The sequence below is a fragment of the Asterias rubens genome, chromosome 19 (genome assembly GCF_902459465.1).
Source record: "Asterias rubens chromosome 19, eAstRub1.3, whole genome shotgun sequence".
Classification (NCBI taxonomy): Eukaryota; Metazoa; Echinodermata; class Asteroidea; order Forcipulatida; family Asteriidae; genus Asterias; species Asterias rubens.
The window spans coordinates 6,144,456-6,288,634 of NC_047080.1; the positions used below are offsets into that span (position 1 = coordinate 6,144,456).

Here is a 144,179-nt window from a genome sequence, read left to right on the forward strand (position 1 = left end):
AATGTTATTTTCTATATATTTGAGTGAACTAAGGGATGTTTTTGATCGCCATCACATTAGATACCATTGCTATGCTGATGATGTTCAAATCTATGTTTCTTTTGTTCCTAATCAACAGAATGCTTCTAGTGCCATCCACAAACTAGAATCATGCTTAGTTGATGTCATACAATGGATGGGATCCCATTCACTCAAGTTAAACAATGAAAAATCTGAAATGATTTTACTTGGTTCTGTAGCTCATCTGGCTAAGGTCAAAGTCTCTCATATCAACATTGGTAATTGTAAAATTAAGCCTTCTGTAGTCTGTAAAAATCTAGGTGTTACATTTGACTCTGCTATGTCTATGTCTAACCAGGTTTCTAACATATGTAAATCAGTTTGGTGTCAATTATGAAATCTGGGGTTTATCCGTAAATACTTAACTTGTTCTACCGCAGAAAAGATTGTTCATGGTCTGATTTCTTCCCGATTTGATTATTGTAATTCTCTCTTCTGTCTTCTACAACAGAATCAAATCTCTCATTTGCAACGACTGCAAAACACTGCAGCTCGGCTGGTCACTTTGTCCTCCAGGAGAACCCATATCACTCCGGTTTTAAATGCTCTTCACTGGCTCCCTGTTCAATATCACATTCAATACAAATTACTTCTGCTTGTTTTTCATTCTTTACATGGTTCTGCTCCTCAGTATAATTGTCAATTAATTACCCGTTACAATCCTTCCAGATGTCTTAGATCATCCACTTCGTCACTACTGGTTGTTCCTCACACCCACAACAATTGGGGTGACAGGGCTTTTTCTCATGCTGGTCCTTTACTTTGGAATAATCTGCCTCTTAATATCCGTAACATGTCCTCTATTCATAAGTTCAAAGAGGCCCTCAAAACCCACTTTTTCACAGCTGCTTTTCATTAATTTTGTGTTTCTTCCTTGTGCCATGAGCATCACTTGTGGTGGATACCGGCGCACTATAAGTGTTCATATTATTATTATTATTATAGTCAGATGTTAGTTTTATTGTCACATCTAAACTTACATACATGTTTATGTATATGGGATTAAAACAATCAAAAGGTTCCAGAAACCAAAGGTATACTTGACCTTTTAAAGGCAGTCGACACTATTGGTAATTACTAAAAATAATTTTTACCATAAACCTTTCTTGATTACGAGTAATGGGGAGAGGTTGATAGTATAAAACATTGTGAGAAACAGCTCCCTCTGAAGTGACCTAGTCTTCGAGAAAGAAGTAATTTTCCACGAATTCGATTTTGAGTAAATGATTTGTATAAATACATGATTCAATTATGCCAATGAATACCATAGACAGAATCAAGTTCAGTTTGTTTCAGTGTTATGTTCTTAACTGTATGATGGCAGCACAAAGAACTATGAAGATGCATTGAAAGCTGTGTTAAGAAATCCTCCAATAGGCTCCAAGAATCAAGCTGTTAAGGTAGGTAATCATATGTGCACTTTAGTATCAGGGCCCAATTCATAGCGCTGCTTAACGGTAAGTGAATTTTTGTGCTTACTGTAGCAGAAAAAAATAAGTGCTAGCTTATTTCACAGGTTAGCAGGAAAATTAGGTGACCATAATTGCACATTCAACGTAGATTTGCATTGTGATGTCATTTGTTTTTGTGCAGTAAGCACCAGAAGGTTAGCACGCCTTTTCATGTGCTTACGGTTAGCAGCGCTATGAATTGGGACTCCTACAGTAAGCACAAAATTCTGATTTTGCCGAGAAGCACTGGCACACCTACATGTATGCTCTGATTAAAAAGAAGCCATGGAATGTCCATGAACCATTTGAAACTTTAACTTACGACTGTGGAGTGTTTGATCTGGGATGCAGTTTGCATCTTGGGGTTTGATTTGAGGATCTGTTCAGCAGTAGTCCCCATCTCAAGGTTTGAACATTCACCTTTTTATGTCTCAACCTCATCATCATCATGCTGGTTCACTTTGTCTTTGGGCATCATACCTATCCTGTTGCTGATAGGTCACAGGTCACAGCCACTCAAACAAAATTTTAATATCCATTTCATGCTTTGTTGTTTTTCATGTGTCGGCTTGAATTTCTCGAAAAACAAAGACTTTTTTGTTAGACAAGTCAAACCGTAGGTGCAAACTCCTCATATTTATTTGTATGAACTTTACGCCTTTTTTTGCAATGTGCGATTGGAATAAATTGTAATACTATGTACATGCGCATATTTACAGACTTCTTGTGTGTTCCCCACATTAAGGCATACACAAACTACACATGCATGCTATTATATAAGCCTCGGACGAAGTTTACACCTCATCCATTGTCTGTACGAAGTAGAAACAGAAATAAGCTAAATATACCATTCAGCACAAGGTCCATAACCAAAGCAGAAAAACCTGCACCGGTCAATCATTATTCTTGTATTTGAACAAATGTTAAATTAAGAAAGTGCTGTATATTTTTATATATATTTTTTTACATATGAACAGTCATTCTAAAAAGGGGGGGGGGGGCAAAGTTGTGATTTATAAAATATACAACTTGATTGACTGAGTTTGCTCATTTTCTGGTTTGTTGAAATGAAATAACCATTCAGATCTAGATCATGTAGGTTGCTAGAATTTGGAGTAAAGAATGCATGATTTTGTTTTGCAGGATAAAGCCTTCAATCTTGTCATGAGGGTGCTAACAGCTTTTAAAACCACTGATGTCGAGAAAGTAGTGAATAGCCTGGATAATGATACCATTGACATTCTCATGAAGTATATCTACAAGGGATTCTCATCTCCAACAGAAAACAGCAGTGCCATTTTACTGACATGGCATGAGAAGGTAAATATTTAATTTGTGACTTAAAGCTAGCTAGGGCTTTAACATTGCACACAGGAAATGATTTGTGATGGAGTGCATCAGTTTGAAAAGTTGTTGTCTTTGTTTGTTTGTTTGTTTGTTTGTTTGTTTGTTTGTTTGTTTGTTTGTTTGTTCGTTTGTTCGTTTGTTCGTTTGTTCGTTTGTTCGTTTGTTCGTTTGTTCGTTTGTTCGTTCGTTCGTTCGTTCGTTCGTTCGTTCGTTCGTTCGTTCGTTCGTTCGTTCGTTCGTTCGTTCGTTCGTTCGTTCGTTCGTTCGTTCGTTCGTTCGTTCGTTCGTTTGTGGGTTTTTTTGTGGTTTTTTTTGTTGGGGGGGGAGGGGGTTGATGTGGTGTTTCTTTGGGGGGGGACTGGGAGGCATTATTTTGACTGTGCAAGGGGTTAGAATAAAAATATGAATGCCCTGTTAACATGAACATATATTGCCATTATTTTGACAGATCCAAGTTTTGTTGGCTTATTGGGTTACATTGCACGTGTATGTGAAGCTTAAAGCTGTAAAAGTGTAGGAAGTGGACTAGTGCATGTTTACGCTTCAGGATTAAACCTTACAATGAACTCCTTTTTGTCTATAGACCAATCCGACAAAAAAGAATTTGGTAGCGCCCTCTATTGAAAAATTAACAACTGCAGTGTCTTTTTGTGCATAAACTAGGCACTGAAGACACCGCAGCAAGTGACGCGCGGTGCTTAACACTTGCGCGCCTGGGCGCGTCGGATTGGTCTATATCTGGTAAACAGTTTTTTAGTATGCTTTTTGTAAAGTGGCCTACTGGGCTTCATGTAGTAAACTCTGTATTTTACTTGCCTTTAGGAAGTTTTACTAGTATCTCACATGGCAAGTTGAGTACAAGTTGAGTACTGGTGTTTACAAGCCTACAGCAATTTTGTTTTCAAGACAATGTATGCTGGACTAGCTGGAACCTAATCATTCTATTACACATTTTAATCAATTTATTCAGTAATTGTTTAAATGGTGTTTCTTGTTAAATGATCTGCCCTTGTGCTTTAAATACTCATAAATCATACATGTATTTTGTGTCTGTGTTTTCTTTATAGGTATATGCTGTTGGTGGTCTGGGAACTATTGTAAGAGTGCTTACTGATAGGAAAGGCATCTAATTGTGCAGAGTCCAGATTTTTCAGCTTTATGCAGTGGCAAGATAATTGATAAATAATGTATGCATGTATGCCCATGTATAAACAAATTTTGCTATAGCCCGAAACATGTACTACACGTGCACACGTATACTACTATATCCTATGTGTTTTTTTTGGTAGTTCATGTTTTTGTTTTATTTCTATAGTTTTATTTATTAATTTCACTGATCAAGGCTGAGGCAAACTGAAAGAAAGGGAGCTCCATTAATTACCCCAGAAAACATTTTTTTAAGGAGTTTTTAAAGAGCCGCACCACTAAAAACAATACGTGTATATTGAACTCACATTGGATCTAAAAGGTTTTATGCATTGGTGTTTGTTTACCGGTTAAAGTAAAAATGCACAACTAAAACTCTTACATAAATTTCAACCATGGTTGAATTTTGATAATACATTTCAGCATGCACAAATAATATGACAAACATTTCAAAAAAAATAAGGTAAATGAAAATAAGCTTTCACTTGCACAAGTTTTTTTAAATTTACTTCTTTATTCAGAGAGTTGTGTGACCTTTTACTGAACTTATCTTTGGCACTTATGTACATGTATAGATGCTTCATGCTCATACAAATCATCAACTTGAAACATTATATTCTGTAATACTGTTGAACACTTCAAGCAAGCACTGATAGCTTTCACATACCCCTCACTCTCACTTGCCCTTGGGCAAAGCTTGCCCTTGTAACTGCTCAGGAAATAGTACTTTGTTCGCTTAAAATTATGTTATGATAAAGGGTTTCCTGATTGATTCCCCTTCAGGTTGGCATTCCCTTTTATACATTGAACATTTAATATTATAAGATCATTTTGAATAAGATGGACATTTATACTCAAGTGTTTGTTCAAAATAATAAAAACAGACAAGGAAAAGTGTAGGTGTAAACAAAAAAATGCCATAGGAAAATCATTGCGATATAAATGACTTGGCAAGTACATTACAGTACACAGCAAAGTGAACTATAGTAGAGTTGTCAGCCTGTAATGCACTTATTTAGGTTTAATAATTAGGACTTATTTAGGTTAAATAATTAAATAAATTTATTTACGCTTCAACAACCATGACCACAGTGAAAAGGCTTTGTGGCAATCCAAAACAACTGTTTACATAAGTTTTGTGATTACATTCTCAACAACATATTATGTTCATGATCATAAAATGATTGCAAAAACAAAATCTCAATCATGTAAAGCCCCATCAAATAAAACTCCATATGGGCCCACAAAGGTCTCGAAATATTGAGACTTGCACAGTCTATACCAACCACGTACAATGTCTTGGTGGGCTTCAATTCTACAACTGTTAATTAAATCCCCCATGTAGAAAGGAAAGGTAGAAATTTAATCTGAAAATGCCCTCTAATTGCTAAACATTTAATGGACTTACATACCGAATTTAATTGAATTATTTAAACAAAATCAGTTACACCGTGTACACAAACAAAATAAATGTTTACAATGCAGATATGAAAACCCTGTTTTATAGAATGTCAAAAACCAGTGTGTAGTAGTTTGAAAGTGTTCAAATTGTTTTATTAGTCAGGCAGGAAAATGTAAGGACAATTTCGACCAATTTTATTTCTCTATGTATCACTTAATTTGCTAGATGATGAGGTAGCATGATTTATGTATTATACAAGTAAAGTAATCTGCATCGCTGAGGTATAATGACTCACTCTACATGTACTTATTCCAGAGTTACTTTTGAAATCCACTTTCATGTAGGTGAATACATGCTTTATTAGACTGATGAACTTATTTTGTATGAGAGTACAGTTCGTTTCTAGGTTAGAAGCTTCAATATTGGCCAACTTGATCAATTTTTGATAGAGTTCTTTTTTAATTAATTTGTGGGGCTTTAGCTAGAGGTAGTTGTCAAATACAATTATTCTCACTTGGTGTATCCCAACACATAAAATAAAACACATGTGAATTTTGGGGCTCAATTGGGCATTGATTTGCAAGAGAATAGTGAAAGAAAAAACACCCTTGTTGCACCACCGTGTGTGCTTTCAGCAGATGCATAATAAAAGGCATCAGCTGAAGTCTTTTATTATTTGAGCGAGAAATTACCTCAAAAGCTATGTTACTTCAGAGGGAGCCGTTTCTCACACTATTTTTATACCATTAACAGCTCTCCGTTGTCCGTTACCAACTACGTTTTTATGCTAACAATTTGGGCTCAATAGCAAGTCCTCTTTCACTTTTTCACTTTGAAAATAAGGATCGATAGCATGGCAATGTATTTATAATAAGCAATTGTTTTGAGTAAATACCAATAGTGTTACAGTGCCTAAAGGGCTGATTCAACCGTACCCCGATTCCTACCAAAACATGTACATTGTTCAATCATTTTGATAAAAAGTATGCAATGGCAAGTCCTCTTTCACTCTTTCACTGTGAAAATAAGAATCGATAGCATGGTAATTTGGCACAATATACCGTACCTAGCCCACCTTGTTGAGCTGTTAATGGCTCCGCTTTTAACATCGGTCTCATCACTGCTACCATGTCACTGTCGTGATGAGACCGATGTTAAGTAATAAAAATGGAAGTAACAACCACTTTATCAATACTTATGTTGCCTCTCCATGACTATTATATAAAATAATGATTGTGCAAAAGTATTGATATAAAATGTGGTGGACATGGGGATGTGTGTGTACCAGTTGAACCATTGGAAAGATGAACAAATAACTCGCATTTTGCACATATCAAAGTGTTATTAAGATGATCATTGATTGTGGTAAACTTCATTTTGATATAAATTTTGTGTCTTAGATGCTCAGTTTTTTTTTAAAGGGTTGAATTAAAGGAACACTTTGCCTTGGATCGGTCAAGTTTGTCTTTGAAAAGCTTTTGTAATGTTTGTTATAAAATGTATATGATTAGAAAGATATTTTAAAAGTAGAATATAATGATCCACACAAATTTTCCTCGAAATTGCGTAGTTTTCCTTTTACTTTGCGAACTTATACACGGTCGGCCATTATGGGATCAAAAATTTGACTCCCATGAATGGCCGACCGTGTTACTCGGCAAGGTAAAAGGAAAACCACACAATTTCGAGTCATACTTGTGTGGATCATTATATTGTACTTTTAAAATATCTTTCTAATCATATGCATTTCATAACAAACGGTTACATACGCTTTTCAAAGACCAACTCGCCCGAACCAAGGCAACGTGTTCCTTTAACGGTGGATTTCACCCGTACAAGTTTCTTTTTAACTGAATGAGGTTTGTTGTTGTAGTGGCGCTGAATTTAGGTACAAAAATCTTCATTGTTTTATAAGTTTCGTCACGGTGGACTTTCCTATCATGATTATTTAGGCGCTATACAAATCAAGGCTGTTTTGCGCTGTCCCCTTTGCATATGGGAGTCGAGTGGGGCACCATTATTTTTGACACTAGAAGAAGAGGACGGAGTTTAATTTCAACATAACAACTAATACAGAAATTAGTTTCCATTGACCCATAAAATAGGCCTAGAGAGGAAAAAACAATGAATTATCGTCAAAGTTCAACAATTATTTACAGGAAAGCTGAAAAACAGGAGATGTGTGACGAAGGATTGCCTATGACAGGTTTTTACAGGGAACCCAAAGTCAAGATTGATCGGTGGTTGTTTTGTAATAAAGAAATCGGATGTTGACATAGATCAAACAAAGTTCCACAATTACCGGAATGTCATAACAGAAAGGACTGGCAGCGGGGTACTCCCTCAGAAGTTTGAACTTTAAAAAAAGTTAGGGGGATTTTTGTTTTGTTTAATACTTTTGTAATTGTGGGCCATGAGAAAACTCGAAACGAAATTCCGATTTGTAGGCCTATAGCGTTTCGATGTTTGTCGCCATGGGCTACTTCGTCCTAATTGCTGTTATGCTCTACCCGACTTTGTTTAGTCATTGTTCAAAAGTAGAAATATTGTTTTAATTGGGATGGGGGAAAGCAAAACAAAATGTGAAGACCAACCACACTGAGTGTGCGGTGCAATAGGCCTACTACACAACCAAGGCGTTTTGAATTTGATTTAGGCGAAAAGTACTTTGCACAAGTTCCGTGGAAAATAAATTATGCAATGTTTGAATTCAAAAAACTCGGACCAGATATTTCTTTTGTTTTGAATTATTGCGTCTGTCTAGAACAGGCGGAGGCTAGAACATCGTTGAAGTTATGAGTTTGAGGAACTATTACCCGGGGGAAGAATTAGAGGTCCGTTCTCCGTCCAATCCCCGTGCCTGATGAGGAGGGTAGACGTCGCATTAGTGATCGGAACCAGCCCGTCTTGGAAAGGCCCATGTGTTTTCAACAACTGTGTCTAAAAATGTGAAAAAGAAAAGAAATTTTTCGGGGTCTACTAAACTGTTCTTAATCATCAATGAGCAATTCAAAAGCGTTTTAGCAATATTGAACGCCGAACAGTTCCCAAGTTCAGTTTTGTAGCCTGTTTGTTCATCAGCGGCGGTTCACATCGCTGAGGGAGGACACCATTCATTGCTCACTCCGGGAAGGAATTTTTTTTTTGCAGTTTAACATTTCCATCCTTAAAAAAATCCTGAAACCGTCACAGATGAGTGATGGGCCTAAGTTCAGCCTTTATCGTTTCCAAAGTTGTTTGTGTAGATAGGTCTATAACCAGATACTTCTCAGAACTTCACGCCGGGTGATCTGCCAACCATCCCCCAGTGCGGGCTGTAGGCCCACACGCAGTGGAAACAAAAGCTGTTTAGGTGCGGATAAATCCGCTGAGTTACACGCGTCTTCCTATAATATGATAATTTATCCTGGCGACAGGCGATGTTCTTGTATTCTATATTGAAGTGGGTCACGATTCCACGCATTGGTAATCGGCAGGGCCTCAACTTTGTGTTCTTTTCTACTGGTAGAAAAGTTTCGAGACGTTCTGTGGGTCCTGCGCTGGTGCATGCACCGCCAACCTCGTCTGTGGGGATGAGCGAAATAGCGTCGTAGACGCTGTACGATCATTGGTGTAAACACGGTTGGAAATAAAGTAAAGCATGGGGACGAGGTTGCGTCTTGGGCTGCTTTGGGAAAATGGCGCATGAATTTGACGTCGTTAACGTGGCTTGGGAGACTGTCACAGGCAGTTTGTGTGCACAGTTTAAGAAGGTAAGCAGTATTTAAAAGCATGTTCAAATGTTAATTAATAATAATAGAACAAAAGTATCGAAGTGCTGGAAACGAAATGAGATGGAATGGGAGTGTGACCTGTGTACTATCCATTCCTGGTGTCATGTGTTTTCAGTAGGATAACAGGAAAATTGTTCACAATCAAAAACTAAGTGTTTTTTTAATTTAAATAATCTATCCAACCGTCTAAAGGGACACACCGGCTCATCGTTTACACAATTTAGGGATAACTTTCCGTATGGCGCCACCACTTTTTCACTCATTTTTACAAAAAGGGATATATAAGACAATTTAGGGATAACTTTCCGTATGGCGCCACCACTTTTTCACTCATTTTTACAAAAAGGGATATATCAATCAGGTAAATAAGTTCCTATATTATTTTATATCGAATGAAAAAGTGGTGGCGCCTTTTCCTATCGTAGCGTCATACATTATCGACCCTCATATGTTTTCGGTCCCCAACTTTGATTCCCGTTTACCGCTAGATTGTGCAAGCCGCACCGGTGACAGAAGCTATGAACTTACTTGAACTTACTTGAATCCACCGACGCCATCACACAACTGGGGAGGAGAGGGTGGTTCTGGTTACTGGGGCAGACAGCTTAGATAAGCTTATGTAGAGCCCCCCGACGTTCTTTAGGAATTTATCCACATGTCCCTTGAAAATGTTCACACTTGAAGCTTCAATTGCCTTTCGAGGGAGAATGTTCCAGTAGTTGACCACTCTCTGGCTAAACCAGAACTTCCTGAGGTTGAGGTTGGATCTTGATTTGTACAGTTTAAGTTGGTGACCCCTGTGCTGCACAGTTGACAAATCAAAGAAGTGTTCAGGGTTCAAGCCCTCAAGGCCCCTGAGTATCTTAAAGGTCTGGATAAGATCTCCTCGCAGCCTCCTGCACTCCAGGGTGGTCAATTTCACTTCCCTGAGTCTGTGAACGTAGTCTAGGTGAGATAGACCTCCAATCATTCGCAATGCTCTCTTTTGCACTCTTTCTATTAGGTCAATGTCCCTTTGAAGATGAGGCCTCCACGCCTGTACACAGTAATCTAGGTGCGGTCTAACCAGTTCTTTGTACAGTCTGATGATTGTTGTTTTGTCTTTGTTCGTTATGGTTCTATTGATTAGCCCCAGGGCTCTGTATGCGCTTTTGACTGCCTTCGCACAGTGGGTACTTGCATTTAGTGACTGATGGATGATTACCCCAAGATCTCTTTCTTCACTTACTGTCTGAATTATACTGTCACCAATGGAGTAATTGTGCTTGATGTTACTATGCCCGAAGTGGAGGCACTTGCATATTTGTCAATATTAAATAACATTTGCCAGTCATCAGACCACCTGTAAAGGCGATCGAGGTCGTCCTGAAGAGCGCGAGTATCTGCTGGGGTTTTCACTTTTCTGAAGACCTTGGTGTCGTCAGCAAACTTCAGGACCGAACTCAAGATATCCTTGTCAATGTCGTTGATGTAGATGATGAACAACAACGGGCCAAGAACAGAACCTTGGGGGACACCGCTTTTAACTCCTGACCACTCCGATTGGGCCCCGTTCACCACCACCCTCTGTTGTCTGTCAGACAGCCATGCCTTAATCCAAGCAGCAGTTGAATCACCTATCCCATGTGATCGTAGTTTCGTCAGTAACCTCTGGTGTGGAACTCGGTCGAAGGCTTTACTGAAATCGAGGTACACTGCATCAACAGGGTTGCCATCGTCAACGGTCTTTGTTACAAGCTCCAGAAAAGTTAGTAAATTGGTCAGGCAGGAACGACCTCTCAGAAACCCGTGCTGTGAATCACTGATCAATCTGTGTGCTGTCAGTTGTTCCATGATGGCATCTCGGAGGATGGTTTCAAACACCTTACTGACCTGTGAGGTTAGGCTGATCGGCCTGTTTGCTGCTACACTACGTTTGCCCTTCTTGAAGATGGGGGTGACGTTTGCTCTCCTCCAGTCTAGTGGAACCACTCCTTCTGCCATGGACTTCTGGAAAATTTGGCTGAGGGGTTCAGCTATCGCACCCGATACTTCCCTTAAAACCACAGAATAAATATCATCTACTCCGGGTGCCTTGCCAGGCTTCAACTTCATTAGCACTTTGAGAACGTTCTCCGCTGTCACCTCTACATCTCTGAGCATGTCGTCGTTCGGTCCGCTCAACATCCTCTTGGGATGTGGTATGTTATGTAATTGTTCAAGTGTGAACAGAGATGAAAAATAGTCATTTAACACCTTAGCTGTTCTCACGTCGTCTGTAATGACTTCACCATTTTCTTCCGTCAGAGGACCCACATGGTCCCTTGTTTTTATGTTGCTCCTCACATATGCATAGAAGGCTTTTGGGTTCACAGTTTATTCACGTTCTGTATTTTCATCAGGCTTAATCATACTGAGAATAAAGGTTCCTGTCGTTGGTTATGCTCAAACATTTATAAAATGATTGATTTTTGGTAATAATCACTAGTGCATTTTTATGCCAACATTCAAACGAGTCAAAGTTCTAAACATCATCCAACCTTGAAAGTTCAAAACAAAATTACTATCTGCTAGATTGAGTTTCATTCTGCTTTAGTCACTAGATGGATCACGTGAAGTGGTTACTATTTGGGATTCTATCGTGTGGAAAATATTAAAATGTTTTAAGTGAAAATGACAAAATACTTTTATTTTATTTACTGCATACTGTAATAAATTCCGATGTTAAAGAGAAAATATCATAGATTGGTTTCTTATCTCCTGAAACAAAACATTACTGGTCTGAAATGGGGGAAAACAGATTAATATGAAGTGTGTCTGCTTCAAGGGGTGTGGGGTGTTTTACTCTCATGCCTTATGATATCTCTGGATTCTAAATAGTAGCCATAATGCCTTAGGACAAAAATGTAATTAAATTTGTTAAGTAGTAATTGAATAATATTTTTGATTTATTTTGCACGCCATACTAGCTTCTGAATATTCAATAAAATACCAACCAATGAAAGGTGTGAAAACATATGACATTGCTCCAATGTCGTGCATGCATAAGCACTGTTAATGGTGGACTGTCTCTCGCAACCTAAAACCAAAACTTTAAAAATTTCAACACACCATGAAGTGTAAGTGTTATTGTTAAAAAATTTGATAGATGATTTGAATTATTTTTTTATAGTTTTTGATTGGGGGGGGGGGGGGGGGAATTGACTCAGAATTGAAAGCGTATAATTTTTTATCACAGTGTATGTCTTCGTGCTTCGACACAGCTCACAGCTAGTAACAAATACAATGTATATCCATTGGATGGAAGAAATTATTTCCGAAAATATATCAAAGTTCTGCACTGGCGATGTCATCAACATGTACCGATTGATAGTGTGAGCCCCAGTGCACACTGGTTTTGAGTACAGTGCCGCATTTTCTTGGCGTATTTCGTCTTCAACTGGTTAGGTGCCGTCAACTCGCCTTCAACTCCTCCAATATACATTTAAAATCCAGTGAGGCATACAAATTTAAAGCATTGTAGCTAAAATTTCTTTTTTATTAGTTTCTGGTTAAATTTGGTAAACAAATCAAGATTGTTCACAGACTTGTACATTATGGACAACAGAGGGCGTTTTCCAGCATATGGAAAATAGTCTGGGCACAAGGCGTCAATGCTCAGTATCACATAGTTCTGCGCGTCGTGTAAATTGCTCGCTGACTAATAAGTGGTTGGTTGACGCGAGTTGATGGTGATTTGGCTGCAAATAGTAGACCGCCAGTGATCAATTCAAGAAAGTGTTTACATAGAAGTTTAGTGCACGACGTAAGATGGGAAACGTCAATTTAAATTTCTTTTCACAAAATATTAACACCAAAGAAGAACATTCAACAATTTTAAACAATGCGCAATTGAATTTCCAACTACAAGGAATATGTGAGTAAAAGCTCAGCTCTCTGAGATAGGTAAAAGTATTTTAAAAACATTTTTGAATTTTTTTCGCGTTGCATGCAATGGAGGAGTTCCAACCTGGGCTAGGTGGGGGTATCAATCATCATTCAATTTCAATTCTTAATTAATAAAGACACTGGACACTATTGGTAATTGTCAAAATCAAAGACCAGTCTTCTCACTTGGTGTAACGTCCGTCGATGTCATTTTTTTTTTATAACCGATATATCAAAAATTCTATATCGAGTATACTCGATTAATCAAGTTTTTCCCCGTCAGGATTCAGGATGAAGCCAACTAAAAACAGTTCTTTAAAAAAAACCCAAGACCGACAGTTTAATGGGTTTATATTTACTGATTTTCGTCTTGATCCTTTGCGCTTAAAATTGCCCCGCCATGCTCCGCTTTTGTTCCCTTTTTTTCTACCACCAACCAAGAAAAGACGTGATTTCGTTGCCGCGTCTGCTCGCTAGACGAAGAGTAGAGTAGAGAAAGTCCACTCCCCGCATGATTGACACCATGAGGCATGCTCTGGTTTCCGGTATAGTTTGTTTACACACAAAGGCACCAAAACTCTCGGCTAGAACACAAACTTCATAATTCTCCTCATACGTTCTACAATTTAATGCACAGTCTGGCTCTATGTGTTTTTACCTTTGATCTCCATTATACTGACTGGATAGGACATTGCGCTATGCTGCGTGCATAAACACGCGGCCGAACAATGGCGGCGCAATTCCTTCAAACTGGTATTGTGCACTTGGTCGAGTTTGAGTCTATCAGTTGAAGTTGTACTTGGTAGATTTTCCTCCTGAAGCTTCCCCTGGGGAACTTAACAAGGAGGTCAGGAGTGCGTCGTCTAATTTGCTAATTTTTGTAAATTGAGAATAGAAATAAGGAGATTATTAATTGATTTATTGCTATCGTATTTTTGCTGAAGTTTCCCAATGAAATGGATTGTCACGCCCATATCGATAATGAAAAGGTTTCTGATTGAAATGCAAATAAAGCAAATTAATGATACTGTACATTTTTGTCAATCAAATGCCCTATTATATGACAATGACACATTTCTAAACGAAAACTCGGACGAGAAACTGTATTGGGATTTAGGTACCTGTTTTTTTAATTCTTTCAGTTCATTGAGAAACTGACAGTAACCATATAAACTTAAAGACAAAACAAGAGTCGCTCCTATAATTAAAATTCGAGGGGATAGGCCTATGCAAACTACATAGACCTTATCGCAAATACCAATGCGCAAGCGCAGACTGTTGAATGAGGTGCATTGTGGGATATATATGGATTAAATTTGGATACCAGCAAGACCACAATGCACCTAATTCCAAGCTTTACGCGCGCGCCCCGGTATTTGCGAAAAGGTCTATTGTAAGACTAGAGTACTATATGTACATACCCGCTAAAATCGAGGGAAAGGGACAAGAAAGATAAAAACAAAATACAATGTGATAATTGAGAGTTGCCTTCATTAACGAATTTAACCTTTTTATTGAAAAACACCCAAACGGCAAAACTTCCAAAATCTTTTTACTGTTCCGCCAGAAATAAATACTTTTATTTCGGTCACAAATAACGAAGCTGGCCATTTCTGAGACGACTGATCCTCTCAACGAACTTCTAATGTTTGCTACCGAATGCTACCGAATTCGTATACTTGTTGCTTCCCGAACCTTTGAATTATTGATGCTATGTCAGACGAACATGTTGTTGGAATCCGAGCTTCCCGTCCTCGTCGATTCCAGAAAACCATCTGTAACGGAGTGAAAACAAAAAATGCTTGATAAAAATACGAAAATACTTGGCCTTTAATAATTATTTTTATGAATGATAGTCTAAATTTCCTGCCTAATATTTGTAACGTTAGATATAATAATAATATGAATCATTAAAAAATATGCAAAGGCCTACTTACTTTTATGGAAAGACAGTCTGTTTGCCGACCCAGTTTTCCCTCCTCCGGCGATTAACAGCTGCGCACACCTTCACTTTTAGCATTTTTAGTTTGATTGATCCGATTCCACAACTTTAAATCCCCAAAATGACAATTAAAAGGACGAAAACTTCTCCCTGTTTGCAGCAACTCCGTTAAAAAGTGTACAACTCATTTCGTGTGACGAACGGTCTTCACCCGTTTTAAAAAGTACGCGCGCGACCTGCGTTTGGACGCGATGTCCTATCCAGTCAGTATAATGGAGATCAATGGTTTTTACACAATTCTCCTCGTACAGCATACCTTCTACACTATTTTCTGCACAGTCTGGCTCCATTGTGTTTTATTGCTTGTTGTAAAAAAAGGGGTGCGGGGCTGGAACTAGATGAAGAAGGGACAAAATACTCGACGCCAATCTTCAGTTTATAGCTGAATGAAGAATTGCATACCTGGTTTTTTTGCATGGAGGTAGGTTTTTGTGGCATCAAAATTTTTGATATTAGCGAAAATTAAATTTCGATATGATTAAAAGAGTGACATCGGCGATTTCGATGTCAAAAAAATATCAAGATTTTGAGTATTTTTGATATATCGACGGACATTAACTTGGTGGATCTCAACATATGGGCGATTCCAAGCAAACATGGACATGACACCAAAAAATAAATTTTGTGTCACAACCTTCTGTCCACTTAAAAGTTATACACTCTAGCTAACATAACATATGAAAGGAAACAGACATTATTTTGTTTACACATTCTGCTGTGCTGTGCCATTTTCAAGTACAAATTCAGCTCATAGTCATAGTCATAAAAATAAAAGACATAATTGCACAAGCTGTGTAACAGACCATAAGTGAGCACATTAAGGTGGTTTCTTCAAAGTTAAATATTTTCCCCCACAAAGCAAGTACACATGTACAACTTTTTAAAATCCGAATGAATTTTAAACTGTGTTTCTCATTTCACCCTTTAGCCCGCATACTGCCCGGAGGCTCCCTGCGTATTACCACACATACGGCCCACACGCAACCGCGCAGTTTGACATGGTGTAATTTGAGTTAATACACACGTGCTGTTATAACGCAGCAAACAGCCGTAGATAGAGCGCGATCTCAAGATGACAACAGTCTAAAAATAGCACGTGGTCCACATAAGAAATTACGTAAGGTTCAAAGGTCGAAAGTCTTTTCACAATAAAACAACGCATACAATGTATGAGTGGGTGCTTTCTCTCTGTGTGGAGCCGTATGTTTTCACTGTGTAGCAGGACCGTATAGGGGATGTACCACGTACTACGCGTGCATGTACACAGTAATGGCAGTCTCCCGCTTGTTTCACATAAAACTTTCTGGTGTTTTTACACACAGAATACCGCAATTTGAAAGGATTTTACAAAAGATTTTAGGTACAGAAGGTATCTGTTGATAATAGAGGCATTTATTTTTATATACAATAAGGTACAATATGTTGTGATTATTTTCAACCACTTTTCATTGCTTTGTTTTCCTGTCGGATGACAGTAAAGTTGAGGAAACTTGTGTTCACAACTTTCCACGTAAACAAAACTTCACTTGATACGCAAACAATGTTTTCAAATTTTTGTTGATCTCTCTTATGTTTCCAACCTGAAAGCATTATTTTGGTGAGTCAAACAAAGCAACTGTGAAAATCATTCAAAAGATAATTCCATCCTCTACAAAACAAACTCAACTTGTAACACAAGAAAATAATCACACCGACAGTTATTCGACGATTTCTGGATATGGCCGGAAATCGATTGAATTTTCATGGCACACTGAGGAGCGTGTGACGTTATGTTTAATGTTGCGTGCCTGCTAAAGGGTTAAGCAATGAGTGAGTGTACATGTGGGAGCTTAAACCGAATGTAATGCGACTGACCGACTCTCTTCATGGCATTTCAAAAAATGCTTCTACCCTTATTACCAAGTCTGAAATGAGTAAAGAAATCAACACTCTAGTTGGTTTATTTTAATAACGAGTCATCAAAAAGTGTAACGCGACTAACCGGTAATGCGACTGACCAAATCTTTTTTCAAGAGGAGGATGCTAAGAGGTCAGCAAAGCTGGATATCTTGTTTATAACTTACTAGAGGACAACATTACATGAATTAAGAGATCTGGGGCTCTGCAGATGCCACTCATGCCCTACCCACAATGCATTTTACCAAAGCACATGCTCAAACCTATAACACGTGCCATTCCAATCTGTAACTTCTAGTTTCATCATTTGTACAGAGTCTTAATGTTAACATGAGAAATATAATAAAGAAAAGCAACATTTCTGAGAATTTTTAGTAGAAAAGTGAAGTAATGGCATTGAAATTAATTTACTCTCCACAAATTGTGGACATGTATACTGTACATTGTACATGTTGTACCACTGCCTAGGGCTGAAAAGCAGAATGTTATGTTGACAAACTAAAAATACGGGGATTTTAAGAAGAACACAGAAAAATCTCCAAAAAGATCAAACAAAAGCAAAAAGATGATGACCTCTTGACACCATTTTCCTTGAGAAAGAAGAAATATGATTAATACATGCTGACTTACAAATCAGGGTAGCAATGCAAGGATAGCAATGCATTGTCAGTGGTGTGTGGTGCATTTCCAAGCCAAAGTGGACATGACTCAAAAAAATCAACTACATGTTTCTTTACACTTTCTTATTATTCCAAACACATGCCAGGATCAACTTCAAAACTTTTCGTTTAGGATTTGCGTCACAGTTTGATTATAAAATTGATTTGTTCGGATAGTGTATTTTTCAGTGGGAAAACTTAAAAAACTAAGATTTTTTCAGCCCAATGGAAGAAAACGTAAAATATTTTATTTTATGGAGATTGCACTGTCTAATTCTCATGAACTTTTGATACATGTATGATGGAAGGGGGTACATCTCAAAACTTGTCAAGCTTTTACTTTCATAATTCTTTGATTTTTTGTCCATGCGGTAAGCCTAAATGTGAAGTTTTATCTACGGTGTATAGTGTGGTTGTTCATGCGTGACTTCAGTTTGAATATTTAATTAGTCCAAAGGGCTTCTGAAATTCAGTCTTTTCCAGCCTTATCTGAAAAGTATTGACAGAAATATGTAGTGCACAGTACATTGAAATGCAGAGCATTGTTGCTGTCGTTTTGTATGAAAACAATCGGTGCAACTCAAATTTTTAAAAGAGAAATTTGTACATAAAAAATTGCTTCAAAAATAAAGAAAACAAGTTACAAAAACACTTTTTCACTCATTTTTACAAAAAGGGATATCTCATTTGAGGTAAGTTAGATTTTACTATTTCATATTGAATGAAAAAGTGGTGGCGCCAAATGGAAACTTTTCCCACACTTGTATTCTTGTTCGATGAATGATTCACTGACAGCACTGAGCTTAATTATTTATTGATGCTCTGCTATTATTGACAGTCTGCAAATAACCTTTAACCTGTATCTTTACCTTTGTTATTATAGACTTCATCATTAGCTACATGTCAGGATGACATCAAGCATTCCATGAGTATTGTTATTGAACATGGCATGGCATGTCTTCTTAACGAGTGGTTCCTGGAAACACTTCAGCAAACTTTACAGAACCACATTATCCCTCAATTCTGGTCTCATTTCTCCTCAAACTACACTGATGTTTGTACTTCACAACAAACCATGGATAACCCCTTGGTTTTTGCTGTTTCTGAGTTGTCTCTCAATATGGAACCATTCATCTATAGTGCAAAGATACTTGAAGACTTGAACAGATCAGCTGACCCACAACTGCAAATGAAATCTAGAGTGCAAATTCTGTTGAAAGCTATGTTGTTTAGCAAAACTCCCAAGTACTTCCAAAGCATCGTCCATGATTTCTATAGTCAAGCATTCAAAGCTTTTCACAGCCAAAGGAGACGACTAAGTGATACGGGCATCAATACTAGTCAAGATAATGGTAGTGATGAAGAAACTGATGAGGGAGAGATACATCATCATCAGCATGCTGATAACAACAAGCAGTGCACATGTGTTGCATGTCATCAGAAAATGTGTTGCTGTCAGCAAGTACTGCAACAGTTTCATCAAATCAATTCAAAGTTGTAAGTTTCTTGAACCTACATGTAACTGTGAAAAGGTTCAAACATTTGGAACAAAAATAAAGAGGGAAGGGTAAAACCAGCAGGGTCGTTGCTGTGTGATAAAGGCCCGAAGGCCGAAGACGAGGGACTTTATAGCACGGCAACAACCCTGCAAGGTCTTAAACAGCCTATCAGAACGAGTCACTACTCTTTTATTCCCATTCATAAATGCCTTTTTGGTTAAAAGGAGTAATAAAGTAAGAAACTCTGTAAAACCTATCTGTTTCCGACGTGCTTGAGCTCTGTACGTCTGTCTTGGTGCAAGATGTTTCTTGTTTTCCTATCACACACAGTAATGAGAAACGTCTTGCACCAAGACTAGCGCGTACAGTGTAGTATCCGAAAACAACCGGTTATTAACAGAGCTCCAGCTGGTCATTATCAACCAATTAAACACCCCCACGTGACACGCTCTCCACCAATAGGATTAGCGAAACTGTGTGAAGTATTTATGAATGTCAATTTAAGTTGCTTCAATAACAATGTTTTTTTCTTCAGACTTGTCTAAAGGCACTGATCTACTTTCCAAGTTGGAATGACGTACAGGTGCAGAATAAAACCTTAGTAACAATGTGAGGTCAAATTGAACTTACATTCATTACACCCTTCTCTGAACTTTGAAGAAAGTAAAGTCAGAATCTAAAAAATAAGCCTGGGCAACAATTGAAATTTACTAATCGACTAGTCACACTTCAAATAGTCGCAACTACCACATTTGTCGTGACTAATTTTTAATTTTCAAGATGCAATTGTGGCAATGTATGCCACAAGCCACAAGCGCAACGTACAATGTAGTAAAATTCCAGCTGAAAGGATTGAAGGATTGTGTCACTGATGTCTAATTTGTGTTTTGTAAGTAATTTATGTTGTCATTCACCAAGCAGGTAGTCGTGACTATTTTTGTAGTAGTCGTGGCAGCAGGATTAGCAAAAACAGTAGTTGCGACTAGACTGATTTAATAGTCGCCACTACAACATTAGTTGCACTAGCCTGGGCGGCTAGTGCGACTAATGTGTCTACATGTACGTTGTATTTGGGTGTTCTCTGATTCTTAATTTTGTTAATATTGTTGTAGACATTATTTAGGACTGTTAGAGCGTGTGTGTGCAGAGGTGGTAACATCATTGATTCATGCTAAGATCAAGCATCATGTGGATAACAAATGCAAGGGAGAATTTGAGACTTCATTTATTGCAACATTAGAGCAGGTAGGTACATATTACATGTATGAACATCCATGTACAGTTACGGTACATACCTTGCATGCACATACATGTAGTGTGTGCATCCAGGGCATAAAACGTTTTTAGCATACCTTAAAATATTAAAAACCTCAAATCTTTAGTACTAAACACTTACAAGAAACACGTTAAAGTATGTACTGTTTACTTGCCAGTAAACAGGCTTTGAATTAACCCACAGCAGGGGCTGTGGTGCCCCTTGTAAAATTCAAATTGATACAAATTTACCCTTCCTGCTTAGAAGTACCCCTTACTAGAGTGGAATTGCCATGGCCCTTCCAGAACCAAGTTTAAGGCTAAACAAAAAATGAGGGTGTCTATATTTTTAAAACTATCCTTCCCACATTAGGTTAAGAGAAAGGCTGTATTCAGTGCTAAAAAAGAGAGAATTTACAGAGAAAAGTTAGTGCCATTTCTACTCAAAACAAATGGAAGCAAGGACAGAGAAGTTCTTGGCCAGCCACATTACGTTTTATAAAATGAATGTGATATGGCAGCACTATGGCAGTTTTCAAAAAGCACTCGTCCTAATAAAAGTCAAACAGTTGACAGTGTGTACAGTTTATAATTAAACTATTTCTGTGATGTCACTCTATTGTTGAAAGTGTAGATTATGTTTACGAATCTACACATAAGTGATGTAGATTCGTATCATAATCTACAGGGTTGAGTGTAATGTAGATTCATTACAAACTTAAGTAAATTGTTCAATTTGAAAAATTATTACGTTCTTTCCAAACTTATCGATAGAATGAAGTGCAACAAAACATAACTGAAACTATGTTTTCTTTCAATTTAGAAAAAAACATTTTTAAATTGAGAAAATTCACTTTAGTAACCCAATATATTGTTCTGAGCAAACTGACCTTGCACCCGATAATGTTGTAAGCACCAAGGCATATATTTTTTTAATAGTTATGAAATGTGTACGAAATAAGAAAGACAACTGGTGCTGTTACTATTGAGAAATGCAATTCATTGAAGCTGTTATAACATAACCAATGGGGGAAATAGTTTAAGTCAGAGAATATACTCTAAAGTGTAGATTCGTGAATACAATGTACTCGCCTTCAGCTCGTACATTCTATTCATGAAATCTACACTTTCTCGTCCATTCTCCTTAACTTAATTATGTGATGATTTCAGAGGTCTACAAGATCCATCAACTATTATCATTAGTGGTAAACTTTGAATTACTTTCTGTGGAAGAACACCAACAAAAGTTGTAACAGTGCCATTATTTTACAACGTAAAATTTCATCCTGAGGGCACTTGAACCTTTGGAATTCCCTTGTGTTCCTATATCAATGTATTAACTAGAGAACACTGTTTCTAAGCCAACAAACACTGTCAATAGTTTTGTATTTGAATTCTTACAGTGGCTGTCCTCCAAGGTTGTCCGATGGTTAAACGTGGTATTTTCTGGGGAAGATTCACAGCGTACAATAAGTTGCAGTACCTCTCAGACAATGCAGCTATGGAGGGATCGACTGCAATATCTTCTCTATCAAACCTACGCTAATCTACGCATTCAGGAACTATTTAACATCATTGTTGAGTTTCCTGACTCCTTGGCAGCTTTGGAAGATCTTAAGAAGTGTTTGGAGAAAACAGATCTCAGAAGACACCTTGTGAAATCCTTGCGCACATCTTTAGAGACTAGGCTGTTGCACCCAGGTACCTTAGGAATATAATTTTTTTAACAAGAATATAGATTTTTTTATTTTTGTTAATTGAAAAAAAAAATGAATGAACAATGTTTTTGTTTTTGTCATTGTTCTATTGTTTTTGTCAACCCTGGGCAACTGATGATAACATTCATCCACAACCTTTAACCAAACACTTTGTATTGTAATTGTGTATATAACCGTTTATCTGTGTGTATTATCAAAAGTCCTTGCCTTAGACCCATCAACCTCAGGATTGTACCACATTTTCTTGCGAATAAGACCTTGCTGATATTACTTTCAAAAACACACACCCACATTTTTCTTGTCCACCTTTTTTTGGAGTCAAAGTGCAGACAAAGGAAGTGACTCTCAAAATGATGGCAATGGTAGAGGCACATGCTAAGGAGATGCATTCCGCATTGTGCAAGGGGTCTATACATTGTTATTCAAATACAACACATTGATCCCTGTGTGGTGATGTAGACCTATCGACAGTGATATAGAGTGTTAAAGTTGACATAAATGTATTCGTTTGTACATGTCTTTTGTGATAATGTGCTAAAGTTTCTAATTGTTGCCTCTTGATGCATTGGTGTTAAGGTTCATTGAAGAGATACAGTGTGAAAATAGGAATTAACTTACCATTTTGATTGTAGGAGTGAATACTGATGATATTCTGACGCAGTATATTTCTTCTATTCGAGCACTGCGAGTTCTTGATCCATCTGGTATTATATTAGAGCTTGTATGTCAACCTGTCAGGAAGTATCTGAGGTAAGTTGGCAGTCAATGACCACATCATCGACATAGATACTCACATGTTATGTTTTCAGGGTTTTGTCTGGCTTACTTCAAAAGCAAAAAAAGATAACATGTTTGGGGTTGTGGCTTGAATAAAATGGTACCCAGTTTTCTCCTAAAACTTTATAGGTCAATTTTTGACATATGAAAACAATGAAACAAATTTATGTATTGATTCAAAGATTATTGACCAACATGACCAAGAGTGTTTTGTGTATCAACCAAACTGTTGAGAAGTTTTCATTTCATAAAAGGGTCATTCTGTGTCAAATCACCCCCCAAAAAAGGAAATTTTAAACCCTACCCTCTTCAAATTTGGTTTATGGGGTAATTGTCACTCAACAAGCTCAAATTTAAAATTTCAGCTCCATGCAATAAGTGGTTTTCACGCTACGGCATGCTCTTTCTCGTTGATTTCGGTCAAAATGCGCCCGACTGCCGATATTCAATCGACCTCAAATCGGTAACCATTGGGCCAAAATGGTTGAAATTGGTGTCTTTGGAAAGGTTGCATAAGCTTTCCAAATCTGCCTTTACTTTTTTTGTAGGAACATGCTTAGGTATTATAATTATTGATGGTTTATTAAAATTTAACTTGTAGCCAATGGCTAAATTGCGTCAATATATATATGTTATACATTAAAATATTTTTAAAATAAACATTAGGGAATGCACAAAAGACGAATTGCAACATGCGTCATCGGCCGCCATCCCTGATGAATGTGAAACGCGTGAAAAAGCCATTAATGGCTCAGAGTCGTGCGTAGCACGTACACATTTTGAAATCCATTGTTACATCAAAGATGGCGGCAATCCGTCTATATATTAAAAAGGAAATGTTTAACCGACCGCAACGACACACAAGAACAAAAAAAAAACATTAAAATACAGGAGAACTCTACATGTACATACAGGCAAGAAATTAAAATAACATAAGAAAGTCAAAACATATTAACACATTAAGGACTACACAAACTATACCCAAACCCTGTAAAGCATTGAACAAAAAAGGAATGGTCAATTTAATAAATTAGACAAACTACATGTATACAGACAACATGACAAAAAGAACTAACTATCGTTTAAGAGGCCAATTAGGTATGGGATAGCACTGTTTTCTGTACCGGTTTGTTTTGCACCTTATTCTAGAGATTTGATGGCTGTCTCTTAAGTTATATTGCACCTGATCTCTTTGTTGTTTGGGCAGCCAATCATTGAATCTGTCAGACTTCCCTAGTTGAGTAGCAAACTTCAAGCAAATGTCCGCTCTACGCTGTTGAAGGGTGCGAATGTTTGTCACCACCAGGGCTTCTTGTTACGTTGAGTATGCAGCCCCAAGACTAATTCTAAGTGTCACTTCTGAACTCTTTCTAAGACATCTACCTGTTTTACAGTTAAACCAGCGTTCCATACTGGAACGGCGTACTCCAAAAGAGACCTCACATACCCCTTATAAATTGTCAAAAGGTCAGCAGTGGACAGATTAAATTTCTTTAATATCTTTAACATGTACAATTTACTGTTTGCTTTATTAACCAGTGTTTATAGATCATGACTTATTTGAACACCTAATACTTTAATACAATCAACCATCTGCAACTGCTGTGAACATATCTCCCGAGGAGGCAGTATTGTAGGATTCTGCATGAAACATACATTCATTACTTTACATTTGTCTGGATTGAGTTTCATGTTGTTGCATACAGACCAATTACTTAAATTATCCAGTGTAGATTGCAAATTGCCATCCTCACTAGCCAAGCCATTCTCGACTTTTGACACATCATCTACATATTTCAAAATGGATATCCCTTGTTGTGACTCTTGGAGTGCATCATTAATTTGTGCAAGGAAACAAAGTGGCCCAAGTTTAGTTCCTTGAGGTACTCCTCCCTGTAAATCTCTGGAATCTGAGAGAATGTTTTTGTAGCGGACACACTGGGATCTTTTATCCAGGAAACTACATACCCAGGGCATCACTGAAGGTCTCACACCTACATGTAGTTGAAGTAATTTATTAATTACTATGTTGTGATCAATTAAGTCAAAAGCTTGACTAAAATCAGTTACTACTACATTGCTGGTACTGTTCCGAGAATTTGCATACAGGGTATCCATTAACTTGATTAGATAGTGAGATGTAGAAGTTCCTTTGCGGTTTCCAAACTGGTTGGGGTCCAATTGATCCCCAATGTCTGACAGGATCCAGTTTGATACAAATGTTTCAGCTACCAGTAAGTGACACAGGGCGCAGTTGATTCCAAATCGGCTTCTTAGTCTTAGGGAGAGGAACAACAATAGCTTGCTTCCATCGGTCCCTTGTTGATAAGAAGAATTGAGGATGTCAGTCATAGGCTTGCTGAGTTCACAAGCGAATTCTTGAATTATCCTCGCTGGAATACCATCAGGTCCTCCTGCTTTCCTACTGTTGATACGCCTTAATTGGTTGAAGACATCCCATTCTTGTAGGGAGGGACAGGGTTCTGGTGCGGGTAAGTACATGTATGCTGGTAAGTTGTTCATATCCAAGACAGGAATGTTTATACTATCAGCCACTTGCTGCATGTTTGCTGGATCAATACCCGATGGTGGGATAATTGAGGGAGTGGACTTGGACCCCTTTGTCATAACACGAATTTCACGGTACCAGCCGGCTGGGTTCGAAGACTTCACATTCTAAACTCTGTGATGATAATGGTTAACATTTGCCTTGGAGATTAACCGGATGATTTTATTCCTAAAGGACTTCCACTGCAAATCACCTTTTTGAAACAGTTCTTGTCGCTTCTTTATCAGGGATTGAATATGTGACTTCATCCATAGTTTTCTGCATCGAGAAGGAAAATGATGATCAATCTTCTCGTTTAGTGTTGCGTACATGGAGTTACAGATTGAACATCCTGTTCATTCCGAACCTCCATCCAGTCATGTTGCACAATCCATTGTCCGAACTCACGTAAAGCTGAATCTGGAATTGGTCGTACATGGGTAGTCTTTATTTCATTGTGCGGCTTAGATTTTGGCAAAGGTTGCCATTGAAAGGTATTGTGGTCACTGTGCCCATGGAGGAAGGAAGAGAAGGAGCTCGAACGAAGGGACTTCAAAAGTAGAACCCGTGTAACGCAACCGTTTAACGACACCTCGTAATCACCCACATACCTTACACAGACAATGGGCGACCTGGCGTATGTGAATTTGCACGTGCGCACTTGGTTCTTCACTGGTGTCGTATGGATATAATACAGAAGAATAACTTTTTTGAGACCTGATAAAAATTGTGTACACTTGTGCTCACCAAATCGAAAAACACAATTGAGTACCAACCACCCTCGTGTGCTAATACCCAAGTTTTGAACCACCGCTAGTGACCGGAAAGTCACAAAAAATGTAAAAATATGCCATGATGTTTCCGTGAAACACCACAAACGGTAAATGAAAACGTGTATATTCACAATTCTTGTCTCCAATGATTCAACTTTACACGCAAGCAAGAGCGCAAACTGGCGGTACCACACGTTCGGTACAAAGAGATTTAATCCTACTCGTTAATCGGCCGTCCAGCTGGAGGTCTCCTATCTTTTTCCACTGGCCAGACAGGGGCATTGTCAGAGTATTCTTTTGTTACTCGGCGGTTTTGCGGGTCGTTCGAGCTCCTTCTGTTCCTTCCTCCATGCTGTGCCCAACTGGTGGCAAAATGCGTGGTTTTGGGTAGTGACCAGAGATATTCATGATAATCTTGTCAAGCACAGCTCTCTGGCGAGTCGGCTCCTTTACGACTTGAGTAAAACCCCCACTTGTTAACTGTGCAATGTCAAGCCGATTCGTATCTCCGGCTATCACGATACCTGCATCAGGATGATCTGTAGTAATCTGGTCAACGGTTTGGTGAAGATGGTCAATCAAGGCATCTCCATAATGGATCACCCGGTGGAGAGTAGATGGCAGCACAATAAAGACCAGATATTGTTCTAGGAAGAAAACTTGGTCTCATGTGCACCCACACAGTTTCCAGATGATCAGGTGTGATACTATCCATGGCTTGTGGATGTAATGAATCACGTGCATATAAAGCTACACCTCCATGCAGTCGTCCATTACGAGGTCGAGAGAACAAGGAAAATCCATCAATTTGTACATGTTCCTCAGGCATATTTGGTCTGAACCAGGATTCCGAGATGAAGGCATTGTCAACCTTTTGATCATGGACAACAGTTCTAAATTCGACCATCTTATTGTTAAGTGAGCAGGGGTTGCATACGAACAAGCTTGGTAGGCTCTTTCTCATATTAATGGGTGCAGAAAAACATTGTCTTTGTCTTGAGGGACAGCACGCAAGTTTGATGTATCGAGCTATTTGATTTTGTCCACACCATTATTGTACTTCCTTTCAGATATTCTGACACTAATTTGGGTGATTTGACAGTGAATGACCCAAAAAGACTTGATTAAGGGTTACAATCTACAGTGTAAATGAAGCTCCTTGTCCCTATAGCAAAAATGTCCAAAAGCTGATTGCTTACACCCATCATATTACCTTCAAATCTTGGTTTACATAATTTCTCATCTTTGAGCATTTTTTGTTTTACCCTGGGTTCTTGTTTTCTGTATTTTCTGTGTTCCTAGGTGTCTTTTTGGAAGACTTGGTACATAACTCCACTTATCGTAACTTTCAGATAATTAACTGCGTGTTATACATTGATTTTAGCCCTTTTTTTGAACTCCTGCCAATTATGCACTGAGCGGCTCATCTGAGAGAGATCAATTGTAATACTTCACTTTTTTTGGTCGGATAAAGGATAATTTTTCTAAATCCATTATATTTTTCCTGAACAAAAGTTATTATTTAGGTCACCTTTGATTTTGTTTTTGTGACAAATCAGTTGACATGTTTTTGTGTCAAGTAATAAAATCAAAAAGGGAAACTGTTAACCCCAAATTAAATATCTTTCATAAAACTTTTGGTAGAAAGGGCTACCTGTGCTTACATCTATATGTGTATGTGTATAATTACATACTAGGACACGTGAAGACACAGTTCGTTGCATTGTATCAAGCTTAACGGATGACAGTAACAAGGAACTTGCTGAGGAGTTGATAAAAGCTGAGCCAGTCACTATGGATGAAAGTTACTGCAGTGAACAGGAGGATGAAAGCCAATATGAATGGCAGCCAGATCCAATAGATGCTGACCCAGGTATGATGATCCCACTTACCACAATGCAATATTTGTAGTTACATTCTTGATAAATGTACATGTATGATAACAAGTGTGTGCCTTTTTATATTCAGCTCGTACATCAAAGAGTCGAAGGTCATCAGACATCATCAGTATGCTGGTCAACATCTATGGGAGTCGGGAACTGTTCGTCAATGAATACAGAGGCCTACTTGCTGATCGCATTCTAACAGGATTTAACTATGATACAGCACGAGAACTGCGCTATCTAGAACTATTGAAACTTTGCTTTGGGGAGTCTCAACTGCACCATTGTGAAGTTATGTTAAAAGATGTTGCAGATTCAAGACGCTGCAACAGTCATATTAGAACACTCAAGACTGAAGAGGATGCAACAGAAGAAAACCCAAACAAAGTAAGACAATACTAATTAAGTTTAGTCAAAATAATTAGTTACACAGGCTGTAATATTTAACATTCATAAATACATGTACAAGACAGTTTATCCATTCTGATTGGTCGAGAGGGCATCATGTCATGCATGTGGGGGTGTTTAAATGGATGATATAACGCCAGTAAAAAGTGTTTAAACATGGGCGTGACACACGAGCTTGCACCTGTGCTTATAAGACAGTTTATTCATTCGTATTGGTCGAGAGCAATGGCTAGAACACCTGGGACACATCACGCGATACGCGCGGCGCGCATGCCAATCTCCTTATAAGGAGTTTTGACCAGAGGGCTTTACCATTTATAGCTGGAGGGGTGTTTTGTTGAAAGAAATCATTGAACAAATTTTGCGTGTTTTTTTCCTTTTAGACCAAAAAGTTTTGATATGTTTTTGACCGAATAGGTATTTATGAATGGGAATAAATATGTGCTTGGCTGGTATTAAACAATTTGTTTAAAACCAGTGGAAGTCTGGATGCTGATAATTACCCTCACCTCTGGCTTGAGTTATTAACACATCCAGACTGCAATCGGTATTAAACAGAGTGTTTAAAACCGGCCAAGCACATATGTATTCCCTTATTATTTAAAACACCTATTGCTTGTTCTGTATTCTAGTTGGCTGAAACACGGTCACGTGGGATGAACTAATATAGTTTAGTGCTCGCGCACGCGTGTTAGCGGGAACTAGTTCCCGAGCAGGCACTAGTATTTGAAAATAGTGCCTGGTTCCAGCGCCCTCTCTTGACTTGAACCATGAAGAGCAACTACAAAACTTCCTTTCTTTTCCAGATTTCTGGTCTTGTTTCACATTTAAGACCAAGCTGTGTTATAAAACATATTGACTGGCATAATTCGGTAACTGTACATTGTACATCAATTCCCCGTCGGGCCTGTGAATGACCAGAAGAGGGGGCCTATTTCCCTCGGTCTTCGGCCTTGGGAAATAGGTTGCTCTTCTGGTCACTCAAAGTCCCTCGGGGGAATAGACGTACACTAGTTTCCTTTTTTGCCAGTCAATATATGTGTAATACTGGAGTAAAGTTTCACAGCTGAATGTCAGTAGGCAATACACAACACTCCAAACCATTACTACTGTCAAATGACATGAATGAGCACAAATTAAATCATTAAATGTTTCATTTCAGTATTATATTAGGTATAATGATTTTTATATATAAAAAGTCACTGGTTGTTTTTCTGCAGTCTAACTATGTGAAGTGTGCTGGATTCAGTACGGAATGTGTACGTCATGTGACCAAGATAGAGTAGCTTGCATTTTTATAACAAAAAGTCTTTTATCCTATACAAGCTACTACAATGTAACATCTGGACTAGCTTTTACTGGCTATGGGTCCAAAGACAAACAATGAAATGTTTTGAAAATGCTTAAATCATGTAGGATTTTGAGTTCTGTGCCATGATCCTGTCTGCACAATTCTGGCCCAACTTGAAAGAAGAAAAACTCAAAATACCTGAGGAAATAGAGACGGCTATGGAGGAGTATACCAAGTCATATCAGGTAAATAGTTACTTATGGTTATAGGCACATTCTAGATAATAATCATAATAATAACTTGAAATAGCTATGCTGCGTAACAAAAGTATAGCTTTGAAGGAAATGGGAAAAGATCCAGGGGTGGAAGACCTGCCGTCGATTTCACCAAACTCTTCCTAACTTAAGATTAAACTTAGGACTTACAGGTGTAGGACGAGTTAAATTTGGTATTCGAAGACGTTGGTAGCATTGAACCCATCCTAAGTTAGGACGAGTTACTCGTCCTAACTCGAGATAAGATTATTCATCATAGCGTTTCGTGAAATCGGCTGCAGGCCAGGGAACTTTACAATATTTGTCACAACTATTTCCTGTGCACTTCCTTGGCACCATTCCTAGAACACTGGGGAAATATCTCAATGAAATATCTATGGACAAATGTGAGGGTAGATCTGTTACAGAAGGCTGCACTTTTAGCAACAACGTGAATCCTGCGAAACACTCCTGAGATATATGGCTACGGAACATACGAAGTTACCAGCGCAAAGGAAAATGTGATCTTTCTTGTTCATGCTGTAGTAAGATAATAATGAACTCTTGCATAAATTGTGCAAGATACAACATCATTGGCATAATGAGTCTGGTTGATTTTCTTGTATTTTTTCACTCAGTAGTTAAGGTTTGTTATTTTCTTCTGTTATAGTCTGTTTTGCTTCTCGGTGGAATTTAGACTTTCCATGAAAAGGTTACCAGAAAAAAAGGTGTAAAAAAATTACCCTACTCTTTTGTTGCTAGGTTTTAAAAGGTATGCGAACACTCAACTGGAAGACAAATTTAGGTCTGGTCAATTTGGAGCTGGAGCTGAAAGATCGTAAACTCAACTTATCTGTTTCACCTATTCATGCAACTATCATCATGCACTTCCAGAACAAAGGTAACTCAGAAAATACATAATATAAATGAATAGTAGGTGTTGTTTTGGGAATATAATATACCAAGCTGCTGGGTTTTTGAATTTTTGCAAATTTTTAATGCAAATAATGAGACCAAACAAAAGTAAATCTTTTCAGCACACAAAACTGTGTACATGTACAGTGTATTTCAGTGGCACTTTGATTGGCACTTATTTAAAAAACTCTTTATGTTGAAGCTCGATCACAGCTGGCCAATTTAATAAACTTGGTTACCAATAATATTCCTGAGGTACATGTAGATAAGCATACCCTCTGCTTATCTTCAGGCTTAACCAGCTTTGCATTCCTACACGTTGATTAAAAAAAAAAAATGCTTTTCAGGTTGATGTGCTTTGTCTGTCCTTCCCCTGCAAGTCTCCAAGAGGCGGGGGCTGTGCCTGTTTTTCAAGCACCTCCTGAAGACATTTTTATTCCCTCACTCAATTTAGCTAGTTTCCTAAATTTTATATTGTGTATAATGTCTCCCTTTCTCTGTTCTGGTGCGGTTCTGTTATCTGCAAAGTGTCATATTTGTGTTGTTCACATTATCCCTCTTGGTAAGCATACCGCATACCCAAGATGTCACTGTACTTTTTACATGAAATTTAATTTTCTGCTCTAGTCTGTATTATTGTTAGTGGATTCTCCTGATGGTTGTGGTCATTGTTTATGTAAGTTGTGGTATTGATTGTTTTGGCAGCCAAGTGGGCAGTGGAGGATCTTAGTGGAGTGATGCAAGTACCAGTAACGGCACTACGGCGAAAGATGGCATTTTGGCAGAGTCAGGGTGTATTACGTGAGGAGAGTAGCGATATATTTGTCTTGATCGAGGAGCAGAGAGGTGGTCGTAGTACCCAGCATGATAACTATATGTTAGATAGTGATGAAGAGACAGAATCTGCTATGGCATCAGCACAGGACCAACAAGAAGAGGAATTACAGGTTGGTTTATTCAATTTTACAATATAGGTTTTGAGACATTTGCATGGTGAGGTATCAATAAAAATTTGGTTTGCGGTAACACCATGTGTGTATCTACTTGCCACGTAGAGAACTGTCTCTCTTTATTCTACTACTGCGGAGTAGATTTATCGGATTTTCGGGAGACTTCTCAGTTCAGAAAAGAACTGCCCTGCTTTTTAATTACTACCCGGGCGGAAGGTATGGAAGATATAGAAAGTTGGATCGTAATTAACTGCACTACTGTGGAGTCAGTTCTTGAATTGGTGTCAACGTTTCGACTAGCTTGCTCTAGTCAACGTCAGGAGACTAATAATAATAATAACCGTATTTATATAGCGCCATTTCCAAAGGATACAAAGCGCTAGGGAAAATGCAACCAAAAGCCAAAATGAGAATAATGAATAAAAAGCCAAAATACATAAAGCAACAGACATGACAAAATCAAAACAAATTAGATGGAACGATTAAACAGATGTGTTTTTAAGAGTCCTTCTACAGAAGAAGCATTCCGGATATTAGTTGGGAGTGTGTTCCAATTGCGGGGACCAGCTATGGAAAATGCACGGTCTCCAAACTTCCTGGAGGATCGAGGTACCACCAGATTGGATTGAGATCGAATGCCTTCGTGTTTGGGTTTGCTGACATCTAATGTGTCTGAACTGTTGGATGGGAAAGTGTTTGATACAGTTTTGAACATGTTCAGTGCCGTCTTAAATTTGATCCGCTGGTCGACTGGAAGCCGATGTAGATCCGTGAGCAGAGGTGTGGCATGGGAATACTTTGGCTTCATATGGATCAGTCGAGCAACCTTGTTTTGGAGTTTTTGTAGGTGGTTGAGATCGTGTTGCTTCAGTCCAGTGAGAAGGAAGTTGCAGTAGTCGAGGCGTGAGAGTACCAGTGCACGAACAACGGAATGACGGGTGTCGTAGTCAAGGTATTTACGGATCATTGTGATGTTGCGTATGTGGTAGTTAACGGACCTGCACAGACCAGTGACATGTTGACTCATTGACATGGAGCTGTCAAAAGTTACTCCCAAGTTTTGAACGATGAGACAGGGTCGATGGATGTGTTTCCTATCATGAGGGTTAGTAGTTGAAGACGTTTGGAGTAATATGATGACGATGCTATATGAAAAACTCTGTTTTGTTTTCAGTCAGCATGAGTTTGTTTGCAAGTATCCAGGTTTGGACATCTTGAATACAGTTAGATAGCTTAAACAAGCAACACTCAGCGTCACACGGGATGGTAGGATTAAAATCTAGGTAGATTTGAATGTCATCAGCATACATGTGGTAATTTACTCCATGCCAATGGAGGATGTCCCCTATAGGAGATAACAGATCCTTGAGAGACACCAAACTCGAGGTAATGGACATCAGAGTTGGCACCTGCAGCATGGACCCAATGTGTTCTTCTTGTGAAGTAGGCCGAGAACCACTGAAGAGCAGTTCCAGCGATCCCGAATCGATCACGACGAAAGCGTGCGTTGCAGTAAGATCTCGTGGTCAAGGGTATTGAAAGCAGCTGAGAGGTCGAGCATTACTAAGAAAAAGGCTCTGCTGCTGTCCATTATGCGAAGGATGTCGTTGTGTATCCTGAACAGAGCTGTCTCAGTGCTGTGAACAACTCTGTATGCTGACTGTAATGGGTCAAGTAGTTTGTGATCGTTCATCAATCATTCAATGCTACATTCATCCTAAACAAAATCTCAATCTGAGTTGTTTTGAATTTTGCATAATTTCATTCAAAAATTGTGAATCCAGATGACCCATGTACATAATAATGTATGTCACATTGATCTCACATTATATGATGTGTTGCTAGGTAATGTTACTTTGATTTCTTTGATTCCTACAGGTATTCTGGTCTTACATCGTTGGCATGCTGACAAATCTGGAATCATTAAGTCTGGATCGTATTTACTCAATGCTCAAGATGTTTGCAATGCAAGGACCATCAGCTTCGGAGTTCAATGAGCACAAGCTGCAACAGTTTTTAGATCGTAAAGTGAAAGAACAGTTGTTGGTGTATTGTGCTGGTGTGTATCGATTACCAAAACAAGAATCTTGAAGGGCTATTCTGCAACTTTAATGGCCAAACAAAAACTTGTCAATCATAGTTAACTTATAAAAGATGTTAAATTTGCATCGGGATAAAGAAAATATTAATTTTTGTTTTGCCATACACCGATGTACTTCCCCCCCCCCCCCCCCGAGTCCCATGAAAAAATATCACAGGCATGTTACTCGGATGGGATTTCTCTGAAGTCAACTTATTGAAATAATAACACCTGAACTTCTTACATTTGAAAGAATTTTAGAGAAATAGTTGTGTGTAAATATTGCATAAAATAACAAACCTGTGAAAATTTGAGTTCAATCGGTCATCGAACTTGCGAGATAATAATGGAAGAAAAAACACCCTTGTCTCTCAAAGTTGTGTGTGTTTAGATGGTTGATTTCGAGACCTCAAATTCTAAACTTGAACTTGAAGATTACTTCTTTCTCAAAAACAATCATAAATGTCAGTTCAGAGGGAGTCGTTTTTAACAATGTTTTATACCATCAACCTCTCCCCATTACTCGTCACCAAGTAAGGTTTTATGCTTAAAATTATTATGAGTAATTACCAATAGTGTCCACTGCCTTTAAGTCGTATGAATCATGAAGTTTCTGAAAGTTCCCATGAAGGCAGATTGTGGCACAGTTTCTTCAATATTGGTGTCGGTTTTGGCCTCTTTTGGAAAAAAGACACATTTAGTACATGTTATTATTACAAGCCATTCAAAACTTGTGTTTATTTCAAATTAATCTATTGAAAAAATAACAAACTCATCTTGGTTTGATTGATGAAAAAGATAAATTATTTGATTATAATATATATTGATAGTTTTTATTCACAATTTGAAAGCTGCATGATATACAAAAATATATTAAACATGTTTTTTTCACAAAGAAAACAGAGAAATTCTCAAATTTTATTTGTATATAAAAGATATTATCTTCAAGCAAACTCAAATCCCCAATTGTGATTGGTCGATCCATGGCAACATTGGAGTTAATTAATTAGTATTGCATGGTCAATACCACACCCTGCGTATAGGACTAATACCCCAAAAGGTGCTATTTCAAGCTGGGCTTTTAGTTAGCCCTGGCGGCCTTACACTTTCGTATTATACTAGAGTGACGGCCTGGATGATCAGAGTCCAGTTCTGGGGTGAAAAATATTACCTGCAAGAAGCCAATAGTTTCCATGGCAGCATACATTTTTCTGAGGTGGGTTTTGGTCGACGTATACACCTCACAAATTCGTCATTTTCGTGAAGTTATGCATCTCCCAAAGCTACAATAAATTCCCCTATTGATCGTATTTTCACAATTGTCTGTCACGGAACACATACGTATATTCGCATGCAAGACTCAAGACATGAACAAATAAACGCACTTCTTGGTCACCATATCTTGACTGCTCAGCGTTTTAACATGCAAATGCAACACAAGATATTTGCGTCTGCGCACGCACGGCAGACAACTTATGAGAATGCGATCAAAACAGGAATTTCTTAACGTTGGGAGCTGCATTATTTCACGAAAATGACGATTTGTGAGGAATAAAGGCTGATCAAAACCCAACGCAGAAAAATTCATTCTACCATGGAATGTGAATCTGTTTTATAGTGGCTTATTGCAGATGAGATTTGATTTATAAAGCTTCGAAAATTTCTTGTCCCAGAAACGGGCCCTAATATTTAGGACTTTACTGTGTACAGTACAGAGGAAGAGTCCTATATAGGGCTAGGCTTTTAGTTTGCTTGAAAATAAATTCATTATCACAAGTGGAATGCAGGCAAACTTTGTCCCATATCTAAAGCGGCCTCATTAAATATGGGTTGCAGTAGCACATCTGTTTTCCAATCGTGCTTGTTTAATGGACAACAACTACTAAAGTTACATAAAGGCATAAATGTTCACGTTAGAAGTTGCATAAAATGTATTGGTTGTATATAACTTGTATTGTGATAGAAGAGAGTTGTTTAGTTAAAGACACACCTTGCCTTTACTGGAAGGAATCTGATCTCAATACACATTGGAGTGGCAACACATCTGTCAGCTGCAACTGTTTAAAAGTTAGTGTGACCCTTTATCTGTTTCAAATGCCCCAATAATGATTGCATAATAATATACAATAATATAACACCTCATTGAACATAGATTCTGCATTATGATGTGTTTATAGCGCATCACAAGATATGTCTTAGTTTTACTAGAAAGGCGCACCAACAGCGACGTACTATATCCTTAGCAACCAATGTACTACACCACTAGCAACCAAGGTACTCCATTATTGGCACCGTGCTGCACGGTGCCAATAATGACATTTATTTTAGTCTATTAGCGAACCCAATTGGTTGTGCACAGACTAGATAGTCTGTGCATCAATGGCACGGTTGAATGCGTGCAAGAATAAAAACTAGTCTGTCACCGTTTCAGATTACATGTACATGACTGCATTATTCTATTCATTTTGTGATTTGCTTTAGCAGTTAACACGGTTTTTAAATTCCCGTAAATAAGATGACTGCAAACAAATCTTCTGTTCTCTCTCTCCTAAAGGAGGGCCAGTATGTTGTGTATAATAAAAACAACCAGTATGCAGAATGAACAAATACTGAGGGTTTTTAACTTGTGCTATGGTTAAAACTATGACGCCCTCGGTGATTCGCCTCGGAAAAATAGAACACTTGGGGGATCACTTTAGGTGTACCCTCGGTGATCCGCCTCGGAAAAATAGAACACTTGGGGGATCACTTCAGGTGTACCCTCGGTGATCCGCCTCGGAAAAATAGAACACTTGGGGGCTCACTTTAGGTGTGATAGTTTTAACCATAGGACTCGAAGCATCCAATATTTGTATACAGATACATAGAAGTATGTTATTTCCTTAGTGGATTACTTTGTTTTTGCGCACGATCTACATCACAACATATCAAAATTGAAAAAAAATTCCGGCGCAAATTTATACATATATTGACAATTGAGTAATTGTATAAACATTTCATTAAAAATTGAAGAAGAAAAAAACAAGCTCAATAATTAAGAGTGTACTTTAAAGCCATTGGACACTTTCGGTATACAGTAGTATCCAAGGCCCACAGTTCGTGTATCACAACTTATGTAAAAAATAACAAACCTGTGAAAATATTGGGAAAACCCACCCTTGTTTCATGACATGTGTTTAAAATAAACCTGTACATGTAATTCTCGATATCGAGATTTGATATTGTTTTAATGTTTTCTCAAAAAGTAAAGCATTTCATGGTATAATATTTCAAGACAAGTCTTTCACCATTACCTTCTGTAAACCCTGTAAGTTACATGTATTTGTAAATCTGTGAACTTTTGTTTATTTTTTTCTGTTCCGAAAGTGTCCAATGGCTTTAAGTGTCTAAATGTAAAGATGTGTCTTGTGATTTACTCAAAGAAAAAGTACAAACTCCTCACCTTTATCAACAAATTTATGAATGAAATAAAATTTGTATGTTAACATACCAAAAACTAAATAAAGGTTAAAATCTGTTAAATCTGGTTGCATAGTACTTGAAGTTAACCTACAGGTACTTTATCATACTAATGTAGTATTAGGACAAAAAAATAACTATTCTCTTTATAGAAACTAAATATGCTAATCAGCAGGACTGTCAATCATAGGACTGTACATTTTACAGAATTCCCAGAAGGTTTCCGGTTTCATCTGAATGATTAGGCAATTAATTTGCAGCTTAACTAAATGAAATAAAAGCAAGATACAGTTTTGATGTCAGCTTGCTGGTTGCTTGATGTCACTCCACTGTCATACCATGTTTACTTTAGCTCTGTCTCCAACTGGCCCTACAATGGAAACATTACAAACATATAACATTTTGAACAAGAAATTGAAAGTCCTCCACATGAATAATACACACTTGCTCAGGTCATTTTCCTTGTACATTTCAAAAGTATGTTGTAACGAGCAGGGGGGGACAGGGGCCCAATTTTCATAGGGCTGCTTATTAGTGGTAGATTTTTGTGCTTTCAGTGCGACTTCCATTTCATAGCGCTGCTAACCGTAACCACACAACAATTCATGATAGCCTTCCGGTGCTTACTGCACGAAAATAAATGACGTCACAATGCAAATCCATTGTGAACACGCAATATGGCCGCCTTATTTCTCTGGTAACCTGTGAAATACGCTTGCACCTAAGCAAATTTTTCTGCTACAGTGAGCATGAAAATTTGCTTACCGTAAAGCAGCGCTATAAAATTGGGCCCTGGCAACCGAGTTCACAGGAGGGAGCCAGGCAGTGCTCACCGCACAGGCACCTTATGCGCAAAATCAGGGGAATTGCAGGCTTGGGTTCCCACGTGCCAAAGGGGACAGTCAGTGCTAATTTGTGTCTCAAACAATAAGTGAACAGCATGACGAAGGAGGTGGCAACTTTGTGCTCACACTCTTATTCCCAACAGAACTCAATGCAATATATCACAAGGTATCTTTATACCATACCCCAGGTAACTGCTCCGAACAATCACTGCATATAATCCATCTGATTTATTTATTAAAGACACGGGACAGTATTGGTATTACAATTGTCAAAGACCAGTCTTCTCACTTGGTGTATCTCAACATAAAATAACAAACCTGTGAAAATTTGAGCTCAATTGGTCGTCAAAGTTGCGAGATATTAATAAAAGAAAAAACACCCTCGTCACACGAAGTTGTGTGCTTTCAGATGCTTGATTTCGAGACCTCAAATTCTAATTCTGAGGTTTTGAAATCAAATTCGTGGAAAATTACTTCTTTCTCGAAAACTACATTACTCCCGAGGGAGCCGTTTCTCATGTGGTTTTATACTATCAACAGCTCCCCATTACCAGTTACCAAGTAAGGTTTTTTTGCTAATAATTATTTTGAGTAATTACCAATAGTGTCCACTGCCTTTAAGGATAATTAATAAAAACCTTGGAAAGTGTATGTATTGTGATTGGTAAAAAACTTGTCACATGTTTTTTTAAATGTGATATGTGAAAAAGACTGACTGTGAACAAGCGATTAATTGGCCACTAAACAAGCATACATGTACATTGTATTGTTATGCACAATACGCTTCTTGGGTGGGGTACTTCTAACAGGCTGACTTCCAAATCAACTGAGTTCTTTATTTGGGTTCTTTTTGGCAAGGACATGGTGCAGCGTTCATGCACATACCACGACAAGTTGTACACACAGGAAAATATCAGTTTAACTTAGCTGGTAAAGGATGAAAACAGCATAATGAAGAGCCTAAAGCCCGGTTCATACTTCCTGCGAATGCGAAGCGAATCTTGACGTCACAAATTTGCAACGAACAATTCGCAGCAGTTGCCCTCTGCTCTACTCCCTTGCGAATAATCGCTGCGAAATGAGGGTGCGACGTCAAATTCACGTCAAATTCGCTTCGCGTTCGCATGAAGTATGAACCGGGCTTAAAGCTGAACACCCCACCAGAGTATTTCTATTTATGGTGCTATTAACTGTCAAAGCTCATATAGTCTGGTTCTTTAAAAAATTCCAAAATGGTGAAGTTTGTTCTAGAGACTACATGTAGGTGCCAAGCAAAAGTCAAATGGCCTAAAGGGACTGCCCTTGATTATGTAGAGCATTTGACTTGACTGAGCGCCTGACAGCAACCACTCAAATCAGCTCTGTGCTTGTTTGCTAATTTCTTAATATATTGCTCAATTTGTGTTCTAATTCGTAAACAACTGGATTTGTTACTACACCTGGAATCTATAGGACTTTTTATGTGTATCCTGGAGTCATCTAAATTGTGAAAATAGGGATTTTCTGTTTGAATTTGTCACTGTCTCAGTTGAGAATTCTGGTGTATAAAGCTTACACACACTTAGGTGGTTGCATCCTGTTCAGTCATCCACCTAGTCCATGGACATTGTTCGCCCATCTGGGGACAATGGAGGTAAGTATCCTTTTCGTTTTCTCTCTGCTTGCTAGACCATTGTACTGTACTGACTCATCTGTGGTCAGCTTTGTTCCATCAGCATCAATTGTGTCTGGTGCTTGCACTTTGCCAAAGACACATCTAGGGTTCATCCAGAATCGTCAATATCTGAAATGCCCTATTTCTTACTATGACAACTCCCCAGCCACTTTTCATTTGGAAATTGTGATTTTTGGTGACATTGCTGTAAATCCCGGCCCTGAAGGTGTCAATAACTCAAACTCAACAGAAGCTAGTCCAAACTCTGCAAACTCCTACTCACGGAACAAGCTTCTCAGTCTCCGTTATGCCCCATCCACACGTGCTACAACTCTGCTGCCTTCCTGTATATTATCATTACAGAACCTTGGCCTTTTTGTAAATCCCAGCACTGTTTACCGACCTACACATCGTGGTAAAAAAGCTGGTCGCCATAGAACTGTTCATAAACCCCCTGTACCCGAAGTTACACTCCCATCTGTTCCAGACCAGTGACTCCAGCCAAATCTCAACTCAGCCTTTGTGTTATAAACACACAGTCCATCTGTAACAAGTATGACGATTTTGCTGATTTTGTTCTGCAAAAAGATCTGGACCTTGTTGCCGTTTCAGAAACATGGCTGAGACCAGATGACAACTTAACATGTCGTCAGTGTACCCCTGCTGGTTACTACTTTCATCACATCCCAAGACCTCACAAGACTGGTGGAAGAGTTGCAATACTGTACAGATCTACTTTATCTGTCTCTGTGAAAAGTAATGACGTCCAGTACACAACTTTTGAATCTCTTCATGCTGAAGTTTCCGGAAACTCTAAATCTGTTCGCCTTGTCATTGTATACAGACCTGAGAGGGATTCAAACGGCCAACATGTGACTTTCTCAAGTTTTCTAAGGGAGTTTGAGAATTTGATTCTGCCTCATCCATCGGAAATCATCATCACCGGCGACTTTAACATTCATGTTGATGACATCCACAACACCAATGCAAACCAGTTTAAGCATATACTTCAGGCTTTTGGTCTTACCCAGCATATCAAGGAGCCGACTCATCGTCTCGGTCATTGCCTAGACCTTGTCATAACTCGTGAAATCTCCTCACTAATTGTCTCAAACTTTATTCTACCTGGATTATCAAACCATTATGCAGTCATGTGTAACTTGAGTCTGTGCAAGCCCAAAGTCCCAACCGTTACTATAAAGAGCCAACAATGAAAACATGTGAATCCTCCCGAAGTGTTCCGCGACATAGGCACCCATTTAGCAAATCTAGAAGTTGATGGCGACTGCTTGGATTCCTATGTCAGCCAATATGAGAGTACAGTCAGTGACATCTTGGATAAGTACGCACCTTGGAAAACGAGATCAGTCAAGGTCCGAACTGAAGTCTCCTGGTTCAATGATGATATTCGTACAGCGAGAAAGATCTGTCGTCAACTGGAGCGGAAGTGGCGGAAAAATGGCAAATTGGCAATACAACGACAAGAATATCGCAACCAATGTAAAGTAGTTAGGAATTTGATCAACCAGGCAAAGATCATCCATTATTCATCTCAAGTACAAGAATCCTCAGGAGATCAAAAGAAGCTCTTCAAGATAATTAGTAAGTTGTTGCGCAAACCCAAAACCCCTGTCCTTCCATCCACTTACAATGACCAGGACTTAGCAAATGAGTTCCAGAAATTTTTTTTCACCAAGATTTCAGACATCCGCTCATCATTTTCATCAGTCCCTTACAACGTGCCGCAGACATTGCCACAACTTCAACCAGAGTGTAGACTATCTGTGTTTGAGCCTGCGACTGTTGCTGAGATTCAAAGGGTTATTATAAAATCTCCTTCAAAATCCTGTGAGCTGGATCCAGTATCAACATCCATGATGAAGCAAAACATTGATATATTTGTACCCTACATCACTAAGCTTGTAAACGAATCTCTCAGTTCCGGTTGTTTCCCCGATAGCCTCAAAGTTTCCTACATCAGGCCGCTCATCAACAAACCAAACCTGGACAAGGAGTGATTATTCAAAAAATACAGACCGGTTGCAAACTTAAAATATCTTGGAAAAGTCATCGAACGAGTAGTGTCATCACGTATTTCTGATCAAATTCATACTTTCAACCTGTCCGACGTGTTCCAGTCAGCATACAAGCCTTTCCATGGGACCGAGGCTGCACTAGTCCGTGTGAGCAACGATATTCTCTCTGCAATGGACAATGGTAAACTTACAGCACTAGTCCTGCTAGACTTGAGTGCTGCTTTTGACACTGTTGATCACAACATCCTTCTCTCTCGGCTCCAGAATCACCTTGGCATAGAGGCCACAGCCCTAGCATGGTGCAAATCGTATCTCTACAATAGAACTCAGCATGTATGTATTGGCACCGCGATATCCGACCCTGTTGTTTTGAACTACTCTGTGCCACAGGGGTCGGTACTCGGCCCGCAGTGGTTTACGCTATACACTTTACCGATTCGTGACATCATCCTGAAATTTAATCTGAATTACCATGTGTACGCAGACGAAACTCAGCTATACATCACGTTTAAATCTTCTCAAGAAAATGCTAATGCATCTATTGCAAGACTTGAGAAATGCATCCAAGAGATTCGACGTTGGACACAACAAAACTTCCTGAAGTTAAATGATGATAAGACAGAGTTCCTTCTATTTGGGTCACGTCAACAGTTAACTAAGGTTTCAGTGCCATACATCTCCATCGGTGATGCTCGGATAGCTCCCTCGCTGAAAGCTCGGAACTTAGGGGTTATTTTTTATTCATCGATGACACTTCAGCCACACATCAATAACATTGTTCGTTTATCATCATATCACATCAGGAATATAGGTAAGATTCGCAGGTACTTGGACAAAAGTGTCACTGAAAAGGTCATTCACGCATTTGTTACTTCTCGTCTTGACAACGGCAATGCTCTTCTCTACAGTCTTCCCAACAACCAGATTTCCCGACTTCAACGGCTCCAAAATACTGCTGCCCGCATTGTGACACTGTCTGGAAAATCCTGTTCTATCACCCCCATTCTGAAACAACTACACTGGCTCCCTATCTCTCAACGAATCATCTTCAAGCTGATGCTCATTGTCCACAACGCTCTTAGTGGCAAGGCTCCCCACTATATTTCTGAACTGCTTCAAGTTTACACTCCATCAAGTTTTATGCTTCTCCTCATTGAACCCAAGTCTCGACACTCATGGGGTGACAGGTCTATTTCTTCAGCCGCGCCACGCATCTGGAACTCTCTACCACTTAATCTTCGATCTTGTCTTTGTACCACTAAATTCAAGTCTCTTCTCAAAACTTATCTTATGTCACAGGTTTTCAATGACTAATTTTGTTGTGTCTGTTTTTCTTTGTGTTGTGTTTTGTTTTTGGTTTTACTGCGCCTTGAACACCCAGCAGGGTGGATATGTGCGCATTACAGGTCTTATTATTATTATTTATTTATTATTAAAAATAATTGCGAAAGACAAATTCTGATAACTTGTACCCTTTTTTGGTTAAATGCATTTATTAATGGGTTGGGGAGGTTGTCTTCACTGTGTGGTAATGACTGGGTTGTTGACCGAGCCAAAGGCGAGGTCCACTAACAGTGGCCAGCCACCTTAATAAATAATTCAACATCAACTCTTCCAAACCCAACTGTGTTACATTGAGGATGAAATTTGCCTGTGGGTTAGATTGCCATCTCTCAGCTATTGGCCACTTCATATCGGTATCTGACAACATTTTGTGCCCACCCGGTGGTATTGTGTTTTTCGGAGTTTCTTGAGTATTTATTTTCCTTTGCAAATTTTGTTGCCACAATAGAACCCAGACTTGAAAAAGAAAAGACAAAGGTTCTCAGTACCGCCAGAATGTGATGTTGTCGTGTGTGAAAATTAATTTGGCAGAGATTGGTGAGCCATGGCCAAAATCTACCATGGTATGCGGGAATTAATGAACCCCTCAGACTTGACTCTATTGAGTCAAATGTAAAAACAATCAAGGCTAGCAGCCTGTTGTGTGGCCACAACGTGGCAAAGGTCTGGAAAAGGAGGCTTCACATTAATCACACCGGAAAAACAGGTTTTAAAAGGCATTTTTCCAGAACCCGTGGGTTGTCCCTCTTTGTATATGTAAAGCCTAAGCTTAGTATGTAGGTGCCTGCCAGTGAACCATTCAGCCACACACTGGTTAGTCTACAATTTGTTATAGTTGTAGGCATTGATTAATGGGAATAATAATGTGATGACCCAGTCTTCACTGCATGGTAATGACCTTGCTACAAAGGTGGCTGGCCGTTGTTAATGTACCCGGTGTGGCGGTTTCAGTCTTCCGCCGTGTTAAGTTTTCCGGGTGACGTAGCCGGACATTTCAGCACGTTGTTCGAACGATTTTAGCTTTCCGGCGTGTTAGGTTTTCCGGGTGACGTAGCCAGACTAAAATACCGCCGCGAGTACCCTGGCGAGTACTGTAGTTCTCTCAGTGACCCCAAATTGTTTCTATTTCGATTCTTTTCTGTTTAGTCATATTCTCTTGCCTCATCTTTACATGTATTCACGCACACAACTTAAGGCAGGTCACACTGCTTGTGCCACTGGTTAAATACAGGATAATTTGCTTGGTCTTCACACCAAATTCTCTCATACGATCCACGCGTTCGCCGCTCGTTGTACTTGTGGACGCCGCCATGACAGCTATCGGAGAGTAACACGGATGGCCCCAATACGACAATGAAAATGGACTACTTTTGCTTGCTGTGCGCAGGCATCGCATGACGTAATGTTACCGTATTTGGTCATTCGGAAAACTGAACATGGCGGAAAGTTGAAACCGCCACACCGGTCGAAAGTCACTAACACTTCTATTGCCAATTACAACCCCAGATTTATGAATTATTCTTCTTTAATAAAACTCCCTCACCCATAAAGAGTCTACCAAGCAAAATGGTTGCTCTTATGTTAAGCCCCTATACACCGTACCTTAATAGCGGCTCCAACGTTGTTTAAATCTAGGAGGAATGTATCATGACCATAGATTGCGTCCAGCTCGTAGTATGTCACATTATTGTTACCTATATGAACGTGAACGGGAAGCAAATCAATTACAAGTCCATAAATGCAGAGAAATATTGATATTGACTCTTTCTACTCAGTAGATACCATACATCAATTAATCTGGTACATGCTATTATAATGCAAATGTGTATAAGATTGATCCGCTTCCATCAGTTATGGTTCATTAGGCCCATTAAAGAGGAACTAATGTATGTACACCAGTATATGGATTTCTTTCTATTCTTCTGTAATTGTTTTGTTCTATTTTGCCTTGCCTTGTGTATTCTAACATATTCCTAATTGATGCAAGTCTTTATTAGTATTTATTAAACTCTCTGGTTTGTGTACCACCACTAACCTATACAAAAATTCATTACTGAGTTATCTGGCATAAACTCTCTTTTAGAGCCAACACCAGTTGATGTCATCATTGAGTAAGCTTTTAAAACTGAAATAGTTTGAGCAGAGATGCCAACATTGAATTTTAAAAAAGAGTAGCATCTCCCAAATGTTAAGGGCGAGCGCAGCTTGGGCTCCCTAAACCGATCTTTCTTTTACTCTCTACAATGCTAATTAGCTCATTTTCAGGCATTGTTGTGAAATAACAATTACCTCTGTATGCACCAACAGAACAGCTACAAATGTTTATAATGGCCAGTGAAAAGAAACTTGAAAAAAAAAAACTGATTTCCCTCATCTTCTGACTATGTTTCAAAAATAAATGTAACATAAAAAAGGGTGGCCTTACTTAAATGTAACATAAAAAAGGGTGGCCTTACTTAAATGTTTTTGTTTTAATGATCGGAAATGCAACAACAAGCTCTTGGGAGAGAGAGAAAAAAAAAAAAAAAAAAAAAAAAAAAAAACGTGTCCGGATTTTGGGCAAAAAATACGTGTCCGTATTTTGGGCATTGTCTGGACATCGGCGCTACAATTACTGGTAGGAAAACATGAAAAACTGTCTAGCTTAGACCTCACAGGCCACTCAGTTGAAGGTATTTTTGTTCAGAAGGTCTCCTTTTTTTGTCGCCATTATTTCGTACTTTTTTTGCCAAGCTTCGATGAAGTACATGTACAGACAGCGTGGGCACAATAATAGTGGATACATGAGGAATGAGGTTACTGTGACACGTTTATCTCACACACAACCTCATTCCCCACGCACGTGTGCACTATTCCCCATCGTGTAATAGAGATCAATGGGTACGATCTTGCAGCAATCACTAGCGTAAAAAATGCACACTCAGCCGGCCAGCCAGCGGGGGAGGGCACGCAACAATCATTACGTCGAGACACGTACATTCTTCGAGTGAATTCGCCGCTATTATTCAACACTGCGTTCTAAAATAAAAAGTGTGTTTTTCTTTTCTGTTACAATTGTTTTGATATTTTTCTTAATTTGTATTTCCACTTAATAGTTCATTCGTTGTTTGCATGTATTGTACGATTTAATAAAATTATATTGGGCGGCTTGTTTAGCGTGTTTTATTGAGTATTATCGTAGCGTCGTAGTCACGGCTCGAAATCGTATTTGCTATGCCCAAATCGTGTATGTTGGTATCTCTGTTTGAGTATAAAAATGCCACAACTTCAGTACAGTTGCATTAAACTGCCTTTGTTAAGTACCAATACTGGCCCAAGTCATAGATTGGGCTTGCATAACACTTACCTGACTCTCTGAATAAGCTTACTATCTGTCTTTGTTGAGTACCAACACTGGCCTTAGTCATAGATTGGGCATGTAACACTGACCTGACTCTTTGAGTAAGCTTGCTATCTGTCTTTGTTGAGTAACAACACTGGCCTTAGTCATAGATTGGGCTTGTAACACTTACCTGACTCTCTGAGTAAGCTTGCTATCTGTCTTTGTTGAGTACCAACACTGGCCTTAGTCATAGATTGGGCATGTAACACTGACCTGACTCTTTGAGTAAGCTTGCCATCTATCTTTGTTGAGTAACAACACTGGCTTAAGTCATAGATTGGGCATGTAACACTGACCTCACTCTTTGAGTAAGCTTGCTATCTGTCTTTGTTGAGTAACAACACTGGCCTTAGTCATATATTGGGCTTGTAACACTTACCTGACTCTTTGAGTAAGCTTGCTATCTGTCTTTGTTGAGTACCAACACTGGCCTAAGTCCTGGATTTGGTTTGCATAACACTGACCTGACTCTGTGAGTAAGCTTGCTATCTGTCTTTGTTGAGTACCAACACTGGCCTTAGTCATAGATTGGGCTTGTAACACTTACCTGACTCTCTGAGTAAGCTTGCTATCTGTCTTTGTTGAGTACCAACACTGGCCTTAGTCATAGATTGGGCATGTAACACTGACCTGACTCTTTGAGTAAGCTTGCCATCTATCTTTGTTGAGTAACAACACTGGCTTAAGTCATAGATTGGGCATGTAACACTGACCTCACTCTTTGAGTAAGCTTGCTATCTGTCTTTGTTGAGTAACAACACTGGCCTTAGTCATAGATTGGGCTTGTAACACTTACCTGACTCTTTGAGTAAGCTTGCTATCTGTCTTTGTTGAGTAACAACACTGGCCTTAGTCATAGATTGGGCTTGTAACACTTACCTGACTCTTTGAGTAAGCTTGCTATCTGTCTTTGTTGAGTAACAACACTGGCTTAAGTCATAGATTGGGCTTGTAACACTTACCTGACTCTTTGAGTAAGCTTGCTATCTGTCTTTGTTGAGTAACAACACTGGCCTAAGTCGTAGATTGGGCATGTAACACTTACCTGACTCTTTGAGTAAGCTTGCTATCTATCTTTGTTGAGTAACAACACTGGCTTAAGTCATATATTGGGCTTGTATAACACTGACCTGACTCTCTGAGTAAGCTTGCTATCTGTCTTTGTTGAGTAACAACACTGGCCTTAGTCATAGATTGGGCTTGTAACACTTACCTGACTCTTTGAGTAAGCTTGCTATCTGTCTTTGTTGAGTAACAACACTGGCCTTAGTCATAGATTGGGCTTGTAACACTTACCTGACTCTTTGAGTAAGCTTGCTATCTGTCTTTGTTGAGTAACAACACTGGCCTTAGTCATAGATTGGGCTTGTAACACTTACCTGACTCTTTGAGTAAGCTTGCTATCTGTCTTTGTTGAGTACCAACACTGGCCTAAGTCCTGGATTTGGTTTGCATAACACTGACCTGACTCTGTGAGTAAGCTTGCTATCTGTCTTTGTTGAGTACCAACACTGGCCTTAGTCATAGATTGGGCTTGTAACACTTACCTGACTCTTTGAGTAAGCTTGCTATCTGTCTTTGTTGAGTACTAACACTGGCCTAAGTCGTAGATTGGGCTTGTAACACTTACCTGACTCTTTGAGTAAGCTTGCTATCTGTCTTTGTTGGGTACTAACACTGGCCTAAGTCGTAGATTGGGCATGTAACACTGACCTGACTCTTTGAGTAAGCTTGCTATCTGTCTTTGTTGAGTACTACATGTAACACTGGCCTAAGTCCTGGATTTGGTTTGCATAACACTGACCTGACTCTCTGAGTAAGCTTGCTATCTGTCTTTGTTGAGTAACAACACTGGCCTAAGTCGTAGATTGGGCATGTAACACTGACCTGACTCTTTGAGTAAGCTTGCCATCTATCTTTGTTGAGTAACAACACTGGCTTAAGTCATAGATTGGGCATGTAACACTGACCTGACTCTTTGAGTAAGCTTGCTATCTGTCTTTGTTGAGTACTACATGTAACACTGGCCTAAGTCCTGGATTTGGTTTGCATAACACTGACCTGACTCTCTGAGTAAGCTTGCTATCTGTCTTTGTTGAGTACCAACACTGGCCTAAGTCATAGATTGGGCTTGTAACACTTACCTGACTCTTTGAGTAAGCTTGCTATCTGTCTTTGTTGAGTACTAACACTGGCCTAAGTCGTAGATTGGGCATGTAACACTGACCTGACTCTTTGAGTAAGCTTGCTATCTGTCTTTGTTGAGTACTACATGTAACACTGGCCTAAGTCCTGGATTTGGTTTGCATAACACTGACCTGACTCTCTGAGTAAGCTTGCTATCTGTCTTTACTGAGTACCAACACTGGCCTAAGTCATAGATTGGGCTTGTAACACTTACCTGACTCTTTGAGTAAGCTTGCTATCTGTCTTTCTTGAGTACCAACACTGGCCTAAGTCATAGATTGGGCATGTAACACTGACCTGACTCTTTGAGTAAGCTTGCTATCTATCTTTGTTGAGTAACAACACTGGCTTAAGTCATAGATTGGGTTTGCATAACACTGACCTGACTCTCTGAGTAAGCTTGCTATCTGTCTTTGTTGAGTAACAACACTGGCTTAAGTCATAGATTGGGTTTGCATAACACTGACCTGACTCTCTGAGTAAGCTTGCTATCTGTCTTTGTTGAGTACCAACACTGGCTTAAGTCATATATTGGGTTTGCACAACAGTTCAACATCTACACCACTCCAATTGGTAACATCCTGTGTAAGCACAACCTTCAGTTTCACATCTACGCAGATGATATACAACTGTATTCTTCTTTCGACCCCGGCAACCACAATTCCATGATATCTGCACTCTCACAGATGTCGACATGCATTGATGAGATCATGTCTTGGATGATTGTCAACAGGCTCAAGCTCAACGAGGAGAAGACCGAGTTCCTTGTGGTAATCTCTGATCACCTTAAGCATCTCCTGCCTGCAGTGACTCTTCGTATCGGTACCAAGATCATCCAGCCCTCTGAGAGTGTGCGCAATCTCGGTATTGTGTTTGACAATTCCTTGAGTATGAATGCTCAAGTAACATCCCTGTGCAAAGGTCTCAACTACCAGATGCGCAATATCTCTAGAATCAGAAGATTCCTCGATAAGGACACCTGTCATCTTGTTATCCGTGCTCTGATTCTTACCAGGCTTGACTATGGTAATGCCTTGCTGTTTGGGTCCAACTCAACAGACATACAACGACTACAACGGCTACAAAACTGGGCTGCTAAACTTGTCTGTCGTGCCCCAAAGCATGACCACGCCACACCATACTTACAAGATCTTCACTGGCTGCCGATTAGGGAGAGGATAACCTTCAAGATCTTGGTTTATGTGTATAAATGCCTCAACAACACAGCTCCTGGCTATTTATCCTCTTGCCTGTCTCTCCATCGGCCTGGCCGCTCAAGTCTACGATCACCATCCGACACTACTCGCCTCATGGAACCTAACTCAATCAAGCTTCTTAAGTCAGCCTCAAGTCGCACATTCTCACATTTTGCTCCACACACCTGGAGTGCACTCTCCACCTCAATCAGGAAATCCGATTCTCTTTGAACATATAAGAAATGTATCAAACATTCTCTTTATCCTATCTAATGCGCTGCGTTCTTGACGTAGTGGTGCTATATAAATGCCCTATATGTATGTATGTATGTATGTATGTACTCTCTGAGTATAAGCTTGCTATCTGTCTTTGTTGAGTACCAACACTGGCCTTGGGCTTGTATAACACTGACCTGACTCTCTGAGTAAGCTTGCTATCTGTCTTTGTTGAGCAACAGGTATGAGGATATCGGTCTGTACACCAATAATCATTGTCGGACACTTCACTCGACTAACACCATCCAACAGGGATGAAAATCCTTCACCCATATCAAAAAAATCCATGGCCTGCAATAAACAAATAGCATGTATGATTAGCAGCTCTATCATTACAAACTACATGTATGTTGCCTTCACATGCTAGACAATCATATTTAAACATTTTATACTAAATGTGCTGTGTATAGCATTCACGTATTACAGTTGAGATTGGGTAATTATTAAATTCCTCTTCATAAAAAGGGCAACTTCCATACAATACATCCAATAAATATGTTTCAACTGGGGCTTTTGTGTCAATTTTACACCACAAGTTTCTCTTCAACTTGTAACTGTCTAGTAGACCTCCACGTACAATCACCTAATACATGTACATGTAGGATCACTGTGTGCACAGTGGTCAAGATTGGATGTGCAGCTGCCCACTGTGTGCACAGTGGTCAAGATTGGATGTGCAGCTGCCCACTGTGTGCACAGTGGTCAAGATTGGATGTGCAGCTGCCCACTGTGTGCACAGTGGTCAAGATTGGATGTGCAGCTGCCCACTGTCTGCACAGTGGTCAAGATTGGATGTGCAGCTGCCCACTGTGTGCACAGTGGTCAAGATTGGATGTGCAGCTGCCCACTGTGTGCACAGTGGTCAAGATTGGATGTGCAGCTGCAATGAAGTATTTGTGTGGTCCTTTGAAGTCACATTTGCCCTGTTCAGGGTGTCTAAATGCCTGTCTGACATGTCTGAACGTCTTGATGTCTGTTGCAGAATGACTATCAGGATGAAGATGATTCTACCCCAGTCCTGCCAGTATAAATTGAGCAGCCAATATCCAATGATTTCCTAAGAATCTTAGGATACACATGGGCAAGATCAGAGGAGAACTCCTTCAAGATCTTTGGGGATATAGCATCCAGTCCAAGATGATGTTTGGCGTATACACTTGCTTCAGTTTTGTTGGGAAAATTGACCAAGTCTTCATTAGTGAAAAAGACTGAGCTGTATTGGTTATTCAGAACCTTTGCCCCTTTAATGGCAAAGTAGTTACAAACACATCCTGTCTTTTAACTTTTAATAAAAGTCCAGAATGGCTTGGGGTTGTTAGTCTCGAGACTTCCACCAATGACGTCATTAATGCACTCTTGCTTAGCTTTTCTTAAAGGCTTCCCTTTCAGATGTCATAGCATGCTTTTTAACCTTTCTGCTTTTTAACCTTTCTATAACAGCATTTCTTCTAGCATCCTCAAGCTCATGAAAATATTCCTTTACAATGAAGTCAGGGGTTAATTGTTTTGTAAAATTTCTTAAAGTAATTTGAATTTGCATGATGATTGGTCTTGAGTAGAACAAAACGTGTCCGCTTTACTGCATGAACAAAGATGGGTTTAACTAAAACATCCAGATTAACCGCTTCATATTATTCACTATTGTCTGGAACAACCTACAAAAAAACCTTACAAAACCAAATATTTTGAACTGATTTTAAATGTTTGTTTTGTCTCTGTCTTTGATCAACGTCCTGGATAAAGTCTTATTAGCTTATTGTTTACTATCTTGTTAGCTGACGTCCGTGATAATGTCATCACATGATTTCTTTTACTACTTGTTCCCATTTGTTGTTCCTTTGCTAACAGAACATGGTAAAACCCCAGTTCAAAACAGGTTAATACGTCATAATTGCTTTAGAAACAAAAAGACTTTCATATTCCGATGGGTATTTTGAAAATCTTATTGGCAAAACAGCTTGGCATTTGTGCACAAATGCAATGACTAGTTTTTACTTAAAATTGTGCAGAGTCAGTTGAAGACATTGGACACTAATGGTAATTGTCATAACCAGTCTTTTCACTTGGTGTATCTTAACATATGCATATAATAACAAACCTGTGAAAATTTTAGCTCAATTGGACGTCAAAGTTACGAGATAATAATGAAAGAAAACACCCCTGTTGCACGAAGTTGTGTGCTTTCAGGATGCTTGATTTTGAGACCTCAAATTCTAAATCTGAAGTCTCGAAATCAAATTCATTGTTAATTCTTCCTCAAAAACTACATCACTTCAGAGGGGGCTGTTTCTCACAATGTTTTATACTATCAACCTCTCTCCATTACTCGTAATCAAGAAAGGTTTTATGATAATAATTATTTTGAGTAATAACCAATATTGTCCACTGCCTTTAATAGCTGTTTGTTACACTGCCTTTATTGTCAATTAATTGCCAATCCAGTGAGTTGCTGATCTTACCTGGCGGCAACTAAAAATTGTGCCATACTCAGAGCAAATGGGGTGTTATAAAGCAAATATTGATCATGGTTGTTATTTGTGATGTGAGCCCTAGACAATTAGTTTTTTTTCAGGAGGCAAAGTCATGGGACAATAGAATACTTCAGGGATCACCTTGTGAGTCAATATTTGCACACAATATTTACAGTAGGCTGAATTTATCAAGCTGGTTAGCACACAGTTTGTCAGCAAAAGTCAATGTTGTGATATTTACATCAACTTGAGTGGTGCCAGTTTTGATTTATTTAATGTTGTTTTTTTTAGGGGGGTGGTAAGGGAAGGCTGAACAGCTTTGTTTGATAATCCTTTACAAACAAAAAGCTCATAAAACTATGTTCTTATCCTGTATTAAAAATGTGCTTCTTAACCTTTGAAATGCATTACAAAAACCATGCAGTAACCCTGATACTGCAACACACACTCTGTTGATGTAGACACATCACCACAATGCATACAATGGATATCATTAGTGATAGCACTAAGAGACTTTCTCACCTTGGAGATGTACAACAGTGAGTTGGGATCATATTTCACACTGAACTGTTCGCCTTTATACTCCAGGTAACTCTCAATCTCAAAGTAAGGGCAAAGTGATGCCTGCTCGTTGCTTATCTTAGCTCGGCCAAAGCGTTCCATCCACTCTGGTCCACTGCGATATGTGATTGTTCCCAACTCTCTATATCCAGGGATAAAACAGTCTATAATTATGAGGCTTATAAAAGGGGACAGAATGACCAATAGTTTATAACCTTTCAAAGATTAAACAAGTTTATATGGAAAGCCAAAACAAGCTAATGAATGTTTTAAGATGCTCAGTCATAGTGAATACAAGATGATCAATACCAAAATATACCAACTCTATGGTGGTGAAATTTAAACACTGGTTGTAAGCTTGTAGAAACATGATGCTTTGAAAATACATTTTCAACATTTAGTGAGGTGGATTAAGGAAAAGATCATGACACGGCGAAAAAAAACACAATTTTTTCATCAAATTATCAGTTTGACCCACAGATTTCAAAAAAGTCATGCTCCAAAAAATCTGAGAATAGCATCACCTTGAATTACATCATTATGACATCATAACCTCTTTTTAAGTAATTTAGCATAGGAAAATGCCATGCGGTGGGATTTCTACATGCCAAAATTAAGTTTCTAAAGGTCAAGGAATTTAATTAGGGTGGTATTAGTTTGTAAAAAAATAATATTCTTTATGGTGAGTATATTGATGTACATGATATAATAATGACGCCATCATCATCAATACTACACAAATAACAGCAAGTTTGAAAACAAAATTAATGCCGTGTGGTTTCACCAAAAGTTATAAGTTAAATGGCAGCCATTTTGAATATATTACGTCATAATAAGGTCAAGGTCATTGCAATTTGTTTTGGAGCATGGGATTTTATCGATCTACATACCATTCCTTGGCCTCTGGTACATGTAATTGACTAAAACCACTTGCCTCGGCACTATATAACTAAAGCTATGCCGTTTTAAGTAAATGGCGGTCATTTTGAATATATTCCGTCATAATTAGGTCAAGGTCATTGCAATTTTTTTGGAGCATGGGATTTTATCAATCTACATGTACGTACCCATAGGAGTCTTCAAAAAAAAATTGGTGCTTTTGTCCACCGTGTCACGATCTTGGTGTTTTTGTTGTCCTTAATCCACCTGACTACAATAAATAACCTGTAGTACCTAGCTGAATATCTTGACCAGTCTCAATGTTGTCTCTTCATTCATAATGAGGCTTTTTTAATGCTACATGTATAGCCCAAGGTTTAAAACCCATTCTAGGGAATGGCTGAAAAACATGCCCTAATACCCAGTTTGAATGTGAGTGCCAGTATACAAACCCTTGTAAGCTTTGTATCAATTATGGGAAAGACGAGCCAAAATTCCTCATAGTTTAGAAAAAGTTCCCTGATGAAAAAACCCCAACATATTTGCAAGATATTATATTGTAGAAGTTTACAAACTCTCATAAATTAGATAGCTAAAGGTTAAGTTATAACAAGGGCAAAATTTTTCATCTCGGTTATGGCATTTTTATGAAAATTTGAAGGCATTGGAATTAAATATTGTTTGCTCCCCAGGGAGCTGAGAAGGTTAGAGGAATGGCCTAAAGGTATGCCCGATGAACAGGGCCACAATAATGTAAAAAAGTGCATTGGTCTAGCAACTAGAGTATGTGCACTATGTAAGAACCAATTATTATTAGTAAAACAATGAAAGGAAACAAAACCCACACTAACAACCCAAACCTGAAATCACATGCCTGAGTCAAGTAATGCACGTTTGCCCAATTGGGAGGTGAGTGATGGTTTACCTTGCAAGTTTCATGCCCATTCTAGGAAATGACTGGCCATAATAATGTCCTCTTGCCCAGTTGGGATCAGTCATGATAGCTCGACGTTGTAGATATCGCATAGCTATGGTTGATGGATGAGTTTGCGCACAAGATGAGATACAAATAGCTCTGTTGTAAAACAAATATTTTACAGTAAGAAACATGGGATGTGCATGTACATAGAGCTACCTGACTGCTGTTGCAAGTTGCTCAACCATGTCAGCTGCCACAGTGACCTTAAATTGAGTTATTTTATAAAAAACTTAAATGTTTGCTTACAGGAAACAAGTTACTAAAATAAATTGAATATTTAAAAAGCAAAGTTTAGTAAGCAAAGACAACAGATAAATACAAAAACAATTAAAGGAATGCTAATTGAGGGACAAGAAAGCAGAAAGACAAAAAACATGGAAGGGCGACATAAAAATAGTAGCCAGGAACAAGAACATACATGTACCATCCTACACTAGATGAACACAGCTTCAATGTTAATGTTGACATATACCCTAATTTGTGCAATCAAGTGCAAGTAAAAGCAAAAGATGCATGTTTACATTGTATTTCAATAATAACGGTGAATAAATACAGTTGTCTTACCTGCCTACACGATCTGGATATAATGCAGGAGCCATTAATGACAACATTCCACCCAGAGATGAGCCAACTGACGCATAAACCTGAAAATTTAATGTTTTATTACATCATACTTAATATAACAATTAACCAGCTAAACTACCCACACTTTAAGATTTTTTGTAAAAGAATCAAATGACATAGATTTTTCTCCTGATTTGTTTAGCCATGACTATGTGTGCCCAAAATGTCTGCATGACAATCGTTCTTTTAGTTTGAATGTCAACATTGGTCCATGAGTATGTGCAATATCGCCCTGCAAGAAATATTAGTCAGAAAGGTTTGCCCCTATCACAACCTAGGCTGTATCCAGTGACAATAATACCTTGGCTATCGATTCACCTACTGTGATACCTTTGAATGGTAAACAAACTTTGACTGCTATGCATTCTACACTGACCTTGTGTATTTGAAGATGATCTAAGAGAAGGAAGAAAGACCGGACCATGTCCTCCACAGTAACAAGGGGAAAATGTGTCCCATATGGCTGACCCGTTACTGGATTGGTTGAAGATGGTCCTCTGGTGAAGAACATTCATCACATCATTAATGATTAGCTTTTCAGGGGGAACATTTGTGGCAATTAAAGCTTCAACATGAGATTGATGAGCCACTTAAAACAAATGCAACTGGTTTTTCCTTTAAGGTATCAAAACATTTTAACTGGTCTCCTACAAAGTTGTTTATCATTCACATACATGTAAGATAAGTCTATTTAACCAGAAGACATGTTAACAGTTTTAAGTGCACAAACTTTATAAAAAATAATATGTGAATTATGTATCAGGGCAAAGTATATAATTAGTTTTTACCCATTCATCGATGTGTATTTAGTACTTGATAATCAGTTCTTTACAGAGTTCTGTGGTAAAATAAATCCAAAGGCACCTGTGTGGGATTTGAATCCGCAACATTTGCATGCTAGAGCAGTATGTCTTACCACTAGACCACTGAGCTGGCACCGGTGGCTAGGATTACCTGCCTCCAGCCTCCCGGCTAGTTCGGTGGTCTAATGGTAAGACATCTCCTCTAGCATGCTTAAGTTGTGGGTTTGAATCCCACCAAAATTACTTTCCTGTGGATATTTTCACAAAACTTTGGAAAGTAAGATTTTTTTAAAAAAATGACACAAAACCTGCTCTTAAAAAAATGGCCAAGGGATACTTCTGGTAGACAAGTAAACATGCTGGAACATTTTATAGACTTGTAGCTTGCACCGTGGATGCTTGTATCATTTCATGCTTTATTTGCTCATTTGCCCCATAACAAGGAGGGGCAAATGCTACTGGAATTCATTGGGCCGCCATTGTTCTATTCACCATGGGCGGTAAATCTGAGATTCTGGCATGCCGTGGTCAGCAAAAAATTGATCAATTCACAATCAACAATCAACAATTTCTCCAAAAGATAAAGAGTACACAGAACATTGTATGATATTTTTTTTTGTCTTTAAATGGTTTAACTTGAGTCGTAATGTCATTGTGACAATGATATTCCTACAAGAGTAAAACAAAACAATTTCCAGACATTTAATTCCGGCTGTGAGCACAGTCAAGTTTAGGAAATCCCAGCGCCAAGTATTAATGTCATAGGAAACAGTTAAGAGAAAATGGCTCTGATTATAAAGCAAATTATAATGATGCTTCAGTGTTAACAGTAACATACAAGCCGACCTCACACAACTGTGCACAGAAGGCATTGTAACAGTAACACATAATTTACAAAACATGAAACCATAAAATTGTTTATTGAAGACATGGATTCAAATGTGTACACATTACATGTTAACTGTGTACATTATACAATTGTTGCATGCTGTGACGGGATCCACGGCGTTTTGTACACCCGAGGGGAAAAATGGCACCCGAGGCCACCAAGGGTGTACAAAACCTATGGACCCCAGTCACAGCGTGCAACAATTGTTTTGTTATACAGTGATTCCTCTTCTGTAAGTTCTGTTGTCACCTTCAAACACTATTAAGATGGAGCAATGCATAGTTTAATCATGGTTTACAAGCAGACGAACAGTTCAAATAAGAAACAATTCTTCACCTGTTCCCTCGAACCCGTGTGTGCTTGTACAGTGCTGGAAATCGGCCAACGGTGGGAACGATCAAGGTGATGTACACCGGTGAACATCACTTGTCATGTTACCCGGCGGGCCGTGTGTTACGCGTAGCACGCATCTTTAGCCATGATACATGCGTATTTGTTGCATGGCACGTGATTGGTTCTCGACCAATCAAACTTCACACATTGTACAGAGGTATAACATGTTGGGTTGTGTAAATGGGCCATGACAATCCTAACTTCATTGGTCATAGAGCAGATAAAGCTTTCATTGTAGCCAGGTACTGTAGGTAGTAACATCGATTACAAAAACAATTTGCAATTAGAAGGCATTTGTTCAATGTGAGCATGTCCCACATTGTTTTGACTGTCTTCTACTGCATTCATGTGTCACTGTCATCAATACATTGTACACATTCTTGAACAATTAAACAACAAATGAGTAAACCAATTTCCAGATATTGAACATTTACTTTCAAGAATACTTACGTTGTACCATAGCAACCACCCAAAACATTTGAGCAGATAACAAAGAATTTATCTGTATCAATGGCACAGCCTGGACCCACGAACTTCTCCCACCAACCAGGGGTTGGGTTTTCCTACAAGAAAACAATATTTTGTGTCAATGAATATTCAGACTGCGTTAACATTATGTCAGAGATGCCAGGTTTAGGGACCAGCCAGGCATGGCATTTTTCATCCCCTCCCCTGTAATTTTCATTTTTGATTTTGTTTTTTTAGGCCATTTATTTTTATATGGAATCAGTGTCAGCTGAATCTGCTGAGAGCAAACCTGCAAATTTGCGCTCTGTTTGTATGATTTGATGCTTTGAAAAAACTATGCTATCTAAAGATTGGGTAAATTTTGTACAAAATTTACTTTGTTGTTTTTAAGAACACATGCTCTTCATTAAACAAAAAAATCTACTTGACTCAATGAACTTTTAGTTTTGACTTGTACATTATTAAGGGAATAAAAGGGTAGCCGGCAGGGTGGCCCGTGCGATAAAGGCCCGAGCCGAAGGCGAGGCCTTTATCGCACGGGCCAAAACACTGTACAAGGTTTAAAACAGATGTTTAAGAACGAGCCACTACTCTTTTATTCCCATTCATATGCCCTTTTGTTTAAAATATTAAAAACAATACATTACAGTCACCTTGACAGTTGAAAATTCAATGTTTGAAATATTTTTTTCAAAAACTTTGTGAAGAGACTGTTGCGCATGGGTTGTGTGTACACGCGCGCGCTTAGCAATAGATTATGCGCTGTGACTAATAGCTTTGAATTGCATTCCGCATGATATCTTGCGCGCCTGACACGCGGGAGCCAGCCGGTTATAAATACTGGTCATTATCGACCGTTTAAACACCCCCACGTGACGCGCTCTCCACCAATAGGAGTAGAGAAACTGTCTGGGGTATTTATGAATATTTTATTGTATCTAAAGGCTATGAGTTTTGTATTTTTTTTTTTTTTTAATAGAATGCAAGTTGTCTGATGGATATGCGGAACTCATTATTTTAAGCTAGCTTTCCACTTACCTTATGACTTTTCACGTGGGAGCTGGCAGACATTCCGGTGTTTATGATGACTACATTACTTCTCTCTTGATTGAGTTCACCCCAAGTTTCATACGCAATGCTAAGTTGAGGCAGGACACCACTGTTATAGTTCAGATGAAATGGTTCATTTAACTGAAATTCTTTATATCCTGAGCTGATCTTGTGGTACTCTGGCTCTGGGCCTGCTGAAGGTCTGTAAAGCAAGTTAAACCATAAAACATGTAAAAGCTAGCCTCAGTGTTATCGAGATCTGGATGGCTGAAACTTAGACCTGTATTGGCTTGGCATCCAAGACTAGGACCAGGTTCTATTAAAGACCCAATGTTACAATGACATCTATAGACCTGTATGAGCCTTGATATTGCTTTGCAATGAGTCCTCTAGAACTAGTCACTAGTCAGTAATCACTTTTACATGAGATATTTGGTGACCTTTTTCTTCAAGTGTGCTAATAACACATTGTGAGCTTGCTCATCAGAATACATTGTGAGCTTGCTCTGAATACATTGTGTAGGAAACTGGACCCTGAACATGCTTAAGGAGTGTAAATCAGATCTGAGAATGTGAAAAATACACATCATGTAGTGCCTCAAGGTAAATTATTTTACAGGTACGGCATTTGAGGATACACTTGTTTGCTTTTTCTCAAGAAAAGATTAATTTATTGCCAACTCAAATGATTGTCAAGAAATTTCCTCCATGGTCAAAGTAAGAGCAAAGTCTTTGCTCACTGTCTATAGAAGTTGTTTCAAGCTGTTTCCTGTAAAATATAACTATCAGATAAGTTTTTTCAATGTTTTACCTTTAAACAAGGTGATGTCCGTAGTTGATTGGTATTAACACAAAATAATTAAACACATGGGAACAAATATCCCCAAGTTTGCTTCCAAAAAGGCTTCCAAATATACATGTACATGTAGATGTACATGTACGCACACACACATGTTGCACTGAACCCTGTTGAGCGCACCCTTCTGAGTCCATCACAAGAACACAAGAAAGTGTGGGTTATATTCTTGGGTAAGACACTATAGCAATGGGCAAGACAAGAAGTAACATCCAGGAGTAATGGGTATACGTGTACAAATGTACATGTAAGGGTACAATTTGTGATCCATTCTTTTGTATAAAATGGTCGCACCCTTCTGAGTCCATCACAAGAAAAAACATCTCAAAATATTACAATATTTGTATTCCTTTTGAAGACATTTTGTGCGCATTTTATGCAGGTACCAGAAACTAAAACTTAATAAGGGAATCAATGTGTGGTGAAGAAGTTTTCAACTACATGTAGTAGTTTAAACCCAACGAGGCCTGGTTCTTGATAATTTTACCGAGACGAAGTCAAGGTAAATTATCAAGAACCAGGCCTCGGCAGGTTTAAACCACTTAGTTAAAAACCGATTCAACACACTTTGATTCCCATTCATAATACCTTTTCGATAAAAAAACATTGATCCAGCACTTTTTGGTCAAAAAGTAAAAATAAATGCAAAAATTTAAATTGTTCAATGATTTTTTTCAATGCAACACCCCTCCAGCTATGAAATGGTAAGGCCCTCGGGTAAACAATTCCTTACAGTATAAGGGAATGCTGTGAGCGTCGAGCACAACGTGATGTGGCACAACTGTCCCGGCCGTTGCTCTCGACCAATAAGAATGAAGAAACTGTCTTATAAGCACAGGTGCAAGGTTGCGTTTCCACCCACGTTTCAACACTTTTTACTGGTCATTAACAAAGGTTTATACACAACCACGTGACGCGCTCTCCACCACTAGGAATAGCGAAACTGTCTGAGGTATTTATGAATTTTAGTTAAAAGACCTTCAAATGTATCTTGATCAATTCATCCAGGCATCATTTTTCAATGTTTTTTTTTTAACAAGCAAACCAATTCACTTATGACTTCATTTCACGATCTTCACAGTGCTTGTATTGTACATCATGGACAACAGAGGGCGCTTTCCTGCATTTGGAACTGTTTTTGCCATACGGCTATATAAAATAGCATTGGTCGTGTTGACGGTGAGTTGACCAACACAAGCGAATCGACTGTGAATATTCATGCACGTGTATAGTGATGATTGTGAACGCATTGGAATACAAATAGCGGCACCAGTTTTTTCCTCCATGGGTTTTTAGAGATCGCAATTCCAATCGATTGAGGTACAAATATTATTTAATTGCTTCAGAGCCAGTGATGTAAAACAAAAAAAATATTACGTTTTCTGTTTCATGGAATATGGATGTAATGTTAATTCAGTAATTTACATCAAGGCGGTTTGAATAAAATTTATCTAATTTACGCAGTCCATTTTTTTTTTTTTTAACTACACAACAGTCATGTTTTGTTGGTCTTGTCTTCGTCCTTGCGGTAAAACTGTTTTTAGCGTGCGATTGAGCCATTTTTGTCCCCTTCTGAAGGGTACTTTCACGATATATCGTCATATCGGCGATATTTACCTGACGATATATCGCCAGTCAAAATTTTCGATATCGTCCAGGATTATTACGACCAGGAAAAAGTGTACTTACAACCTAGACAAACAAGGAAAATCAGTCTCCAGTCCCTTGAACATCAACTCCTTATCATAATTAGGAAGATCCAACTGAGGTAATGTAATGCTGGTTGCTGCCTCCTTGGATGTATCTACTGACTGCTTTGTGCTGTCATGTTTGACATCATTCCTACATGTAGAGGTGACAAGCCTTAGCTGTTCAAACCTTGTTCTATTTAGTTTTAAAGAATCCAAGAGAGTTGTCCTTGTACATGTAGCTGTTCTTAACAAAGGCTGCCAAAGAAACAGTGGTAGTGCTGCCATTGTATGCATGGTCTTTGATGTCAACAGTGTGTGCTGAAGCAGCTGTAGTCTGCTCAATGTTCCAGCAAACATTGTAGATGTCATTCAACTGTCATTCCTACGAAAATGGTAAATAGAAATCAATACAAAAATCATCAAGGCAAAAACTGCATGTAAAACTATTATGTAGTTAATCTATTATATTAAGATTTTTATCTAAATTTCAAACAAAATACTTTGACCATGAAGAATTAAATCTTATTAACTCCTGTAGATTCCATCATCCAAATATTAAACCCTACCACCAACTGTATGAATTTGTCTCATATTGAATTAATATGATATGAATAAAGAAACCTACATGTACATGTATGTACGAGATTAAAAACTCTCTTTCAAAAATACATCACTTGCAGGGATGCATGAGTAATGTAGGTTTATCTCAACATATGCAAAAAATACCAAGCCTGTCAGAGTTTGAGCTCAATTGGTCGTTGAGGTTGCGAGAGAAATATGAAAGAAAAAAACACCCTGGTCACACCATAGAGAAAGAAGTTGTGTGCTTTCAGCTGCTTGATTTCAGGACCTCAAAATCTATATCTGAGGTCAAAAAATCGTATTTAAATATTTTAGTGGAAAATTATTTCCTTCTCAAAAACCACATTACTTCAGTGGGAGCCATTTCTCACAATGTTTTATACTACAGCAGCTCTCCATTGCTTGTTACCAGGTAGGTTTTTATGCTTACTTGTGAGTAATTACCAACATTAGTGTCAAGTGCTCTAAACTTCTTTTGAATCTTTACCCTTGTTTGCCTATTTCTCTTGCTACATTTGTAGCTTGTTGGAGTGTAAACACCTACATATGTATACATGACTTATCTACAGTACATAGGCCTACATGACATAACATTGTGTACATTAAATACAATTAATTTCGTTTATTGAAACTTTAATCTAAGAAAAGTGTTGAGTCATCGTCCTGCCTATATATAACCATGCAGGATGATGACTCAACACTTTTATTTTGATATACTGTGTAAAAGACAAGTACTGTAGTAGACCTTTTGAAGCAGGTTTTAAAATGTTTGCATTCTCAGGGGGGGTTGATTTCACAAAGAGTTTCCACTATTCTTATCGCGAGTTTAGGGCGAGTTACTTATAATCCTTCATAATAACTTCAGTTCTGGCTGGCTAACGGTCGTAAAACTTTCACCCATCAACGCTGATTTGAAAAACGTGTAGCGTTAATACACCTATCAATTGTAAGGCGCACTACTTGACCCCCGGGGAGGGTGCGTCACTGTCCACATGTGAGTCGGATGCGTGTCCAAAGACCCACCCTGAGTCAAAAAATTAACACACTTGTTGAAGATTTGGACGGTCCTCCGAACGATTTTTTTACTAACCAATCGCGTAAAACGACGCACCACGGACGGACATTACCGACCACATAAAATCTCTTGTAAACTACACAGGCGCAGTGAATACCAAGTAATTCAACCTTACACCTACGAGAGCGAGTTTCGCGGTTTTGCAAGTGCATGCACGATTTGAGGTGTTCGAGGTTGTACCGCTTGATTACCGAGACGAGCGGTTCCCAGCGCACTAGCTATTAAAACACACAGAAAACAGAGAGGGGCCCGAATACCCACAATTCATAGCACAGCGCGCACACGATGGTGCGCAATCTTCAAATTGCTCGATACACAATTGGAACTGCCTGTTCTGCATGGCGCAAGTTATAAATTGCGCAAAAAATTGTTGCGGGAAATTTGTTGATTGCGCTCCACAGATGAGCGACAGCAGATGCGTGTTTTGCTGCAAAATTAACGATCGCAATCACGCTCGCGGCTAATTAAATCGAGCAAAACACAGTTTGTGGCATTGAAAGGTTGGAATTTCTCCAAATACCAACATCATACGAAGGCAGGGAGGGGAAGGGGAAGTTGGCTTCATTATTGATTCTCCACTAAATAAACAAAATACATGTTGAAATGGACATCGACGGAACATGACGTACCTCGACACACCTCTTAAAGATTTTTGACTGACAACTATTGGTTTTTGACGTACCCGCCGTCACTTTTTTGAGAGTAAAGATGCAGACTTGACACACCCTCCCCGGGGGTCAAGTAGTGCGTCTTACAATTGATAGGTGTATAAGGAGACCCTAAATATGAGACCCCTATAAAAAAAAAAGGCTCACAGGGGAGCCTTATTATATCGTAGCGTCACATGTTATCGACCCTCATTATGTTTTCGGTCCCCAACTTTGATTCCCGTTTACCGCGAGATTGTGCAAGCTGCACCGGTGACAGAAGCTATGCAGTTTACTCACGGTCTGTATTTTCATCAGGCTTGATCATGCTGAGAATAAAGTTTTCTGTCGTTGGTTATGCTCAAACATTTATAAAATGATTGATTTTTGGTACTAATCACTAGTGCATTAATATGCCAACATTCAGATGAGTCAAAGAAACATCGTCCAACCTCGAAAGTTCAAAACAAAATTACTATCTGCTAGATTGAGTTTCATTCTGCTTTAGTCACTAGATGGATCACGTGAGGTGGTTACTATTTGGGATTCAATGGTGTGCAAATGTGGGGAAAATATTAAAATACTTTAAGTGAAAATGACAACAATTTTTTTTGTTGATTTACTGCATACTGTTATAAATTCTGATTAAGCGTTATAAATGTTAAGTCTATGTTAAAGAGAAAATATCATAGATTGGTTTCTTATCTCCTGAAACCAAACATTACTGGTCTAAATTGGGGGAAAACGGATTGTTATGAAGTGTGTGTGCTTCAGGGGGGGGGGTGTTTTACTTTCATGCCTTATGATATCTCTGGATTCTAATATAGTAGCCATTGCCTTAGGACAAAAATGTAATTAAATTTGTTAAGTAGGTCTAGTAATTGAATAATGTTTTTGATTTATTTTGCACACCATACTAGCTTCTGAATATTCAATAAAATACCAACTAATGAAAAGGTGTGAAAACATATGACGTTGCTCCAACTGTCGAGTGTCGTGCATGCATGCCATAAAAATAAGCACTGTAAATGGCGGAACCAAAACTTTAAAAATTTCAACACAACCATGAAGTGTAAGTGTTATTGTTAAAAAATTGGGTAGATGATTTGAATTTTTTTTTTTTTTTTTTGATTGTGAAATTTTTTCCTGTTAGTTATCCTACTGAAAACACATGACACCAGGATTGAGTTGAGTTGAGGATAGTTTCTAGAATAGAAGTAACAGTAAACACCTACCTGACATGGACAAAGATTAAATGTTGTTAACTTAAGGTTCTCACTATAAACTTGAGGCGTGAAGTTGTATTTTGGAGAAGCTGTATCAGCTAAAAGAGAGAAAGCCGAGAAAAGAATGAACCCAGTGCAGAGGGTTCGAGGCAGAGGGAGTCGAGAAACTCTGTCAGCTGTTGTTCCGCTATATAGCTGCCTGTGTGAAATGATTGCAAGGTCAAAGGCCGGCCTGATCTAGACTTGACTCAAGTCCCAATTCCCCAATCCGTACCATCATCAGAAAACTATTTTTTGTGATGCTTTCCGGTGTTCCGCTCACGCGCGCGGGATCGACGCGTTTTTTTTTTTTTTTTTAGCTAGCGGGAAAAATCGCGCCATTTACGGCGGATGGTTAAGGACCTGTCGCACTAGAACGGCACTTGAATATCAAGTCTAGCTCCGCTCCAACATTCAGAAACAATAATTTTGCGGTCGATTCAAAATGGCGGCGCCCAGCAAAACAACTTCTGAAGCACATGGTCATGATGATGGTGATTTACATCATTTAATGACACTTTCAAAAGACGTACAAATGTTCCTGAGGATGCACCCTTCATTGAGTTTTATCGGGACTGGGAAGGTAATCATTACAACGATGTTTATATTTTTAATCTATCAAAAACATGGACCTGTGTTTTGTGGACGAATGCTATGATGACGGATGTATGGGTGCGTTCTAGGAATCTAGCCCACCTTGTTGAGCTGTTTAACATCGGAGACCGATGTTAAAAGCCGATGTTAAAAGCGGAGCCATTAACAGCTCAACAAGGTGGGCTGGGGTGCGTTCGTTTAGCTTCCCGGGGTCGACCCCGGTGTGTGGCGTTTTAATGTTTTTCCAGGACGAACGTGTGCAGATAATTACTCACGTTGTTCCTGGGGAAAAAAGGAAAAGTTTCCGTATGGCGCCACCACTTTTCCATTCGATATGAAATAAATAGTATCTAATTTACCTCAATGAGATATCCCTTTTTGTAAAAAAGCGTGAATAAGTGGTGGCGCCATACGGAAAGTTATCGGGAAAAAAACCTGCCACACACCGGGTCGACTCAGGGAAGCTAAACGAACGCACCCTATGATGGTCATCTCGCCACCTGACAAGTTGCCCCCAACAAAGTCGCCCCCCTGCAAAGTTGCCCCCTACCCGGCTCGCCCCGGGTTGAAACAAAGTCGCCCCCTGGCAATGTCGCCCCCAAACAATGTCGCCCCCTAGCAATGTCGCACCCTAGCTAGCAAAGTCGCCCCCAGATGTTGTTCGCCCCCACAACTTCGGAAAAATGATTAAGGCTACATTCTTGGTAAAAAAAATAGTTAAAACAATTACCCTAACCCTAACCCTTTTTACCCTTAGGCTAAATTTAGGCCCCCTAACCCTAACTAAAGACGACACTTCGACCTCGCCGTCGCGAGCTGAGCTAATTAGCACACTTTGACGACTTTGCTAGGGGGCGATATTGGCTGGGAAAAACAACAGTGAGTACCGAGCAGAAATAAGTATTTTATGAAGATGTTTTTTAATTTCACTCAACAAAAAGGCAATGTAAACATTATGAAGTAATATTGAGTGTGCGGAGAATGTTTTGTTGTATAGTACAAAGGAAACTTCAGTTATTGGTGGCTAATGGTCGTAAAACTTTTATCTACCAACGTCTGTTTTTAAAAACGTATAGCATTAAGGAGGCCCAAAATATTAGACCCCTATAAGGCTCACGGAGGAGCCTTGTAGTTTCTAGAAGTAGGTGGACTGGATGGACTGGAGCTGGAGGTAAACAGGGACGAACAAAGACCAGCAACTAACAAAGAAGTCAGGCAGTTGGGGGGGGGGGAAGTGGGGTGGGGGGGGGAGAGTGGGGGGGGGACCTACTTCAAAATGTATAAGGGTCCCCCATGAGCCTTTATATGGGTTTAACATTTTGGGTCTTGAATGCGACATGGGTGAACATTCACTAAGCCGCCACACAAAATGGATTTCAGAATAATCATTCCAACTCAGTCAAATATTTATTGTATCGTATGAATTAGTTGGAGTTCAAGCTGGCTTAATTTGAGTTGGTTGGACTTCAAGCTGGTTTAGTATGAGTTGGGTTGAGTACAAGCTGGTTTAGTATGAATTGAATGGAGACAAGCTGGTTTAGTAGCTGGTTTAGTATGAGTTGGTTGGAGTACAAGCTGCTTTAGTAGCTGGTTTAGTATGAGTTGGGTTGAGTACAAGCTGGTTTAGTATGCGTTGGTTAAAGCACAAGCTGGTTTACTATGACTTGGGTTGAGTACAAGCTGGTTTAGTATGACTTGGGTTGAGTACAAGCTGGTTTAGTATGAGTTGGGTCGAGTACAAGCTGGTTTGGTATGAGTGCGGTTGAGTACAAGCTGGTTTAGTATGAGTTGGTTAAAGCACAAGCTGGTTTAGTATGACCTGGGTTGATTACAAGCTGGTTTTGTATGACCTGGGTTGAGTACAAGCTGGTTAAGTATGACTTGGGTTGAGTACAAGCTGGTTTAGTATGAGTTGGTTGGAGTACAAGCTGGTTTAGTATGAGTTGGTTGGGGTACAAGCTGGTTTAGTATGAGTTGGTTGGGGTACAAGCTGCTTTAGTATGAGTTGGTTGGAGTTCCAGCTGGGTTAGTATGAGTTGGTTGGATACAAGCTGGTTTAGTATGACTTGGGTTGAGTACAAGCTGGTTTAGTATGAGTTGGTTGGAGTTCAAGCTGGGTTAGTATGAGTTAGTTGGAGTGCAGGCTGGTTTAGTATGAGTTGGTTGGAGTACAAGCTGGTTTAGAATGAGTTGGTTGGAATACAAGCTGGTTTAGTATGACTTGGGTTGAGTACAAGCTGGTTTAGTATAAGTTAGTTGGAGTGCAAGCTGGTTTAGTATGAGTTGGTTGGAGTACAAGCTGGTTTAGTATGACTTGGGTTGAGTACAAGCTGGTTTAGTATGACTTGGGTTGAGTACAAGCTGGTTTAGAACGAGTTGGTTGATGAGTACAAGCTGGTTTAGTATGAGTTGGTTGGAGTTTAAGCTGGTTAAGTATGACTTGGGTTGAGTACAAGCTGGTTTAGTATGAGTTGGATGGAGTAGAAGCAGGTTTAGTATGAATGGTTGGAGTTCAAGCTGGTTTAGTATGAGTTGGTTGGAGTTCAAGCTGCTTTAGTATGACTTGGGTTGAGTACAAACTGGTTTAGTATGAGTTGGTTGGAGTATAAGCTGGTTGAGTAAGAGTTGGTTTGAGTACAAGCTGGGTTAGTATGAGTTAGTTGGGAGTTCAAGCTGGTTTAGTATGAGTTGGTTGGAGTTCAAGCTGCTTTAGTATGACTTGGGTTGAGTACAAACTGGTTTAGTATGAGTTGGTTGGAGTATAAGCTGGTTGAGTAAGAGTTGGTTTGAGTACAAGCTGGGTTAGTATGAGTTAGTTGTGAGTTCAAGCTGGTTTAGTATGAGTTAAATGGAGTTCAAGCTTGTCCATTATGAGTTGTTTGAGTACTTGGCTGGTTGAGTATGAGATGTTTTGATTTGTACAAGCACAAGTACAAGCTTGTTAGGTAGGCCTTGAGTTGAATATTAATGTGTGATAGCACTGTATACTCGGTATTTTTCCGAGTTCTGTGAAAAAATTCACAGTCACATTAGTTAGTAGGTTGTCCATTGTATCCGGTGTTGATGTCTTTGCACATTCAGTGTGTCCGCATGCGACTACATGTGTACAATCCAATCGAGAGCGCCATAGCCGCCCACAGTTGGGGCATGGAAACTGTCCGGGTTCAGCTGGCATAGCTGCAGCTGCAGCCTTTTTCCTCTCTCGGGCGGTGATTAGGCCAGCTCTACTCTGCTCCTCGAAGCTGACAAGGGCCTGACGACGCGTGAGGGCGCGCCAACCTGTGCGATCCTGAGCACACTGTTCCAACTCTTCTACCAAGAGTGAGCTCTCCATAGAACATCTGCTTTGGTAGCCTGGAATCTTCCATTCGGATGACGTGACCAGTCCATCTGAGCTGGGCTTTCAAGATGATGGCTTCGATGCTTTGGCTCTCTGCCTTGTGAAGGATCTCGAGGTTTGTGACTCGATCTTGCCACCGTGCACCAAGGATGGATCTCAGGCTGCGCATGTGGAAGCGTTCCAGCATTTTCAGGTGTCTTCTGTACAAGGTCCAAGTTTCACATCCATTTAGCAGACTTGTGAGGACGATTGCCTTGTAAACCTTTACTTTGGTAGACAGCTTTATGCTGTGTTGGTTCAGAACCCGTGCACGCAGGCGTCCAAGGGCTCGACTACCCATGCAGATCCTGGTGCTGATATCTTTGTCAAGAGAGCCATAATTAGAGATAACACTGCCCAGATACTTGAAGCTTTCCACTGTCTTGAGCTTTCTATCATCAATGGAAATTGAAGGTGGAGGTACAGCTATCGAAGTAGGTTAGTACGGCACCTCTGTCTTTCCAAGGCTGATGGTAAGGCCAAAAAGTTGCGAGGCTTCTGCAAACTTGTCAACAATCAGCTGAAAGGTCTGATTCCTTGTGTGCCATGAATGCACAGTCATCGGCAAAAAGTGCATTAGTGATGTTCGTCTTGGTTGTCTTTGTCTTGACATTCAGACGGCGAAGGTCAAAAAGAGAACCATCCAGCCTATACTTCAGATTTTTTATACTCCAAGCTCAAGGTCACGTACAGCATGGTTGAGCATACTAGAGAAGAAGAGAACATGTGCCAGTACACAGCCCTGCTTTACACCATGAGATCTTGAATGGCTGGGAAGTTTCCCCCTTCGAGATTACAAGACCATTCATGACATCATGGAAGAGGCGAATCATTTTGAAAAACTTTCGAGGACACCCACGTTTTTAAAGTATAGACCAGAGCCCTTCTCTACTGACTGTGTCAAAAGCCTTGGTCAGATTTATGAAGACCATGAAGAGGTCCAGGTTTTGTTCGATGCACTTTTCCTGAACCTGACGTACAGTGAAGATCATATCGATGGTACTACGTCCAGGACGAAAGCCACACTGAGACTCAGGTAGATTTTTCTTTGATACAGTGGCGATGAGGCGATTGAGTAAAGCACAAGCAAATATCTCCCCAGCAATGGAGAGGAGAGAGATGCCACGGTAGTCTGGTAGTTAACTTTGTATCAGGAGATAAAGAATACTAATTTTGGTTTTACTCATGATTTAACATCTACATGTACACGTATTACCCTTAACATTTTCTTTCCACAATTTTCCAGCAATTTAACTGCTTTCACCAATGAAAAATGCCTTGCCAACAATGACGTTAATGCAAAGTTTAGATACAATTAACTTATTACTTGTGTTACAAGACACGGCAGCTGTTGACAGACAGTTACAAAATTACTTTCTTTTAAGTCTTTTTTTAACGATCCAAACTGATTTATTAAAAGGTTCAGTGCAGTCTTACTGGTCATGAGATGCCATGCAAGATAGCTGCTATGGAAAGCTACACGAGCGGCAGGAAGTATCAGCGGCTCCGAGAATTCAGTGGCTGTGACTTGGAGCAGTTCAAGCCACACATTGTACCAAGCAAAAAAAAGGGTCGTGGGTAAGTTTGCAAGGATTGGCACTTTTAATATTATTTCATGACTGACATGTTCATGGAATGTTTAACAAGTCTTGTATTTGAGTTATTAATCCCTGTGTCTATACATGTAAGTCTGAGTCCAAATCTTGATTCACTTTAGTTGAATCTGAGTCCTAGTCTAAAGTACAGTGTAACATTTAATCTGAAAATGTAAATAAATAAACAAATAAATAAACAAACCTAACACCAATAAGTGACTTTGGTGTTAAACAAAGACAAAATTTACCAGAGCTTGATTTGAATCATTAACCACCAGATTGTTTAAAGCTTTTGATGGTTTTGAGGATAAGAATAAACTGAATTACAGTAAACTTGTGGGCACAACCATGTAATAGTTCTCTTTTGAAGGAGTGTTTGCTCTGAAAAGAGCCGGTTTAGTCTCAACGTTTCAAAAAGTATACTCTGCGCGTCTTCAGGAGAAAGCTCTCAGTAGAACCATGTAATAATTTCATTTTGAGTGAGTGTTGGCTCTGAAAATAGCTGGTTTGGTCTCGATGTTTCAAACATTACACTCTGCTTGTCGAGACCAAACCGGCTCTTTTAAGGGCAGATACTCCATCAAAAGAGAATTACACATTACTACATTTACATGGTTGTACCCGCAAGTTCAGTTTTATTTATTGCTTATTCTTGTATTTGTCAGGCATTTCATCACAAGCCCTTCTGGCTTTCGTAATGTTTCCGCATTGGTTTGCTCTGTGAGCCTTTTCATTACATTATATTTTTTTACATTTCATTTTCATTATTTTTTTTTTCAATCTGTCCTTGACTGTCTTTGACTAAAAACAGTTGTACTTAATTTGATTATTATACTTCTTCTTTTTTGGGAAATAAATGTAGATATAATTTCAATTGAATTGAAACATACCGGTGCTAAAACAACTGAGCTACATCTATAGCCCTATGATGTTGGGGGGGGGGGTCCTATTTGTCTTTGTTTGTTCAACCCCAATTAAGTCTTTCATTATAATTTAGTGTGACATGTTTTATGAATTGAATTTGACCAGTTTATCTGTATTTGCTTATTGATATGTAGACACCAGTTATTCTGCACTCTAACTCTACGTCACATGACCAGACTACCAGTTGATGTACAAAGACACATTAAAGGCAAGAAATACACAAGGGCTTTAGCAAAGTGTGAGTACTGATATCATTTCTGAGATGTGGTTAGCTCTGTGGTCTAGTGGTAAACTCTACAATCCCGGCCAAAATGCTTGGGCCACCCTTTCCTGATACAACAGTTCCCTGTGCACTTCCCATTCACATTCACATTCAAGATATTTGCACCCCCCGCCCCCGCTCAATGTTGATTGTAATTCGGAAGACAGTCGGCAAATGGAACCAACATTGAAAGGGGGCAGTGGGGCCCAACGAGATATGGCCGGGATTGTAGCTTGCAAGTGTCTCGGGGTTGAACCCAGTCAGAAACCCAGCCGAGTGATTTTCCCTTGGAATTTTGTTTTGTTTTCACATTTCGGTCAAGAACTGAGTAAACAGTGCTTTAAAGCATTAAAAGATATTAAAAGGGTAAAACGTTAACTGAAATTCATGTACAATTAGTAAGATCAAATGGATTTAGAAAATTGTCCGCAACAGGTGTGTCCACAACAGGTGGTGTTTTAACTCACCTGGACATGCCATTGTGTAGCATATGTACAAAGGTGTTGCACTCACTGTCACCGCGTTTTCACTAGATCCTCCTACAAGGATCCAAGGCGGATCAGATCCCGAAAGCGAGATCAAGCATTTTTGTGCCGCATTCACACTTGAGTGTGATCTCACATTGATCTCATAAACGGAAGTTTAGTTCAGCTCACTGCAAAAGTTACTGAGTGAGGTCATTGATTGTGTGTTCCCTGAAATAACAGGAACTCAACGAAAATTCAGACACAAAACGGACCAAACTGACAATAACTTCCCTATGTTAAAACTGTATACAAAATATATTGGCAAATAATTTGTTTGAATGCTAAAAGTATGCTAAGTTAGATGATGAATGAAAAAGGTCGGTACTGAAAATTATGGAGGACGCAAAACGTGTGAGTTAGGGTATGTGATGTTGGTAACAGGTGTGAGGCGAAGTATGGGGTCGGGGACCTGTTCACGATAGAATGCACATGCACAATGTAAACAATCCCCATGTGCATTACACCATGGAGTAAGATTACACAGCATGATGAGCAGCTTAAATTGCAGGATCTGATCGCGATCTGCGTTCACACTTGTTTTTTGATCGCCTTTGCGGGATCTGATCTCCCTTTGGTCTCGCAACAAAGGGAGATAAAAAAGGAGGATCTGATCCTGATCCTGATCGCGTTCACACTAGCCAGTGATCTCCCTTTGCTCGCCCTTTTGAGATCAGATCCTTCTTTGATCCTCCAAGCAGGATCAAGTGTGAACGCGGTGTAAGTACGTAACATTTCAATTGCCATATTGTACAATAAGAAAAGCGGGACAAAGGGTACCGCATTAATGAAAGACACTTTTGTAATTTGGAAGTTTTCTGTATCTATTTTGAGACTTTCTTGAATTGTGACTTTTACAGACAATGAGTGCAAGAGTCTTGGAATACCTTTCAAACCTTGTGGTAAAATACCTCGTAAAGATAGAATGGAATGGGATGGTGAGAAAGAAGCCAGAAGAAACAATACAGACTCTGAGGCATCTGATGGAGAATCTGATGATAGTATGTCTGACCTCTTACCAGGTATGTCCTTTGTTATATCTTATTCTTAAATACCTCAGACAGTTTTGCTATTCCTATTGGTGGAGAGCCCGTCACATGGATGTGTATAAACCTTTGGTTATGACCAGTAAAATGTGTTGAAACATGGGCGTGACACGCGAGCTTGCACCTGTGCTAAGAGGACAGTTTCTTCATTCCTATTGGTCGAGAGCAACGGCTGGGACAGCTGTGCCACATGACACAATACGCGCGACGCAAACAGCATTCCCTTATAAGGAGTTGTTTACCCGAGGGACTTACCATTTCCAAGCTGAAGGGGTGTTGTGTTGAAAGAAATCATTGAACAATTATAATTTTGCATTTATTTTATTTTTTTACCAAAAAGTGTTGATGCTTTTTGACCGAAAATGTATTTATGAATGGGAATCAAAGTGTGTTGAATCTAACGTCCGTCGATGTATCATAATACTCAAAAACTCGATATTTTTTTGACATCGAAATCGCCGATGTCACTTTTTTAATCATATCGAAATATTGAAAATTGTGATGTTTTCGATATATCGAAAATTTTTGATGTTTTGAAAATTTCAATGTTCCTAAATGATATCGAAAATACCAAAAGAGTGTTCGATTATTAAAAAGAAATCTGTGATTGAGTGTCAGAAAAGCCGTCATCATAACATGTATGTAGTTTCATCAATTTGAGTTGCCCTATTAAATAAAATACTTTTTACAACCAAGTATGTCTGATTGTTCTTTTGTGTTTCGCCATCAGCTGCCCGCCGCAGAAGTTCACGACCCCGCGGCGCGCACAAAGTAAAACCTCAAAAGAAACTGCTGCCCCAGCCTATCGGCTGTTTAAGATGCAATTTCCAATCGCGCTTGTGATCAAAATCAAAGCTTCTTCATCACAGCATTTTTAACTTGGCAAAAATACCCCGCAAGACAAAACAAAACAAGGAAGAACAAAATCTTACGTTATTCAGTAAAATAATCTTTCATTTTGGTAAAATAAAGCCTACATGTTGTGTTGTTTTCATAACGATCTAACATTTCCGAGGAACTTTAATTTTATGCTTCGCTGACCAAGCTGTCGGCGGCTATTACATGCGTACCAGCGAAGACTATGCTGTTGTACAGTAAGCGTGCACACCAGCGTTGGTGGTTATTGCAATTCGGGGGGAAAACCCATTTGCCCAAGCATGCACAAACACATGCGGTCTTTGATCAAGGTGGTATCGCATGATGCACTGTGATTTTTCGCCAATATAGGGCGTTCTAGCGTTCAATGTTTATTGCCTTTATAGTAGAATGCAAAGTAAAAAGACTACGAGCCTTTATTGGAAACTGTGTGACTGCTGCGTGCGTTGTAGAAATTGTGATCGCGGAGTGGTAGGGCTGTGTTTTGCAGGACTTTCTAGTGATTTTTTCGATGATTATCTCATTTATTCTCAACCGTAAACGTGTGAACACATGAGCGGACATTTAGTATGCATATATAACAATTTTACAAACGGACCAACGCCGGCAGTTCGATAAAAAAAGGGCACGGCAACACCGTGAATTGTCGTTACTTCCGAAGGCATCACGTCAGTGCCCGTCGGCGCCGTCGTATATTTGAAGGTAAGACACGGTCTATTAAAATTAAACAACTGATTTTGGAATTAAATGTGTGTGATTCTCTCTCTTACTACATAATTTCAATTAATTTTCGAATAAGTTGTTTATAAATTCGGCTCTCAAATGTTGTTTTAACTCTTGACTCTGAAAAAGTTAAGTAACTACTTTAGTGTTGACAAAGTTTGAAGCGCCACGCTCCTAACACACTTCACTCTCCACATAGAACAGCGGGCCTGTCTACCTAATGTAGTTCTGACCCCACGAAATAAGATTTATTTCCACACATAACACATACCATAGATCCAAACTCGAAGCCGCACGCCACGCCCGTCTGACAACTTGATTGACTAAGAAAAGACTAAATTAACAAAACTTTAACGTGTATATTGATAAGCAAGCTAAGCCTTACCCTGGGTACCGCACCCAGTCCTATTCAATGTTCACACCGAACCATTGAACCGTGTAACTCTTTATACATAACAAGTATAAAGCAGATTTATTCTAATTCGCCCCGGGACTCAACCGAATAATTCAATATTTTGCAGACTGGCGGTAAAATACTAACCAGACTGCTCAGCACTGGAAATGTAATGGGACATCTTGAATCTTGCCGATGGTCCAAGCGTCTACAAAACTCTTTCATCTTAGAAACAATGAAACTACCTGTAGGATCCTCCCAATTGTGCAATTTATGAACATATGAAATATAACTGCAAGCATAGAACATCACACTGGATTCACCAACTCAAGACAGTCAAACCCTTTGGACTAAACATAAACACTGGTGTTAAATAACTTCCCATTACCCCCCACTTCACTTCTGCCTGAGAACTATATGTTGTTTATATTCTGTAAATAAAGTATAAAGTTTTAAAGTTGTTCCTATATATTTGTTACTATAACTATCTCATGTAAGTAACCCCCCCCCCCCCATACCTATTTTTAATACCATCGTACCTTTGATCTTGCTTTTCTCTATTAATTGACCCTTGTTAGTTGCATCATGATGCAACTTGTTCTCTAATTCTACCCTTTCATGTGTCCCTGCATTGTTAACGAACAATGCATTTACCACTTTTATGGTCCAGTAATCCATCCTTTCATACGAAACATCCTTTGTCCTCGCCACTTTACTCGTATTGGTTCATAGCCACCAATTGTTTCTTAAATAGAAACTTTGATTGGCTGTTATTTTCCTGCTTCTTTCTTCCCTTAATCCCTTTCCCCTCTCTTTTTCTATAAATGGATGTATTTGTTTGTACTTGTTTTATGCCTCTGAACTATGTCCGGTTTGGATCGAAAGCTAAGGCCATCATACCCTATTCATTAAACATATGAAATACCAAATACGTATGTACCAATGGAAGAAGATGCAAAGGTCTTTAATTTTAATATTATGCAATAGGCTACCACTTGATTTATGGAAGCTGGCCATTTAGTGCCTAATAATGATCAATCATTCCGAAAGGCTATAATGAAACTTGCTATTGCCCTTCTATTCTTTATGTACACTTTGTTCTAGAGCTTGATGAACACATGGTGCCGTGACGTGCAATGCCCATAATTCATCGTCAATTATTGATGCCCATGATCTAACTGGTGTTAATTGCTGCCTCATTCTAAAAGTGCGCCATCCCCCCTTATTTGACGAGCTGCTGCTCTCTGTGCGTACAATCTGACAATATTTCAACAATTCTAGGTGTTCTATGGAGATGAGCTCGCAAATACACTGCTGCATAAGTAAAAAATGCAGAGGTCCATGTATGTATAGAAGTAATTGCACGCCTGTGTTTATTTTCTTTCCATATTATAGAACCCCCCTCGTTTACAGCCAGCAAAAATTATTGTGTCTTGACCGCTATTTGTACTACTATAGGATCACTCTTCTTTATAAGATCACAGCGAAATCCACAAACTCGCTATGAATACTATTAAAATGTTAAGGTTAGCGGTAGGCCCTCGCCCAATTCGCTACAAACCGGTATCAATGGATTAAAGGGAGTTGATGGCTAATTCATATGCTGCATGTTATTCACCATCGGTATGCTTCAAGAGCCCGCTGTGCAATCAATGGACCCCTACATGCTACTGCTCCCTACTGTATTTATGTTGCACCCTGCATTTGAAAGTTGGGCACCACCCAGTTCTATTGAAGATGATGTCCCTCCTAACCTATTACATGCCCCATCCCTGTTATGTAAGGATTACCCTGAATATTGACTAGAGTTCGCCAAGTTGTACACTAAACTACTAGGGTTACTTATTCCTGATTGGCCTGACTAACACAAGCTCTGACTAACTTTCATATTAAATGGCAAGCTGCCAGCAAAATTATGATTGTTCGCCCTTTCTTGTCCTTGTGTACCTGTACTCGTGCTTTGAGAATGTTGGCCCGTTATACCCTGAGTAACCTACAAAGGCCGTGAAATATCGTGACTATTAATCTGTGGGATGTTCGCAATTATTAGCCCTTTATACACACTAGATGTTTGAAACCTTTCCGTATTCACGGTACTCGTGTTACCTACTAGCGTTACTGTTGGGGCTGTACTTGCCCCAGCATTAGGTCTGAAAATGTAGCGACTCACCCGATGGACCGATTGGCCCGGCTAGTAAGCCATCGGCTTCACCACTCTCTGTAGCCGCCCCTCTTCGCCCTCATCATCAGGTATCCCTTGGATTTCTTCCCATTTGGTTCCCACTTCCAGCGAGTTGCCAAGAAGGTACCGAATTTTGCGCAACTATACAATCTATCTTAACTCCTCGGTGGCAGAATATTCTATGACGGTTCCCAGAAAGACAAGCACCCTTTCCCCAAAATGCATTGCTTTGGTTGGTTGAAAAGAACAATGGAACCACGTCTGAATGCGCCCTGACAATCCCAGTCGCTTAGCCCCGACTGTGCAACGTGACTATAATTATGCATATTTCCCGGTGTTAAATCGGTTTACTGCATATAAACCCTATTATAACTGCAGGAGAATCAGTGAAAATAAAAGAAAGTGAGTTTTTAATTCGAAGGTGTAATTTAAAGATGCTGTTTTGTTTTTACAAAGGTGCACAAATATTTATATTCTACATGTACAATGTCATGTACTAGTCTTTGAATTCAGCTCATGTGTGTTTATTTGGGTTGACATTTATGACATTAGGCCTGAGTGACTTGTGAAATTTATTACCCGACTAGTCATCACACTTCAAATAGTCACACTTTGGCAATAACTATTTGCAACAATGTTTATTTCCCAAGATGCACTGCTGTGGAAATTTGACCTCAATTGGTTGTCAAAGTTGCAAGATAATAATGATTGAAAAAACACCCTTGTCACACAAAGTTTTGTGCTTTCAGATGCTTGATTTTGGGACCTCAAAATCTAATTCTGAGGTCTTGAAATCAAATTCGTGGAAAATTACTTCTTTCTCAAAAAATATGTTACGTCAGCTGTTTCTCACAATGTTTTATACTATCAACAGCTCTCCATTGCTTGTTACCAAGTCAGTTTTTATGCTAACAATTTATTTGAGTAATTTCTAATAGTGTCCACTGCCTTTTATTGTTTCAGCTGCAGATTTCCAGATGGAGTCAGACAGCGATGAAATAGAAGATGACAAATCACAAGAAGATGTGGAAGATACACATATTAAACAGAGCAAGTCAGTCAAGAAGCGAAAGGTAACAATCACTTATTTATATTTTTGTTAATTGGTTTTAAAGGCATGCAGGCAAACTTCAGTTGGGTTGGCTGAAGATGAGTTGGTAAAAGTGGTTGTAAAAACTTTATTGTGGTTATTTAAATTTTATGTTTTTTATGTACAGGCTAGTAGTCTGCTGAATGCCTCTCACACGGTGCATGCATTGCTTTGATCAGTGTACGCTGTATGCCTTGAATTGATCAGCATGCGCCAAATGCGGGCACTGCATTGTTCAGTGTGCACTAAATGGATTGCATTTACCAGTGGTGGGTGGGCGTGCGCTTCCTGGTATGTTTTGTAACTATTTTGACCTTTTTTTCACTATTCTGATTTTTTCGTTGGGGGAGGCACCTAATGGCGCACTTAAAAATTGTGTGTGAGGGGGTGGGGGCTGCAGGCCCATCCATAGCTCTAGCGCTGGGTGTAACATTAATGTGGCATCAGATGTCTCACTTTTTCCGTTGCAAATACATGTATGACACCTGTTGACAATTTCCCATACAGTGAAAAAGTCTTTGCCGTACTAACATTCTAGTACTTTGGAGGAGGAAGTTGAAAGGTCGCCGAGCTTTGTAATAAACAAAAAATACAAAATACTCTTACTGCTTGGATACATTTTTGCTATCATAACTAAGTACCATATTAAACTGTTTACCTTAAATTTTGTTCTGTCCTTTGAAATATCTGTGCCAGATCTTGTTTTCACTTTTCAAGATGTACTGTATGTACAGTACTGAGCACAAACTAGAAATATAGAAAAATAGTACTTGCGCAGGTAACTCAAACGTGAAAGGCAAGTTCTTAACACGCATGGTTTGCTTGTTTTGCTCAGAATGTGACACCCTCCACTCTAATCAGACCAGTCCATAATAGGGCGCAGGGGTGTATCAAGAAATATGTGCATCCATAACTAAATGCCTAATGATTACAATTTATAAATCTGCTGGGAAGTTAACTTATGTAAAGTGAAATACATATGCTCCTACTGTAAGAGTAAGTGCTTTGTGAGCCATACAAAAAAGTCTTGTCTGATTGCTGCCACGATGGGATGTTCAGTGTTCATGCATGCATTTCATGAACATCTGCCAAACTGAAAAGTAGTAAATACTTTAACAAAAAATAACAACTGAACATTTCAAAAAGGTGTATTTATTATGATCGATAAATGGGCTTAATAGTAGACTGATGAACTTATGATCTAAAAAAAATCATCAACGGACACCTTACATGTACACACAAGTACATGTAGCATTTATATGGTTAAATGAAACGTATTGAACTTATAAAGCTTCCAAATATACAATTATACCCTTTTCAATTATTAGGCTTGGCTCGCTACAATGTACTTGATTTTCAGGCTGACAATGTTATCTGCAGCTAACATTACTTAAATTAGATGTGGCTTTTACACTTCAACAGGTAAAGAAAGCTTTGCCAAACTTGTCCAAACCTACAACCTATAGATTTGTTTGGTTTCAGTGTATCAATTGTTATTCATAAATCCCAGGGACAGTTTAACCATTCTGATTAGTCGAGAGGGCATCACGTAAGGATGTCTTAACGGATGATACAAATGTATAAACACAGTAAAAAGTGTTTAAACATAGGCGTGACATGGGAGCTTATTGCGTGGTGTTATTTTATGCGTAACGCAATCAATATTTTGTTATGCTTTTTAACAAAAGGGCAATAAGAAGTGGGAATAAGAGAGTAGCGACCAGGTCTGGACACCTTTCGTAATGTTTTAATATCAGTCTTCTCACTTGGTGTATCCCAACATGAATACTAAAAACTAAAAAAACATTGGAAATTTGCAATGGAAGAAAAAAACACCCTGGTCACACAAGTTGTGTGCTTTCAGATGCTTGATTGAGATCTCAAAATTCAACTGAAATATTTCAGTGAGAAATGACTTCTTTCTCAAAAACTGTGTAAATTCATAAGAGCCAAGGATGATACTTTGTAGTGATATAAAAGGTTTTTTGAAATAATTTTGCATTTTGGTGGGGTGGAGTTAAAAACCAGTTTTTCAAACCCCCAAATCGGCCTAAAATGGCCAAAAAACAAAATGAGCCTTAACCATGGCAACGGGCTATATATAGAATTGAAAATGCAATTTTGTTTACTTTCACCCCAAAGCCCTTCCACCAACAAAGTATAAACACTGTTTAGAAAAACAAAATGTTCTCAAACTATTATTCTCTTAAAGGCAGTGGACACTTTTGGTAATTACTCAAAATAATTATCATCATAAAACCTTTCTTGATTACAAGTAATGGGGAGAGGTTGATAGTATAAAACATTGTGAGAAACAGCTCCCTCTGAAGTGACTTAGATTTTAGGAAGAAGTAATTTTCCACAAATTTGATTTCAGGACCTCAAGTTTAGAATTTGAGGTCTTGAAATCCAGCATCCGAAAGCACACAACTTCGTGTGACGAGGGTGTTTTTTCTTTCATTATTAGCTCGCAACTTCGACAACCGATGGGCTCAAATTTTCACGGGTTTGTTATTTTATGCATGTTGAGATACATCAACTGTGAAGAATAATCTTTGACAAGTACCAATAGTGTCCACTATCTTTAATAAAAAGTCTTACAACCAAAAATATAAAAACCTTTAGTGTGAATACCTTGTTTGTGAGTGATACAAACATAGAATTTATAAGGACTAGATGTGGTAGATTTCAAAAAGTGATTCCCGAGTTTTATCACTGAGAACACGTCTTTTCTGAAGGAAATGTCTGTACATGCATTAGAGGTCGGCTACAGAATGCTCAGAAACATTTACTGTAGTTGTTACATTTTGTAATGGATGTACATGTAGTCCATAGGAAACAGAAAAAATGGAGAGAGTCTCTTCTTACCTCAAGTAAAAACATGGTAAAGTGTTTTTTCTCCAAAACACTCCAAGCCAAAATTCTGAGAATCATGAGGTCAAATAAACCCGCGCGACAAAGGAATTGTGACTTCATTGGCGCTATTTGATGTGGAAAATTAGTAATATTTAATTTAAGTAAAAAATGCACCTCTCTGCGCGGCTTTTTCAGCCAAGAGTAAAAAACTGCTTGTTCTTTTTTATCTATGATAATGATATGTAATGACCCCTTGACGTCATTGGCACCTTTTCCCAATGGCGTTTGTGCACAGTTCTCCAGCTTTGGTCAATTGAGGGTGCTATTTTGCTCTTCAAATAGCGCTGATGACATCACGATTCTTGTGTCGTACGGGTTTGTTTGACCTCACGTTTTTCAGAAGTTTGGCTTGGAGTGTTTGGGAGAAAAACCGTTTTTGGGCAGTTCCACGGGGTCGGACGTACATTTCGGACACTTTAACAGAGTGTATTATTACAGATATTATTCTGGATAGAGGTATAAGGCAGTCACTAAAGTTATTTTATCAAAAAATTATTCATCCATGTCTTTGGATATAGACGCCATTCGCCCAAAACACCATGGTGTCGGACGTACTCAGAGAAACGCCTTTTTATGGAAACCAATATTTGTAGTTCAAACTCTGTGATGTGTTTGAACTTTAATGCAATTTTTTCTTATTTATGGATTCATCAGACCTCTGTCATTACACTTTACCATAAGACATTTGGTTTTTAAATTTGAATTTTAAGGAACAGCATTTAATATATTGGTGTCGGACGTACATTTCACAGTGTCGGACGTACTTGTCCGAAATTGCATTCAAAAATAGGTAACAATCAGTTCAACTTTTCACTTTTGTTATAAAATAATGATTTAATCTACCAATTTGGTGTTGTAATATCAGATTAAATCATTATTTGTTGAAAAAAGTGGTTTAATTGTCAAATTATACAACGTTTTGAGATCAATAGAAACAATGTGCATGTGTAATGCAACTTGTACATGATGTACATGCGTATCCTTATGCATTGCTGTGGCAACCAAAACTGGCAAAACACCCAAGTTTCAAAATGTTGCCTAACAATGAAAGATATGAGTCTGCAAAATAAAATTTGGTCCAAATATATTGTAGATTGGACTTGTGTTTAAAAAAAATAAAGGATTAAAGTTCTTGGTGGGTAACTGCTGCCAAGGTCAAAGGTCACCAAGAATGTTGGTGTTAAATGTTTTGATATTTTCTCTCAAGAACCAACTTTAGAGCATTGTCAGCAGATTACTAAATGAATAGGCGCTCTATCCTTGCTTGGGGGTAACCACATGTACCTGAATTTAACAAATATACTGCAAAAACCAAGCTTTTCTTATATTAATTATAAGTACCAGTGGGTTTTGGAAATGGAAATTAAAATTTTCTGCGGATTAAAATTATTGTGTTTTTAGCAGCCAGTAGAAAAAAAGGGGAATGAAATACACTTGTTTTGAGGCAAGATTTTAGTGATTTGGGTGAGAGTTACCCTAGGTACCAATTTATAGCTTTGTATGATATTTTAAAGGCGTTCAAAAAGGCTTTCACATAATTATTTTGGAGGTGTCGGACGTACTGGTGTCGGACGTACAAACAAAATGCACGTCCGACACCAGGATTTTGTACGATTAAGAAGATTTTTTTAGAGAAATAATTCCATGTTTAGATAGAGGGCATCAATTGTGCTTTGAAGTGTTAATTTGAAAATTTTCTGCCCATGGTTGAAAAAGGGAGATTAAAATATTCACTATTTTGGTGTCGGACGTACATCGGAAAAGTAAGTTTCCTAAAATATTGAATATCATAAAATTTTGAAAGATTTTATTTTTTTTTTTTTCCCCATCATTGTGTTGTTACCATAGCAAACTTCAAACAGGTGCAAAACCAAAACAAACACTATTTAACCACAGTAAAAATTTTGATTAACTTGGCAAAACATTATTTTTGAGCAAATTGCACTATTTTTTAAGTACTTTTTCAGTCGAAAATAGCACTTGAGCCGCTGAATATTTTCAGTAACAAATTATATTTTGTTAAAATTCATACAATTAGCTACAAAATGATGCCTAATTTGCCACATTAGTGCCATTTTGAAATTTTTGCACTGAGGTTTACATTTCTATGGAACTGCCCTTTTACTATGTTTTAACGTGAGGTTAGAGTCTCGTTATATTTTTGTTCTGTTTTTTTATGGACTGCATCTATAAAAAAAATGTAAAAACTATACATTTCTGAGCAGTCTGTAGCCGCTGTTTAAACTGCCGTTTGAACTGCCGTTTGAAATCTTGCAGGGTCGTGGCCATATCCAACACATGAACAAACTTATCATGGTGCATTTTATTTTACAGTCATCATATTCACCTTGCTCCAAATAATATTTTGTTCCGGCAATTGAATATGTATGAAGTATAGTAAAACAAATATAACATGGTTTACCCTCAAACCATGTTATGTATTGTAAAATGGTTAGTGGTGTTCATTGTCTTTTTTTAAGAGTTTCAGATTCTAAAAATTGACGGATTGCATGTGTTTTTCCAGTCACAAGTTGTTTTTCATCCCATCCCAGAAAACCCCAAGCTACGGAGAAACCTCATATTATAAGATAATGTACATGTATGCAACATTTTTGAACAAGTTTGCGCTTGCGTATTCCCAAAGAGCATTGCCAGACTGATAATTCAATTAGATGAGACGTGGTGAACAAGTTTGCGCTTGCGTATTGCCAAAGAGCATTGCCAGACTGATAATTCAATTAGATGAGACGTGGTGAACAAGTTTGCGCTTGCGTATTGTCAAAGAGCATTGCCAGACTGATAATTCAATTAGATGAGACGTGGTGAACAAGTTTGCGCTTGCGTATTGCCAAAGAGCATTGCCAGACTGATAATTCAATTAGATGAGACGTGGTGAACAAGTTTGCGCTTGCGTATTGTCAAAGAGCATTGCCAGACTGATAATTCAATTAGATGAGACGTGGTGAACAAGTTTGCGCTTGCGTAATGCCAAAGAGCATTGCCAGACTGATAATTCAATTAGATGAGACGTGGTGAACAAGTTTGCGCTTGCGTAATGCCAAAGAGCATTGCCAGACTGATAATTCAATTAGATGAGACACGGCAAGAGCTTTCTTTGCTGCATGGCAGTGTCAAACTTTAATAAAAAGTTTGCACTAAACGTTGATCTTTTGTCAAATTTATTTCATCATTTTCAAATTTTTCTACTACTACTACTACTTATACTTAGTACTGTACTGTACTAAAGGAATACTGTACTAAGGGAATAAAAGAGTAGTGACTCGTTCTTAAACTGCTGTTTAAAAACCTTGCAGGGTTGTGGCCGAATGGCCCTTGCCTTTGGCTCGGGCCTTTATCACACGGCAATGACCATGCCGATATAAACGGCCGTTTAAGAACTCGTTGCTACCTTTTTTTCCCGTTAGTACAGTACAGCCCCTCTTTATTTTTGTTCCAAGTGTTTGAACCTTTTCACAGTTAGGTTGAAGAAACTTACAACTTTGAATTGATTTGATGAAACTGTTGCAGTACTTGCTGACAGCAAAGGATTGGGCCTTTATGGCACAGCCACGACCCTGCCAGTTTTAAATCGCAGTTTAAGAACTCGTCACTGCCCATTTATTCCCTTAGTTGTGCATAATTTAAACACTGTTTAAAAACAAACAAATGTTATCAAACTATTTGCTTTCAGAATGTTGTGGATGACACTCAAAGTATGGAACTAGATGAACCACTTCACAAAGATAAAAAGAAGTGTAAACGCAATCTGTGAGTCTGTGACCTCACTCACCCAACTTTGGAAAAGGTACATGATCATTAAATGTAAAAATAGCTAATCAATAAAAATTAATTGTGTATGTACATAAAATAAACAAAACTGTTTTATGAAATGTTTATTTACAGAGCTACAATGTTGTTACAAAAACCTATGGATAGTGCCCAAACTCTTATATCAATATACATGTACAGTTGTATACATTAATAGTAAACTTCAATTCTGATTAAATACATGTTCATCTGGATTACAGATTGTCATGAACTTCGAGTATTAATTTTGGTTTTACCCATACACCGATGTGTGTTAGCATTGTATACTCAGTACTTTCCCGAGTCCTGTGACAAAATATCACAGGCATATTACTCGGGTGGCGAACCCATGACCCTTACAATTTTTAGAGTAGTGTCTCACCAACTAGACTACCGTGATAGCCCGGTAGCTAGAGGCAGTTCCAATCAGCGGGTACTGCAACGATATATCACCTGACTCTCGGAAGTACTGAGTATACAGTGCTAATTCACACGGAGGTGTATGGGTAAAAACCCAAATAAATATTCTTTATCCCAGATGCAAATCTAACACCTATTAAATACCTTTGCAGTACCCACTGCCAAACATAGCATTGGAACTGCCTCTAGCTACCAGGTTGGTGAGACACTGCTCTAGAATTGCAAGGGTCGTGGGTTTGAATCCCGAGCGAGTAATATGCCTGTTATACTTTTTCACAGGACTCAGGAAAGTACTGAGTATACAGTGCTAACACACATCAGTGTATGGGTAAAAACCAAAATGAAATTAATTTTCTTATCCCTGATGCAAATTTAACATTTATGAATTGCACAAATCAAGAAATTGTGATTCAGCAACTAGACGACAACTATTTTTTCTAGACATTGTTAAATCAGCAGTTAGCTGGGGATTTGAACCCACAACCTTGTAATTGCAAATCCTGCAGTCTAACAACTTGACCACTGTCATAGAGGGCCTTGGACTCATAATCCACACAACTTAAAAACAAATGATTTCATTAAACAGACTGATCCATTAAGCTCCTCCACTTTGTTTTGACCTGGTACATTTACAGACATTTATAAAACGTCATAGAAATTAATAATATGTCGATGTAATTTTTTAGAACTGCCATGCTGGCCACTGTGATGTTGAAATTGCATGATCAACCACACTAACTTTATTAATAATACATAGCTCGAAGGGTGATGTTTACATACAATTAAACTATGAACAACTTGTTTCAGAAATTCACATTTTGATTGATAGAGTACTGGTATTGTATTAAGATGTCAGCTTCTCCCGTCTCATGTGGTGTTACCCCATTCATGAAAGTGCAATAATCAAGCAGTAATACCTCAAGTCAATGGGGAGGGGGAGGGGGTAATGTGTATGTTCAAGTTCAGTTGTTTATATCAAATGGAATTTCCAACATGTTGGTGGATCCAGTTAATGTATTTGGAAAGCTTTGTGTAAAATCCATATCTGCCTTCCTGTGCACATCCTTCACCCCAGCTAACAATACCTATTTGTACCCATCGTTTAGTCCCGTCACTCATTAAAAGTTCCCTCACGACTGGTCCCCCAGAGTCCCCTTCGCATGCATCCTGGCCACCCTGTAAATAGCCAGCACAAAATGATACATTTTCTTTGAAATCCAATTCACTACTACAAGGATAAGCTTTATCTCTCAAACTTCTTTTACATTCTTCATTGGTGACTACAGGAATTTGAAGTTGTTGGAGGCGATTTGTGGAAGTTTCGTCATGGCTGTAGTCACACTTGTCAGAGTCTTTTATAAGAGATATGTCATATGGTTCTGTCACACCCCAGCCTGTCACATATGGATCTACACCACGCGGTGTGTATAGGGATTCCTCTAACGAAAGAAGAAAAACAACAGCAAATATAACCAATTTTATGCAACTGAACATTCAAATAACAAAACTAAATTTTCTTTAATTCTTATTTTGGTGGAAATGCTTTTATTTTGAAAATAGGGAAAGTATTTTTTTGATCAATAAATTGCTTTATAATGCATCTCAAATAACCATTAAGGTTTTAGTTAATCATGCTGCCTTCATCTTGGTCATGTTCCTCATATCGAATAACAATAATGAATGCTAATAAATGCAAATAGGATCAGGCTTTTTTGTTCTTCTAGCCTCAGTTTGGTAATCTTTGTATCAATGGGAGCAATTCAAGATGGCTGCACTGTGATGAAGGTCTATTGGACAGACCGTGTTGAGGGTTTGAATCTCATGTGATAAAAGGTTGTTGAGCTTACCTGTCATATCTGCTTGTGGCACACAGATAGTCCTTACTTTTGGGCCGAGTGTAGAATTTCCCCTCAATCTCAGAAGCGCTATATCATTAGCTAAAGATGTTGGTTGGAAATTTTCATGCACTTTATAAGAGTCTTCACCATCAACTTCATATCCTGGATTATCAGCTCGGATTGAACTCCTGTCATTGACACCTAAGCAAAGAAATCATCATTTAAGTAACCAGTAGTAAAACCTGGTGGACTAAAGTGTTTCTCATTGCTTCACTGTATACAAAACACATGTAGGATACTGTGCAGTTCAAGAGAACCATGCAGTCACAGTGATACAGAGCAATTCAAATACAGAACCCTGCAGTCACAGTGATACAGAGCAATTCAAATACAGAACCCTGCAGTCACAGTGATACAGAGCAATTCAAGTAGAGAACCCTGCAGTCACAGTGATACAGAGCAATTCAAATAGAGAACCATGCAGTCACAGTGATACAGAGCAATTCAAATATAGAACCCTGCAGTCACAGTGATACAGAGCAATTCAAATAAAGAACCCTGCAGTCACAGTGATACAGAGCAATTCAAATAGAGAACCATGCAGTCACAGTGATACAGAGCAATTCAAATATAGAACCCTGCAGTCACAGTGATACAGAGCAATTCAAATAGAGAACCATGCAGTCACAGTGATACAGAGCAATTCAAATATAGAACCCTGCAGTCACAGTGATACAGAGCAATTCAAATATAGAACCCTGCAGTCACAGTGATACAGAGCAATTCAAATACAGAACCCTGCAGTCACAGTGATACAGAGCAATTCAAATACAGAACCCTGCAGTCACAGTGATACAAAGCAATTCAAGTAAAGAACCCTGCAGTCACAGTGATACAGAGCAATTCAAATAGAGAACCCTGCAGTCACAGTGATACAGAGCAATTCAAATAGAGAACCATGCAGTCACAGTGATACAGAGCAATTCAAATAAAGAACCATGCAGTCACAGTGATACAGAGCAATTCAAATATAGAACCCTGCAGTCACAGTGATACAGAGCAATTCAAATAAAGAACATGCAGTCACAGTGATACAGAGCAATTCAAATACAGAACCCTGCAGTCACAGTGATAAAGAGCAATTCAAGTAGAGAACCATGCAGTCACAGTGATACAAAGCAATTCAAATAGAGAACCCTGCAGTCACAGTGATACAGAGCAATTCAAATAAAGAACCCTGCAGTCACAGTGATACAGAGCAATTCAAATACAGAACCCTGCAGTCACAGTGATACAGAGCAATTCAAATACAGAACCCTGCAGTCACAGTGATACAGAGCAATTCAAGAAGAGAACCCTGCAGTCACAGTGATACAGAGCAATTCAAATACAGAACCCTGCAGTCACAGTGATACAGAGCAATTCGAGTAGAGAACCCTGCAGTCACAGTGATACAGAGCAATTCAAATACAGAACCCTGCAGTCACAGTGATACAGAGCAATTCAAATAGAGAACCATGCAGTCACAGTGATACATAGCAATTCAAATACAGAGCCATTCAGTCACAGTGTACAGAGCAATTCAAATACAGAACCCTGCAGTTACAGTAATACAGAGCAGTTCAAATAGAGAACCCTGCAGTCACAGTGATACAGAGCAATTCAAATAGAGAACCCTGCAGTCACAGTGATACAGAGCAATTCAAATACAGAACCCTGCAGTCACAGTGATACAGAGCAATTCAAATACAGAACCCTGCAGTCACAGTGAAACAGAGCAATTCAAATAGAGAGCCCTGCAGTCACAGTGATACAGAGCAATTCAAATAGAGAACCCTGCAGTCACAGTGATACAGAGCAATTCAAATACAGAACCCTGCAGTCACAGTGATACAGAGCAATTCAAATGGGGTCAAAATTTACCTGTATACACCCTTATGCTATGCCAAGACTTGCCTTCCAGGCAATGAGCTGCAGTAAGAACCCAATTTGGAGCAATGATGGTGCCACCACAGAAGAATTTTTTCTGTAATATAAAAACAAATATAAATTTTTCAGATTGAAACCTTTTCACAATTGGCAGTATGCATAATTAGGATTGATACATAAGCAAGCCTACAGGTAACACTGTTCCAGTGTTTTCAAAGTATCTCACATTTTACTGCATATAACCTACATAACAACCATTTCTATTGTCACATTATGTTCATACCACATTATGTTGGCTTTGTCACCAGAACTGGACTTCAAAAAACATCTCAAAAAGCTTTAAAAAATTGTGCAACAAGTGTGTTTTTCTTTCATTATATTCTTGCAACTTTGATGACCAAATGAGCCCAAATTTTCACAGATTTGTAAATTTATGCCTTCATGTACAATGTATGTGATGATAAACCAAGTGAGACTACTGGTCTTTGACAATTACCAAACATCTGTCAAGTTCCTTTAACATCAGAAGAAGCTTCCGTCAGCAGTTTTCATAAAGACCTCCTCCCCACTCCCAACCCCCTCCCCACTCCCAACCCCCTCCCCCTCTCTTTGGCGTGCTAATTGCGCTACAATCAGAGCATTAAAGAAAGATCCCATTTTCCTTTGTGCCAGTAGCTATCGGTGTTATTTGCTGTTTTGTAGCGCAGCACAGCGAAACAGCTCTTATTTTCGTTAAAGTTTTAAAAACAATGTGTCTGTCAGAACACAGTAAGTCATTGAAAGAATGTACAATTTGTTCTTCGCGGCCTTTTGCATGGTTCCTAAAAAGCAACTGCAATGAAACTTTCAGTGATGAAAGGCAATGGTGCAATGATCATCACAAAAAAAGGATGTCATTATGACGTCATCACCTGGCACGTGATGTCATCTTAAAAAAACACTATTTTAAATATAGGTTTTCCTGGCCAATTTCAGCAAAAAATCATGCAATTTCATTATTAAACATGCATTCAAATTCACGCATTTCCCCTAATCCTCTCAAACTAGGGTTTCTTTTTAGCTCTTAATGCACTGGTTTTCGTGCACACACCATTGCATTTTTCTCGTTCAGATTCGCTTAGTCATTCTATTTCATTTATAGTAATTCAAGACTACACTTTGACCACTCTTAAGTTGGATTTCTACTACCTATTTACAATTGATGCATTCAAATTAGGACTCACCGAAGCAATCATGATTTTGCTGCTAGTTTGAGTTTTCTTTTTCATTAATGGCAACAAATTTCAACTCCTTTATATTCAAATTAAAGATGAGTTATGGCTTTATGAGTAAACTGGAAATTCAAGCTCCTTTACTACCACACAAGTTGTCCTTTGTAAAGAGGTGTTTCCATGCACTTTACATTATATTTACATAATGTTTTTGTTTTTTTATTGAAATAATTGTTCCTTTTGCTTTGTTACCCTTAAAGTTAAAGCCTGTATCCGATAACTTTGAAATGAAAACTAAATATTTTGCTTTTGACTTGAGATTTTGTTGCACTGGTATTTATGTTGTTTGTTGTCTTTGTTCTGCTAATGTCCGAACATGTCAAATTAGAAGTTAACAAGTTATTTTAAGGAAACAAAAAGCTTAAAATTATAAGGGGTCGTTATTAAATTTGAAAACAAATTAATCTCAATGTTATCTTGCTCTGTACCGACCAAGGGCATCCATTGTTCATTCAAAACCGTTGGGCTTAAACGTCAAACCAGTGTAGAAATGAGTTTTCCCTGAAAGTATCTGCCTTTATAATAGGCAGCAACGAATGAGTATAAGCACATAACATAGAATTTAAATGCAAACATTTGGAAAATGTTTACCCATTAATGAAATTGAATGGTTGACCAGCTTTTGCTTTAACGAAAATGAAAGAGTCTTGCGGCCTGATGAAATTGAATGATTTTTTTTGACCAGTGAATGCTTTGTTGAAATTGAATTTTTCTTTTTGTGCATTCATTTTCAAAACGAAATTGAATCTGCCAGGAGTTAAAATTAATGGATTTTTGTTGAAATTGACCAGGAAAACCTCTAGCGGCAGGTTGAAAACTCTTCAAAATCATCATATTTGGGAAGTTTCAGATTAATATGTCATTCGTGGGTCACGTGACGTGACATTGAAGGTGCACTTTTGAAGTCGTGTAACTCTCAAAGTAAAGATAGGATCGTGTTTAAACTTTGTAGGTTTTTAGATATTGCCAATTTTTTTTAAATTGTGGAATGCCATTATGTTGAATCAACACATGATTTGTTATGAATTTATTTCATTTTGGCCCTTTAAGTCATGAATTGCAGACTGAACATGGTATAATCAAGTTATTTTTTTAAATAGACTGGATTGGTCAAACTGCTTTAAATACAAGAAAAATTTGAATTCAGTTGAGAAATTTGAAAATTTTATTAACGAAACAGCTACGTATGTGCCCAAATGCAATCATGTCTAGTTATTAAGTGCTTTACATGCCATAGTCAGGAAGTTATAATTTGTATCTAGTCTTGTCTCTGTTGTTGGTTTAATGAACTAAAAGGCCACTTCTTATGGATAACTTTAAACAACTCTGGCTGGACCTTTCTTGTTATTGTAAGATGTCCAGTTTCTGGGCTCTAAGTTAGAATGTACCTGACCGAATTCTTCTTTGTAGATGGCAACTTGCCAGGGCCATTGATATAATGGTGCATTATCTCCACCTGATATTCTTCCCTTGGATTGTACTGCGTTTGTTGGACCACCATTGTAACCACATTCAGAATAATCTGTAATTAATCAATATTCAGACAGTTTTAAGGCATTGGACACTATTGGTAATACACGAAATAATTGTTAGCTTAAAAATGTACTTGGTAACGAAACGAGCAATGGAGAGCTGTTGAAAGTAAATAACCATGTGAGGAATGGCTCCATCGGAAGTAAAGTAGTTTTTGAGAAATAAATAATTTCTCACTGAAATATTTGAATTGGATCTGAGACCTCAGCTGAGGTCTCAAAATCAAGCATCTGAATCACACAACTTGTGTGACAAGGGTGTTATTTTCTTCCATTATTATCTCGCAACTTCAACGACCAATTGAGTTCAAATTTTCACAGGTTTGTTATTTAAATGCATCTGTTGAGTTACAAGTGAGAAGACTGGTCTTTGACAAAGGTGTCCAGTGTCTTTAAGCTATTGGTCAAAAGGCTATAATCACATGTATGTCTACCTGTTATGTTTAAGAACATAATTGTCACAACTCGGTGTAATATAAAAGAGTTGGACATTATGTATAGGATAATGCCCGAGGTGCGCGCCATTTGTACCCCTGAATGGCGCGTTCACCAAGGGCAATATGCGACTTAACCCACACCTGTGACGTCATGCTATTGATAAAATCGCTACATTTTTGTGCACGAATGGTGCGTTATTGTTTAATTTTTAAGTCAATTGTTTGCATGTATTATGTAAGCTTTTTCACTCCAGTCAACACCACTGGTGGTGCGTGAACATGGTATATGGACGAAGACCAACATTCAGGAAATACGCTCGTTCCTTCGACAGTATGTGGCATCATTTATCAGGAGCGAAAGTGGCAGCAGAAAAATGATTGTTTTTTGACTCAAAGTAAACTTAGTCAAGTGATAGAAAGTGACTACGACACAGATGATGTTGTAGCCGACTTGCTCGGTCTACAAAAAACCCAAAAGGTTAAGATAAAAGAAGTGACCTACTGTACAAGACTGTAGTTTAAGATTATTTCTGACTTAAAACCTTGATTAACAAATTTTATTATGGTATTGAAACAAGTATCTTTGCAAACTTAATGTTGAGGGAGCTTACTCACTTACCATGTTATTGTATGATAAATTAAGCAGTTTGAATTAATTTAAGAGAGTAGGCCTACTGGTTAAGTTAACTTGATTTATCTGAGAAAAGGCCTGCTTAAATGACTGTTGTAGATAAGTTACATTTTTTTAACATCTCAGCTAAATAATAATTTAACAATGTAGCTGTTCACTAACTTGTGGAAAGTCTTTACGATCATTTTGTAATACATGCGTAGTTCTAACTTGTGTACACAACAAAATATGGTCTATGGCGTCATTTACTCTTACTATTCCTTAACTTTATAATGACAGTTTCACCAGTTTGCACAATGGGTGAATAGTTGTGTACCCATCGCCCCATTCGTGCAAAATAATGGAGCGATTTAACAATAGCATGACATCACAGGTGTGGGTTAAGAATAATTTAAAATATATATACCCGGCTCTTCTGTGTTGAATCTTCTGTGTTGAGTCACTTTATTTGGCCTGCCCCTGTTTACAATTTTCATAACTTCCCACTACTTGAAATCACTTTAAATTCAATACTAGTTTGGCCATGAAAAAAACCCATTTATTCTGCAGAAGTTCTACGGTGAAAAGTGTCAGTTTAGGTGGCACTAGATAACCTACCAAGTTTTTGCTCTGTTATAGTCTGGACTAGCAGATTGAGCTCGTTGTAGTTTGCAATTAGAAACAAGTGTTCACTGAGTGGCTTTGATGCTATGTCTTGTAGCTCGGATTTGTCTACTTCATATGTCACTCCAATGCAGTGGATTTGAACTTTGTAATCTTCTCGAAGTATCCTAGCTTGATGTTTAGGAATAGCTTCACTTGCTCCCGTGTTAGTGTGACCTGAAATATGCGTAGGAAGTATTAATCAATAGGCAAAAATACCTCATAGTATTTTTCAAATGGTTTACACAAATCTGCTCGCTTAGTTAAAAAGAGACTTCAAAATCTGACAAAGCCGGTCACAATCACATTCATACACAGTAGTTGCAAGAACTGGATTCAAAAGAGAATGATGTAAGTTAACAAGTTCTCGGTATGAAATTGTATACCAATAGAAGTTTATGTTATTTTCCAATTACCAACAGAATGGCATGAGTAGTGTTCACAAGCACATCCTTCTCTACAAGTCCTGCCAAAATGATGGAAATCAATGACAGTAACTCTTTAACATTTTAAAACAAGTCATACTTTTGTCAAACTTATAAGTGCCCATTATGGTTGTGAATGGTGAGAGCTTAATGAATCAAATTCTTATAACTAAGATCATCAAAAAACTGAAAACATTTCAAACTCTAGGTATTTGATAACTTAAACATGTGTTTTCAACTGGCAGACTTGGGTCAAATGGGTATTATCAATAATAAGTTCACAGTTTGTGAGTCATCAACAATAAGCTTGATTTTAGGATGACATCACCACAGCAGTGCCATTAAGTTTGACAGATCTTACTCTGTGTGTAAAGTTTGAAGAGGTTATGTGAGATTGGAAAAGTGTCTTTGTTAGCGGACACCAATACTCAAATTTGACTGATGTTAAAGGGGTTTATTTATGACAAGTGTACTAACCAAGCATAACAACATCTTGAATGGAGACGACATTGCATGGTCAAAAAGATGTTTAAAGCATCCATTTTGCATAATGCGTAAATCAGTAAACGTATAAACAAAACTGTATCAGTTCTTTGCGTTGTCAATGTGGGTCAACGTTAACAGATGCTTTAATATCCAGTTTTGACCAGAAATACAGATCAAAATTGCATCATCTCTGTGCAAAGTAAAATTGATTGAATGATAGGTTGTTCTTGAGACATAAACTTTTGGTTTGAATGGGAAGACAAGTTCAAATTGGGCTCATGCATAAAGCATTTATTAAATATTCAAAGTTTGTTTACACCTGATGACATTATGTTTGAACTTTTGGGTACCATGGAAATAACAGATTGATAAGCACCTACTACTTTGGGGAAGGGGCTTAACATAAAAGTATGAGCTTAAAAGCATTGGCATTATTGTTAACTGTCAAAGACCAGTATTCTAACTTGGTGTTTCTCAACATATGCGTAAATTTACAAACCAGTGAAAAGTTTGACTCAATTGGTCGTCGAAATTGTGAGAGAATAATAGAAGAAACAACACCCTTATCGCACAAGTTGTGTGCTTTCAGATGCCTTGAATTTGAGACCTTAGCTGTGGTCTCGAATTCAATTCAAATACTTTAGTGAGAAATTACTTCTTTCTCAAAAACTACATTACTTCAGAGACAGCCGTTTCTCATAATGTCTTATACTATCAACAGCTCTCTATTGCTCATTACCAATTAAGTCTTTATACTAAAAGCTATTTTGATTAATTACCAGTGCCTCTAAAGGTTTGACAATTTTGAATGATCCTTAAACGAGGTACAAATTCAAAGGACTCGGGAAAGTACTAAGTATACAGTGCTAAATCTACATCAATGTTAAATCTACATCAATGTTAAATCTACATCAATGTTAGGGTAAAAAAAAAACCATACAAAAACCCAAATACTATTAAATATTGTGGCTGGTTAAAACATACCATCCGAGAAGAGAAAGAGAGCTCTTTTAGCATTGGGACGGTTACGGCTATTGTACCTCTCAGACAAAGGAATCATGTCAGTGTGGATGTATTGAAGTGCTTTGCCGGTTGCAGTTCCTGTCCCTGTTGACAAAATAGGATAACTTTATTTGATATTGAATGGGCGTGTTGTTATATACATTAATTTTTGTGTCACATGTGTGTTATCAGGCAATGAGGATTAGCCATGTTTGTCTCGGTAAAAAAAAAAACTTAAAAATAAAGCTGAAAGAAAAGTAGATTTGTCAGATTATTCTTCCCACTTTTGATGTCTTGTCTCTGAAAGATGTAAAACAAAAGCAGAAGCATAATCAACAATTAAGCAAAACAAAAAGCTCACTCAAACCTTGGTAGTTCTAACCAGACTCTCAAAGGAAACCTCTATTGTAGTAGTGGAGTACTGGATTTTTCAATCAGAAAATGTGATGTAAATCAATGTCACAATATTCAACTCTATAAAATGGACTTCGTTTCAAATTTTAAAAAAAATAAAAAATCGAAAAATACAGACGATTATGGTTTATCGGTTCAAGTCTTCCCATGTCTTAACTGTGAAGCTGTAATTTTATACCCATCTCAGGTCACGTGATCACATTAGAGCGCAATCACTCTATTGTTATTGCTTAGTTTGTAGTAGTTTGATACATAAATTGCATAAAAGCCAATTCAAGATTTACCTATATTACCATCACGTGCATCAGCAAGACTGTCAATCTGAGTTAGAACTGCTTCTTCTGAATCTTGGGCATCGGAAATAAGAAGTGAGTGTACCGTATTTGTTGCATATACACTGGCTGCATAGCGGGCATTACTTACACCAATCTATAAAGAATATAGAATCTTGAATCGTTGAATAAACTGTCCAGCCTCATCTGTAAAAGTTATTGGTCAAGGGATCCCCCCCTTGCACTTTTTTCAATATATGTCGGTTTATTCCTTCCTCAATGGTTCATAAAACGCTTTTGTGTGCAATTCATAAAAAAATCTCTTGTAGTTTTGAAACTTTGGAATGAAGTAAAAGCTATTCGAAAGAAACGGGGTAGACTGGGGTCAACCATGGGAAGCTAATCAAACGCACCTTTAGTTGCTGGGGTGTCATACAGGGGTGTCATATAAGATATCCATAAGGATGTTAAAGAGGCTTGTGGAACACTAAACACTGGGCAGCAACAATTTGGGTATGGGATGCCCATTTCCCACATACAAAAAATAAAGATGCATAGTTCTTAATACTTGTAGGACACATGTGTAAGATATGATGCATATATGTAGTTGAGCATTTTACAAAAAGGAGAACAAGAGTAACTATAAATATAGTCAACACTCCCTCAAAAGAGATTTTACACATGTTTGTACCATGGAGGAAGAAATGGTTGTACCAAGTCTACTATTTATGTTGATACTTATAGTTACTTTTATTCTTCACACCATGCAAAGCTCCAAACAGCGTTTACAAGGAGAACTGTTGAACACACTCCCTTCCACACCTGAAAACTTAGGTGGGACTGAAAACTAGTCGAAAGGACTGCTACGTGTACTGTGTATAATGTCTCTCAATGTAGGGTTAATGGTCCATTGTTGGTAATCATGTAAAGTTTACCTTTTTAACAAGTAACTTAGCCAAATCAAGAGCCTTTTTAAAGTGAGCCTTAGCAATGCTACCAGATGCATCAAAAGCAAAATAGATGTCGTATCCTCCGCTATAAGTTTGATCTAAGGTTCTTCCTTTAGATACACTTGCAGCTTCAGAAGTTTCAATGGCAAGACTCTCAGCAACATAACCCATCCTTTCTGCAACGTCACTAATTTCATCAAAGTCAAATTGACCTGTAAACAAAATAAAACAACTCATTTAAGGACAAGTATCATCTAGTATAAAAGATCAGGGCCAGCTTTGTAGAGCTACTTAACAACAATCAAATTATGCTCACCAGAATACCAAAAATACCATACCGCATGCACCATCTGTGACATTTCATCATAAGCAACTCTATTAAATTGGGCCAGAAATAAACTTGGTAAAAGCCTGCTTAATGGCCGAAACAAAAGAAATTGACATTGGTTGCTATTGGGGAGCACTTTATATGTGTCATGTGTGCTTAATGCTGTGCCAAGTATTGAATCATATGGGAGTTAGGTGAATAATGTGCTGGCAGTAATTGTAGTGTGTTTACTGCACCTGTACTTGTACCAATGCCTACCTCGACACTCCGGTTCCTCTCCTGACCAACTTCTTGTAGACGTATTACAGTACCGTTCTGCAGAACCAACCAAAGCTCGGTTTTGGTAACATGCATACCTCACCACTCCTCCTCTCTGGAAAGGTGGTGTGTCTTGGTTTTCTATATACCCTCCAATCGGTACTCCAGGATTTGGACAGTAAAAACCTGCCAGTAGACATACCACATAACAGATTCTGGGTTTATACATTTTAAATGCTGCACTCTCAATGAGATTTTTTATTAAACTTAAAAATCTCAGACTTTGTGGAGATATGTCTTGCCCACCTTCATGTATGTGCTACATACAATCTATGCAGAAAGAATTTCACTATCAGCATAAACCTACAACGTTTTCAATTGCCTATTTCAGTTTGGGAAAAAGTGCAAGTCGGGTTTATTCTCTCATCAGAAGGAAGTGCACACTAGCTGAGGTGTTTTTCTTACTTAACAACCTTTTAGCAGTTCAAGAAAAGTTTTTTTCAACAAGTTCTTACTACTTGGGCTGACTGTTGAGTCCAACTCAACTGTTAGTGTTTTGATTTCCTGAAAAACTTACTTTCATGATCACATGTTGTGAGCTTTCCGCTCCATTTACCACCAGCTAGACAATGTCTGACAGGTGAGCCTCTTAGCTGGTATCCTGAGTTGCAGAAGAATGACACAGTACCTCCTATACTCCTTGATTCCAAGTTTGACTCTCCATATTGAATTCTACCGGGATCAGGGCATAAAATCTCTGAAAAGATATTGTAAAAAAAAAAAATATTATTATTATTTGTACATGTTATTTATTAAGGATATCTTTAAAAAATAAAACACTATAAACAGGACAATCAAGAAACACATGGCCTGAGGATGTCCAAGAGAAAATAAAATCACTATTTATGAGTGCAACACCTTAATTAAAAAAACAAAAAGGAAATAAAAAAGATTTATATAAAACTGAATTTCTGCAAAAAGAAGCAAACATCAAGGAAACATGGAATCCATTAAAATGTTTGTAAGAATTGTTATATACCGGTAAGAGAGTGTGTTGAGGAGAGGAACAATTTACAAGTATAAAAAGGAATTGATCCTTACCATGACAAATTGAAATTCAGTCATCAACGTCATGGGAATCATCATATTTCATGGTTCAAAACAAAGTACACATGAAAGGAGAAGGTATGTTTTTCTTTATTTGATGCAATTTAAAGAATACGTGTGTGAAAGTGGTAGCTGACTATGCATTGTTTGAAGCTTTGCATGGTGTGGAGAGATAAGAAGGAACTATAAAGTAAGCTTGGGGGTGACCATGTGTAACTATCTTTTGAGTGAGTGTTGGCTCTGAAAAGAGCCGATTTGGTCTCGATGTTTCAAATAGTATACGCTGCTTGAAGTACTCTACTCTCCTGAAGACAAGCAGAGTATACTGCTCCAAACGTCAAGACCAAGCTGGTTCATCTGGGATGTTTGTGCAGGGGATTAATGAGCACAGGGAGAGAATTAATTTGTCCAAAATGGATGTTACATGAATGTATGAATTAAATCAAGCTAGGGCTAGATAGCTCAGTTGGTAGAGCACCGGCACGTTAATCTGGAGGTCCTTGTTGTTTCGAATCCCACTCGGTCAATTCTTTGTTCAACCCCCAAATATTATTTACAAATTTACCCAGTCAGTTTCCATTGTGGCTTATATTGATATAAATCAAAATTACTCACAAAATGATTAAAGGTAATTACTCAAAAAAATTACTAGCGTAAAACCTTACTTGGTAATGAGTAATGGGGAGCTGCTGATAGTATAAAACACCGTGAGAAATGGCTCCCTCTGAAGTAACATAGTTTTCGAAAAAGAAGTTATTTTCTATGAATTTGATTTTGAGACCTCAGATTTAGAATTTGAGGTCTCGAAATCAAGCATCTGAAAGCACACAACTACGTGTGACAAAGCTGTTTTTTCTTTCATTGTTATCTCGCAACTTCGACGACCGATTGAGCTCAAAGTTTCACAGGTTTGTTATTTTATGTATATGTTGAGATACACCAAGTGGGAAGACTGGTCTTTGACAATTACCAATAGTGTCCACTGTCTTTAGTCAAGTATCATTTGTGACATGTGGTAAATTATTAGTTCTAAGGTAAATTTTCTTCAATTAAAAACATTGTCAAATGTTGTTTAACAAAATTTTCAAACTTTTCAAAAGCTCAGATTAGTAGGCTATATATACATGTACATGTAATATTTCTAGTGATTGTGGTGTTTGACAATTACTGAAAGCTACATGCAGGACATGGTTTGATTATGTTGGTTCTCATTTCATTTTTGCAGATTACTGCTGACGGTATAGTTTTACCTTCACAATCAGGATTAAGATGAGACCATGTTCCCTCAGAGGAGTCCAGAGCACACACCCTGGTTGTTTTGCCGAAGATCCGATAGCCAGTATCACAGAAGTAATCAACTATTTCTCCTTGCTTGTATGTCCTGTTCATCATTTCACTTCCCCCGTGGGGAATACTTTCATCAAGTGGTGGACATCGGATCTCTACAAAGTTGATACAAGTTGTGAATTAACATATATTAATAGTCGGTGTTTATGTAGTACTTTATGCACTAGAACATAAAGTATGTTATGCAAGGTGTGGGACTAAGTTTGAATGATGAGGTCTTCTCCTTTTTACATAGCACCATGTAATGGTTTACAAGGTACTGTGGCGCAATATGCTGCCAATCCAAACAGGAACACCAAGGAACCCCTGCTCTTTTTGACAGGTGCAGTGGGTTATTTTACATGAGTTACACAACACATGGGACCAATGGCTTTACGTCCCATCCGAAGGATGAAGCAATGGCTCAGTGTCTTGTTTAAGGACACAAGTGTCTTGACTGGGGATTTGAACCCACACTCTGCTGATCAGACACCAGGGTTTAAATTCGGTGCTCCAAACCGCTCGACCACGACACGTACTCGTTGAAATTGTAAAAGGTTATTAAAAGAATCGGCAACAATAATGTAGAACAATTGTAGGGGAAAACAACTTACATTTGAGGAAACTTACCTTCACATGTTGGTATGGTGGAATTCCATCTTCCGTCCATTCCACAATAGACGAGGGGGTTCCCAACCAGTGCAAAACCAGGCGTGCATGTAACGTTTATTATTGTGTTGGGACTAAACTGACTACTCATGTTGTTACTCATTCCGTCATCTGAGACTAGTTCCCAATCACCATCCGTTATGTTACCCGGGTTGTTGCAGCGGTTCCTAGCTGTAATGAACATACACAACACGTTGGTACTCAATGGTACTCAATGGTAAGCTGGTAATTAAACTCATTTTTAGGGGACAACTCAAGTTTATAAAATGATAAAGGAGAGGGGCATGTTTTGGGGACAAGCCAACATCTATCCCCTTGCGTGTTGCCACAAATGCTTCTTTCCTTTTAATCCAACATAAAAGCTTGAGTTCATCCCATTCCCCTTGCTCCGTGACCTCTCCTAATTTTTGCAAATTAGATATAAAGGTGTATTTTTGAAGGAGGCAAGGTTACCTCGACACAGTGTGCGTGGCCATTGCGAAACCCCGGTTGCTGTCATTGCGCATCTAATCCTTCTTTTTCCGTACAGTGTAAAGCCTGGGTTGCAGGTGACTTGTGCACTGCGACGTCCAACCCGTTTAATTTGGCCGTTCCAGGGTTTGGGTGGCAATGGGCATTTGACGTTTCCTGTTGGAGGAAAACAAACCATTTTATTAACAGATATTTTTACTGGAAAGTGTCAGGTAATGAAGTGATAGAACAGATAACTAAAACTTATTTCGTTCCGTCAAAATATTATTTGAAGGCAAACAAAATGTAATTTCAAGGGAAAGAAATATAATTTTGAGGAAGCAATATCCACTACTTCTTGGCGAACAGAACAAATTAGTTTGTTCCGATGACATATTTAAGCTGGAAGGCTTTGATAGTGCCCTATGATTTATTTGCATACATAATGTATAAATTGTATGTTTTCTTTTTCTATAACCAAAGTAGACCTATATCGACCATTCATGTGTTTTGTTTTCCTGAAGAGTGTGAACAACTTCCCTGTTATTTAAAGGAACATTACAGAATTGGTATTGCTAACAAAACAGTTGCTCGTAGTGTAAGCACTTTATGTAATCCACCATATACATAAACTGACAAACCTGTAGAAGTTTGAGATCGATCGGCTATCTGGGTCACGAGAAAATAGTGAAAAACCGACTGCAAATTTTGCATTGCGTTGATGCCAAAATAAAAATGAATAAAACGCTCACTGAGCGATAAACTCAAAACGCGAAGTTAGATCATTTTTTTCTAATCAAATATGACATTTCAGACAAATATTTCAAGGAATGTTTTCAACTATCATCATCATTAGTAGACCGTGAAAGTAAATCTGTGATCTTCACGATGTTTGTTTATTACCAATTCTGTAACGTTCCTTTAAGCTTGACCCCTGATCATCTTCAACTTTAGCCCCCCCCCCCCGCAAAGTATTTGTAAGATGCTGCTCTGTTATATACAAATACAGATGCAGGAAAAGTGGAAAACTTAATATACGACTATTTGGATATTTTATATGTTCCATCATGGGTGTACCTAAAACCTGTGAGAAAATCTGATGGAGAGACTAATTTTGTTGGGCTCAGAACCAAAAGAGCAAAGCTTGTCGTAGTTGACGAAAAATGTGAGAACTCTGCTTTTGCGTGCAATTTTACTATAACTCAACCGTATCATGTTTGGGTTTACAAGAAAAAAGGGTGGCTGAAAGAAACGGCCACCGGGAACGCCGCACTTCACCATATATTTTGCCTATAGACAAATAAATATATTAAGATGTGAATTTAAAAAAAGGGTAAATTGTCAATAAACTTGGTAAAAACTAACTTGATAATACCCTTCTGAATTGTCGTTATTTCACCAGAGAGCATCTAATGGTAATAGTTTTTTCAGCAGGGCCCTCAAGCTGCCCGGCCCTCTATCAAGCTCGCCTGGATTATAACGGCGCCGTGTTCTCTCAATCCTCTCGTAAACTAAAAAAAAAACATGCAATTACATTCTAGCTGGAATGCCGTTTTGTTCATGGCGTTAATTAGCCGACCAATTCCCTCTAAAAACGACTTGTCCATAGACCAGTTATTAGTCAATCTTTTAGTAGTCACTTGCCTGTTGTACGTATGCAGGTCGGTAAGGTAGCCCATGTATCCGTCTCCAAACACCTCACAAACCGATTTCCTTGGTTGGTAAACAGGATAAACAAATAAATGCTTGAACGAATACATCAAATCCAACCTAAAGTGTTTTATGTCTGATTAATAAAATGGCTATCAGATAAAGTAAGCAAAACAAAATCAATATCCTGCAGTAACTATAGTAGTCGGAATGTTGAGACCATGTCACTATGTGGCAGTGAAGATAATTACATGAAGCCCCAGTACACGAAGGGAGCATAAAGTGCCTTGGTCTAATAGTTTCCGGTATTTTACTCCTCGAAGATGTTGGAAAGATGTGCCCCACACGTTTTGGGGAACATAAAAGCAATATCCTGAACGTAATTCCCAAAACTGTTCTCTTGTTCGTTGCATTCTCGACTCAGCTTGACCCCTATTTTGGGGTTTTTTCATGTGCCCAATATGAAGGCCCACTGGTCGTTTATAAGCTCTTCATGAAGCAGTAGGCCTACCATCACGTGATGACATGTTCTAAGTCAAGATGACGAAGTTCTGTATCTTAGAGGCTCTGGACACTAGTATTGGTAATTGCTCAAAATAATTGTTAGCACAAAAACTTACTTGGTAACGAGCAATGGAGAGAAAACAATGTGAGAAGCGGCTCCCTCTGAAGTAACGTAGTTTTTGAGAAAGTATTTATTTCTCACTAAAATATTTGAATTCGGTGAAAGCACACAACTTGTACGACAAGGGTGTTTTTTCTTTCATTCTCACGCAATTTCGACGACTAATTGAGTTCAATTTTTACAGGGTTATTATTTTATGCATATGTTGAGATACACCAAGTGAGAAGGCCGGTCTTTGACAATTTACCAAAGGCGTCCAGTGTCTGTAAAGCAATCCGTATTACACAACTTTTCTCCAATACCATGTTAATCGAAAGTATATTATTTTCTTCATTATACTTTGTTGTCGTTGTTGTCTTGCTATTTCAGTCGCCCGCCCCAGCTCCAAGTTCGCATGGAGTTGTGCCCTGTTTCCTCTTTAAAAGCACTGGACCCTAATTCTCATTTTGTGTATCCTATCATATGCATACTATTAAAATATCAACTCAAAGTTGCAAGAGAATTAATGAAAGAAAAAACCTTGTTTGGCAACTTTGTGTGCTTCAATGCCTAATAGGTCTAAAGGGCTTCAGGCCAGAAGTCTTTTATTATTTGGGTGGAAATAACTTATTGCTCAAAAACTATACGTTACTTCAAAGGGAGCCTTTTCCACCCACAATGTTATACACTGTTCTCCAATGCTCGTTACCAAGCACGTTTTGATGCTAACCTTTATTTTGAATTATTGCAAATAGCGTCCCTGGAGTGCCTGCCTGTAAGTGTTTATTTCGGAAAACTGTTTTGTTGTCAGCGCCTTAAAGCCATTTGACCCTTTCGGTTCAGAAAAAAATATAAAAGTTCACAGATTTACAAATAACTTACAGGGTTTACAGAAGGCAATGGTGAAAGACTTCTCTTGAAATATTATCCCATGAAATGCTTTACTTTTTGAGAAAACAGCAAAACAATATAAATTCTCGTTAACGAGAACTACGGATTTATTTTAAACACATGTCATGACACGGCGAAACGCGCGGAAACAAGGGTGGGGTTTTCCGTTGTTTTCTCCCGATGACCGATTGAGCCTAAATTTTCACAGGTTTGTTATTTGATATAGAAGTTGTGGTACACAAAGTGTGGGCCTTGGACAACACTGTTTACCGAAAGGGTCCAATGGCTTTAAAGGCAGTGGACACTATTGGTAATTGTCAAAGACTAGCCTTCACAGTTGGTGCATCTCGACAGCCTTCACAGTTGGTGCATCTCGACATAATATGCATAAAATAACAAACCTGTGAAAATTTGAGCTCAATCGGTCATCGAAGTTGCGAGATAATAATGAAAGAAAAAAACAACCCTGTCACACGAATTTGTGTGCGTTTAGATGGTTGATTTCGAGCCCTCAAGTTCTAAACCTGAGGTCTCGAAATCAAATTCATGGAAAATTACGTCTTTCTCGAAAACTATGGCACTTCAGAGGGAGCCGTTTCTCACAATGTTTTATACCATCAACCTCTCCCCATTACTCATCACCAAGAAAGGTTTTATGCCAATAATTATTTTGAGTAATTACCAATAGTGTCCACTGCCTTTAATGCAATTAATATGTCGTAAAGTTATAATTGTACACATAGTCATCACAGCTGGGGTATTTTGTCTGTGTGCGTATTGTCTTTGTCACAAGATGCTGCAGGAGACTGTACCTTTCATTGATGCACCCATATTACACTGTACCGAAATAATGGTATCCCTTGGGTAGAGGCCATTTTCTCCTGGTGAGTCGCTAAATTCAATCTGTGCTCTGTTTACCACGGGTTCGGGACAGCCGATACCGTCTAAGAATTGCATTAAAGATAAAGATCAAAGGTTAATCTTTAGCAATTATATATAATAAAGCAGGGCGGGTGCATGTGATACCCATGTTCACAACACCGTATCAAAGTAATGTACGAACTTTACTGTGCAGCCTGGTGTGTCAAGAGTAACACTAACAGGGTTACACACCTATATTCCGACACCCCTAAGTTCCGACAGCTCAGCCTATTTTACGACATCCTTATGTTCCGACACCCCTATATTTAGACACCCCTATATTCCGACACCCCTGTGTTCCGACACCCCTATATTCTGACACCCCAATACTCCGACAAGTTGTTTTCGCACATTATCACTCTGATAAGCAATAATAAAAACAATATTATTTGTATTACAGGTTTCCCGGCGAATTTCGGCCAGGAATAAGTTTGACAATTCATAAGTGGAATTTATACTACTTTTTAAACAGTGATGGAATCAAACTAAGATCATCGAATCACACATGAATTTGTTGCATTTCAATTATGACTTCCCAAGTAAGCTCGCAAAATACTCGGCAAGATACGTAGCCGTTCCAACTTTCCCCTGCTTATCGCCATCTCGCCGATGTGTAACTGCTTTCATATAGTTGCCCGCCCCCCCCCAAAAAAAAAAAAAACATAACTATATGTTCACAGTTGATAGAATAAATAAGCCCTACCCCACCCCACCCCCACCCCCAACACACACACCCCCACCCATTAATCAGCCCTATTCTTTTTAAGCCAAAGTTGGTAAAAGGAAGAATGAAACTTTTCATATAAATTAAACTCCCAAGAGGGACGACATAAAGACAGGTTACCGATACGTTTAAAGGCCGGTTTATAGTCGGTCGTATGCACAAAGAATACCGATCACACTAAAAACAAAATACCTTTATACAAACACACACGTACCCCCACTACTACTATTAAAATGTATTGTAATACATTGTTTTTCATCGAACAAAACTGGGTGTTACTGTATGTCATACGACAGCTTTGGTTTATGCTGCATGTTCTTGTTTTACCCTTCTTAGCTTAATTAAACTTTCTTGAGTCGAGTTGACTTGACTGATCTCACGACTCATCACTTGACATTACTTTAACTTAGCAACAGCGCTTCAGCAGTACAACTTAGTTTTTTGATAATAAACACGAGTAGCTTGTTTTTTAACATAGCAGAAACAGTCATGTAATCCAAATTTACAATTGAACACACAGACGGTCGGACGGTATTTTGAAACATATATATATGTGACCCTCTCAAATACTAAGTCGTAAAGGATAGAGAGGCTAACGGCAAGTTCATTATCTATATAAATGATATTTGTAATTCGTCTAGTTTGATCTCCTTCTGTATGTTTGCAGATGATACAAGCCATATAAACACCACAATGTTGACGTAGCTATACAAAACCTTATCGTAGAGCTCGTTAAAATAAGTAACTGGCTTCTAGCAAATAAACTGTCAATTAATGTTCTGAAAACAAACTATATCATTTTCTGTGCTAGGCAAAGAAAATATGTGCGCCATGTACCCCTCTGTTTAAATGGCAGTGCTCTCAACCAAACAAAGAGTTGTAAATTCTTAGGTATTAATATTGATGAGAACTTGTCCTGGAAAAAACACATAGATGTTTTAACCACCAAAATCTCAAAAAATGTTGGTATTATGAATAGATTGAAATATTTTCTACCGCAAAAGATTTTGTTAACTTTATACAATGCATTCATTCTTTCATATTTAAATACGCAATATTATCCTGGGGTCACGGAAAGGCACTATGTAACAAACTTTTACTACTGCAAAAGAAAGCCGTTAGAATTATTACAAAAGCCGATTATCTTTCTCATTCAGCTCCTATATTTGCCGAACTTAAAGTGCTCAAATTTAATGACCTGTATCGTCTGAACTTGGGTAAATTCATGTTCAAGAACAAATACCGCCTGTTACCTAATAGCTTCAATGAAATGTTTACTTTAGCTTCATCAATACATTCCTATGGTACTCGTAAAGCATTGAAGGGGATCTGTATGTCAATCACAATAGAACTTCAATTCATAAAAATAGCGTTGTGCAACGAGGAGTAGAATATTGGAATAGTCTTCCCATACATTTTAAGCAACCTTCTACAATCAGTACATTTTCAAGAAAACTTAAACACTACTTGCTAGATACTTATCTGTAATGCCAATTATCTAATGTTGTTCTTTTTAATCGTTTGCTTTGTTTGGTCTCAGCTGTCAGCTTGTGTATACCTGTGTGTCTGTGTCTCTCAAATAGGGAATACTTTGGTACACTAGTAGTAATCGGCGTCTTACTTCACGAAAGCGTATTCCTTATAATCCTATAATTCATGACTTTAATAGTACGAGTCCATTTAATGATGACTCGCCTTTGTGTTGTTTGTAGGCCTACACCTATCGTCTGACCATGTTGTCCCTTGTCTTTGTCTTTGTTTGTGTTCCTTAGTATCATGTTTGTCTGTCAATAGGTTAGGGCACAAAAGCATTTTGCTTAACCTTACACCTAAATGTTGTCTTTAAATTACTACTTGTTTATTTTTTTGAAGTATTGTGTACCTAATCATACCTCATACTATATTGCTTGTTTTAATTTTGACATAAATGTACGCTATTGTATTATTGTTTTGTATGACAGCATTGAAATAAATGTACTGAGTATAAAGTTGTTATCTTTACAATCGGTGCACCATTTTATTTCCTGTAGTAGTGTAAGCAGACGAAGACAAAATACATATGCTGCAAAATGTTATGTTACATAAAAAAATTGTTCCGTTCCAACCCAAGTCAAAACAACTATTGGTACTTTACTGCTGAGTAGTAGTAGTATTTTGGTAAACAGGTAAATGTTTATTAAAAATGCTACAGCCATTTGATATACTGATTTTTCCGTCCATTGTTTTGGTCTACTTAGGGTAGTACCCGTTTTGATTGTGTGAAGTAATTTTACTAATTTAATTCCTGACCGCAACTCCCCCGAATAACTTTTGTCTGACTCTTGAAATGTTTTCTTGTTGTTGCCCATACCAAGACTAGAGCCCTTTTTGGAGTGAAATTGCACATTATTATTTTTTTTTTTCTCAGTTTAGTGAGGAACAACTAGTGCTCTTAAAAAGTTAAAAGGTCCCTGACAGTGGAACAAAAAACAGTGGGCTGTTTTTATAAATTTTATACTGAATATGACTTGGATCCCATGTTTACCGATTCTAGTTCGTTTGCAGATTGTTTAGGTAATGGATACTTGTATTTTTCAAATTAATATAAAGCTAAATTTTACTTGTTAAATTTATTGTTAACTTTTGTATTTTGAACAGCATAAAATGGCAAATGCTATGGGAGATTGATGTACACATCCCTTTGTGAAAAGGAGCAGGCCATCAGAGGTTCAGCGAAAACCAACAAGTATTGAGTTGCCAACTAATCAGCATCATATAGAAACAGGTATGATGGTTACATCCAGGGACAATGGCATTGCTTGATGTATTCTTGACACACAGAATATGCATAAAACAATTCCAAATCATACAATAATTGATTGTGTCGGTTTTCAGGGCTTGAAATCAACACTGGACCACAGGCCAAGTTCAGTGGTTATAGCGTTGGGCCAGTAAACTTACGACCGTACAAGTCCAGTGGTATTGTGTTTTTTAATTTGAATAGTAACACCTCATTGCATTTTAGTACACATATCTATTGAATGCCAATATATCTTCTTTTAGTGCTTGTTCCAACAGCAGTTTCAATGTAGTGTGTAAAAAGTGTGCTCCTCATATCGATCCCAGTCTTGTCAATCTCTGGTCCAGTAAAAGTCTTGTGAATTTTTTCCCCAAAATCGAGCCCTGATTGTATTAACCATGTAAACAAACTGTTGAAAAACTCTTCATGAAGATAGGGCTATGTAACATAATGAATTTGATTTTTTTGCAAGTTTGCAGGTGAAGTTTGAATTTTGTTAAAGTCCCAATCTTAGGTCAAATTGAAAAAGAGTATTATGTTAACAATTGAAGGATTTTGTTACAATGTTTTTGTTTGTTTTTTTGTCTCCCTGTATTAGAACAGTGGGCATACTTTCTACACACAACAAAACCTCCAGTTTGCCAGCCACACTTGCAGCATCTGTGATAAAAACAAATGGACACAAGAAGGACATCCTTTGACACAGACATCTGATACATCAATGATAATAATGTTGAAGGAAAGCTGCAATGAAATCCTCAACTTTAAAACTTTACTTTAACAATGATAGCCCATCAATTAAAATTTCCTTGTGCATTGTATTAATTACAAACATTCTACAGCTACTCAAGTCATTTCTGATGATTTATGCACTTGCTTTTCAAAAAAAAAACATTATTTAAAATATAATCGGTAAAAATTGATAAATTTGCCGCTGCATTAATTATGCAAAATTATAGCTTTATGTTCGTTGTCCTCTTCTGTACATACTGATCACTCTTTTGCTCGCTATGTTTAATAAGTAAATTGTACCTTTAATTTCATTATAAGTTGATTTGAAATAAATAAATGAACAAGTCAAAAAACAGTAGTCTGGTTCTTTTCTCTTGTTGAGTTCACAAAGTTCAAACTAGTTAAATTCTGGACACTTTATTGATTTGTGTGGCTTTTATCTTTTTCATACCAATATTGACTCAAAGTGATTCGGAAGCAGTGGTATGGCTATGACTTTTCATGGGGAGGGCTAGGGGTTAATAGTTTAAACATGTGGGCAGGGGTTGCTTTGTTAGTCGGGAAGGAGTGTGCTGCGCGGAGGGGGGTGCTTATGGCATTTTGTGGCTGCGTGTGCATTTTCCCTTTTTTCAGAGGAGGGGGTATTTTATTTGTTTGGGGTAGCCACTCCCCCCCCCTCCCTGCTGACTGCACCGCTGATTCGAAGTGTGGGAATTGTATTTCTAAAACCGAACGATTTAATGCCTGTCATTATGTTTGGTACACTTCAGAACAACAATGGTTGAGAAAAACTAACGGAATTGTTGCTTTACAATATATAACGCTTCCCATCGATATTCCCTTTTAGAGAAAAGAAACCCAAACATGTTTTTCAAATAATACTATGCTTTTTCCAGAATATTAAGTAAACACTTAATTTCAAAATTCATTGACACAACTTCCAAAACAACTCTTTGTATGCTCGCAGACTTAATAATTTGATATCTGATCTGGTTAAGTGACATTATTGAGATTTTTTTCACAAACTTAACTTAATGAGCTTTTTAAAGGACGTGGCTGCACAGGGTTTTTCAGTTTTTTTATTTTATTAAATTGGTTGAATGTAAAAACATGGAAAACAAAGTGAAAATGATGTGTTTTTGTTTATCCCCGAGTGAGTCCAGTCTAAAGGAAAATTCATATCAGATGAACTAAAATTCTTCGTTTTTGGTTGTTCGTAATGCTGATAACAATTAATTGAGAAAGATGGTTTTCTTTTAAACATAATTAATTGGGTATGTGTATACTGTACAAACTGCATCCCATCGCGCGACGACTATAAACTGTGCAAAAAAGGCCAGCGTCCAGCGATCCTCAGCGTCCGACGATTTCCATCGCGCGACCGTCGCGCGACCGACTATAAACCGGCCTTTATGCAGTCGGTGATAAGTCGCACCGTTTTCTCTGAATTGTCCAACACAAAATTTTGGTGCGGGTTGTCAGAATAAAGAGGTGTCGGAATATAGGGGTGTCGGAATATGGGGGTGCCGGAACATAGGGGTGTCGGAATATGGGCGTGTCGGAATATGGGGGGGTCGGAACATAGGGGTGTCGGAACATAGGGGTGTCGGAATATGGGAGTGTCGGAATATGGGGGTGTCGGGACAAAGGGGTGTCGGAATATGGGGGTGTCGGAATATGGGGGTGTCGCAATATGGGGGTGTCGGGACATCGGGGTGTCGGAATATGGGGGTGTCGGGACAAAGGGGTGTCGGAATATCGGGGGGGGTGTCGGAATATCGGGGGTGTCGGAATATGGGGGGGTCGGGATTTGTCCCGACCCCCCCATATTCGAAAATATATGGGGGTGTCGGAACATAGGGGTGTCGGAATATGGGGGTGTCGGAACATAGGGGTGTCGGAATATGGGTGTGTCGGAACATAGGAGTGTCGGAATATGGGGGTGTCGGGACAAAGGGGTGTCGGAATATGGGGGTGTCGGGACAAAGGGGTGTCGGAATATGGGGGTGTCGGGACAAAGGGGTGTCGGAATATAGAGCAGTCACCAGTTTTGGGACCCCTTGCACGTGCCAGCTTCCAGAGTATAAGAACAATGGAAGTAGACCTATCCGTATGATCGATATGCAAATTAATCTTACCTGTGCTTGCACATATTGAGAGGGTAACCACAGCAAGAACAACCAAGTCTTTATGTAGTATGTTCATTATATAACCTGTTAATCAATAGAAAATAAAATAAGTGTATTATCTACCGAACTTACAATTTTAAGAACTCATGATTTATTTATTTATTTATTTATTTATTTCCAGGCAAACAGCACACAGAAAGAATAAGCAATAAAAAATAAGACTACACAGAGAACAAGCCTGCGGATAACCAAAAAGCGAAAATAATCACTATCTAAAGGCGATCCAGACAATAAAAATAACAAAGGCACAAAAGGGCACAAGGACAAAAACGACATAAAAATTGCACATCAAATACCAAATCAAATATAAATATATATAAAAACTGTAGAAAATACATTAAATTTTGTATCCAAATAATATAGATCAACCAGAAGACCACGCATCCTCGCTCCTTTCAAAAAAGGTAGGAAGCCAATCAAATTCCCTTCAAATCTCCTTAAACCCCAATACTTGTTTCCTACAAAGCCAAGAAAAATACAGTAATTAGAATATTGCACAAAACTAGTGAAACCAGGAACCTCAAAGGAACCATAAAATAAAAAAAGTACATGTAGGCGATTGAAGCTAAACTAGAAAGGAAGAACATGTTTGTGGATTAATACTTATGAGAGTCAGTAGCTTTTTCTCTAATGGGAACGGGTAAGCTATTGCACACATAAGGGAAATTGGTAAAAACGGAGTGTTTAAAAAGATTTGTTCTAGCAAATGAAATTTTAAATCTACAATCATCCAGATGCCGGGTGTTGATAACAGGAACTAACTGTTGTTGTTTGACATTATAACGTTTGTGAATGCAATGTAAGACAAAAGTAAGGAAAAGGTATTTGTGACGGTCTGCAATGGATGGGAGTTTGAGCACTGTTAGACGATCCTCGTAACTAAAATCAGGGTTATAGTTGAAACAAGCTCTAGTGAATCAACGTTGGACACGCTCTAATGCATTGATATGATTAGTCTGAAAAGGAGACCAAGCAGGAACAGCATATTCAAGGAGGGGCCTACAAAGAGACTTAAAAAGCAAAACAAGAGAAACGGAGTCTTTGGAACGAACAGTGCGTCTAATGAAACCAGATACTCCAGAGGCTTTGGCAACAATGTTCTTAATGTGGGGACCCAAGATAAGTCATTAGAGATTGTAACCCCAAGGTATTTAAATTGGTTAACCAATTCCAGGTGATTATTGCCCAAGAAATAAGAACAATCAATTGGACGACGACTGCGGGTTATGTGCGTAGTTTTACGTATTTTTGGCAGTCAGCGACACATTATTATCCATACTCCATAAAATGAAATTGTTCAGATCTTCTTTGAGAGCGAGGGAATCCTGAGGGCTGTTGTAATACGGTAAATGATAGTATCGTCCGCATATTGAGCAACTGAGGAGGAAATAATACCGGGCGAATCATTAACAAATATATTAAAAAGGAGAGGAGCTAAAATTGAACCTTGAGGAACCCCAGAGGAAACCTCACACCAATCCGAAACTGAACTTTGAAAAATAACACGTTGTTTACGAAAAGAAAGAAAAGAATGAAACCAGTTATGCAGAGATCCACAAATACCATAGTTATGTAATTTGCTGATTAGCCTATTGTGGGGCACCTTGTCAAAAGCACGAGCCCAGTCCAAAAATATAGCATCAACCCTAGGTGGCTGACGCTTGTCCAGGGCAGCTGACCAGTCATGAAATAATCTAGAGACTTGGTAGTACATAAACGACCAGGTAAAAAGCCATGTTGGGCATCAGACAAAAGTTTAAAAGTAAATAAATGGTCAGAAAGTCGATTAGCAACCATACGTTCTAAAACCTTACCTACAGCAGAGCAGATGGAAATAGGACGATAATTACAAAAATCTGAATTATTCCCAGGTTTGGGAATGGGGACCACCTTGGCTGCTTTCCTAGCTAGTGGAAGAGGTTAAAGAGCCGAGCTCGATAAAATCAAAAATATCAATTGCTCGAAATCAAGCAATTGAAAGCACACAACTTCGTGTGACAAGGGTGTTTTTTTTTCTTTCATAATTATCTCGCAACTTCGACGACCGATTAAACTCAAATTTTCACAGGTTTGTTATTTTATGCAGATATTGAAATACACCAACTGTGGAGACTAGTCTTTGACAATTACCGATATTGTGAGAAACGGCTCCATCTGAAGTAACGTAGTTCTCAAGAAAGAAGTAATTGTTTACCTTTGGTAATTGTCAAAGTCTTCTCACTTGGTGTGTCTCAACATATTTACAAAATAACAAACCTGTGAAAATTTGAACTTGTCACAACCTTGTCACACCCTTTCAGATGCCTGGTTTCGGGACCTCCAAATCTTACTCTGGGGTCTCAAATCAAATTCAAATATTTCAATAAAAAATCACTTCTTTCTCGAAAACTATGTTACTTCAGAGGGAGCCGTTTCTCACAATGTTGTATACGGTCAACAGCTTTCCATTGCTTGTTACCAAGTAAGTTCTTATGCTAACAATTATTTTGAATAATTACAAATAGTGTCAAGTGCCTTTAACTGTATCATCGTGTCCGCTCAGTGCTGTTCATCAGTGATGTACCAACTTGCATTGCTTTGCTTTCTCTTTATGTAAATTAGCACTTAAAAAACCAGGTGTGGCGGTTTCAACTTTCCGCCGTGTTCAGTTTTCCGAATGACCAAATACGGTAGCATTACGTCATGCGATGCCTGCGCACAGCAAGCGAAAGTAGTCCATTTTTAGTGCCGTATTGAGTCATCCGTTACCCTCCGGTAGCTGTCATGGGCGGCGTCCACGAGTCGAGTACAACTAGCGGCAAACGCGTGGATCGTTTTTTTTTTATGCAAGCAGAGTGTGACCTGCCTAAAGTTGTACCCATGAATACATGTAAAGATGGGGCAAGAGATTACACAGAAAAGAATCGTAATAATAAACAATTTGGGGTCACTGCTGTACTCGCCAGGGTACTCGCGGCGGTATCTGACAGGTCACCCGGAAAACTGAACACGCCGGAAAGCTAAAACCGTTCGAACAACATGTTGATATGTCCGACTGCGTCACCCGGAAAACTGAACACGGCGGATAACTGAAACCGCCACACCGGGCCAATATTATGCCTAATATTATTTGTACTGTATAAATACTGTCAAAAACTATTTACTTCAAATAGTATTAGTGACGAAACAAATAAAAATGAAAATGAACTAACAAACAAACACCCCTCCCATGTACAAAAAATACTTAAACACCACCAACACCACCCCCCCCAAACAAACAATAAAAACATCACCTATATAGTTTTTTCTAAAGTTATCTGCCTCTGCTACAAACGATTTTAAATATTGAATTTATGGTTCGAGTCACACACACTAGATTTCTAGTATTGTCACGCACACTCGATTTCGTGGTATTGTCACACACACTAGATTTCGTGGTATTGTCACACACACTAGATTTCGTGGTATTGTCACACACACTAGATTTCGTGGCATTGTCACACACACTCGATTTCGTGGTATTGTCACACACACTAGATTTCGTGATATTGTCACACACACTAGATTTCGTGGTATTGTCACACACACTCGATTTCGTGGTATTGTCACACACACTAGATTTCGTGATATTGTCAGAAAATGGAATTTAGCTGTTGCAACAACTTAGCAACCAAATGGACCGATGGTATTAGTGGAAACAAATAAATGCAAACAATATATAATGGCATAACGTTTCGACCCTGCCTGATTCTTTCGCATGCCATTGATTTTCCTTTGGCAATAATCCAAAATAAGACAAGTCTTCTCACTTGGTGTATATAAAAATAACAAACCTGTGAAAATTTGTCCTCAATTTATCGGTTGAAGTTGCGAGTTAATAATGAAAGAAAAAACACCCTGGTCACACGAAGTTGTGTGCTTTCAGATGCTGGATATCGAGACCTCAAAATCTAAATACGAGGTCTAAATCTAATTCGTGTAAAATTACTTCTTTCTCGAAAACCACGTTATCTCCGAGGGAGCCGTTTCTCACAATGTTTTATACCATCAACATCTCTCAATTACTTGTTACCATGTAAGTTTTTATGCTAACAATCATTTTGAGTAATTACCAATACATGCAATATTGTGTCATGCCGTTTAACGTTCGGCTCAAAACGAGTACCAATCAAATTAACTTACCTTGAACGAAAAACACTTTCCGCAGTATGGAGCAAACCCTTGTGCCTGCCGAGGAGACCACGCTCATGTTAACATTTGATTTCGCTGGCTATAAATAAACCTATCAAGCTTATGCAAGCCACGCACTACCGCGAATCCAAAAAGTGGGAGAAAAAAGGTAGTTCCGTGTTCATGTGTCAAAGCGGATGCATGGGTATAGGCAAAGTAGATAAATGCACTCTGTGAATATGTGACTGAGTCTTCAGCAGTACCTTGAGTTTTCATGAACCCTGACTTTCAGATCAGTTCATACAGCTCGAAGATACTAGTCCGTTTTGAATCGGCTTGAGCCCAAGGTTAAATTTTACATTGCTTATTTTGTAGGTTCGATAAAGTTATTATCTATAATAGCTTAAAGGCAGTGGAAACTATTGGTAATTACTCAAAAAAATTATCAGCATAAAAAAACTCTTACTTGGTAACGAGTTATGGGAGAGGTTGATAGTAAAAAAAACATTGTGAGAAAGGGCTCTCTCTGAAGTGACGTAGTTTTCGAGAAAGAAGTAATTTTCAACGAATTTGATTTCGAGACCTCAGATTTAGAACTCGAGGTATCGAAATCAAGCATCTGAAAGCACACAACTTCGTGGGACAAAGGTGTTTTTTCATTATTATCTCGCAACTTCGACGACCAATTGAGCTCAAATTTTCACAGGTTTGTTATTTTATGCATATGTTGAGATACACCAACTGTGAAGGCTAGTCTTTGGCAATTACCAATAGTGTCCACTGCCTTTAAGGGTACATCCCTTTAAACCCACAAATGATAGGTGGTAGTTAACTACAAAATATTAAATAAATTCTTGTAAGGATTCCGATATTAAATTGTGTCCCTTTTGTACCCTTATCACACGCCAACTTACGGGTGTATTTAAAATTAGAAAAATAAAATGCTATCCCAACATTTGTCTTTGTTCTATAGTTGTACCCCAAAGAGAATTTCTTCAGAGAAGATAATAATGTCAATATAAACCACAAGGGAAACTGACTGGGTAAATATTAAATGCTTTTGGGGTTTGAACAAAAAATTGACTAGCGTATGATTCGAACCAACGACCTCCGGATTGAAGTACTGGCGCTCTACTCAGCAAAGGGTATACTAGAACAGCGGGACCTCACTTCGGATCAATAAGGGTGTTATGGCATACAAATATGAACAAAACTTACATAGGCCCTACGTCATCACATTTTTTTGTTTTTATTTTTTTAAACAAATAACGTGATGATGTATATTAATTTTAAAAACAGCTCAACTTAAATCTTGCGAACGAAATGTGGTATAATTAAACAAATTACTGCATTAGGCTTGCCATACATGAATTGTGACATCACAATTAAAAGACACTTTTCGAAGTCATCTACTATGAAAGTACATCACATTTGTTGTTTTGCTAGTCTAGTTTGCCGTAATGACTCTACTCGGAGAGTAGCACTTATTTTTTTATATTTTCTTTTTGACTTGCTGCCGAAGGACTTGAAAGTGACGCCTAACTATAAGCTGTCCATTATTATTTATGTGTAGGTACCGGTAGGTATCGATGAGCCACCAGGTACACCTAATTGTTGACTGCAACTCAGGAAATCAACGGAGCTGGACAGATGTTTGTTCCTTCTGTGAAATGGGAAATTGAGGGGAATCCCCACTCCCTCTTATCTCTTCCGAGGACATGCATCGCATGAATTCGTTTCCTGGCATTGTCCTTCACGAGGAAGCGACTGTTTTTCCATATCTTGAACCATAGACTTGACTCAAATCCCAATCTCGCGATAATTCTTCTATTTTCAGTCCAATTTCCTAATATCACAAAACCCAATATACGAGAACGGGACTTGAATCAAGTCTACTTGAACCCCGGGTCTGACTTCCACCTGCTTCTGGTTTAACATTTTGCATACAGCTGTTTATTCTACACACCCTACTCCCCCCAAAGCTCTGTATTTGAGTATTTTAAAGAAATGCTAATATTGTAAGGATATTCAGAATACGTACTGAAAACTGATCGGGATAGGGCAATGTGGTTTTGATCGATATTATTTCGATAATGTAGGTCTACTGAGAAAAACAATACAGATTTGATCTCAAGATCTCAAGAACAAAAATAATATTTTATTTACGCTCACGTTTACGTTAAAGGCAGTAGACACTATTGGTAACTACTCAAAGTAATTATTAGCATAATACCTGACTTGGTAATTAAATGAGCAGAGGAGAGAGGTTGATATAAAACATTGTAAATACGGCTCCCTCTGAAGTGACGTAGTTTTCGAGAAAGAAGTAATTTTCTACAAATTTGATTTCGAGACCTCAAGTCTAGAGTTTGAGGTCTCGAAATCAAGCATCTGAAAGCACACAACTTCGTGTGACCAGGGTGTTTTTTCTTTCATTATTATCTCGCAACTTCGACGACCTAATTGAGCTAAAAATTTCACAGGTTTGTTATTTTATGCATAGTGAGATACACTAAGTGCGAAGACTTGTCTTTGACAATTACCAATAGTGTCCAGTGTCTTTAATAAGTAACAAAGCACAAAGGAAAGTGTATGTGTAAACTTTAAATAATTTTGGGTTGAACAAAGACATTAACAGAGGGTGATTTGAACCAACGACTCCCAGATTAACGTGCCAGCGCGCTCGTATACCAACTGAGCTATTATCTCTATAGGAGCTGGGGTGGATTTCACAAAGGTAGTCCTAACTTAGGACTAGTCCTAGGCAATGCTAAGAGATAGGACCAGTCATAAGTTAGGACCAGTAACTCATCCTAACTTAGGACTGGTCCTATCTCTTAGCATTGCCTAGGACTAGTCCTAAGTTAGGACTACCTTTGTGAAATCCACCCCTGTAGATGTATGGACTGACGTGGAACTAGAACATAATGAAGGGGAATGAATTGGGGTGGGGGTCGGAGGAATATAGCAGCAACATTTTGACTATGGAATTGTGTTTTGAACTCGAACTTACTCGTAAGTTGCTAAATCCGCAATTGCTGTGATAAAACAAACCTAGCGTGCCTGGCTAAATATTTTACCTTCTGTAATTAACTAATCTTTCAAACACATGATAAATTATCGCATTTGTGATCATGTTTTTGTGGACGTTGATTTGAGCAGAAAGCAATGGATTCTTAAAAAAACACAAAAAGTCATTAAACTCATTGAGCAGAACGTTGGATGTCCGTGTAATTTGGCGCGGCTTGATGAATTCATCTTTCTTCCCAGCGACTTTAATTGTACGATAATTAATATGCTCAAACAGTATTTTTCAAAATTGTAAAATTATTCATAAATTGTAAGGTGGTATTAAATAAAGAAATTTTATATTTTAATCCTAATTAAAAAAGATAACACATTTTTTTAAAGATAAAATACGCCGATTTGGCGAAGATGACGTCATAGGGTCTGTTTATGGGCAAGTGCATGCGGGACATCTAGGTAAATAGTCAATTCAGACGGTGAAGGTTCTTGTTGACGGTAAGTTTCCTTTTAAAGCTAATGATCAGTTAGCCCTGAGTATCTGACGTCACACTCTTAGAGGCTCGCTCCAGTCTGCTGGTTGAGCCCAAGTGTACATTATTACCTTCGACTTTACATCATTTCACACGGCCTTTATGAGATTCACAGTTCAATTCGACGTACATGTGTATACACAAACCATACCTGTCCGTATCCGCAAGGATCAGTGACCAGTCTATTAGACGCCCACCGTAAAGCCGCCTGACCATATCGAAACGGGTGAGGGCTTGCGAGGGCGGCCGATGTGTAATTGAAACTCCGCTAATTTTTCTCTCCTAGGCAAAAAGAGAGGACATTGTGCAGAACGGTTTTTAGTTCAACAAATTACAGAGAAAGTACCAAAATACTTGTCGGTTTTATATTTTTTGAAAGGTAACCCAAGTGACTCCCCTCAATGCTTGAAAGAAACGCACTTTTTAGAAAACTTCACTTTTGCACGGCTAAAAAGTCAGATTGAGCGGATAAGACAATGTTTCCATAGTTGCATGTGCGGTGCACTCAAAACTTATATGGGACTGTTACTTGCCCCCAACTATAGTCACACTCAGTGAATCGTAACAAACGGAGGTGCAAACCAACGTAACTTCAAGGTGCAGGTGGGAGAAAAAGATATCCAATAGACAGCCTTTATTATAACTCCCATCGGAATTGTTTGAATGTGAAAGGATTCGGATTAACAAAGCCCACACGTAACCTCGATTTAAAACACATTCCTTTATCAATAGACCAAACCTAGCGAGATCTTGCCGTGCACCCTCGCACCAAGTTCACAAGACATGTACACACACCCAACACTTAATTTTACAAATTTTGCACACACAGCAACAGCGACAACCCACGTCACTTTGGATCAGACCAATCATGACGCAGAAAATTAAAAGCTTACGTCCCTCCAAGTTTATCCATTGACATAATTGTGCCTAGTGTCCTACAAGTGCTGCGGATAAAGACATTGTGGCTATAGTTTACTTGCCGATCCCTTATACTCTCTCGAATTAAATTCAACCCTCTCATGGCGGAGATACATGTCTAGCCCACCACATTTGTGTTGTTGTTCTATTAACTCTGTTTACATCGGTCCTGTAATGGCGACTGTGATAAGGACCGATGTATAAAAGAGACCCATAACAGCCCAACAAGGGTGGCTAAGATAAAGGTATACCCCGTGCTTTTCCAGTTGCTAAAACATTACACCTGTTTCTGTTCTCAAACATTTAATGACACGTATATGTACTTAGAGTAAGAATTGTTTCAACTTAAATGTTGCAGGCGTAGTTTTTAGACGTTACACCTAAAATAACGTGAAAACTTATCTAGCAATGGGTTGTTTGTTATAAGAATGATTACCAGTTTCTACAATGCGTTTGTGTGGCGATAGTATAGCCTACTGAAAACAAGAAGTCGATTACCGTATTGAGATGGTAAATCGATTTCTTTGTTTCAATCAAACATCTTGATGGTCAATATCGTGACGAAAAGACGACTTCTTTTGTTCCAGTGCTGTATTTGTGGCGAGTAGTAAATATTGTGACAAGTTGGCTCATTCCACAAAATACTTGATACCTTAATATATTTTATACGTTTGCATTGTTGTGCAATACAAACACTACTGAAAGGCTTCCCATCGTATGTGACAGTGCTACCGTATCTTTATCTAAATTCTTTAACGTGCCCAAAACTATAAATATTGCTGGAACGGGGCATTTCTTGCATTGCTGTCAAGCACACAGTTATAAACATGATTTTTTTCAGCTGATTGTTTTAGGAGCTAGATCACTTCGTTTACAGAACAGCTAAACGTTACAGTCGTAAACGGTTCATGTTTGACGTTTGAAATAAAAACACGTCACTAGATATTGAAACAACTATAAAAAGACTTGACAAAACAGAGCACTGGCTAATTGATAACCCAGTGATGGACCATCAGGAAAATGACTTCACTACTCTCCCGTACGTTGCCCTTTGTGTTTAGCGTGACCATCTTGCAGCTGCCATTGCTGAAGCAGACAGTATGTGATCAGCACGATGCGGTTATAAACGGTAATGCGATATGACTTCATAAATAGTTGCTTGATTATGTGCCATAATTCCATACTAAGTGCTACATCGTTAATTTCGACAACACATTTAGTCCGGAAAATCCGGGAAAATATGCCGTGTGACTCATTAATGTTCTTTTATTCAAGCTGTCGTACTTATACGAGGTGTCGGAACAGCGATCTTGTGGAATGTGCGCCTTATGTTTGCCGTTTCTTCAGGTTTGACTTTCAGTGCAAATACACGTCTCTTATTTTACTCCTTCGTGCTGATTGTAAGCATAAGGCAAACACCCTCATGTTAATATCTCCTTTGTCATCTGCAATTATAGAATAAGGCAGTTGACGACATGCTAACTATAGAATGTTATAAAAGAGCCAATTTGTGAACAATGATTGAGAGTACTTATTTTGGTTGACACCCATATACACCGATGTGCACTGTATACTCAGTTCTTACCCGAGTTCTGTCCCCAAAAATCACAGGCATATTACTCGGGTTGGATTCGAACCCATGATCTTTGCAATTCTAGAGCAGTGTCTTACCAACTAGACTACCCAGATAAGAGATGTTAAATTTGCATCGGGGACAAAGAATATTAATTTTCTTTTTTACCCATACACCGGTGTGTGTTAGCACTGTATACTCATTACTTTCCCGAGTCCTGTGAAAAAAATATCACAGGCATGGGATGGGTGGGATTCGAACCAACGACCCTTGCATTCCTAGAGCAGTGTCTTACCAACTAGACTACCGAGATCGCCCGGTAGCTATAGAGGCAGTTCGAGTCCTATGTTTTGGCAGCGGGTACCGCAACGCGCAACGACATAAGAGATGTTAAATTTGCATCGGGGATCACCATAGACCACCGAGATTTACCCGGTCGCTAGAGGCAGTTCGAATCCTACGTTTGATTGAGAGATACCTATTAGTGACCACTATATCTATCACTGTGACTTAATGTCAGTTGTTTGACACATTCTGGGTTTTTTGTACTTTATATAATTATTTTGTATTGTGGTTCCTATTGAAACACCATTCTTTTATTTTACAGACTGTAATGACAAGGATTTATATTATTCACTTCATCACATCTGCAAGAAACCTTGTACATCTGCAGAGAACTGTAACAACACAGAGCAGTGTGTATGTGATGGAAGGTGTGGCCCAAGCTGCATCGTTGTGGGTAAGTGAAGTCGAAATGCCATCACAAGGCAACGACAGTTTGGATTTTACAATCTAACAATTTCGGGGATCTTTCGAAATGTTGTTTACCATAGATATATATAGACCATTCAAAGTGCTGCACGCTGCCTGAATACAATAGAAATAAAAAGTGAACGTTATAATAACGGTTTTCAAAAAACAATTATGATGGCACAATGAATTATGGTACGGTTCGATACATTTTTTTTTAGCCCTCAAGTCTTTGCTCTGCCACCCCCCCCCCCCCCCCCAAGTGTCTGATTACACCACTTCTGTTAATGAGATACTGGACAATGCAATGAAGAAAACAAATTTATCGAATACAGTCCTTGAAGTCGTTCGACGAAGGGCTTGAGCGCCACCAACACAATTATGACCCACCATCGGCTCAGGATAAGTAATGCATAAATAACAGGAAAAGTGCTGGCAGATTCCCCTACATAAAACATTACATTATTGTACACAATGCGCGTAATCTTGTCTCTGTTTGCACGATTCAGAGAATGAAATATACGTTAGTTTCTTAAATTGTACATCTTCCTATCCCATGATTGTACACAGTCAAGCATGTGTTTAGAATTGCAAAACTGATATTTTTGCCCATCAAAATCACGATGCCGAGATTGTCAGACTATTTTCTTTTCGATCGAATTGGGCTTTTTATATCTAATGGAGACACTTGGGTAATCGTACAAAACGGGACAACTGCGCATCTTCCTTAAAAATAAACCATTTAAAAGTAAGCCACATAAGCAATCCCAATATCAGAGAAGTTATTTCATTTAAGTCAGGTAATAAGAAATCGGAAGAAACTTGCAAACATTTTGTTGCGACGATTCAATTGAATATGATTTACTCCACATCCTGTCGCGAACATTGATTTGGTATAGAATACGCGGCTTGAGTCAAAATCTATTCACGTCTTTACTTTTGTTGCATCTCGAAAATTACTAGTTTAAGTTGAACCCGAAATAAAAACCTCCCTGAGATAAATAATATTTAAATTTTGGAAATAGATCGAATAGAATAATATAAGTAGAAAGAAAGCTGACTCTCGAGTTGGAAGAACCTGTAAGCGGACGGGTCTTTCTGCTCTCGGCGGCTCGTAAACGTGTAGACAGCCACCCCCCCCCCCCGCCAAAACCCCAATACATTGTGTACATAACCAAATTTTCTTTCATTCATATCTCGCAACTTCGATGACCGATTGAGCTCCAATTTTCACAGGTTTGTTATTTTATGCATATGTTGAGATACACCAACTGTGAAGACTAGTCTTTAACTATTATTAATAGTGTCCACTGGCTTTAAAACATTGTCGAGATTTGTCTGCCATGGTCGATTGAGGCAATCGTCGTTACGGACAGGATGAATTCAACGCTTTATGTCCCTCATAAACTAATCTAATGGGTTAAAAATGTAGTCATTGAAAAACCTGTGCCCCTATCAAGAAAACTTCATAATATTAGCTGTGCCCGGGCACAGCAATCGTCTGCCCTAAAGGCCCTGTCACACCATGGCGTATCGCCTGAACGTAAGCCAACGTATGCGAAATATCGAAAGTACGTTGGTGTACGCTGATATAAGTTTGGGGTAAGTTGGGGATACGTCGTTCATGTTAAGAGCACGCTGTGATACGCTGTTAAAATTTTGAACACGTCGAGCCGGAAATTTCTTTTTGAGCATATTCAAAATTTCTCGGCGTCCTGAACGTGCGCTTCAAACGTTTGCATAAGTTCCCCGTAAGTTCATGGTACATTAGACATACCTTGACATACGTTGACTTACGCTTGCATACGTTAGAATAACGTTACTCGTAGGTCGGTAAACGTTGATGTACTTCGGCTAATGGGGACGTACTGCCTGATGACATCGGCGGGAATGATGTGCTTGAGATCGGAACGGTATTTATAGGCTACGTTCTACAGCGGCATAGGTCACGTGTTCGTTGTACGCCGAGGATACGCTGAGGATACGTTGAGGGTACGTCAGGATACGTTGAGGATACGTTGAGGATACGTTGAGGATACGTTGAGGATACGTTGAACACGGCAGATATATGCTACGAATGCGTTAGACATACGTACTCATACGCTTGCATACGCTGATTACTTTGTTATTAGTTAGTGAAACGCTATCAATGCGTAAGTCATACGCTATGTATACGTTCAATACGCTATGGATACGCTATGTATACGTCCTTTCCAACACCGAAGTCGACTTTTTTCGATGCAATTCGTTGGTAAAATGGACGTTCTTGGACTTTTGTGCATACGTTGGCATACGTTCAGGCGATACGCCATGGTGTGGCAGGGCCTTAAGACTGGTCTTCTCTCGAGTAATAACGAGTAACTCGTCCTAAGGACTAGGCTTAAGCTTGTAAAATTTCCTATAGGTCTAGTTCCAAGTTGTTTGTGTACATGTCAAACTGAGATCGATTAGAATAATCTATATCATTCGGTATACGGTGTGTATAAAAGAAATATGTTCGGAGCACAGTAATAATTATATAATCTCATTGATGTCAAAATAATGACAAAGCCCCGAGCTTCGCTTCGGGCCTAGTCATTCTTTTGACATCACCTTGGGCATATAATTTGAACTGTGTCCCTCAAAGTGGTCAATGTTTTTTGTAATATAGTCAGTAATAATAACATTCTGCCAATCCAAAACAGATTCAAGTCCGAGTTGTTTTCCACTGCCTGACTCCCCCGATCATGGGTTTTCTTGGTTGACTGTTCCCGATGAAACTACACACCCAGGACGCTTCGGATCTCAGCTCCATTACATGTGTGATACAAACTATCAACTTATTGGTTATTCACAAGCCATGTGTATGTCCAATGGACAGTGGGAGGAACAACCACCTTACTGCGTTCATCGTAAGTTCGTTGTTCTTCTTCTTCTTCAGCAGGGTAAGTGTTGCACACTCGAGCTCTGATTGTGTCCACTAATTATCAGGGTGTTAGGCCCCCTCTGTCCATATATTTTCCACCAGTCTGTTGCTATTGTTGTATAGATTGCTGTAGTCACTGCTTTAATTATCTTTTTGCAATTTTTTGATTTTGGGTTTTTTTTGGGGTAGGAGTTTTTCACTTCGTTGTTGGTTTTTGCCTTGGCTAGCCATCATGGCTAGTCAGGCGAGAGCTAACAATGGGGTGCCCTTCGACCCCTTTGTTGCAATGACACGCAAGAACGGAGTTGCCTTCCATACAAATCAAGAAATTCCTCTAAACAATTCCTCTAAACAATCGCTGTCTAAATGTATGCCCGATGTCGACATTGTCTCGGCCTCACGCATTTCCAATGGGCGCATACCAGTGTACATGAGATACAGAGCCGATGTAGAAGAGGCCGTTATTCAAGGCTTTCACCACGAAAATCATTACATCGAAATGACACACCTTGTTAAACCTGCCACCCGGATCGTTTTTTTCCAACGTTTATCCGGAAATCCCCAACTCCGTTCTTGCAGACAATATTTCTGATTTTTGTAGACTAACATCTCCGATCCGACCCATTTCCCTGGGGTTAAAGAGCCTAAAGCTACTGTATTCTGAATTATATTTTCATACTATTTCATTTATTGTTGTTCGATACGAGGAACAGGACCAAGATGGAGGCAGCACGATAACGGTATATTGCCCGTTACCTAGAAATGGCCGTCTTGATAAATTGTCCATAGAGTCAAGTCTTCATAGCTACATTAGTGGTTGTGTCACACACCGTTTTTGAAGAATGTGATTGGAACATTGATATTTATTTTATTCGGCAGGTGAATCGCAAGCTGACTGCACTGAATATTGATATTTATTTTATTCGGTAGGTGAATCGCAAGCTGACTGCACTGAGTATTGATATTTATTTCATTCGGCAGGTGAATCGCAAGCTGACTGCACTGAATATCAACAGCTGGAACATGCCTCGTGGAATCTTGTAGATGACAACCCAAATGGTGTGTTGACTGTTCGCTATGAATGTGAAGATGGCTTTACTGCAATAGGGCGGCAACAAATCAGATGTATTCCTGGTATAGGATGGGAACCACTCCAAATGGAATGTAACAGTAAGTATACTATTTCCTGTAATTAATAAAAACAATCCCTAAACCTACCTATAGAACGCCGTTGTGTTTGGAAAGGATATAGGCTGCGCCGTTTAAATTACTTTAGTTACATAAAGAAAATTGTGGCGAAAGACAACTCTTCAAAGTATTTTCTTTTCGTAATAAATTTATTTAAAGTTCTTGTGGCTGAACGTTTCAAAACATTTACCTATTTTTCTGACTGATATAATATTTACTCTTAAATGAGACTTATTAAAAGTATAGGTGAAATATAATTATGTATGTGGATTCGTGATTCTACCAGAGAATATTCTAATTACATGACTCGATTTAAGGCACTGGACACGTTTGGTAATTATCAAAGACCATACCCACTTGATGTACCCGCACCATATGTATACAGTAACAAACCTGTGAAATTTGGGCTCAGTTGGTCATCGAAGCTGCAAGAGAAAAAAAAAGGAATGGAAAAACGGTGTGTGTTTTCATATTCGTGATAAAAGGCTACTAAGCCTTTTATTATTTGAGTGAGAAATTACCTCTTTCTCAAAAACTATGTTACTTCAGAGGGAGCTGTTTCTCACAATGTCTTAAATCTACCACCAGCTGTCTATTATCGCAAGTAAGTATTTATAATAACAATTATTTTGAGTAATTACCCAAAGTGTCCAGTGCTTTTGATTTTCACGTTCGATTTAAGTTTGCTGATGATGTGTGCTTTGCAAACCTTCTTACTCCTTGGCTAGTACATTTGTTGATGTCTCTTTATACACAGTGCTGAAATGTGGTAGTCCTAGTATACCGTTGAATGGTTTCATAACGTCGTTAGATTTCCGTTATGGATCCAGCATTGCATACGGATGTCTTGACTCTCACACATTGCAAGGACCTGCAAGCCGTACGTGTTCAGTGACTAGCGGAATGTGGGATAATCAAGTACCAACTTGTCAACGTAAGCTTTGAATAAGGAACACAACAACCAACAACTAGTTCCTTGGCGCCAACCCGATTGGTTTTCACCTGCATTGACATTTAAAGAATACTTTTATTACAAGAATCTATTTGTAGTTTCATAAGATTTTTCATGTTTTCATTAAAGATGGAGGAGAGGGGAACAGGTGGCGAGGAGGGGGGGAGGTGGCTGGGATGGTGCAAGGGAGAGAAAAACAACACAAAGAGCAAACAAACAAACAAACAAACAAACAAACAAACAAACAAACAAACAAACAAACAAAAACCATAGCACCCCAACAATCAAAGAACCATTGAAATTTCGAAAAGAATCACAACAACTGACTACCAATAATTTACTTGATCGGATCATGATTTGGAGTGATCAACATTTATTTCATTCTAACACGTGTTCTGATTATATGTATTTATATTAATTTGATTCAAAGGCAAGTACAGTTCACGCCCATTATTTTACACTATCAGTTTCATTTTCAAATGTTTAGCCCAGTTATGCTCTTCTCCAACCATTGTCAATGGTGATGTTTCTTATGACAACGAAGCCCTGTTCATCGGCAACCTCGTATCATTTGAATGCCACAAAGGGTACGTTCTGATCGGCTACAACTCTACTGAGTGCTTGGATGATTTAACATGGAGTAATGACATTCCTGTTTGCGAGGGTGAGTTACAGTGTGTTATTGTCATGATACCGTGATGCTATGGTCTATCCTACCAACAAGGCCTAACTAATACAGTGATACTATGGTCTATTCCACCAACAAGGCCTAACTAATACAGTGATACCATGGTCTATTCCACCGACAAGGCCTAGCTAATACATTGATACTATGGTCTATTCCACCGACAAGGCCTAACTAATATATTGATACTATGGTCTATCCCACCAACAAGGCCTAACTAATACAGTGATACCATGGTCTATCCTACCAACAAGGCCGAACTAATACATTGATACCATGGTCTATTCCACCAACAAGGCCTAACTTATACAGTGATACCATGGTCTATCCCACCAACAAGGCCTAACTTATACAGTGATACTATGGTCTATCCCACCAATAAGGCCTAACTAATACAGTGATACTATGGTCTATCCTACCAACAAGGCCTAACTTATACAGTGATACCATGGTCTATTCCAACAACAAGGCCTAACTAATACAGTGATACTATGGTCTATTCCACCAACAAGGCCTAACTAATACAGTGATACTATGATCTATCCTACCAACAAGGCCTAACTAATACAGTGATACCATGGTCTATCCCACCAACAAGGCCTAACTTATACAGTGATACCATGGTCTATTCCACCAACAAGGCCTAACTAATACAGTGATACTATGGTCTATTCCACCGACAAGGCCTAACTAATACAGTGATACTATGATCTATCCCACCAACAAGTCCTAACTAATACAGTGATACCATGGTCTACCCTACCAACAAGGCCTAACTAATACAGTGATACCATGGTCTATCCCACCAACAAGGCCTAACTAATACAGTGATACTATGGTCTATCCTACCAACAAGGCCTAACTAATACAGTGATACCATGGTCTATCCTACCAACAAGGCCTAACTAATACAGTGATACTATGGTCTATCCCACCAACAAGGCCTAACTAATACAGTGATACCATGGTCTATCCCACCAACAAGGCCTAACTAATACAGTGATACCATGGTCTATCCCACCAACAAGGCCTAACTAATACAGTGATACCATGGTCTATCCTACCAACAAGGCCTAACTAATACAGTGATACTATGGTATATCCTACCAACAAGGCCTAACTTATACAGTGATACTATGGTCTATCCCACCAACAAAGCCTAACTAATACAGTGATACCATTGTATATCCTACCAACAAGGCCTAACTAATACAGTGATACCATGGTCTATCCTACCAACAAGGCCTAACTAATACAGTGATACCATGGTCTATCCCACCAACAAGGCCTAACTAATACAGTGATACCATGGTCTACCCTACCAACAAGGTCTAACTAATACAGTGATACCATGGTCTATCCCACCAACAAGGCCTAACTAATACAGTGATACCATGGTATATCCTACCAACAAGGCCTAACTAATACAGTGATACCATGGTATATCCTACCAACAAGGCCTAACTAATACAGTGATACCATGGTCTATCCTACCAACAAGGTCTAACTAATACAGTGATACCATGGTCTATCCCACCAACAAGGCCTAACTTATACAGTGATACTATGGTCTATCCCACCAACAAAGCCTAACTAATACAGTGATACCATGGTATATCCTACCAACAAGGCCTAACTAATACAGTGATACTATGGTCTATCCCACCAACAAGGCCTAACTTATACAGTGATACTATGGTCTATCCCACCAACAAAGCCTAACTAATACAGTGATACCATGGTATATCCTACTAACAAGGCCTAACTAGTACAGTGATACCATGGTCTATCCCACCAACAAGTCCTAACTAATACAGTGATACCATGGTCTACCCTACCAACAAGGCCTAACTAATACAGTGATACCATGGTCTATCCCACCAACAAGGCCTAACTAATACAGTGATACCATGGTCTACCCTACCAACAAGGCCTAACTAATACAGTGATACCATGGTCTATCCCACCAACAAGGCCTAACTAATACAGTGATACCATGGTCTATCCCACCAACAAGTCCTAACTAATACAGTGATACCATGGTCTACCCTACCAACAAGGCCTAACTAATACAGTGATACCATGGTCTATCCCACCAACAAGGCCTAACTAATACAGTGATACCATGGTCTACCCTACCAACAAGGCCTAACTAATACAGTGATACCATGGTCTATCCCACCAACAAGGCCTAACTAATACAGTGATACTATGGTCTATCCTACCAACAAGGCCTAACTAATACAGTGATACCATGGTCTATCCTACCAACAAGGCCTAACTAATACAGTGATACTATGGTCTATCCCACCAACAAGGCCTAACTAATACAGTGATACCATGGTCTATCCCACCAACAAGGCCTAACTAATACAGTGATACCATGGTCTATCCCACCAACAAGGCCTTACTAATACAGTGATACCATGGTCTATCCTACCAACAAGGCCTAACTAATACAGTGATACTATGGTCTATCCCACCAACAAGGCCTAACTAATACAGTGATACCATGGTCTATCCCACCAACAAGGCCTAACTAATACAGTGATACCATGGTCTATCCCACCAACAAGGCCTTACTAATACAGTGATACCATGGTCTATCCTACCAACAAGGCCTAACTAATACAGTGATACTATGGTATATCCTACCAACAAGGCCTAACTTATACAGTGATACTATGGTCTATCCCACCAACAAAGCCTAACTAATACAGTGATACCATTGTATATCCTACCAACAAGGCCTAACTAATACAGTGATACCATGGTCTATCCTACCAACAAGGCCTAACTAATACAGTGATACCATGGTCTATCCCACCAACAAGGCCTAACTAATATAGTGATACCATGGTCTATCCTACCAACAAGGTCTAACTAATACAGTGATACCATGGTCTATCCCACCAACAAGGCCTAACTAATACAGTGATACCATGGTATATCCTACCAACAAGGCCTAACTAATACAGTGATACCATGGTATATCCTACCAACAAGGCCTAACTAATACAGTGATACCATGGTCTATCCTACCAACAAGGTCTAACTAATACAGTGATACCATGGTCTATCCCACCAACAAGGCCTAACTTATACAGTGATACTATGGTCTATCCCACCAACAAAGCCTAACTAATACAGTGATACCATGGTATATCCTACCAACAAGGCCTAACTAATACAGGGATACTATGGTCTATCCCACCAACAAGGCCTAACTAATACAGTGATACCATGGTCTACCCTACCAACAAGGTCTAACTAATACAGTGATACCATGGTATATCCTACTAACAAGGCCTAACTAATACAGTGATACCATGGTCTATCCCACCAACAAGGCCTAACTAATACAGTGATACCATGGTCTATCCCACTAACAAGGCCTAACTAATACAGTGATACCATGGTCTATCCCACCAACAAGGCCTAACTAATACAGTGATACCATGGTCTATCCTACCAACAAGGCCTAACTAATGCAGTGATACTATGGTCTATCCCACCAACAAGGCCTAACTTATACAGTGATACTATGGTCTATCCTACCAACAAGGCCTAACTAATACAGTGATACCATGGTCTATCCCACCAACAAGGCCTAACTAATACAGTGATACCATGGTCTATCCCACCAACAAGGCCTTACTAATGCAGTGATACCATGTTGATTAGACTGGCTCCCGGCTTTTTATCCGCACGAACGATAAGAAGCAAGACATGCACTGATCTTACGGGTGCACCCCACCATAGCATATACAGTGCCAAATGCTATTAAATTTTCAAAAACACACGAAATATACCATCTCACAGCTGAATACAGTAGAAAGAAAATTATTCATTGACTCTTGGACCTTAATCCTCTGCTCAATTTAATATGATGAATCCTAGCCCTGGGCCCTTCGAGTTATTCCCCCTCCAAATAAAAACACCCCTACACCAGTGTAATTTCCCAATGTCCGCGAGGATCAATCTGTAAAAATGTCCCTATCACCTCCCATTCATTTCAGGACCTATGTCATCCAAAATACCTCAAGTTGGAAGTCAACAACCCCAGGTCACCATTGTATTTCATATCTTTGGGTCTGAAATCTGTCTAGAATAAAATATTTTGATGGCCTTCAAACAAAATGAATGAGGCCAACGCTCTGTTTGCTCCCTATTAAGTTTGGTACACCCTTACAGACCCAATGGTTCCATTGGATACAATGATTTCATTGGATAAACATGCTGTGACGTAAGCTTTCCATATCTGCGGTTAGCGGTTAAAAATAAGAGGACCGGATTCAAGCTCTGATCTTTGATCAAGTGTGGGTTCGAGTCCCGGTCATGATACTTGTGTCCTTAAGCAAGACCGTTGACTTTCCTTAAGGAATTGTCACCATCGTCAACTTGTCTTGTCTTGAATTCTTTAAGAAACTTCAACACTTTTCAGATAAAATCTTTCTTTGTATTAAGTATGTTTTCATTGTATTTATGTGCAGTGATTCAATGCGAACGTCCCGAAATCGTCTCTGCTGATCTAGATATTGTGGGCAGTCGGGATATTTTTGACTTTGGCGAGAACATAGCCTACGAATGCCAGAACAAACGGTTTCACAAACTACATGGATCTGCATCAAGACAATGTATCGAAGGCGGCCAATGGACAGGAGAAGAGCCAAGCTGTCATGGTTTGAATGTCTTTTTGGAGATTTTAAGAATGTTCATAATATTTGCTTAAAACCTTTATCTCAGTTAGATGAGAATGTGTCCAAAATGATTATAAAACAAATGAAATATTTTATAGCGCTGCTTAGCGGCCGATTTTGTGCTAACTGTGCGATTTCCATTTCATAGCGCTGTAACTTTATAATTTGATAAGCACACGAAAAGGCATGCTAACCTTCCGGTGCTTACCGCACTAAATATATTACGTCACATTGCAAATCCATGGTAATCGAGTAATACAGCCTCCCAATTTTTCTGTTAACCTGTAAAATTCGCTTGCAGCTCAGCAATTTTTCCTGCTACAATAAGCACGAAAATTTGCTTACCGTTAAGCAGCGCTATGAAATTGGTTCAAGTTTGTCAAATAACATGCTCAGAGCAATACTTGCATATACAGTGCGTTCCTGTGGCGTATCGGGGCGTTTAAAATGCGTGGTTTTCTTTCCATTACACCATTTAGCAACGCAAGTCAACCAAAGGGTAAACTAATATTGGACAACGCCTGAAATGTTCCAGTTCGCAAACCATCCGTTCCTTGTTATACAGACGTGATTGTGAACGTAGATATAAAACAATGAAAACAGGGATTAACTTGAAGGCGTTACACAAATTAAATAAATAACCATAATTTTTTGTAATCCTTTTATTTGTCATCAATCGATAATGTATTGATCAATAATACCCACAAGTCAATGAATATGAGGTTAGAACGAGTCAGCATCTACTGAAATGGAACGGGTACAGTTTGGTTCTTGTTTAGTTGTGTCTGTGATTGTGACTGCAGTGACAAAGAAAACTGTTAATTGTGTTTTTTACAGCATTCTGTCGTAGTCTGCCAAGTAGGATTCCAAATGGCGCATCATTCAACACGCCATCAGACACCATGTACAACTGGCATAGCGGGCAGAAGGTTTACTATTGTAATGAACTATACCGGCTCACTGGTACAAGTAACATCGTTTGTCATAATGGTAGATGGAGCAGCAATGCGTTACCATCGTGTGTGGATGAACGTAAGTAGGACTTCAAATTATCAACATATTAATAAAGGCTAATAAGGATTCAATAAAGGTATAACGAGATATCTGTTTTCATATGTGTGTAAAGCGAGATACCTCCTATCAGAACTGGTGACCCATACAGTATATATCCCTCTGTTAAAGGCACTGGACACTATTGGTAATTACTCAAAATAATTGTTAGCATAAAACTTACTTGGTAACGAGCAATTGAGAGATGTGGATAGTATAACACTTTGTGAGAAACGGCTCCCTCTGCTGAAGTATAAACGTATTTTTTTTAAGGAAAAAACTGTGTTTTTTCTTTCATTATTCTTTTGCACATTAACTAACAATCGTGTGAAAGTAATTTGCAATGTTGAGTGGTTTCCAAGACAGCTATATGTCATATTGCTAATAGACGTAATGTCACTTGCTTCTAGGTGACATTAATATGCCGCCAATCCCAATCCGATCTATGACACACGCTATCATAAATGGTGTGCTAGAAGTCAACCAACGTGATGAGGAAGTGCAGATCGATTGCAGAGTTTCTACTTTTCAAGGGATTCCAGAATGGAGGAAAGATCCTAACATTCGACCAGAGAAACAGTATGCACTCAGGCTTGACGGCAGGGGTAGGTTTCACTATAAACACACAATGCACGACCCAGACTTGTGTTGTATGATTAATCACCTGTAGATATCCAAAACGTTTCATTTCCGCAGGATTTACTAACAACTGTTGGGAGTGCATCTCAGTAAACAAAAACTACTTCTGAATTGAAATAGCACTTTTCCTTTCCACCTATACACAGGAAATCGCTGGTATCGTCTTCGATTAAACAACATAGCTCAATCGGATAATGGAGACTACCGATGCACAACCATAGCTAGAAGCAGATCAAGCGCCATTCGGATATCTGTTATACGTGAGCTTATTATCTCGGCATTTGCTACTGAAATGAAGAGCATGCCAAAATAAACTTGACTAGGAGGAAATTATGTTGAAGAAGTTATGATATTTTGGGATAAAGAGCACTCCAAAGTTAATAACGTTTTGATTAATTAATACTGTAGAAGACAAATATCATTCATATTCCTCGTTACCAGTTTTGCTTTAAAGCTATTTTCGGTTATCACACTGCCCTCTCTTCTAGTTTTGGTTACGATGATGCGTTCATGCATAATCCGCACCAAGCTAATCCGCATCCACAGTACTTAAACTGTAAACAGCATCAGAGTTCAGCAATCTCCAGAAGACGATCAAAGCACACTGATCGAAACGTCGAATTTAAACCAATGATTCTTTTCAAAACTACCAAACTTATTGAGAGATATTCATTACATGGTGTTAATACCGCAAACTTTTCCAAACCATAATCCCACCTTGCAAAGTTTCAAATCCTACTGTACTTTCAGTTGGCTTACCTTCTCAAGAAATGATTGTATAAATTATGTTAATCTGACTTCCACAGCAACATGTGAGGATCCTGGTAATCAAGAGGGTCGCCTTGCAAGCAGGGATACTGCCGGTGGTGTACGCGCAGGGCAAACTGGCTTTGTCAGATTTACCTGCGAGCAAGGTTATGATATGGTTGGTGATCACAGCCAGCTTGGATGTGATGTTAGCGGTAACTGGAACCATGATCCACCAGATTGTGTTAAACGTAGGTCTACTTCATGTCATTTCATTTATGAATTTGTCTGGTTCGGATTTACCATTTGAACCAGCATTGAGGTGTTACATTCATAAATAATGACAGTACTTTGTATGGTTATTTGATGAAGACGAGCAGAGCATTATGTTGGAAACGTCGACACCACATTCTTTTCTTTTCAGAGCAAAATCTCTTCCCAAAATACATTTACACATGGCTGTCTCAGCAAGTTTGCTAGTTGTAGTTATCTTTCCACACCATGCAAAGCTTTAAATAAATACTGTTCTTTCACTGGTGAAAATAACTTGGATGCTTTGTGTAATTAATACCCTTACATTTGATTATGTTCTATTTTTGTAGGTAATTGTCGCGATGCATACTTGTCTGATCCAACCTATGGCTACACTAGTGTTGCATACTTGTCACCAGATGGCACATGGGCTTCACAGACATTTCAATGTTACACTGGATATACGCTAAATGGAGACACCACGGTGTTAGATATGACGCTTGGTTGCCTTAATGGTGTATGGAATGGAACTACACCATCATGCAGACTCCGTAAGCAACACATTATTACAATTCCATTTACACTATCAGAGTAGTAAAATGGTGACTGCGCTGCTATGTACCATTTCCGTATTATTGTCAAAGTTTCATCTTTTATAAAAATGTAACTGAAGTAACTGAATTTGTATATTTTATTTTATAGAAAAATAAATGTGCACAATGTTTTCCATGCAATTAACTACATCTTTTGTTTAAAACACGTGTTGTTGAACATTGGGGGGGGGGGGGGGGGCTTCAGGCCAGGTCTCTGTTTGCCTTTGCCCGTAACAGGGGGTGAGGGTTGGACGCCCCGCCCCTTCAAATATTTAATCGGGCGACAAATTACATTATAATTGACAAAACAAGCAAAAGTCCGCAATAAATGAAGAAAATGTCCTCCCCAATAATGTCAAACTAATGTTATTTGTTAAAGAAACTCAAATTAATTCGTACCGTTATGATGTTTCGTTAGACATGTTGAGATGTATTGATATAGTCACACTGACTTAAAGATATAGAAGAAGTTGTAACGCACAGAAAATGAAATTGCAAGTATATGCCTCTAGCTGCTGTTGAGAACATAACAGATCATGTGTGTTAGTTGAACAAATCACAATCCAGAACTTAATGTGTTCCGAGGGTTGAGCAATTCTAAAAGTCTTTACTTTTTTATGTTTTCAAGGAGTTGGATGTTGATTTATTATTGCCGTACGGATAAGAATTTGTTATTGAATTTGTCTAATAGGTGCAAACAGCATTCAGATAACTAGCGATGGCAGTATGATACCACGGGATATTACGTACAATGCTAGGGACACACTGGTCCTTAATTGCATTCAAAGTCAGGCTCAACCCACCTGGTCATTGAGAACCACAGACGGTGATGTAAGTTTGGCACAAAGCTTGTTTTTCACATTCAATCAAAACATTCCAATTAGAAACTGCTAACATGGTTCAACATAAGTGATAAATGAGTTACAACAGGAGGTGGTTTGAAGATGCAGTGATGATGTTTAAAAAAAAAGACCTGCTTGAACGAAAATGTCAAGTCGTGAACTTTGCTGGATTTCATTTAAAGACACTGGACACTATTGGTAACTGTCAAAGACCAATCTTCTCACTTGGTCGTCGAAGTTGCGAGATAATAATGAAAGAAAAAACACCCTTGTCACGTAAAGTTGTGTACGTTTAGATGGTTGATTTCGAGACCTCAAATTCTAAATCTGAGGTCTCTAAATCAAGTTCGTGGAAAATTACTTCTTTCTCGAAAACTATGTCACTTCAGAGGGGGCCGTGTCTCAAAATGTTTTATTCCATCCCCATTACTCGTCACCAAGTAAGGTTTTATGCTAATAAATATTTTGAGTAATAACCAATAGTGTCAACTGCCTTTAAACTGTTTTCAATGAATAATTTGATATCGAGTCATATGAATAGATTTTAATTGTGTACAAAATCAATCATTTCGAATGCCCATATCCAGCGCTTTTCTGAGAGATTTGCGAAAAGCTCCGTTACGTAATCACTCTCATAACGTCATAGTTGGGAGCCCCAATTTGTAAAGCCGCTTTGTTGCAGCCTTAAGGTATAAACAAAGCAAACTCCCGCAAATGACGTCAAAGCATTGTCCTTTGACGCGCGTCGTCAACGGTAGAAGTGTTTTGTTTTTGTTTTTCAAAACCTTTCGGTTGGGGTCTGATTTTTTAATCGATAATTTCGAAAAGTTCAGAAGTGTACACATATAAAAATTACATTAAAATGTTAAACAAGTGCATTATAAACAAGTTAAAATACCATTTCCGTTAAAAAAACTTTCCGCTCAAGTAGCTGTTTAACAGAACAATCAAACGGTGCCAAGGAAAACTTACCAACGAGTCCCTTCTTTCTTTGGTCGTGGGCAAGGTAAGAAAACATTTTGCCAAATATTTTGTATATTTATCGATATTTAAAATTTCAGGTTGCCATATCACCAGATAGTAATGAAGTAGATTTACAAGATGAATTTGGTAGCTCAATGCTGAGGTTTTCTGGGCTGCAGCTCGAAAATCAAGGGATATATGTATGCAGCAGCAACTTGGAAGAGACTTACAGCGAATTGGTTCAACTTACAGTCTTAGGTAAGCGTAGTAGTAAACGCCTGTCTTTTTCCTATGTGTATACGTGTATATATATATTTTATTTTTTATTAGCTGTTTCGTAGCGAAGCGCAGCGAAACAGCTCTTGTTTTTGTTTAATTTTTTTAAATATTATTATTAGCTGTTTCGTAGCGAAGCGCAGCGAAACAGCTTTTGTTTTTGTTAAAGTTTTGTTTAGCTGTTTCGTAGCGTAGCGCAGCGAAACAGCTCTTGTATTTGTTAAAGTTTGTTTAGCTGTTTCGTAGCGAAGCGCAGCGAAACAGCTCTTGTTTTTGTTAACGTTTTTTTAGCTGTTTCGTAGCGTAGCGCAGCGAAACAGCTCTTGTTTTTGTTAAAGTTTTTATTATTATTAGCTGTTTCGTAGCGTAGCGCAGCGAAACAGCTTTTGTTTTTGTTAAAGCGTTTGTACAGCGTTTTTGTTCAGGTCCCTACTCCTAAAGTATTAGGATAAAATAGTTAAATCATATATCAAATTGAAGCTTAGAGCCTAAGCTTTACTCTAATAAAGAAGTGTAAAAATTCTTTATTAATTAACCACGTGGTCTTCATTTGAATTTTTAATTTGTAAACTTTATGCAGTCACTTTCATGTTATTGTGAAATATTCTCTTTGGTAAATGCCATACAGTATGTACCTATCATGAGTTGTGACTTCTTGAGATGAGTCTAGGCGTTTGAACATAACTGGATGCAGTCACTTCCATGTTATTGTTAAACATTCTCTATGGTAAATGCAATTCAGTATGTACCTATCATGAGTTGTGACTTCTTGAGAGGAGTCTACTCAAGTCTCTTTTTCTTGTTTTTCTACATACGTTCTGGACCACAGCACAGTCTCTGTTTCTTCGTTTCCTAACCGAGTTCTGGGCCAATATACTTAGTACACGAAAATTTAGGGTTTTCGTTTAACGAACGTGCGTATATAAATAGGGGTTTTTGACGACGGCGACATACCATGGTGTCCACAGAATTACACTAAACTTCAACAGTTTGAAGATAATGACAGTTGAAAGCTTCCCTTAAAATATAACCTGCTGTGGTGTTGTAGTTTTTGAGAAATGAGTGACAAAATTTCAAACTTAGACTCCGAGGTGGCGTCGTCCGTGGACGAACGTGCGTAATTGAATAGGGGTTTTTGACGACGTCGTCAAAAACTCCTCAAGGCATCTAATACTACATTTCAACCCTACTTAATAGTTATAGCCGTAAGCAGTTCATATTTAGTGACAATGTTCGCAAAATCATGAAACGAGAATTATTTCGCTGGATCATAATCCCCCTTGTTGATATATATACATGTAAACCCATGCAATATGTATTGGCCCTTTTAGCCTAGTGGTCTTCAGTCGCGCTTACTTATCTGCCATTTGTGAGTTCGAATCTCCGTATGAAAATAATATTTTTTTTTATCCCCAAAACTAAAAAAATATTTCTTTTTGGAATATTTAAGTTAGATTCTTATCTTTATATCGATAGTGTTGCCTTTTCTTTTTCTCAATTGTTAGCCCAACATAACATGTGTGCATGCATGACACGATGATGCTTGAAAAACACAGTAAGCCGAAAATGGTGATCATAAGCGCAGAGTTTGGTGGTTAAGAGTTCTGTGAAATCAAATCGTACTAGATCAAACATCAAACCACCGACCCCCAAAATGTTAAAAATCGTAATTAATTAACCACGTGACCCATATTTGTATCTTTGTAGCACCATATCTCAAGAAGTACACTGCCGTTTTTTTAGATTGTTTGTAGTTAAAGACTCCTTGGGGATTGGAGATTAATTTTGAAAAACCGTGACCTCAAGTTGACCTCTACTTCCGGGTCAACCCAAAGTGTGGCAATATCGATTTTCAAACTGTTTTCAGTTTTCAATAGAGACTCCTTGGGCATTGGAGATTAGCCTTAGGTTACCATGACCCCATGTCGACCTCTACTTCCGGGTCAACCGGAAGTGGCACCATACCTCATTCAGCATTTTCGGTTTTTTTTTAAAGATAGACTCCTTGGTAATTTTAGCTCATAATCCAAGCAAAAGAACACGGAACAGCTTTGTGCTTGTTCACAAACACCTAATGTCTAGTTATTATTGTTTTTTATTTTATTTGTCATCTTCAGAAAAATTTCATATAAGTGCTGATTTGCAAGGTTCCCAAAGAGCAATTGCAATGAAACTTTCAGGGATGAAAGGTATTGGGGCAATGATCATTGCAAAACAAGGATGTCATTATGACATCATCACAAGTCACGTGACGACATCTTAAAGGTGTTGTTTTTTAATTGTTTGAAAATTTATAACAAATCAGCTACAAGAGACCGTAGGTTTCTGTTTGCGGGATTGGGAAGGGATAAATTAGGTCTTCATTTTGTTTCGTGTGCGTGACCTCACATGACCTCTACTTCCGGTCGAAACCGGAAGTGGCCCTCTAATTCAAAATTGGCAAAAGATATGACGTTGCTTTTAACGATGTTAGTACCTGGCAAGGGTGGGCAGTTCAAAAAAAATACCAATGACGTCATAAAATGCACCAACGCCCTCTAGCGGCAGGTTGAAATCTCGTCAAAATGGACTTTTTGAAGACGTGTGTGGTGAAGTTTCTTGTAATCACTTCAAATTTAGCACACACGTTAACTGTCAGGCAGCCTGCATATGTGTGAAGTTTCAGATCAATGACGTCATCGGGGGTCACGTGACGCGGCCTTAAAGGTGCACTTTTTGAACTAATATAACTCCCTAAGTAATAATGCGATCATGTTGAAATTCGGTAGGTTGTTGGATATTGACAATTTCTTGTGAATTGTGAAATGACGTCATGATGACGTCATCACTTGATTTTTAAAGATTATTTTAGTTGTTTGCACCTTGATGTCATAAAATGCTATCTGAACATGGTATAATCAACATAATTTTTTTTAAATAGGCTGGACTGTCATAACTGCTTTGATGCAAAGAGAATTTCAAATTAAAAGGGAAAATTTGAAAATGTTATTAACGAAACAGCTCTGCATTTGTGCACAAATGCAATCATGTCAAGTTATTATTTTTTTTATTTGTCATCTTCAGAAAAATTTCATATAAGTGCTGATTTGCAGAGTTCCCAAAGAGCAATTGCAATGAAACTTTCAGGGATGAAAGGTATTGGGGCAATGATCATTGCAAAACAAGGATGTCATTATGACATTATCACAAGTCACGTGACGACATCTTAAAGGTGTTGTTTTTTAAATGTTTGAAAATTTATACAAATCAGCCACAAGAGACCGTACGTTTCTGTTTGCGGGATTGGGAAGGGATAAATTTATTAGGTCTTCATTTTGTTTCGTGTGCGTGACCTCACATGATCTCTACTTCTGGTCGAAACCGGAAGTGGCCCTCTAATTCAAAATTGGCAAAAGATATGAAGTTGCTTTTAACGCTGTTAGTGCCTGGCAAGGGTGGGCAGTTCAAAAAAAAAATACCAATGACGTCACAAAATGCAACAGCGCCCTCTAGCGGCAGGTTGAAAACTCGTCAAAATGGACTTTTTGAAGATGTGTGTGGTGAAGTTTCTTGTAATCACTTCAAATTTTACACACACGTTAACTGTCAGGCAGCCATCATATGTGTGAAATTTTAGATCAATGACGTCATCGGGGGTCACGTGACGCGGCCTTAAAGGTGCACTTTTTGAACTACTATAACTCCTGAAGTAATTATGCGATCATGTTGAAACTTGGTAGATTGTTGGATATTGACAAGTTCTTGTGAAATGTGAAATGGCGTCATAATGACGGAATCACATGTTTTTTTATGATTTTTTTCATTTTTGCACCTTTAAGTAATAAAATGCTATCTGAACATGGTATAATCCAAATTAATTTTTTTAAATAGGCTGGATTGGTCATAACTTATTTGGTCATAACTACAGCTCCGCAATTGCACAAATGCAATTATGTCTAGTTTTTTATTGTTTGTTTTCAGATCGATCGGCCATATGAGTCAAGAGAAAATTATTAAAAACCGATTACACATTTTGCACAAATAAAACGCTCACAGAGCGATAAATTTCAAACGTAAATTATATAATTTATTTCTCATAAAACATTACGTTTAATAGAAACATTTCAAGGGATGTTTTTCACGATCATCATCATTAGACCGTGTAAGTTTTATGTAAATCTGTGATCTTCACCATTTTCGTTTCTTACCAATTGACAGCTGGCAGCATTAGCAATATCTGTCTAGCCTAATATTGTATTATTTCTACTCAGCGAGTTGCTTGGCCCCTACTCCTGATCCAAATGGTTACATCATCCAGTCAACCGTGCAGGATCTTTATTACGAATCCGATGAGATAGAGTTCGCTTGTATTGATGGGTTTGTACTGCATGGTGAGAGACAAACAGTTTGTCGCCACTCGGGATGGAGTTCTAGTGTTCCGCAATGTATACAAGGTAAATACTGCTATACGTATGTCATAACCTGCTGCATTTAGCTCAGAGATGTGTCTTTGGAGAGCTGCAACATAACGGGAACAGTTTTTCCTATAGACCATGTAAACTTTGTTTACAATAAGTGTGACCTTGTGCATTCTTTGGGTATTCTAGCAGGCAAGATACTACACAGGTCCTATGGGAAAGTTGACATTTGTGTCATAAATTCCCCATA

At 38.5% G+C, this 144,179-nt stretch overlaps 6 protein-coding genes across 9 annotated transcripts in view; 4 read left to right on the forward strand and 2 right to left on the reverse strand.

The window, feature by feature from the left end:
- The window catches only part of LOC117303169 (actin-related protein 2/3 complex subunit 5-B-like), a 9,297-nt gene extending 3,518 nt beyond the window's left edge, over positions 1-5,779 (forward strand). The window contains exons 2-4 of the mRNA XM_033787293.1: positions 1,388-1,460; positions 2,655-2,831; positions 3,926-5,779. Of these exons, the coding sequence (XP_033643184.1) occupies positions 1,388-1,460; positions 2,655-2,831; positions 3,926-3,988 (313 nt within the window). The 3' untranslated portion in view covers positions 3,989-5,779. The remainder of the gene's footprint in view (positions 1-1,387; positions 1,461-2,654; positions 2,832-3,925) is intronic.
- A 3,280-nt stretch (positions 5,780-9,059) lies between these two features.
- On the forward strand, positions 9,060-34,123 carry LOC117303414 (anaphase-promoting complex subunit 2-like). Of its 2 annotated transcripts, XM_033787601.1 has the most exons (11): positions 9,060-9,158; positions 18,526-19,139; positions 20,254-20,386; positions 21,799-22,096; positions 22,746-22,863; positions 27,909-28,084; positions 28,180-28,481; positions 29,919-30,038; positions 30,810-30,948; positions 31,668-31,909; positions 33,791-34,123. In XM_033787601.1, exons 1-11 carry the CDS (start codon positions 9,084-9,086, stop codon positions 34,001-34,003), a joined length of 2,430 nt encoding a protein of 809 aa, XP_033643492.1. In that variant the 5' UTR covers positions 9,060-9,083; the 3' UTR covers positions 34,004-34,123. The 2 variants fall into 2 exon arrangements, with proteins under 2 accessions (XP_033643492.1, XP_033643493.1); XM_033787602.1 differs by lacking the exon at positions 18,526-19,139.
- Positions 34,124-37,301: 3,178 nt separating this feature from the next.
- On the reverse strand, positions 37,302-65,746 carry LOC117303018 (serine O-succinyltransferase-like). Of its 3 annotated transcripts, none has more exons than XM_033787049.1 (11): positions 65,575-65,746; positions 62,034-62,417; positions 59,477-59,690; positions 58,421-58,533; positions 56,262-56,382; positions 55,826-55,905; positions 55,208-55,357; positions 53,365-53,545; positions 50,509-50,662; positions 44,933-45,024; positions 37,302-37,821 (listed from the first exon to the last, which is right to left on the reverse strand). In XM_033787049.1, the coding sequence occupies exons 2-11, from the start codon at positions 62,402-62,404 to the stop codon at positions 37,795-37,797; spliced, it is 1,503 nt and encodes a 500-aa protein (XP_033642940.1). In that variant the 5' UTR covers positions 62,405-62,417; positions 65,575-65,746; the 3' UTR covers positions 37,302-37,794. The 3 variants fall into 3 exon arrangements, with proteins under 3 accessions (XP_033642940.1, XP_033642941.1, XP_033642942.1); XM_033787050.1 differs by lacking the exon at positions 65,575-65,746 and adding an exon at positions 63,708-63,787; XM_033787051.1 differs by lacking the exon at positions 65,575-65,746 and adding an exon at positions 63,363-63,400.
- A 200-nt stretch (positions 65,747-65,946) lies between these two features.
- On the forward strand, positions 65,947-79,368 carry LOC117303322 (surfeit locus protein 2-like). Its single transcript, XM_033787489.1, has 6 exons — positions 65,947-66,187; positions 70,998-71,155; positions 72,231-72,334; positions 73,743-73,904; positions 79,067-79,176; positions 79,321-79,368. The coding sequence occupies exons 1-6, from the start codon at positions 66,050-66,052 to the stop codon at positions 79,366-79,368; spliced, it is 720 nt and encodes a 239-aa protein (XP_033643380.1). The 5' UTR covers positions 65,947-66,049.
- A 7,307-nt stretch (positions 79,369-86,675) lies between these two features.
- Positions 86,676-117,119, reverse strand: LOC117303019 (complement C2-like). The gene is made up of 17 exons (XM_033787052.1): positions 116,955-117,119; positions 112,743-112,817; positions 106,261-106,392; positions 103,948-104,016; positions 102,307-102,480; positions 101,815-102,024; positions 101,109-101,300; positions 99,329-99,508; positions 98,752-98,937; positions 98,151-98,377; positions 97,228-97,372; positions 96,512-96,634; positions 94,572-94,793; positions 92,763-92,896; positions 90,098-90,200; positions 88,184-88,375; positions 86,676-87,775 (listed from the first exon to the last, which is right to left on the reverse strand). Exons 1-17 carry the CDS (start codon positions 117,019-117,021, stop codon positions 87,312-87,314), a joined length of 2,895 nt encoding a protein of 964 aa, XP_033642943.1. The 5' UTR covers positions 117,022-117,119; the 3' UTR covers positions 86,676-87,311.
- Positions 117,120-122,437: 5,318 nt separating this feature from the next.
- Positions 122,438-144,179, forward strand: part of LOC117303323 (sushi, von Willebrand factor type A, EGF and pentraxin domain-containing protein 1-like) — a 31,464-nt gene continuing 9,722 nt past the window's right edge. Inside the window, exons 1-15 of the mRNA XM_033787490.1 lie at positions 122,438-122,546; positions 123,598-123,729; positions 126,425-126,631; positions 127,627-127,815; positions 128,591-128,767; positions 129,273-129,449; positions 133,964-134,152; positions 135,008-135,202; positions 135,631-135,825; positions 136,006-136,119; positions 136,666-136,857; positions 137,209-137,409; positions 138,143-138,282; positions 139,355-139,514; positions 143,783-143,965. Coding sequence (XP_033643381.1) covers positions 122,438-122,546; positions 123,598-123,729; positions 126,425-126,631; positions 127,627-127,815; positions 128,591-128,767; positions 129,273-129,449; positions 133,964-134,152; positions 135,008-135,202; positions 135,631-135,825; positions 136,006-136,119; positions 136,666-136,857; positions 137,209-137,409; positions 138,143-138,282; positions 139,355-139,514; positions 143,783-143,965 — 2,560 coding nt within the window. The remainder of the gene's footprint in view (positions 122,547-123,597; positions 123,730-126,424; positions 126,632-127,626; positions 127,816-128,590; positions 128,768-129,272; positions 129,450-133,963; positions 134,153-135,007; positions 135,203-135,630; positions 135,826-136,005; positions 136,120-136,665; positions 136,858-137,208; positions 137,410-138,142; positions 138,283-139,354; positions 139,515-143,782; positions 143,966-144,179) is intronic.

Excerpts from the sequence above, each read along its gene's own strand:
- LOC117303414 (XM_033787601.1), top strand. The coding sequence starts at position 9,084 with ATGGCGCATGAATTTGACGTCGTTAACGTGGCTTGGGAGACTGTCACA. Across the intron at positions 22,864-27,908 it reads CCTGTCAGGAAGTATCTGAG|GACACGTGAAGACACAGTTC; the intron begins GTAAGTTGGCAG and ends ATTACATACTAG. Across the intron at positions 28,085-28,179 it reads TCCAATAGATGCTGACCCAG|CTCGTACATCAAAGAGTCGA; the intron begins GTATGATGATCC and ends TTTTATATTCAG.
- LOC117303018 (XM_033787049.1), bottom strand. The coding sequence starts at position 62,404 with ATGACATCTACAATGTTTGCTGGAACATTGAGCAGACTACAGCTGCTT. Across the intron at positions 58,534-59,476 it reads CCCACGTGAAAAGTCATAAG|GAAAACCCAACCCCTGGTTG; the intron begins GTAAGTGGAAAG and ends GTTTTCTTGTAG. Across the intron at positions 56,383-58,420 it reads GGTGGTTGCTATGGTACAAC|AGGACCATCTTCAACCAATC; the intron begins GTAAGTATTCTT and ends GTTCTTCACCAG.
- LOC117303322 (XM_033787489.1), top strand. The coding sequence starts at position 66,050 with ATGGCGGCGCCCAGCAAAACAACTTCTGAAGCACATGGTCATGATGAT. Across the intron at positions 71,156-72,230 it reads AGCAAAAAAAAGGGTCGTGG|ACACCAGTTATTCTGCACTC; the intron begins GTAAGTTTGCAA and ends ATTGATATGTAG. Across the intron at positions 79,177-79,320 it reads AGTCAGTCAAGAAGCGAAAG|GCTAGTAGTCTGCTGAATGC; the intron begins GTAACAATCACT and ends TTTTATGTACAG.
- LOC117303019 (XM_033787052.1), bottom strand. The coding sequence starts at position 117,021 with ATGAGCGTGGTCTCCTCGGCAGGCACAAGGGTTTGCTCCATACTGCGG. Across the intron at positions 96,635-97,227 it reads TGCACGTGATGGTAATATAG|GGACAGGAACTGCAACCGGC; the intron begins GTAAATCTTGAA and ends TTTTGTCAACAG. Across the intron at positions 94,794-96,511 it reads TCTCTTTCTCTTCTCGGATG|GTCACACTAACACGGGAGCA; the intron begins GTATGTTTTAAC and ends CGCATATTTCAG.